Raw genomic sequence first — 127465 nt, 5'->3', positions numbered from 1 at the left:
CCACCACAGCCGTGCGGTCGAGACAGAAGCCCACCAGGGCAGCACAGAAGACCACCACAGCCGTGCGGTCGAGACAGGAGCCCACCAGGGCGGCGCAGAAGACCACCACCTCCGTGCGGTCGAGACAGAAGCCCCCCAGGGCAGCGCAGAAGACCACCACCTCCGTGCGGTCGAGACAGAATCCCACCAGGGCGGCACAGAAGACCACCACAGTGGGATCGATGATACATGAGAGCAAGTCTGGATAGGCAAGTCTGAAACAGAGAACATGAACAAGTTAAGGGTGGCGTCCGTGGCCACGACAGGATCAGTCGAGCGCTCAGAGAGTTTGGCTGAGACGTGGAGAGGCTCTGGTAGTTCAGCAGAGACGTGGAGAGGCTTTGGTAGTTCAGCAGAGACGTGGAGAAGCTCTGGTAGTTCCGCAGAGTTTAGACTGGATTCAGGAAGATCAATGGTGACTTGACTCTGCTCATAAAGATCATTGGTGACTTGACTCTGCTCATGAGGATCATTGGTGACTTGACTCTGGTCATGAAGATAATTGGTGACCTGACTCTGCTCATGAAGATCAATGGTAACTTGCATTTGCTCATGAAGATCAATGGTGACTTGCCTTTTCCCATGAAGATCAATGGTGACCTGCCTTTGCCCATGAAGATAGTCGGTGACTTGACCTTGCCCATGAAGATAGTCGGTGACTTGACCTTGCCCATGAAGATAGTCGGTGACTTGACCTTGCCCATGAAGATAGTTGGTGACTTGACCTTGCCCATGAAGATAGTCGGTGACTTGACCTTGCCCATGAAGATCATTGGTGACTTGACTCTGTCCTTGAAGATCACCAGCGACTTGACTTGACTCCTGTGGTCTAACTGCGGTAGTGCTTAACTCATGAGTGTCAAGGGTGACTTGACCTGACTCTGGAGTGTCCACAGTGACTTGACCTGACTCTGGAGTGTCCACGGTGACTTGAACTGACTCTGGAGTGTCCACGGTGACTTGACCTGACTCTGGAGTGTCCACGGTGACTTAACCTGACTCTGTAGTGTCCACGGTGACTTGACCTGACTCTGGAGTGTCCACGGTGACTTGAACTGACTCTGGGGTGTCCACGGTGACTTGACCTAACTCTGGGGTGTCCACGGTGACTTGACCTGACTCTGGGGTGTCCACGGTGACTTGACCTGACTGTGGGGTGTCCACGGTGACTTGACCTGACTCTGGGGGGGTCAACGTGACTTGACCTGTCTCTGGGGGGTCAACGGTGACTTGACCTGACTCTGGGGGGTCAACGGTGACTTGACTTGACTCTGGGGGGTCAACGGTGACTTGACCTGACTCTGGGGGGTCAACGGTGACTTGACCTGACTCCTGAGGTCTAACTGTGGTAGTGCTTAACTCATGAGTGTCAACGGTGACTTGACCTGACTCTGGAGTGTCCACGGTGACTTGACCTGACTCTGGAGTGTCCACGGTGACTTGACTTGACTCTGGAGTGTCCACGGTGACTTGACCTGACTCTGGGGGTTCCACGGTCAAAGTCAAAGTCACCTTTATTTATATAGCGCTTTAAACAAAATACATTGCGTCAAAGGAACTGAACAACATTCATTAGGAAAACAGTGTGTCAATAATGCAAAATGATAGTTAAATGCATTTCATCGTTGAATTCAGTTATGTCATCTCTGTTCAGTTAAATAGTGTCTGTGCATTTATTTGCAATCAAGTCAACGATATCACTGTAGATGAAGTGACCCCAACTAAGCAAGCCAGAGGCGACAGCGGCAAGGAACAGAAACTCCATCGGTGACAGAATGGAGAAAAAAACCTTGGGAGAAACCAGGCTCAGTTGGGGGGCCAGTTCTCCTCTGACCAGACGAAACCAGTAGTTCAATTCCAGGCTGCAGCAAAGCCAGATTGTGCAGAAGAATCATCGGTTTCCTGTGGTCTTGTCCTGGTGCTCCTCTGAGACAAGGTCTTTACAGGGGATCTGTATCTGGGCCTCTAGTTGTTCTGGTCTCCGCTGTCTTTCAGGGCAGTAGAGGTCCTTTCTAGGTGCTGATCCACCATCTGGTCTGGATACGTACTGGATCCGGGTGACTACAGTGACCCTCTGATCTGGATACAGACTGGATCTGGTGGCTACGGTGACCTCAGAATAAAAGAGAAACAGACAAATATTAGCGTAGATGCCATTCTTCTAATGATGTAGCAAGTACATAAGGTGTTATGGGAAGTGTTCCCGGTTCCGGTTTACCTAATTAATGCAGCCTAAAAATCCTTTAACGGATTTGGATATTAAAAGCATATTAGTGTGTTATGTGTAAACCAGGTTAAAGAGATGGGTCTTTAATCTAGATTTAAACTGCAAGAGTGTGTCTGCCTCCCGAACAATGTTAGGTAGGTTATTCCATTTATAAGTATATTTATAAGTAATAAGCAATATTTTAAAATCTATACGATGTTTGATAGGGAGCCAATGCAGCGTTGACAGAATCGGGCTAATATGGTCATACTTCCTGGTTCTAGTAAGAACTCTTGCTGCTGCATTTTGGAATAGCTGTAGTTTGTTTACTAAGCGTGCAGAACATCCACCCAATAAAGCATTACAATAATCTAACCTTGAGGTCATAAATGCATGGATTAACATTTCTGCATTTGACATTGAAAGCATAGGCCGTAATTTAGATATATTTTTGAGATGGAAAAATGCAGTTTTACAAATGCTAGAAACGTGGCTTTCTAAGGAAAGATTGCGATCAAATAGCACACCTAGGTTCCTAACTGATGACGAAGAATTAAGAAGAGCAACCATCAAGTCTTAGACAGTGTTCTAGGTTATTACAAGCGGAGTTTTTAGGTCCTATAATTAACACCTCTGTTTTTTCAGAATTTAGCAGTAAGAAATTACTCGTCATCCAGTTTTTTATATCGACTATGCATTCCATTAGTTTTTCAAATTGGTGTGTTTCACCAGGCCGCGAAGAAATATAGAGCTGAGTATCATCAGCATAACAGTGAAAGCTAACACCATGTTTCCTGATGATATCTCCCAAGGGTAACATAAAAAGCGTGAAGAGTAGTGGCCCTAGTACTGAGCCTTGAGGTACTCCATACTGCACTTGTGATCGATATGATACATCTTCATTCACTGCTACGAACTGATGGCGGTCATATAAGTACGATTTAAACCATGCTAATGCACTTCCACTGATGCCAACAAAGTGTTCAAGTCTATGCAAAAGAATGTTGTGGTCAATTGTGTCAAACGCAGCACTAAGATCCAATAAAACTAATAGAGAGATACACCCACGATTAGTGATCGACCGATTTATCTGTTTACCGATATTTTCCCCGATATTTAAGCATTTTTCCATAATCGGGTATCGGGTTTTTAATATCGGATTCGCCGATTTACGGCGCCATCTTGTGGCCGTTTTGAGATTTCCGCCATTGCAGCCTGGGCGTCTGAGGAGATCAGTCAACAACAACTCAGTGCACAGGTAAAGTAAATGTTCTACTTGGTTTGCTTTAATCAACTTTATTTAACATAACAGACATGCACATATGAGGTCTGAGACATAAATTCCTGATTTAGTTAATTTATGCAGCTTGTTTCTAAACAATTGAGACGAAGTCATTGAGTCACGTAGTGTAATTCGTCATGTCCTGCCCCAATAAAGACGTAACTTTACATGAATTAAATAAAACAGACATGAATGAGTGCATGTTGAAAATAAATGCGCTGAATTTAATTCTCTATCTGTTGTATTTGCTCATCATTAGTCTAGAAGAAAAAGTTCGTTCATATTGCTTAGCAAAAGACGGATGATCAGGAGGCTTAAGCACAGCCACTGAATTAAACTTTTGACAAGATTATCTTGTTTAAACACCCTAGATTATATTATCATTTACTACATAACAATCATTTCGCTAATACACATATAGCCTAAATATAGCCTACCGCTTTGTGGAAATTAATTATTTATTATCTCCATGCGCGATCGCGGTTGATTAAGTTATAGTCAAACAGCACTTTGTCAGTTGGCATTTCATGATCTAACATTAGATTGAATCTAGATCATAAAATGCCAACTGACAAGTGCTGTTTAACTTATATAGTCTCGGAAAAAAAAGTTCGTTCATCCCAGCAAACATGCCCGCGCGGGCCCACTGCGGGTTTTCTGTGGGACAGTGGGCTTGCCCACACAAAACCCGCTTGGGGCCCCCTGTGGGTTAGCCCATGCGGGGCCACAGCGGGTTTGCCCTTTTGGGCCCCCATGATGGTTTTCTGTGGGCAAGCCCACAGTGGGCTTGCCCACACGAAACCCGCTTGGGGCCCCTTGTGGGTTAGCCCATGCGGGGCCCATAGCAGTTTGGTCATTTGGGGCCCTATGGGGATTTTCTGTGGGCACCCTGGTTTTTTTTTTTTTTTTTTTAAATATATGTGTGTGTTATTATGCATATATAAATATACACACATGCATGTATTTAAGAAAAAATGTAATGTTTTTATATGAAATATATTTATTTATAAATAAATGTTTGTATTTATATACATAATAAATGTAAACAAAAACATTTAGTTTGGATGCAATTAATAGCGATTAATTGTTTTACAGCACTAATAGCCATTAATTGTATATATATTTTTAATTTTATAAATTTTTGTTTACATAATATATGTATGTGTAGTGTGTATTTTAAATATGTATATATAAATGCACACACATACAGTATATATTTATATATTTTTTACTGTAGGCTTATATATTTTTATGTGTATATACGTTTTTATATTTACATTCTTATATTTTATATATAAATATATTTAGTATATAAACATAACACATTTTTTCTTAAATATATACATGCAGGTGTTTGTATTTATATCCATTTACATTTAGTTGTTTAGCAGACGCTTTTATCCAAAGCGACTCACAAATGAGGACAATGGAAGCAATCAAAAACAACAAAAAAGCAATGATACATAAGTGCTATAACAAGTCTCAGTTAGCTTAAACACAGTACATGTAGCAAGTTTAAAAATACATATCACATACTGTGAGGACTGCTGGGGCCCTAGGTCTACATTTTCAGCTGGGACGCTACTTTGGATGAATAGAGGGCACACTTTTGGCCCACAGTATTCCCACACTCTCCCCACTGTGCCCACACCCAGCCCACACTGTCCCCACACTCTCCCCACTGTGCCCACACCCAGCCCACACTGTCCCCGTGCTCTCCCCACTGTGCCCACACTGTGCCCACACTCTCCCCACTGTGCCCACACCCAGCCCACACTGTCCCCGCGCTCTCCCCACTATGCCCACAGCCAGCCCACACTGTACCCACACTCTCCCCACTGTGCCCTCACCCAGCCCTCACTGTCCCCGCGCTCTCCCCACTATGCCCACAGCCAGCCCACACTGTGCCCACACTCTCCCCACTGTGCCCACACCCAGCCCACACTGTCCCCACACTCTCCCCACTGTGCCCACACTGTCACCGCGCTCTCCCCACTGTGCCCACACCCAGCCCACACTGTCCCCGCACTCTCCCCACTGTGCCCACAGCCAGCCCACACTGTATCCACACTCTCCCCGCTGGCCCACACGTGCCCCGCATTTCACGCCTGTATTGGGGCCCACAGTGGGCTGCCCACACGGGCAGATTTTTGCCCGCAGTGGGCCCACGCGGGCCCCAAAGGGGCATGTTTGCTGGGATATTGCTCAGCACCTGAATGGGTTGATGATCAGGAAGGAAGCCTCAAGCACGGCCACTGCATAAAATTTTTGACAAGATTATCTCGTTTAAACCCCCTAAATTATAAAATCATTTGATTTACTACATAACCATTATTTAGTTAATACAAATCTAAATAAATGCATCTCTGTGGAAATTATTTATCTCCACACGCGATCGCGGTTGAGCAGCCCAATTTATAGTTTTGTGTAAATGCATAGATAAGTTACAGCGTTCTGTCAGAAAGCATTTCATGATCTAGACCGACAAAACCTAATAATTAATAACACTAGTTGGAAAATGCAATGATGTATGCTGTTTTGTTTGTTACTTTCCTGACAATGTTATATATTCCAGCTAATATTATTCAGTGAATTAAATTAAAATTACCCAGTGAATTTACTCCTCACTCTTAAACCTATTAAATGGCACATAAACCTTCTAAAACTGTTTAAAATAAATTACATTTCTGCAAAGGTGATAGAACTCCCCTGTCATTTATTTTCTCCATTTTAAAACATTAGACTTTTAACATTTATTTTGCCTATTGTTAACATTGTTGCTGATAATGCTTATAAATCATATGTATAATTTAGATATAAATTATATAATGTAATATATGTTTTTATTGTAATTTGAAAATTTAAATTTAACATGAAAAACTGCTAACTTTCAGCACTTTTTTTTAAGATGTCTGTCAAGAAAGTTCCTTTGCCCCCCACCCTCTTCGGTGCCCAGTGAACGAGTCTTCAGTGAAGTGGGAGCCATTTATGAAAACAAACGAAGCAGGCTTACAGGGCAGAATGCTGAAAGACTCTGTTTTCTACACTACAACCTAGTTCTGCTTAACTGGGAGTATTAAGTTACACTACTAAATAGCTATGCACTTCTAAATAGCCCCCCCCCGCCCTCACCAATATGTTATAATAATTTTTGTGCTTCATTTTTTTACCTGTTTTTTTTTTTTTTTTTTACCTCATCAAAGCTTTTATTTTAAAACCAAGACACTTAGTAACAGTGCACTTTAATTTTTTGAACTCAGACCCCTCTATTTATTTGTGTATAAATATAAAGGTTTTTTTTGTATGTAAGGAGGGAGTGATTGTTATAAATAAAATGGTTTGTTCAGCTTATTTGTGTTGTAATAATTGTCAAAAACAGAAGTATAACAGTAAATAAATATCGGTTCTGCATATCGGTTATCGGGTACATAAACATGCAAATAATCGGTATCGGTTTTTAAAAAAATCAATATCGGTCGATCACTACCCACGATCAGATGATAAGAGCAGATCATTTGTAACTCTAAGGAGAGCAGTATGATACGGTCTAAATCCTGACTGGAAATCCTCACATATACCATTTTTCTCTAAGAAGGAATATAATTGTGAGGATACCACCTTTTCTAGTATCTTGGACAGAAAAGGGAGATTCGAGATTGGTCTATAATTAACTAGTTCTTTGGGGTCAAGTTGTGGTCTTTTGATGAGAGGCTTAATAACAGCCAGTTTGAAGGTTTTGGGGACATATCCTAATGACAATGAGGAATTAATAATAGTCAGAAGAGGATCTATGACTTCTGGAAGCACCTCTTTTAGGAGCTTAGATGGTATAGGGTCTAACATACCTGTTGTTGGTTTAGATGATTTAACAAGTTTATACAATTCTTCCTCTCCTATAGTAGAGAATGAGTTGTACTGTTCCTCAGGGGGTCTATAGTGCACTGTCTGATGTGATACTGTAGCTGACGGCTGAATGGTTGCAATTTTATCTCTAATAGTATCGATTTTAGAAGTAAAGTAGTTCATAAAGTCATTACTGCTGTGGTGTTGGGAAATGTCAACACTTGTTGAGGCTTTATTTTTCGTTAATTTAGCCACTGTATTGAATAAATACCTGGGGTTATGTTTGTTTTCTTCTAAAAGAAAAGAAAAGTAATCGGATCTAGCAGTTTTTAATGCTTTTCTGTAGGATATGTAACCTTCCAAGCAATACGAAATACCTCTAGTTTTATTTTCCTCCAGCTGTGCTCCATTTTTCGGGCTGCTCTCTTTAGGGTGCGAGTATGCTCATTATACCATGGTGTCAAGCTGTTTTCCTTAACTTTCCTTAAGCGTAAAGGAGCAACTGTATTTCAAGTGCTAAAAGAGAGAGAGTCCATAGTTTCTGTTACATCATCAAGTTGTTCTGAGGTTTTGGATATGCTAAGGAATTTGGATACATCAGGAAGATAACTTAAAAAGCAGTCTTTTGTGGTAGAAGTGATGGTTCTTCCATACTTGTAACAAGAAGTAGAATTTACAGTTTTGGCTATATGAAGTTTGCACAGAACTAAATAATGATCTGAGATATCATCACTTGGCTGAATAATTTCAACACTATCAACATCAATTCCATGTGACAGTATTAAATCTAGAGTATGATTTCGACAATGAGTAGGTCCTGATCCGTATTGTCTAACACCAATAGAGTTCAGAATGTCTATAAATGCTGATCCCAATGCATCTTTTTCATTATCAACATGGATATTAAAATCACCAACTATTAAAACTTTATCTGCAGCCAGAACTAACTCGGATGTAAAATCACCAAACTCTTTAATAAAGTCTGTATGGTGGCCTGTATACAGTAGCCAGTACAAACATAACGGGATTTATCATTAACAATTGTTTCTCTGGATAATGTTAAATGAAGCACCATTACTTCAAACGAGTTGTACTTGAAGCCTGCCCTCTGAGAAATCCTGAAAACGTTGTTATAAATTGAAGCAACACCTCCACCTTTGCCTTTTTGACGCGGCATGTTTATAACAGTGATCTTGGGGGGTGGACTCATTTAAAATAATGTAATCATCAGGTTTTAGCCAGGTTTCTGTCAAACAGAGTACATCTATATTATGATCAGTGATCATATTATTTTCAAAAAGTCTTTTCGTAGAAAGGGATCTGATATTCAATAAGCCAAGCTTTATCATTTGTTTATCCATATTGCTTCTGTTTTTTTATTTGTTGAACCTCAATTAAATTGTTAATCGTAACTTGGTTTGGACGTATTTTGTATTTTCTAGTTCGGGGAACAGACACAGTCTCTATAGTGTGATATCTAGGTGAAAAAGTCTCTATGTGCTGAGAATTAACTGACCTTTGTGACGGGAAGCGGCTAGCAGATGGTCGGTTTAGCCAGTCTGTCTGCTTCCTGACCTGGGCCCCAGTTATTCAAGTATAAACACTAAGACTATTTGCCATATTTATAGAGAGAAGAGTGGCGCCACCCCAGGAGGGATGAAGACAATCTCTTTTAAACAGGTCAGGTCTGCCCCAAAAGCTCGTCCAATTGTCTATGAAACCTATGTTATTCTGAGGGCACCACTTAGACATTCAGCCATTGAGTGATGACAATCTGCTATGCATCTCATCACCACGGTAAGCAGGGAGGGGACCAGAGCATATTACAGTGTCTGACATTGTGCTTGCAAGTTCACACACCTCTTTAATGTTATTTTTAGTGATCTCCGACTGGCGAAGTCGAACATCATTAGCGCCAGCATGAATAACAATCTTACTGTATTTACGTTTAGCATTAGCCAGCACTTTTAAATTTGCCAAGATGTCAGGCGCTCTGGCTCCCGGTAAACATTTGACTATGGTGGCTGGTGTCTCTATATTCACGTTCCGTACAATAGAATCACCAATAACTAGAGCACTTTCATCAGGTTTCTCAGTGGGTGCATCACTGAGTGGGGAGAACCTGTTTAATGTTTTGATCGGAACAGAAGAGCGGTGTTTTGACTACGCTGCCTCACCGTCACCCAGTTGCCCTGCTGCAGGGGCTCTGTTTCCGGAACCAAACAATGTACAGGATCCCTGAGCTAGACGCATCCAAAGCTGTATCTAGAGCCCTAACATTCTTACTGTCCTCAATTAAAGTTTGTATGCGTGTCTCTAATTCTGAAATCTTCTCTGTCAGCCTAACTATTTCCCTGCATTTATCACATGTGAATCCCTCATCAGCGACAGAGATAGATAAACTGTACATGTGGCAAGAGGTGCAAATAACAATAGCAGGAGAAGCCATTACTCACCGTGCTTGATGAAATATTCTTACTGCGGTTGTTTGATGAACTTGTGAAAAACACTTTAAAAAACAGAGAGTGATAGTAAGATAAAGATTCTAGAGAAAAAATAAAATAAAAACAGCTACACAGAGCTACGATTTGCTACAGAAGGCCAACAGGAAGTAGAGAAAACACTGTCCAACAGCGACACACGCAGGCAGGGAGACTTGACCTGATGGTGACTTGACCTGACTCTGGGGGGTCAACGATGACTTGACCCGACTCTGGGGGGTCAACGGTGACCTGACCCGACTCTGGGGGGTCAACGGGAACCTAACTAGAGCTTAGATTCTCTGCCCGAGCCCGAGCTCGAGCTCGACCCGACCCGACCCACGTGCCGGGCCGGGCCGATATTTCCCGCCACCGTCCTCGGGCCGGGTCGGGTCGGGTCGGGCCCTTGATAAAGCACGTCACGTGTCATGCGCAGTGTCTCGTCCACTCGCAGTCTCGCATGCCTGACTCATCACACCTGCTGTGCGTGCTGTACTATTCAGTAGAATAAGTGCAACATGGAGCTTGAAGAAGCAAAGAAAAAAATTTAAACAGGAGAATTAACTTTGAGCAAGTTTGGAGGAAAATCAGAGGTATGGAAACATTTTAAACTAGTCGTGGGGAGTGACAACATATGTGTTGGCTTTGTCTCGTGCATTAAATGTGGCACGCATATATATATATCAACGGGAACCTGACCCGACTCTGGGGGGTCAACGGGAACCTGACCCGACTCTTGGGGGTCAACGGGAACCTGACACGACTCTTGGGGATCAACGGGAACCTGACCAGACTCTTGGGGGTCAACGGGAACCTGACCCGACTCTTGGGGGTCACCGGGAACCTGACCTGACTCTGGAGGGTCAACGGGAACCTGACTCGACTCTGGAGGGTCAACAGGAACCTGACTCGACTCTGGAGGGTCAACGGGAACCTGACTGGACTCTGGAGGGTCAACTGTGGCTGTCATCCCGTGTATAGGCGCTGGACAAGCGGCCATCTTGTGCCATGACTCCGAACCGGCGGCCATCTTGGGCAGTGTTGCTGGGCCGGCGGCCATCTTGGGCAGTAGCGCTGTTCTGGCGGCCACCTTGTGCTGTGGCGCTGGGCCGGCGGCCACCTTGGGCAGTGGCACTGGTCTGGCGGCCATCTGGCGCCGTGGCGCTGGGCTGGCGACCACAATGTGCTGTGGCGCTGGGCTGGCGGTCATATTGTGCAATGGTGCGGTGCTGGCGGTCCTACTGTCTGTAGACCCCGGTCTAGAGCTGGCCATCCCACCAAGAGGGACAGGTGTGGCTAAGTCATCCCACCGAGATCGATGTTGTAGGTAACTGGTGAACCCCCAAAAGTCCAGTATCTCTAGCCCCTTCATCTCCCACCCAGGTAAAGGGTCATCCAGGCAGTCGTTGAAAAGCTCAAAATAATTATGAGTTTTTTTATTATCTATATGTAATTAGAATATAAATTAATAAGCGTTTATTGATAAGAGCTATTTCATGTCTTTTCATCTACAGTAGCATGAACAACGAGTAGTCGAGTAACTTGAGTATTTTTTAAAATAAGAAATCGACTAGCAGAAATCAGTAGTCGTGCAACCCCTAATATATATATATATATTATTTCAAAGGACATTTCAACCATCTCTGATTTTTCTTATATCGTGTTATATTATTATTGGACAAAATGCAGGTGATCCCGAAAAAAAAATTGTGTTCTTTAGCCCCTGTAATGAATATGCGGAAGTGACCGCATATTGGATAGACAGTATTCTAATGTTCCAGGTCATCTCGGTTATGTATGTAGCCACGGTTCCTTGAATAGGGAACAAGATGCTGCGGTGACATCACCGTATGGGAACACCCCTCGGTGTGACGAATGTCTGAAGCCCTATACCATCCCGCCAATCCTATTGGCCAAATAGCGCTTGGCACGGCCCTACGCATGCGTACGCATCGTATACCTGAGATATTTCGCTCAGATTTCATGAACTGAAGAAATGCTATCAAGGTACGGAACGGCCGGGACAGCAGCATCTCGTTCCCTATTCAGGGAACCGTGGTTACATACGTAACCGAGATGTTCCCTTTCATAGGTCACTTCGATGCTGCAGTGACGTCACCGTATGGGAACCCTATACCATAACGCCTGACGTACCTGATGGAATCCAAAGAAAGCATCTGCTCAAGCGGAAGAACCCGGGAGCCAGGAGCCATCCTCACATCCAGACTGTAAAACTTGACAAAAGTGCTCGGTGAGGAACATCCTGCCGCAGCACAGACATCATATAGAAGAACCACTGAGAAAGCTTGTGATGAAGCCACTGCTCTCGTGGAATAAGCTCTAACTCCTAAGGGCGAAGCGAGTCCGCGCGCCTCATAGGCTAAAGATATAGTCTCCACCAGCCAATGGGACATGCGCTGCTTTGTGACAGCACGGCCTCTATTTTGTGTCCTAACAGACAAAGCTGGTCGGACTCACGCCATGGAGCTGTTCGATCAACATAAGTCTTCAGCGCTCTGACAGGGCAAAGACTCAGATCTCCTGACCTCAGCCGTCGCGCACCTTGTATAAACGAGAGACCAGCGGATGACGGCCCACTGAAGCACCATCTATATATACACGTGGTTAGCTGAAATGGCTGTCACGTAAACTTTCAGAGTGGCTGGCATTACTCCATCAGAGAAGCGGTCTTGAATGAACTCCAGTACTGAAGCCACTGGGCAGTAAACCGGATCCAATTACGAATTCCACACCAGGTCGTAAACAGTTTCCATTTGAAAGCATATAAGCGTCTCGTAGAAGCTGCCCTAGAATTCATTATAGTCTCGGTGGTTTCAACAGAAAGACCGGGACATATTAACTCACTCCGCTCAGAGGCCACGCCCACAGCTTCCATAGATCTGGCCTTGGTGCCAAATCATTCCCTGTGCTCGCGATAGTAAGTCTTGTCTGAGGGGAATCTCCATGGACAGCCCGCTAACAGACTGACCAGGCCCGCAAACCACGGCTGTGTGGGCCACCACGGAGCTACGAGCAGCAACTGCTGCACTCTGTCCAACCGTATCCTGGATAACACCGCTGGAATTAGACGAATCGGGGGAAAAGCATACAAGCTGGTTCTGGGCCAATTGTGAGCTAACACATCCGAGCCCAGGGGCGATGGAGGGCATAAGTAGAACCACAGCGGGCAATGCATAGACATGCTCGACGCGAATAAGTCCACTCTTGCTTCTCCAAATATTTGCCATAAAAGGCTCACCATTTGGGGGTGCAACCTCCATTCCCCCTGCTCCAGAGTCTGTCTGGATAGCAAATCCATTCCAAAGTTCAAACGTTCGGGGACATGAACCGCTCGGATCGACAGAAATCTGTTCTGAGACCAAAGAAGAATATTTCTCGCCAGCCTGCACAAGGGGCAAGAGCGTAATCCTCCTTGATGATACAGATACGACACAACCGCTATGCTGTCTGACCTGAGTAGTACATGACGGCCGATCAGCAGATTCGAGAAATACTGGAGAGCTAGAAAAACCGCCAGTAATTCCAACCTGTTTATATGCCAACTGCGTTGTGTCGCTGTCCATACTCAGTGAGCTGAGCGCCCTTGACAAACAGCTCCCCAACCGGTCAAAGACGCGTCCGTCGTGACAGTCTCTCGGGAAGCACAAATCCCCAGCCAAACTCCAGCTAGAAGGAATTCGGTTGACATCCATTGTCTTATTGACATAACACACCTCCATGTCACCGAAATCGTCTGAAGCGAAAGACAACGGGGTGAAATGTTCTGGCTTGTCGTCCACCACTGAAAAGGGTGCATATGAAGTAAGCCCAGACAGATTACAGGGGAAGCCGCTGCCATTAGACCTAAAAGTCTGAGGCACAAACTCACCGTCACTGTGCGACCCAGTTTGAAGTGACGTACGCATGACGCGAGAGACTGAGCACGTGGTTATCCACTGAGAGGGAATTAAAACACTCTTCTAGAAATTCGTGCATAAGCTCAGGCTGTTTAGATGATTCAGCACAAGATACCGATGGGAGTGTGCTTGAGTCTGCAATTGTGCTTAACACCAGCCAATCGTCCAGGCAATTCAATACACGAACGCCCTGGAGCCGCAACAGGGCCAGAACTGCGTCCATGCGTTTCGAAAATATTCGATGAGCCAAGGCTAAGCCGAAAGAAGAACACAGTATTGATACGCTTTGCCCTCTAAAGCAAATCTGAGAGGGGTCTACTTTTATAGCCCGCAGAGATGCTCCTGCCACAGCACCACGATTGGTTAACAACCATGGGAAATTTCCACGGCAAAAAGGCGGGCTATAAAAGTATCCGTGACAAATTGTGCGTAACACCCATAGTGAAAATGCCAGGCAAGCGGTACCTTGCCGCCCATAAAACGTAGTGGTTTCCAAGCCTCCGCCTGCAGCGTTCCCACATTCATTAACGTTGGAGCACGGAAAGCTCACAGCGTCCGTAAGCAAGGAAAGCGCATGTGTAAAAAGTCACTATGTTTCGTTGTGTCTAATCCTGAAGCGTACCCGCGGCAGAATTAAATCCAACAAAATGAACATAGGGCCACGCCGCTAGCGTGATTACAGCAGCTGTGTGAGCCGTCATAAACAGGCTGTCTTAGTCAGCCTCTTGTGGCGTGCCTCAACTCTGAAGGCTGGATTGTGCAGAGTGTTTGAGGGGGCGCTCAAGTGATAGCTCGATCCAATGATGCTCGAGGTGCCTTTGCTGCGAGACAGTCAATGTTAGAGCATGGAGACTGCAGTGAGAGGGTTGGATGTGCATTAGCAGTCATTAGGAATGAAATCTGAGCGAAATAGCGCGCGGCACTCAGGTATACGATGCCTATGCATGCGCAGGGCGGTGCCAAGCGCTATTTGGCCAATAGGATTGGCGGGATGGTATAGGGCTTCAGACATTCGTAACCCGAGGGGTGTTCCCATACGGTGACGTCACCGCAGCATCGAAGTGACCTATGAAAGGGAAATATGTTTGCGCTCTGCTTAAACACTGGGTTTTTTTACAGGCCTAAACCATAAATATTTGACTGAAAGTCTATTAATATCTGTTTGCATGAACCTTAACTTTGAATTATTCCAAAGAAATGGAAAAATGAAAGTTTGAAGCCAATTTTTCATTTTGTTAATTTTGATAGTGCAAATTGAACAAAGCACTGCAAAGCATTTTGATAGTGCAAATTGAACAAAGCACTGCAAAGCGTTACGGACCGAAGTCCCCAATACTGCTGTCATTACCATATTACCAAACGTTTTTCATTTTAGAGATTTGAAAAAGATGAATAAATTGAACGAATGAACCCAGACAGCAAAATGAATTTGGGCCAGATTTGGGCCAGGTCTTCATTAACATTTGGCCCAGATCCGCTAAACGGACCTGGAACGGGCTCATCCTTTCCAACGGCCCAATGCCGGAACAGGTTGGATTTACGGATCAGAAACAGATCTGGGCCAGAACTGGACCAGAACAGTTGTTAATGCCATGACGTGTGGTGCAGATCTGGGCCAGATCTGCGAATCATATTTTACATCTGGGGCTCATCTGGCCCTGGTCCGTTATTCACATGCTTTTTTGTGTGACCCAAACACCACAATTTGTAATTTTCAAAATAGTTTATTTTAAAAAGGCAAAAGAAACTAACATTTGGTCATATAAAATTTTGTATATACACACTCACGTCTCAATGTCATTGTTATTAATGATATAAGAGTCCAAATCATATCTAAAGACTTAAAGCTCTTTTCACATGGACCTCTAAAACAACTGAAATGCTGTCCTACGCTCTAAATCGAACAACCATCTGTAAAAATCCAGATGCACAAAAAAAACAATAATCAGTCATTTATTACATTTTGTACGTATATATATATATATATACATATCATATATATCTATATCATATCTAGAGATTTGAAGCTCTTTTCACATGGACCTGTAAGAAATTAATTTGGAAAAACTCAAACAACCATCCAGTAAACATCCAGATGCACAAAAAAACAAAACAATAATCAGTAATTTATTACATTTTGTATATATAATATATATATATACACAAAATGTAATAAATGAATGATTGTTTTTTTGTATGTATATATATATATATATATATATCATATCTATATATAGATATATATATATCTATATCATATCTATATATATATCATATATATCTATATCATATCTAGATATATATATATATATATATATCATATCTATATCTTATCTAGAGATTTGAAGCTCTTTTCACATGGACCTGTAAGAAACTCATTTGGAAAAACTCAAATGCTGCCCTGCGCTCTCATGAACAACCATCCAGTAAACATCCAGATGCACAAAAAAACAAAACAATAATCAGTCATTTATTACATTTTGTCATATATATCTATATCATATCTAGATATATATATCTATATCATATCTAGATATGTATATCTATATCATATCTAGATATGTATATCATATATATCTATATCATATCTAGATATGTATATCATATATATCTATATCATACCTAGATATATATTATATATATCTATATCATATCTAGAGACTTGAAGCTCTTTTCACATGGACCTGTAAGAAACTCATTTGGAAAAACTCAAATGCTGCCCTGCGCTCTCATGAACAACCATCCAGTAAACATCCAGATGCACAAAAAAACAAAACAATAATCAGTCATTTATTACATTTTGTCATATATATCTATATCATATCTAGATATATATATCTATATCATATCTAGATATGTATATCATATATATCTATATCATATCTAGATATGTATATCATATATATCTATATCATACCTAGATATATATTATATATATCTATATCATATCTAGAGACTTGAAGCTCTTTTCACATGGACCTGTAAGAAACTCATTTGGAAAAACTCAAACGCTGCCCTGCGCTCTACAGTAAACATCCAGGTGCACAAAAAAATCAAGTAAAACCTAGTGAACTCTGCGTTCTTATCCAATTTACTGGTCATTAGGTGGATGTGACCGGGCACGGCGGCCACCCCCACGGTCGCATGCAAGATTAAACCACCTGATGGCGTAATGGTTTATTTCAGTGTCTGTAGCTTTGTCGGACAAACGATTTTTCCTCACTGCTCCTGTAAAACGTACAAAAAGCAAAGAAAAATATTAATTATTAGAATCAATATTAAAAAATTATTTATTACATGACATTATAGTAAAATGCTTGTACAAATAAATAATAAATGTGACTAAAGTGTGGAGTGAGTAAACAGGTAAACAGTAGCAAAACTCAAGAGCACACAGATGTGAATTTGAGAACTAGTACAATACATATTCGTACTTGTATGTGAACATTAACACTCACAGCTCCAATGTGAAAACCTGTAAAGTAAAAATCTTAGGTTGAATATTGAAATTTGCACTCGCAGACAATAGACAGAATACAGGTTTGTGACTATTGTATGAAAGTGCAAATTTTAATATTCAACTTCTATTTGACAAGTTTTTTACATTTCAGCTCTGTGAGTGTAAATGTTCACGTACAATGTTCATTGTACAAGTGAGTGAATGGATGAGAGAAGGGGATTGAGTAAAGACTGAGTGAAAGGAATATATATATAATACTTACGAGTCATAATGGCCTTGGTTGCCATCTCACTGAATTTTCTTTTGTTGTTCATCCCTTTCCAATTGATTGATTTGGCTACACTGTCGGCAAAAATGTGTGCCAAAATGTTAAATATTATGTTTTTTGTGTCTCTTCCCCCAATGGAGGCCAGCATCCCCACCTGTGGAAACAAGAGACTAAATTAGTGAGAAGTAAGAGATTGATAAATGATAGAGAGGTATGGGCAACATAGCAATGGGTGCTTAGATGTTATACAAGCATAAATACCAAGTGCTGTTTTTTGGTTGTGTTTCTAAAAGTTGAACATTCAAATTCTAATCCAGTACATGTCTAACATTACATTTCTATGTACATGACAAATAAAATCTATGTATTATATCCATTTAAACCTGACAAATATCATAAACATGATTCTCTCTTACAAAGGTTTAGGTGTTCTTTTGCCTCGACCAACTTCCTCATTTTCATCATCGGTGTCTAGCTCCGATGTGTCACATGTCAGTGACTGTTTCATTCCTTGCCAGGCTGACTGGAAGTCACCTAAAAGCACATTTGCATAGGTAAATCATCGGGAAAGACACAGTACAAGGTAATAATAACAACTAGGCGATTAAAAAAAATCTATACCATATGTCTTCAATAGTCTGACAGGATGCTTCGACCATTTGTGGCCTGGAACTTCAGCGAACTTCACAGCTTTGTTAATCCTCTCATCGCTTGTGTAATTTGGCCAAAAAGTAAAACCGTCACTGTACCATGATTGAGGCACCACAGACACAGACTTCTTGGCATCAAAATATTGCACAACACAGAACATTCTTTTGAGAGAGAGAGAGAGAGAGAGAGAGAGAGAGAGAGAGAGAGAGAGAGAGAGAGAGAGAGAGAGAGAGAGAGAGAGAGAGAGAGAGAGAGAAATGAAAATAGCATTAGCCATTTATGGTGCCTGGATGGTGAATACTTTTCATAAACACTGTATATTGCTGGTGTGTCTGTTGTGTATGCATGTTTATTAACAAAATACATTTTACTGGTGTCATGAAAGTGTACTTACTTACATGTGCATAAAAGAATTGATGTAATGTAGATGAAGAAGCTTAAAACTCAAATCTAACAATTACTAAGATCAGACTATCAGCTGTAGTATCATCCAACCCAAAAATTAAAAACAAGAATTGATCAAACAACTGATCCTACTTCCAAATAAATAAATAAATAAATAATTCAAGCCAACTACTTTATCGTTTCACAGAATGTAGAATTGGTATGGATACAAAACCTCTTCGATGGGGGAGTAATACACATTTATATGCAACTGCACAAATGTTGGCATACATGTATTGTTCTGATAATTGAGAGACACTGTAGATATTCAGAAAGTCTGAACTGAATGGATAGGTAAAAAAGATGGACTTATCAGAAAACCTTCTATAAACCAAGTAGATCCCATCATGACACTCAACAATATTGTCAATCTGACAAATATCACCAGCAATGGCAAATATATTGTTTCCTGTTGAGACTTTGATAGTCCACTTGTTAGAAACCATTTGGCTGTACTGCCCTTTAACCTTTCTAGAGGCAAGCTCATTTGGAACCGGTCCAACAAAATGTGACTTTTTCAAAGAGACCGGTGTTCTATCAATGATTTGATTCTGTTGATTTTGCTCAGACAATCGACGTAGCATTTGGGCAAGGGGGCGTTGGGGTTTTCTGACAAGTTTTTTGAGTTTCTGCAAGTGGTTCTCATACGGAAAAGCTGAAATATTGTCGAGACAAACATGCTTTCTCACATCTTGGGCTAAGTGTACTAGTGAATGCACATTGTACACAATTGCCTCCTTGCCATATATTTCGCCAAAATGTGTCACAAACATATGGAGCAATCTTTCAGCATACTGCCAGTGAATCAAGGACAAGGTTGGGCTGACTAAAATTGCAATGCTGGAAAACAGCAGCATAAAATTTTTGTAAATATTTGTGTCCAAGTATGAAGGCAGAATGACAGGTCCGATGTACAACAAAAACATCCTTAATTCTGTTGCCTTCCACCTGTCAATGTCCCTCAATGTTCTGGGTTTTCTTGCAAATTCCAAAGGAATGTAGTTGCGTAAGCCTGTTAAACTGTCAGACATCCGGTCAACAATCGAAGCAGGTAAACGGAATCTGAGAGCTCCTCTAAGCCAAATGTTCAGAAGCTTCCTAACGACACCTAAACAAACAGAATGCATATAATCACCTGGAAACTGAGATACCATCCCTACATTCAACCCCTGGAAAGGGTTAGGGCCCTGGTGATGTTCTTCATTATGTTTTTGGGCAAAGGACTCATCTGTCCTGAGTGGGAAAGAGACTAAGGGAAAGGTCATTCTGCCAGACAGATACTCTCCTTTCTGGCCACATTTATCACATCCAAAATATCCATTGTGACTCTTAATGTTTTTTATAAAAGCTCGGGCAGGCGTATCACATATGACAGAATCTAACTTAACAAAAATCTTTTTGCCCTTGAAGTCAATACCGGTCTCCAACTCTTTCAACTCAGAAACAAAATCTTCCAAAAAGACCTCAGCTGGCTTTGGTTTATGTGGTCCACAGAACAATGCAATCACAACAGGTTCTTTAATTGGAAAACTAAGTAAACATCCTAAAATTGGCCACACCTGAATCCCACTACTCTTGAATAAGGGCAATCCGTCTATATTGATTTGGAGTTTTAGTGTGCAGCCATCTGCAAATGACTCAAATGCCTGTTGTAGCTTCTGCTTAAAGGAGGACAGGATGCCAATATAATAATACAGCCCTTCACATTTTCTTTCTATGCTATATGTGGTTGTGGTCTTAAGGAGGGTTCTGGCATCCTTTGGCAGGTCAGGGTGATAGAGTCTCAGCAGGCTAAGAAGAGCTGTAAGAGCCACCAGGGAAACTCCAAAAGTTAATGCCCAGTTGCGTAGACTATCACCAAAGTTACAGGTCTGCTCTGATTCATCAGAATCTTGGTCTGAGTAAGACTCCTCCTCAGATCCAGGCTGATCCATCCTAAAGGACTGCTCATTTGAGGTTTCCTCCTCTCCAATCTCCTCCTCTATCATCTGTTCATTTCCAATTTCCTCTCTCTCTTCCATGTCACCCTGCATATTCTCAAAGACTGTCTCTGCTAGTCTTTCCCTACATCCAGAATGTCCTTCCACTACATTTTCCCCACTACAACATTGGGAAGCAAAACTTTCACTGTGCATATCCCTAATATGTTGAAGCCGCTTCTGAACATCTCTACGCGCTCTCCATCTCATGGCGGCCCCAGAGAGGAGTGTTTCTCTTGAATCCATCCATCACGAGCTGTAGAAATTTGCAGAAAAAAAATGGGGGAGGGCAAAATTTTGCAATTATGCAAAATTCACTTTTGTATGATGTTTGGACATAAATGTGTGTTGGCAGTGTGTGTACGCAACCACCCTACAGTGATAAAAATCCACTCACTTCCCATAAATCATAAGCAGTCTCACAGACACAGATATTTTTATAGCCGGAGTTTTTCCCTGCTTCGTTTAAAAAAAAAAAAAAAAAAACAGTGAGTTTGTGCAACTTACTGTGATGCGTCAGCGGGTAACGTTATATGCGGGGGGGGGGGGGGGGGAACCGTTAATGGCGGCGGTGTGTCCGATATACACAGCTCTTCTATCTGTTAACACACAATGGAAATTATATTCAGCCATTTTGGTGAAAAATATGCGAAATTGTACTTGTATAATGCACTTACCAATTCCTAAGCAAAGATGGTGTAACCTGCAGTCTCTGATGAGTCAGCGGGTAACGTTATATGCGGAGGAAACCGTTACTGGCGGCGGTGTGTCCGATATACACAGCTCTTCTATCTGTTAACACACAATGGACATGATATTCAGCCATTTTGGTGAAAAATATGCGAAATTGTACTTGTAAAATGCACTTACCAATTCCTAAGCAAAGACGATGTAACCTGCGATCTTCCACTCTGATGCGTCAGCGTGTAACTTAACGTTATATGCGGGGGAAAAAAATTAATGGCGGCGGTGTGTCCGATACTCTCAAGTTAGCACAGGATATTCAGCCATTTTGGTAAAAAATATGCAAAGATCACCGATTCAGCATTAAAGCCTATGTTCACATTAGTTGTGGATGTTTTAAAAGACCTATAACGTTGGCTAACTAAGTTAGCCCCTACTAGCTTGTCTGACACATCTCAGAAAGTCAGCGTTTGTAAACTTATTTTTTAATATAATAATTTAACAGACTAAACATGACATCAACACCAGTTTACTTTTATAATGCAGGAACTAAATCGTACTCGTATGAACTTACCAATTCCTTAGCAAAGTACGGTGTAACTGCAGTCTTCCACTCTCTGATGCGTCCGCGGGTATATGCGGGGGGAAAAAACGTTAGGCATCGCCTGCGCGTCCGATATGCGCAGCTGGCACGGATCTCGCACACATCCGCCGTGAGGATTCAATGCAGTTGTGGCGCGTCTGGTCGGCGCAGCTGCCCCGGATCGGCCCCGCACCCGCAGGACGGACTGTCACAGCGTTCGCAACAGACAAGTCTGGCGCAGAGTTGGTGCAGATCTGTATAGTGAGTGCGACTGCTGCGCGAATCTGCTGATTCGAAAACGGATCTGGCACAAATGTAAATGCTGTCTGGGAAGGTACATAAGCTCGCTTTTCTTCCAGGACAGAGACAAGTTGAAATGTATATATTATTTTTTCCCCGATCGGATACAGTATCTTTATTGTTTACATAATTTCTAATTCATTTATGTTTAGAACTTCGGTTAAGTTAATTGACTGCTCCAATTTTATCCAAAAAGGAAAAATGTCACTCCATCACTCAGAATATATCCATATCATTATTACACATTATACCAAAATCGAATTGAAGGCTGATCAATGCCATCATGCTCTTTATTCAGGAGGCACTAAAAAGTTACATGCATGTGATTTCCAAATTCACCACCAGAGGACAACATCAAACAACATATTTCTATTCTGCTATGCTTTAGTACGACACATTTTTTAAGTTTTTACATTTAAAGTTAATTCTTGGTTATCATATGACCTGGCTTTCATTGCTGTTAAAGAATTGATTATGTATTCGCACCAAAAGTGTGATGCGGCGGAGTTCCTTTCGGTCTCCGGCGATGATGCTTCGGGGCTTTAACGCATAGCGGCATCCCGAGCAGAGCGATGCGCGTGCGCACAAGCGCGCGCAGAGGACGGAAAACAGCTGTACCGGAGGCCACAACACGACTGGCGCTTGGGGCTCCTGACTTGGTCTGCATCCGCAATGGCTGCTCAAAGTGATCCACAGAGCTCGTACTATGCGCTCCTCTAGACCCACACACAGAAGAGCACAAGCGGAGCCGACTCAAAATGAGCACCGGATTCAGCTCGAGCTCGTGCCGCTTCGCGGATTATTTCGTGACCTGCGGTCTGGACACCGAGAGCGGCTTAGAACCAGACGAGCTGTCCGGTAAGACCCGAGCAAGATTGAGGCTGGTTAGGACTCAGATTTCGACAGATTTATGTGGTTTTATTGTATTTATGCTTATACTTTTTTTTTAGTTCTGTGATTTATCAATCATTGTGCTAAAATAGTGAGTACTGTGATGATAACACCAACAAAACAAGCTGTAAATACGCGAAAATATATTTAGCATGGTGGACGTGCGTAATATTCAACACACGAGTGCTGAAATTTATGCTATTATATTCTATTCACAGACACTGGACGTGTAAAAAAATAGATAACGTTAGTTACAAGACCCTTTGATTTGTCTTAAAGGAAATCTGTAAACATTCTACTGACGTTAATTGGGAAAAAGCTTACTCAAATGAAGTAAACCCAGCAGAAGAAAAGCATCTGTCATTTAATAAAAGCTCCTTCATTTATATCCTCTATAAAAGCCATAAAACATACAGTAACTCAAAGCATTATTACTGACATTATTTACTTATGTAAGGCAAAAGACTGAGGACCAGTAGCAGTGAAAGTCATATAATGAATCTACAGTATATTCTGTAATATTCTTCATATAATCAAGTGGTTTAATATATACTTGTGTTGACTTCATAAACTGTTCATCTTCAGCATTCACCAAAACAAGATTTTATTGTTATATAATCTGTTCAGACTATTCCGACCTAACATCTTATTGATCTACCCCTTCATCTCCAGCATTCACTCACTGTAATTGGACATAACATAATCCGGCTGTAGCATGTTTTAGTGTTTACTGTGGATCGTTTGCTCTGTCGTCTCATGTAAAAGGCTCTTTGAACCAGCACATGAAGAGTTGTTGGGCAAGAGTGCAGATTTCCTGTGGTTTCAGGCTTCCTCAAGTTTGCATTTTCACTTTTGGTGCATTTCCACTGCTGTAATCAGAGCCTCCGTTTCCTCTCAAATGTTTATGGATTTTTCACAAGGATTCTGTTGCATCTGAGTCAGTTGTGCTGCTCTGTGAACTGCACCCGTGGTGTTTTAAATCGTATGTAAAAGGTGAAACATTGTGAATCAGCCCCTGCATTTTGTTTGTTGAATTTAAACTCCAGGAAATTCTGTTTATGGATGCAGAGCACAACAAGGGAAGTTTATGTTGGTCAGGATTATTATTAACTGCTAAATTAGCAGTTAATAATAACATATAATAATTACAGTTTTGGCGCATAATTTGTGACATTTAATTCAGTATTCACAATGTTTAGTGCATAACAGGAATCCATTTTGAATTTTGCAATGCCTAAAACACCAAGACGAATTGCACACTTGGCAGTTAAGCTCTCTCTGACTTGTATGGTCACCATGTGCAAGATAACAAGTAAGTCAATGCTCTCACACTGGCCTCAGGCCATTGAATCATCCTCCTTACTCTTGTGTATTTTGTTAGCGAGTATGATTATTTGTGTTGTGCGACTTTGAGTTCTGGAGTAGCTTGCAATCACTAATGTCTGTTGAGAATACGTTGTGTGTAATATATATTGATGAGCAATAAATGATACATTTAGAGATGGCTGTAGTAAAACTGACCCTGTAGTGAAAGTGACCAGGACGTGCCCCCTTGGGAAGAGCCCGATCATTGGAGCGTGTTCCACACGTACCCTAAAGACAAAGAGAGGTCAATGAGATTCTCTGCGGAGAACAAAAAGCCGTCAATTCCTAATGCAGCATCCAGTCACGTTGTAGCAAGATTTTAGTGACTCGATACAATTTTATTTATTAATTTTTTAAAGGAGATGTAGAATTTCAAAGATTTCCTTGTTTTAAAATGTCATTTAAAATGTTTTAACGTGTCATGTTTTAAGCACGTGATTGGGTGACATTCTTTGAGGCTGTGTTGGCCTAGTTTAGCTGGGGAATGAAAGTGCTAACATGTTGTTTTTAGAGGAAACGAGTCAGTCAGGTTTTTTCTTTGTCATGCATTTGCAATGTTATGATCTTTTTAATGAATTCTGATCATTTTGTTCAGTTTGCCGTTTTAATTTTTTGGTTGAAACCTTTAACAAAAAAGAGACTATAGGAGAACCATGTTGCAATGATGCTATCAAATGGTAATAAAATTAGACTTTTGACTTTTTTTTGCAACACAAATATAATAAATATATTAATGGCTATAAGAATTAAATGGAAAAACATATTTTATTATGTTGCTTATTTACAAATAAAAGTTACACTTTATAGTAATTATTTAAAGAAGATAGATAGATGGATAGATAGATACACACACACACAATAACGTAAATTTTTAATCGATATAATATACAATATAATATGATATAATATGATATATACACACACACACACACACACACACACACACACACACACACACACACACACACACACACACACACACCCATATATATATATAGGTGACCATTGACTTTCATTGTATGGACCAACAAAAAACAAAACAGAGCCATTTCTTAAAATATCTTCTTTTATGTTGCACTGATGAAAGAAATTAACACAGTTTTAGAAGGACATGAGGGCAAGTAAATTATGACAGAATGAAATGTTTTTAGGTGAACTACCTGTTTAATGCACTGTATTGTTGAATTTTTATTTTAGCCATAGAACAGAGTTTTATTGAATGAATTTTGATATAGACACTTTAGAAAAGTTCTTAAGCATAGCCATGTGAGCGTCCCATGATGCTTTCCGATACGCTCTTCTTCCCATTGGCGATGTTAGCATATCTCTTGGTAAAGAGAGAGAAAATAAGAGCCATTGTCATTCCTTGCATTTCGCTGTTGGGTCAGACAGTTATGCTTGATTTAGCAGTAATGAAAAACATCCATTAGACCATTAAAAGTGGGTCACAATTGCACTCGAGCATGTTTAAGAAAGAGCACGTCAGTTTTCCAGTGATAGCCTGATATGTTGCCCTCCTTAATTTTAAGGTTAAATGAGGACAAAACGGAATAAATATTTGTCCCAGGTGGGGAAAAAACCTTACTTATACTGTATATGTATCTTTAACTAGTTATCGTATGACCAACCAGATGCCTAAGTATATAAAATTTGCTTCATTTTGAGCGAACATCACTGAAAGTAATGACAACTTTACAGTTTAGTAAGTGAGTCAGATAATTAATTCAATAAAGGATTTGTAAGACTAATTTAAGACTTATTGAAACTGATAATTTGTGAGGTAATGAGTCATTTGACGAAGAAACTGGCTTATAATATGTATGTAATATGAGTTATATGTTTGTGAATCACTAGTAATACTTTTTTGTGCACCCTGAAGACAACTTAATAGAAATTTTATTGTATAAAATATTTCTTAATAGAAATATTTTTTGTGGCACAATTTTTCTCTCATCATGTTCAATTCTCACAGCAAGCTCACAGATCGGTTAAATTATTTATCCTTGCATTGTACTTGAGATTCGGAAAAGCAGTGGAGGAAACACTGAACTGTATTTATTTGGATACAAATGTGTAAAATAACTGTTAATTTCATATAATTTTTCTACTGGGACTGTTTTAAAGGACACTGATCCTGTCCTGAAAGAAGTGCTTTCTAGGGCCTTAAGAAACTCTTGATTTTCTGTTCCTCCCGCTTCCTGTACCTCTAGCATGTTACCATGGATGGATTATTTAAACATCGACATTGCTAACATACTGGTTTTTCTTAGTTTGTTCCCTTATTCACTTATACAATTTAGCATTCTTTTTAAAAAGAAAGCAAGTAGAGAACTAATGTACTTTAAGATAGCACTTAAGTATATTCGTTTAATGTTTTCGGTAAACTTAATTGCAATTAAAAGAAAATGTATTACAGTTTACATTTATATTAAATGCAATTAGTTGAACTTAAAGAGTGCTTTTTTTACTCACTTGAAGGGAAAATGCACCAAAAATAAAAGTTCTGTCATCATTTACTCAAATCTTCTTACATGTTAAACAGATAGAAATTTAGACTGTTTTGGAACAACTTGAGACTGAGTAAATGATGACAGAAATGTCCTTTTTTTAAAGAACTGTTAATTGTTGACTACAAGTGCACATTCAATACAGTTAAGTGCTTTTCTTTTTTCACGTGGGTTTGTGGGCCAGTTTTTTGGAACTGAAACTTTAAATGATTCTGGTTAAATGAGGTTCACTTGTGGTTCCTCCTTCCCTTGGAACTCCCAGAGTTACTCAGCAGTAAACGCTGGTGTTTTTCTTTGTGGCCTAACCGATAGTTAACAAAAGAAGAAAACACGTTTGCTGAATCAACCATACAGCTTGCTTCTAGTTGTTGGGTTTTTATTATGACTCTTGTTTCACTGTATTCCTAGCAAGTTTACTACTACATTAAAAGAGCCATACATATAGAGCTGGTTATGTGATGCAAATGTGAAAATGTATTAGTTTACAAACGCACAATGGTAAAAGTGATTCGAGGTAATCAAAATGTGCATAAATAAGGGTTTTTAATAATCTATAGTCTGCCCCTGGTTTTTTGTGTAAAAGTTGAATAAAAGTTGTTGTTTTACAGTAACTATATTGTTCATTTCAGCTGGAAATTCATTGTATTTTTTTTCTCCCAATCAGCATATGTTGGTTTAATTCATAGTATTGCTATTTGTAATAAAAACGGCATCTTGTATATAGATGTCAAGCCACCACAAAAACAAAGTTTCTTATAGACACTTTCAGCACTTTGAAATGTCAAAGAAATCCCTTTAGCAACTACTCAAACAAGTAAGTTATTAAAAACTTGCTTTAATTTTAACCAACAGGAAACCAAGGGGGCAAACAAACTCATAACACATTCTTAGAGTGCAAAAACTGTATGTGTGAAGAAGGCATTTAATGTTTACACATTCTCAGAGTCGGGCTGTGCATAAACCTTGAAAAAAAAAACCTTTTGTAATGTCACTGATCAAATTAATGCTGTTAATGGGGCTGCAGCAGACTAACTAACTTTTGACTTATCTTCCCCACATAACCTTAAATTACCTTTGAAACTCATTATTATTTTTTAATTAGGCTTCTCATCCTCTGTCCTGTTGTTTTTGCATAAATCAGCAGTAGTTCCAGAATGCTGCAAAGTTGGTGACAAAACCCTCTTTTATCCCCAATGACAGGGCACAGGGTGAGGGCTTCATTAGCATATGCATGAGAGGCCCTGCTAGCAGAGCGTTTTGATTGGCTGGCTCAGAGCCTGGGTGCACAGTCAGGTCCTCGGTACACTGAGGACAGGCAGCTGGGCTGGACACACACTCGCACACACACCGAGTTAAACACTGTCCCCCAGGGGTTCCCATGCACCCCGTCTCTTGAGCGCTTTCTTAATGACATCACTATGAAAGAGTTCTCCTTTGAGCTCCTTGGACTCTGATTAGTCATTAATCTACCATGCATGATAAAGACGTTTTTAAGACTGGCATTATTGGATATTTTTAAGCTTTCTGCTGCGTTGAGAACACAATAACAAAACATGCATGTAAAGTCAACTTCCTGATTGAAGATAATTTTTTTCTGATTTAAAATAAAAGTAAAGTCTTACAGTTTTGAAACAATGTAAGGGTCAGTAAATGATGACACAATTTACATATTTGGGAGAACTATACCTTTAAACAGTTGTGAATCCCATAAACCAAAGTTGCCTGAAAAGAAAAACAATGATAGCAAGCTGTTCGATTTAATCTGGTCCAAATGGTACATTTGAGGTTGAGTGTCTTGGCCAAAATGTTTTATCATGATATGACTTTTTTTTAATTGAATTTCACAATATACATAAAATATGTTGACCCTGGAGCACAAAACCACTCTTAAGGGTAAATTTTTGCGAAATTGAAAAGCTGAAAAGCTCGGACAATATTTGGCAGTGATACAACTATTTGAAAATCTGGAATCCGAGGGTGCAAAATAAATAATAATTATTGAGAAAATCGCCTATAAAGTGGTCCAAATTAAGTTCTTAGCAATTTATTCCTAATCACAAATTAAGTTTTGATATATTTACTGTAGGAAATTTACAAAATATCTTCATGGAGCATGATCTTTACTTAATATCCTACTGATTTTTGGCATAAAAGAAAATTCTATAATTTTGCCACATACAGTGTATTTTTGGCTATTGCTACAACTATAGCAACACCTGAAAAAACATCGAAAAAACGCAATTTGGCAAGTTTTAATTAGCACTTCTGCTGTTTCACAGACCTGGCAACTCTGTTTTTTGGTCAGTATGTCTAACTTGGATTGTTTTACCAAGTGTATTGTGTAAATGCAGATATCAGATATGGATCACTTTTAACAGAAGATGTAAGCTGATCGTAAAAAGAATTGGGTATTGTCAACAAATCAGAATTGGACATCAAGACCTGCAGTGTAAATGCAACCAAAGTGACACTGTAATTGTTCTATATTTTCTAATATAAGATGATTCAACATTAAGTAATTGAGTGTTTCCATTTGTTGAAATAAAAAATAAGCCAATATTTCAGTGAAGTTAATGAGTAAAATAGGAGAATAGTTAAAGAAAAACATATGCAAGAAATTGCATATTACCCTGAACTTACATAATGGTAACAAATGAGTAAATTTGGAGCACAGAGAGCAGAAAGCAATGAAACATCAAGGGAAATGGACAAGTGGCCGCTTGGGTTTGGATATGCGGGGGATAATTTTCACAGGAAAACGTCATCTGCCATCTGTTACTCCTCTGAAATTAATTTGCTCTCTTTGTGCCCTTTTCTTTGCTCACACATAGATGTAGGCTACCCACGATCTCTCTGTGTCTGGGCTTCACATTCATCTGACAGCATCACGCTGCAAGGATCAACATTGTGTCATCACATCAATTAGCAGTTACTCATTAGCAAAGCCCCACTTCACAAAATATCAAATGCATAATCAATCTGTCATTTCTCATTCTTTAATTCCCAGGTTTTGGGGATTCTTTTCAGTATTTTCCTGCAGCTGCGTGAATTAGTAGTCAAAGCTGTATACCTTTGAAATCATGCTATCAGGAACTGCTGGAACTTCAGGGGCCTGTCACTGCAAATTTAGAAGAATTAACTCTCAAAAGCCTGACATATGAAATATGTACTTTTTCTGGGAACAGTTTATTGATCCTTTACACAAAACTTTAAAGTTTGCATATTTGATATCAGGTTTTTATGGCTCGTGTAGTATTATATGAGAACATGGAGCTCATATTTTTTTTTTTTTGAATTTGGTGCAGTTGCTGATATTATTATGGCCAAAAACTCAAACAGAGATCGAAAGCTTAGTCAAGATGGCCTCTAAATCAATTGCGGATGGTTTCATCATCTCAGAAAAGAAAGTATAGGAGGATAATAATAAAGAAAACGCAAAACTGTGTTACCAGATATACTCGGGTGACCAGGTAAAGTCTTTCAGTAGGCAGCACTGGTAAATCGTTGTGATCTTTATAACATTATAACAGACTACTTACGTTAAATGCATATAAATATGAGTTTTTACCTTAAATATGCCAATAATATGTCTTTGGAAGATTATGTTTTAATGCTTAGTTTTATGATCAAAGCTCTTTTTATTTTTTTTTTCTTATAATGCAATACAATACAATGATAATTGTGAGATGAACAAATAATCATTTCTCAAAAGCCTGAAGATACTCATATTTTAACATGATTTTCTCAAAATTATGTGTGGATAATCAAGTAAATTTAGCTTATGTTACTTCAGTCCAGTAAGTATTTATCTTGAAATATTACTAACAAAATAAACTTATTTTATAAAACTCATTAGAGATTTCACATCAAGAAGACATCTTCCAAAGTTTTACTAAAAGGCTTTTTATTTGCTAAAAAAAGGATGAACTATCAATCAGATGACAAAATCAACAGGTTTTTCATGAACGTGTTTTTTTCTTTCTGGTAATTTAGATGACTTAGAAATGTTCCTGCAAATGTGATACAGAAGACTTTATAGGGTTAATTTTGTTCTTTCCTGTCTAAAGTGGGCATTACTAACGAGCTCTCCTCCTCCGCAGAGCTCATGCATTCCCATCAGGCCCGTGGCCTCTGGCTGTTCTCTGGTCAACAGACGCAAAGCTTTCAGCCACCATACAGAAGTACTTTAGAAGATAAGGTTTATCTCTTGCTCTTAGCCTAGAAGCATGGAAACAGTTTGGATACTAAAAGGAATCCTTTTTACACTCCAGCCTTTTCCTACATTTATATAAAATTGAGGCCTTTTCTTTTGTTAAAAGAAACCAATAGTTAAAGCCTCCATGAATATCACCATATTCATAAATATAGACAGTCACCATGCATTGCAGAAAATGGCAGCAGTCAGTAAATGCATCTATCCAATGATCAAGTCCCACCCTACATTTAATTTCATTCAAGAAACATTTTTACTTTGATATATGTCACAATGAAAGAAGACTTCCATTTAATGCAGACTTTAACATTAAACATTGATAGGCTTAGTATAATTACTGTGTGACTGACAGAAAAATGGAAACAAAAATAGCTTATAATAGCCAAAACATGCATTTGTTCAGTTCAGTTCAGTTCGAGTTTATTTATCCCTTAGGAAATTGGTTTTGCACTGGTGCTGCACATCACAAAAAACACTCACATAGCAAACACTCACATAATAAACACTCATGATTACAGATTATTTAACATTAGAATAGCAGTTGGTATGAATGAGTTCTTAAACCTCCTTGTTCTCCCTCCCATTACTCTATATCTACGTCCTGATGGAAGAATAACAAACTCTTTGTGTAATGGGTGTGTTGGGCAATTGATTATCGCAAAGGCTTTTTTGACAACACGTCCTTTAAAAATTTCCTGGGGCAGTATCTGCTGAACTCCAATCACTTTCGAAGCAGTCTTTATCAGTTTGATTATTCTGTTTCTGTTGGACGGGCTGATACAATCAAACCATACAATGTCACAATAAGAAATTACGGATTCAATAAAGCTCCGATAAAACAGTGTCATTAACACTGAGCATACTTTAAAAGAGTTCATTTTTCTTAAGAAAAACATACGCTGCTGAACCTTTTTACAAATGGCATCTGTGTTAGCATTAAAATTTAATTTATTATCAATAACTGTCACTTGTGGGTCATTTGTGCATTGTGGGTGTTTCCAGTGTAAAGGACTTTATGGTTTGTTGAACCACTTATTTTAATGTGGTTGATTTGGCATATTGCTGCTCTTCCCCAAATGCAGTCAGAAATAAGGTTTATTTGTGTTTTCTAAAGCACTGACCTTTCTGAAAATCACATCTCATGGTGTGTTTTCCCCCTTGGCATTATTTCATGGTTTCTTATGGCTCTGATGCTCTCTTTAAAAGTACCAAAGTGGTTTTCAGGGGTCTTTTCATGAGGAATCAACAAAAAAAATTCCAAAGAGAATGATATCTCACCTTTTTTTTTTTTTTTGTAAATACAATTTTACAGCTGTTTTACAATAAATTAAATCATGGTGCATGGGCTCTAAAAACATAGAAATAAACATATAGAAAGGTAGAACCACTAAGAAATATATTTTAGGCCCTGCTGTTTGTTGTGGTTTGAATCTGGCCCCTTCGCCATTGGTTGAGTACGTTTTGGTTGGTTTGTTTACAGCAGCGGGGCTTGTCACCTTGGCCTTATTGATCTGTTTGCAGTTCATACTATCTAATGCTTGTTTGCTGTTGACAAAATGATGAGTGTTTAGTTCCTCATTGGCTTCATTGCTGCTAGCTCATTCTCACTTGAACTCAGGCCTTTTGTGCTGACAGTCCCATGATCGAAACAAATCATATGTGAGGGGCTGGCAGAGAAATAACAAGGCAGATGAACCATGATGAAGTCTTTTCATTCATCAGAGCTGATTGCTTTCGAATCGAATTACATTTGTGATTGTAACTAATTGCACCACAAGTAGGAGTGAAAACCTACTGAATTTCTTAATGGCTGCATAACCACTTCAAATATGCATTCAATTTTGAATAATTTAGTGGTCTGTCATCATTTATTCTTGCATACATGTCACAATGCATGAGATATTAGTCTTAGGATATTATATTAATGGATATTATATTATTATAAATTAATTTAATTAGCCCAGATTAAAAAAAAGGATAGTTTTACTAAATATAGAAAAAAGCCAATCAAAAAACATTTTCAAAACACAAATATCGAGGAAGGAATTTTATTTTACTTTTATTTTACTATTTACACGGTATCCGCTGGGTTTTTTAATATCATTTTAAGGCTTTTTATTACCCTTTTTAAGGCCTGCACAAATAAAATTAACACTGAGCAGGGTATAGCACAATGGTGACCTATTAAACCATAAAGTGATAAACATTTCATGATCTCATTTCAGCCTTTAAACCATTTTTAAGAAAAGGGATGAGTCAAACATATAAATTATTAGGTTAATTTAAAACAAATAAATATATATCTTATCTTTATTCACTTGCTTGTTTGCTGCCTAAAAACTGGTCGATTTTCACATTGGTCTGAACTAAAGCAGCAGACGGGATGATTGAAAATGCACATTCATTCTCTACCAAGCAGGTGGGGCTTTTGAAACGGCAGAAATTAGGTTTCCCTGATAACGGCTGAATACTGTACAAACCAGCCACTGCTTTATCAGGTATTGTAGGTAAAATGAAATGAAAATGGCATCGAAACTTTTTTTAAGGCAGTCGGTACCCTTCAGAGACACATTCAAATAAAAACACCCCTGCCGTGTTTTGACTTGGAGACGTTAAATTTGATACAACTAAACTGAAGACTTTTTAAGGACAAGTGTAAGCGGCAGGGTAGTGATATATTTTGGTAGCCCGACTGGAAGACACAAAAGCCCCAGGATGTTGGGCTAGCGATTTTGCGAGCCCTGAATATTATATTACACTACATATCTCAACTAATGCCAGTATTTTGTCTTAAAGGTCATGATGAATAAAAAGTGTAAGAATCTATTATTATATAAATATTTTTTCCTTTAGATATCTATTGTAGTGAGAGTTAAAAGATGAATAATATTTTAATAATAGAATCATTTGGCTCTCCACATTTAAAGATTTTAGCATCCACCTTGGTGTTTGCTTCCGGGCGTTATGTAACATTCCCCTAAGAGTTTCTAGTGTTTACACAATATCTTTTACTAGTTTTATTTCAATTCTCAACTGAATCTCATATTTTAGTATTTTACACATTATTATAAAGAAGTTGAGAAGAAAGAGGACAATAACCTGTATGGGAACAAGATTTTCATGGAAAATGGCAGAACTTAATCCATAATTTAGCAACATACTAAATATTGTAGCATGTTGTCATGTAATGATTGTGCTGGTGTCTCTTGTTGGTTCTTGTAGCTTGACACCGGCCCAGGAGGCCCTAGTGTTTGTGTTGGTTAATTCCACACATTCCTGGCCAGAACGCACCCTGTCTCTGAAGATTGGTGACAAATAAACACGTTCTTACCCTCCACTTAAACCTGAACATATTCCTCAGGGACATATCCCTCAGAGACTAGTCTGTTCCTGTTGCATCAAGGCTTTATTGTTCATTGTCTATGGCAGATTAGTTGAATATCTTAAACTGTCTCTGATATGGAAGCAGAAGAGCTTTACATTAGCCAGTTTTTAATGTGTGGGCAGCAGAGGAGATGAAAACACCTGTGACATTAATGCGTGCTCACACTGCCTTCAGTCTCTGTTGTTTTAACATGCCGTGTGTCTAATGTGTGTGTGACGGTGAGCAGAACTTCTCAAAAACAAAATTACACACACTGAATCTGTAGAATCTGTGACCAGAAGGAGTCCAAAACAATGGACAGAATGCAATGGAATGGAACAGATTGGTTTCAAGACATTTTTAAATCAATAGTTCACCCAAAATGAATGTTTACTCCCCCTCAGGCCATCCAAGATGTAGATGAGTTTGTTTCTTCATCAGAACTTCAGCAGAAATTTAGCGTTACATCACTTGTTCACTAATGGATCCTCTGCAGTGAATGGGTGCCGTCAGAATGAGAGTCCGAACAGCTGATAAAAACATAAGAATAATCCGCACAAGTCCAGTCCATCAATTAACTGCTTCCAGCTAACGTACGAGTCCTCTATCTATTATATTGCATTCTCCAGTGATAAAGTTGATTAATCTGAAATATGCGTAGATCAAGTACCGTTTCTAAGCAAAAATTAATAGAAAATATGTCGGTGGATTTTAATGTGCAAGGACAACAGGGGATTGACTTTTTCACTTGAGGAAGCTGTATTATGGATTATGTTTGTATTATGGACTCATATTTTGTCCTAGATGCAACAGTTTTGAGTTAAAACATCAATGATGGATTGTTTGGACTCTCATTCTGATGGCACCCATTCACTGCAGAGGACCCATTGGTGAGCAAGTGATGAAATGCCAAATTTCGCCAAATCTGTTCATATAAAGAAACAAACTGATCTGCATCTTGTATAGCCTGCGGGTGGATACATTTGAATTTTTGAGTGAACTATTGTATAAGTTGACATGGTGCTGGAAAACATTTAAAAAGCAACTTGCAAATGCCTAAAAAAATAAATGACAAATGCATTTGTTATTTGTTTATTTAAAATTTATTGATGTATTGTTTTAATTGTGCATTTTAACAATATTTTAAACATGAAATCAAATACTTCTATAATATGTATATGTATTATTTTAAAAGTGATTGATTTATTATTGTTTGCTTGTCCTCCTTAATGGACTTCCAGAAGTGCACTAATGGTGTTGTCTATATTAAGTAATAAGTGAAGATTACACACCCTCCTCATGTCAGTGATTAACTGTTTTATCTGTTGTGTAGCTCTTTGCCAGTATATACAGGCTACTAAATTCAGAGATGTTGCCGGACAGTTGGCGGGTGCAAAAGAAGGTAACCCCCCTCCCCGTCCCCCACTATGCTCTTCACTCCTGCAGTCAGTGCTCCTGTTTGTATCACAATCAACCACAGCTCGGCCTGTGCCCGCTAACCTTTAACCTTTCCACACACTTCTTTCATAGCACCGCTGTTTGCTCATGTGTGAGACGGCTGCGTGGTCGGGTAGCGTGGGATCACCTGTCTTCCTGTCCTTTATCCCTTCAACTCCATTTCCTCTTCCTCTCTCAGCAGCAGCAAGTTATTAGCACTCCAAACTGTTTGTCAGTCACTGCTTGGTGAAATTTTGCCAAGGTTCGCTTGGTGGGCTGTAACTCTTTCACTTGGAATGATTTTCGAGGCATGTCTTTTTCCACGGGTTGCAACACTTCTCTGCTTCATCTGTTCTAGCACTTTTGGCTTTGACTGGGTTTGATTTCTGTTTTCTCATGTTTTTCGCAAATTTCTAAACAAATGTCTTGTAGAAGATTGTTGTATATATTTAATGTTAAAATATACAACACTGTATCACATTTGTGATGTGGTTTGCTTGAATTGCCATGAAGGTTTGAGGATAATTGCTGGAAAGTTTATCTTTTTCTTTTCTTTTTCTCTTTCTGTTTGCATCTCAGGTGAGAATTTTGAGCAGAGTCCACTGCGGAGAACTTTTAAATCTAAAGTTTTAGCGCACTATCCCGACAATGTGGAGTGGAACCCTTTTGACCAGGATGCTGTGGGCATGGTGAGTGACACACATAGACGTCTACCAATATGGGCTTTTCAAAAACTAATTCTAGTTTCTAGAAAGCAAGGTGGCCACCAGCAAATGCAATGAAAATTTGTGATAGTTCTACAACATAACAGCTTTGATGCAAAACACTTTTTCTGTCAGGCACTATATTTTTAATGAAAATATGGCTCAGTGCATTTTCTGAGGGAAGCTGAACAACTGCCAGCCAATCTTTTGATTGAATGATTTAAAGACTCACTCATAATATTCAAAAAGACACTCACTGGTTGCCACATACTACAAAAATAAAGTAACCTGGAGAAAGAGTCATCAAATTAATCAGTGAATGAACAAGTTGTCGATTCCACACCAACCTTTAAAGTGATAGTTCACCCAAAAAATAAAATTACCATCCTTGGTGTATATGACTTTCTTATCCAAGATGAATACAGTCTGAGTTATATTACAAAACTTCCTGGCTTTTCTAAGCTTTATAATGGCAATGAATGGGTGTTGAGATTTTGAAGGCCAATAAAGTGCATCAATCCATTATAAAAAGCACTCCACACAGCACTGGGGAGTTAATAAAGGCCTTCTGAAGCGAACTGTTGTGTTTGTGTAAGAAAAATATACATATTTTAAACGTTATAACTGTAATCTTTAGCTTCTATTAACTTCCTTACATGTGTATATGAGTTAGTGGCGTTCCAGTGGATGATGTAGGACGTAGGCGTAGCATAAGCTCCGGTGAGAAGTAATGAAAGCAAAAGCGCAGAGGAGAGAGAAAAGCAAAACACCGGTCACAAATTAAAAGTACAAAATGAGGATTTGAAAAGAAAAATGAAGTAGGATTTTGATATAAGCCAAGTGTATACTGGTTTTCCTTTGCTGTAAACAAAACTTGCTTCTCACAAGACTAGCATATTCTCACCAGAGCTTTTATTCATCTGAAATAAGAAAGTCATATACACCTAGGATGGCTTGAAGTTGAGTAAATCATGGAGTACTTTTCATTTTTGGTTGAACAATCCCTTTAAGGCCCAGGTTACTTCATATTTTGTGTTCCGTTTCGTCTCATGCACAGTTAAGTATTTTTTTTGTGCATGGACAACAGCGGACTGTGCTGATGAAAACAATTATGTCACACAGACAGCAACGAACAAGTATATTTTCAGCTTTAGAGTCGACTAACAATTCCTGATTCCTCAGAATTGCAAAAATGTGATTCTTTTTGGGATACACACCAACCCATCCTGTATCTTTACCCTGTCATAAAGCAGGAAGGCACTTGAGGTGGTGCTGCTGGTCATGCCTAACAACGCCCTTTTGCCCAGTCTGTATTTAGAATATAGCACAGCTTACTGCAACAAAAATAGAACATATGCACTCTCTAGCCATCTGTTAATTGTCCAAACATGCATGCTTCTCGACAGTCTTGAAATGGCCATATCATAAACTTAATATGCATGGGTGCTATATAGAAGTGTTTCCCAACCAGGTCCCTAAAGGCATGTCTTGCAAAATTTTTGCACACACATTACAAGGCTTGGAGTCTCTACTAAATGTGCAGTGTTGGGGGGCTTCAATGGAACGTGGTTGGAACCACTTGCTCAAATTAATTGAACTTGTTGAAGTTCAAAAAGAGTATTTTTTATATTTGTACATCCTTAGACCTTTTTATTGTTCCCCCACAGCTCTGTATGCCAAAGGGCTTGTCCTTCCGCACCCAGACAGACATCCGTGGGCCCCAGTTCCACTCTTTCATTATCACGAGAGAGGATGGCTCCCGAACCTACGGCTTTGCCCTCACCTTCTTCGAGGAGGTGACCAGCAAGCAGATCTGCAGTGCCATGCAGACACTCTACCACATGCACAATGCAGAACAATATGACATATTGCACACACCACCCACACCTCGCAGTCCAGAAGACACCCGTCCCACCCCTCAACAACTGCTCGCTGCTCCCTCCTTGTCTCGGCTGCAGCGTTTCAACTCGTACGACATCAGTCGAGACACACTGTATGTGTCCAAATGCATCTGCCTGATCACACCCATGGCCTTCGCCCACGCCTGCAGAAGTGTTCTGGAACAGCTGCACCAGGCTGTCACCTCGCCTCAGCCCCCGCCTCTGCTGCTGGAGAGCTACGTCTACAACGTCCTCTACGAGGTCCCGCTACCACCGGCCGGGCGTTCCTTGAAGTTCTTGGGTGTATACGGGCCAGTGGTGTGTCAGAGACCCAGCACGTCTGAGCTGCCCCTCTTTGACTTCCCCCTGCAGGAGGTTTTTGAGCTGCTAGGCGTGGAGAACGTGCTACAGCTCTTCACCTGTGCACTACTGGAGATCCAGATCCTTCTGTACTCACAACGTGAGTAACTATCACTCATACTTCTGTAGACCTAGTGCCTGCGTATGATTTATCTCAGCTTCAGAGAAATTCCACACAAAAACAGCAAGGGGTTTCTCAAAACGGCAAGCTCTAATCTGATTGTCTGTTTTTACGCAGTTTCTAGGAGGGAAAGTGTCTGTAGGAAATCTGTGTTGCCAGACTGTTCCTATGAGTTCTTGTAAGGAGAAATTGGATTTGACAAAGTTACCAAGATTTGTGGTGCCTTTTAAAGATGCCCAGCAGTGTTTCGGGTTTAGACACTTAGTAGCTCACATGTAAACGCCAGTTATCAAATGTTAGGGGCCTTTCATGTCAGTCAGATGGCCCCTTCCTATTTAAACAAGTCATTCTTGGGTGGAAGTGTGAAGTGTACCAGACTTTTGATGAAACTCAAAAGTCTGGCTACATGAGATTAGTTTATTAATAGAAACTTCATTAAAGATGCAGTTGTGGTTATTTGTTTACAAAACCTAGTAAGCTGCCTACATAGACTGCATTTTAAGGCATGCTGATGGGAAATCCATATTAAATTGAAGATTTAAGGTTACATTTACATGACAATGATTTAGTCAAAAACACAAAATTTTTCCCATGCATTTTTAAAAAGTTTCACGTATACACGACAACATTTTCAATTTGCGTTTACACATATCCGTGAAAATGGCCAAAAACGCTGTGTTACATATGCCATGTTGTTAGTTGTAAGTAAATCCACACTTTGCTGAACAAGCATTAGCAAACTCTTAAACGGCAACAACAGTACCATGCACTCCACCATTGTTGTGTTTGTTTGTTCGTGCTTGCCTTTAAAATCGTCACATGCTGCGCATGTCTACATACCTAAAACGTACTATGCATGCGCATGATGTCCACATTTTCAAAGATTCCCGTTTTGGGTGTTTACAAGGAAACGTCAACAGTGACGTTTTCAAAAACCCGTTTTCAAAAAATATGCGCTTTCAGTCACCAAAATGGCGTTGTCATCTAAACTAACAGACAAAATGCATAAAACGTTTCCCGTTTTTGGCTGAAAACTTTAAATTTTAGAAACTTTCTAGGATTTTTCGGAAAGTTTCAGAAAAATTGGAAAGTTTCAGGAAATTTACCATCTCTTTGCAACCTTACATATAACACCTGACTACTTTAAACATAAATCTATTTGTAATGGTTTAGTTATGGCATCTACTAGCATTAGCTGACAGGTAATGCTAACTAAGCAAACCTCGACCCCCTGCATTCTACCAGCTAACAAGAACAACAAATTATGGTCCATGGCTGTAATGTAAGCTAAAGGCCATTGGCTGTTTTATTAAAAAAGATGATTCCTTCCATATGTCCCATACTAGCTTGCTGGTTAAATGGGACATTTGATAGGGATGAAAATCTCATCAAGATTCTGGGCTGTAATTTGCTCAAAGTCATAAATCAATGTTCTTAATAGTCCAAATTGAGTAAATGCAGAGACTTTTTTATTAGTGAATGCTTTCTTTTATTTTTTACATTAATTAGTAGGCTTATTGCTTTTTTGCTGCCGACTACAACTTAGCTTTTCAAATGAAAGCCAATTTAAATCTGACGGCCTTAATCTGACAGATACGTGAATAAATAAATGCCATGCAAACATTGATTTTAGCTCATTTTCTGGATTTTTGGCTTGTTCTGTTTAGTATAGGCTGGTTTGAGACAAGAGAATAAACAGGCGGTTATATTGCAGTGGACTGCGACATGCTCTTTCTCTCTTTTCACACTCCCTCTCCATCTCAGTGTCCGTGTGAGCTCATCTCAGTGCTTTGTTCTCTCTAATTCTTGTCAAACTCAGAGCCCACCCTTTTCTCAGAATCACCTGGTAGTTTGCAAATTAAACACAAAGCTTTCTGTGGAGTATTGCGGTGAATGCATTTAGAAGTTAATTGAAATTTAATAAATTGCTTAGTCTTTTGTGTTTATCATTGCATATGTTATATGTTTGAAGGTTTCATAAGATCTCGCAATATGTCTCGCAATATGTCAAATTATCGTCATTATATTTATGAAAATGTCACTTAAATGTACTTTGTTTGATTCACATGTTAAAAGCAAAATAATTGGCAGTTTCCTGCTGGAAATTCTCGGCAGGCCATTTTAGATTGAATTTAAAGCAGCATGGGAAGATTGTTTTGCGATTCAGTGGCAGATGTGCTGATTGGATCAATTACTCTTAACAAGGAAGAGTGAATTACGGGAGGTAACTACAAAACCACCGGGGGCTGGGAGGATGCATTGCTGTGGTGTTGCTTAGCAACCGTACTCCGGATAAGGAGGATAGTGGTGATGCAGCATAAATATGATTGGCTAGAAATTACATCATCCTTTTCTGTATCCAGAAGGCTCATGCTTATGGTGTAATATCTATGGACAGAGAGAGTCCAGAAAGAAAAGGACTTGATGTCATTAGATAGAGCTACACACACACACAGCAGGATGTGAGCTCTAAAACTCAAGATGGCCTACGTTGCTCTATAAATAACAGGCACATTTATAGCATATATGAATACCCTGGCCCTTTTAGACAGGCATCTGCTGCTAGATCAATAGATGTTTGGCAGTTACTGCTCATTTTCCTATATAAAATATATCTTTCCTATTATATAGACTATATCTATACCTTAGTCAATTAGATTGTGTAATCTGATCTGATGTAAAGATTCTTATTTGAATTTATATATTATTATATCTTAATGAAACGTTGTTAATTCCTATTAAATAATAATTAATTGTTTAAATTATTGATATTTATGAAAACACATTTTCTTTAGGCAAAATGAAGTAAACTTAAAATTAAATTAAATCATGTTATTAATGTAGAAATGAAGAATGCAGGTTTGTTAGTGTACCTCTGAATCTTGCTGATTTTTTATCATTAAAAGCATTGAAACTGAAATTGCTTGTAAGTGTCACAGATAATTACAAAGAAATGGTAGCACGTTGAATTAAGCATGCAATTTTGAAAGACTGAAATAATATATTTTTTGTAAAATGTACTGTTTTTGTTTACAAATTTGACAAATTATTGAATCATTTGACGAATTACTTTCTGCTTAAAATTTTCAGATGTAATTCTGAATGGTTCTTTCCATTTCTGTGAAATTATGTGTGACATTTGTGAAATTAAAATTGTTTACTTAAAGCTTTTTCCAAGTAAATTCTACATCAGTTTTTGTCAGAATGTGAGGACTCTGTGTGTGTGTGTGTGTGTGTGTGTGTGTGTGTGTGTGTGTGTGTGTTTGTGAATAGGCCTGTTGTTGTTACTCAGGGTGCTTAGAGACTGGTATAGTATTCCTGTCTCTCTGACAGTCGTGACTACAGGGTGGAAATCCTAACAAAAAATCCCATTTTGTTTTGGTTTTGTCTGTATGAGAATAATACAGAATAATTATCCTCTATATTGTGGTTTTTATAGTTTTAAATGCCCACTTGAGAATGCATTGTGTGCTTAAGAAGCACTTAATTTAAGAATTTCTACAAAAACCGAATAAGAATCTCTATCACACACACACACGCAAATTACAGTACAAAAAAATCAAATACTGGAATAAAAACCGTTGATCCTCATACATTTTTACAAAAACATACAAATTCTGTCATTGTTTACTCACTCTCACTTTGTTCCAAACTTGCATGACTTTTCTTTCTTCTGTGGAACTGTGGAAGATAAGTTGGTAACCAAACAATTTCGGTTCTCTTTAACTTGTATTGTATGGATAAACAATGCAATGGAAGTTAATGGGAATCTGAACCGTTTTGTCACCAACATTCTTCAAAGATATTTTTTTATGTTCCAAAAAAAGAAATTGAAACCATATGAGAGTGTGAAAATGATGACATATGTGATGATGAAGATAGATGGTGATTTCAAACAGCTCTTGCCATTTTTGTGAGTAATATACAGCATTTGGTGAATGAGCAGACTGTGGACAGTCCATCAGCGTGTCGTCTGATGCTCTGTGTAGAGTAACCCTGCTTTGAGGATAACGTGTCTGAATGTGTCTCTGTCCAGATTACCAGCGGCTGATGACGGTAGCGGAGAGCATCACAGCTTTAATGTTCCCCTTCCAATGGCAGCATGTGTACGTGCCCATCCTGCCCGCTTCACTGCTTCACTTCCTGGACGCTCCTGTGCCCTACCTCATGGGTCTGCACTCCAACGGCCAGGATGACCGCACCAAGCTGGAGCTTCCCCAAGAGGTGCATGACACACACTCGCTTTCCAAGCGAACCGACTCATCCTGCAGTTTAGTACAGGATGATGAATTCATGTTCACAATGTCATGTGGTTTTACTGAGGAATTAGTGCTGCAGCCTTATAGGTGGTGATCATAATGGTCTGTTTGGCCTCACATGAATCTCAGTTAAAGAAAAGACTAATGCTTACATCTCTTTTGCTCATGCGTCAACCTTTTCCTGCTTGTCAGCTACACTGGATTTTTTCCTTTTTTTAGTGCTTAAGAAAGAAATCTATGGAATGATATTGCGGACTTTATTCAAAAGGCATTGCAAATTGTATTTGCAATTGCGTTTTCAATTTGTGGATGCATAAAATGTGACATAATCCAAACGCAAATGCAAATCGCGCATTGCCGTTTTCATTTTCGATTAAGTGAACGCACAGTGTCTGCCAAATTTAAAATGGAAATGCAAAGTCCGTTTGCAATTGTGTTTCCCATATCTTACGAGCTATCAGCCTGTCATATTTAAATAGCAATATTAATTACCACATTTGCCTTTTCACTCTCTCTGCACTGTGCATGTAAACTGCCAAAACTCAAATGGAATCGCAATACCTTTTGCATTTGAATTTCCAACGTCTACACGGAAACCTGTCAATCAAGTGACAGGGGTGGGGCCATTTTATTGGGCGTGTTTGCATTGGGAAGTGACGATCGTACTAAAATGTACCATGTTTTTACTAGGGTAAATATGAGTTAACAATAGTGTTTATAATTAAGCCACAGTAGCCACAAATGTACAGTTGTCTGAGACGTTATGAAATGTTCTTTAACATCATGAACCATAAAATGTAGTCAGTGTTCTGCAATTGTTTATTTTCATAATAGGTAAACACAGGCCACAAGTTAACACGGTCACATTTCCTTGATTCAGCAGCTGCATGATGTACAGCCGAGAGTCCTGTCTTGAATCTAGAGATCTGATACTGATTCAGTGAAGCTTGGTAGCTCAGTGGTTAGTGACAGTCATCTCTCATGGCATACCGTCTTTTAGCGCGTGTTCGAAACCCGGGCCAACACAGACGTTCTTTATTTTTTTGTTTATCCTACTAACTTCAGCCGCTGGTTTCGGACTTGCATCCTCAGTAGTTCAGACTTTGTGCATTCGACTCGGGAGTGTGATGTCTGCGAGGACGCAGGTCCAGTAATTCTGCAAACAGCAGCGTACTTGATAACATGTCAGCTCGCCTTGACTACTGCAATTTTCCTCACTGTATGATCGCCCGTTTGGCGGCTGAAGTTAGTAGGATAAACAAAAAAATAAAGAACGTCTGTGTTGGCCCGGGTTTCGAACACGCGCTAAAAGACGGTATGCCGTGAGAGATGACAGTCACTAACCACTGAACTACCAAGCTACACTGAATCAGCACCAGATCTCTAGATTCAAGACAGGACTCTCGGCTGTACATCGTGCAGCTGCTGAATCAAGGAAATGTGATCTTGTTAACTTGTGGCCTGTGTTTACCTATTATGAAAATAAACAATAGCAGAACACTGACTACATTTTATGGTTCATGATGTTAAAGAACATTTCATAACGTCTCAGACACCTGTACATTTGTGGCTACTGTGGATTAATTATAAACACTATCGTTAACTCATATTTACCCTAGTAAAAACATGGTACATTTTAGTACGATCGTCACTTCCCAATGCAAACACGCCCAATAAAATGGCCCCACCCCTGTCACTTGATTGACAGGTTTCCGTGTAGACGTTGGAAATTCAAATGCAAAAGGTATTGCGATTCCATTTGAGTTTTGGCAGTTTACATGCACAGTGCAGAGAGAGTGAAAAGGCAAATGTGGTAATTAATATTGCTATTTAAATATGACAGGCTCATAGCTCGTAAGATATGGGAAACACAATTTCAAACAGACTTTGCATTTCCATTTTAAATTTGGCAGACACTGTGCGTTCACTTAATCGAAAATGAAAACGGTAATGCGCAATTTGCATTTGCGTTTGGATTATGTCACATTTTATGCGTCCACAAATTGAAAACGCAATTGCAAATACAATTTGCAATTCCTTTTGAATAAAGTCCGCAATATCATTCCATAGAAATCACCAACATGCAGGAAAAGCAATCTCTGATGGATCACCTCAATGTGTGCTTTTAAAAAACTTACTTTGTCTTTGGTTTGTTAGTTTGTCTTGTAAATTCGTAATCTCTTTCAGAAATTACTCCTTTGCATAATTTCATAGATCAGTGTTTGTAATGAAATAACTCTTGTACTCCTCAGGCCAACCTTTGTTTTGTCGATATTGACAACCACTTTATCGAGCTTCCTGAGGACCTGCCTCAGTTCCCCAACAAGCTGGAGTTCATCCAGGAGATCTCGGAGGTTCTGTTGGCATTCGGCGTATCTTCAGAGGCAAACCCACAGTGCAGCGAGGGCCAGGGCAAGCTCAGGGGCTTCCGCTCGGGTGACATGGCCTCTGACAAGCGCAACGGCAACCTGGCTGGCTCACCGCTCAACTCATACTTGCTGAGAGAAAACCAAACCATAGCTCGTCTGCAAGCGCTGGTCAAGAGGACTGGAGTCAGTCTGGAGAAGGTGAGCATGGCAATGAGGACACAATGTATACTTAACACACACATAATTGACTCAGACAATGTTCATGAAAAGTTTGGTATGGTTCTTTAAAGCAATGTTCTGTAATATATACACATATTTTATGGAGTAATCGACAACAAGGCACAGGTGCCAATTCCGACTTGTCCCTTTGTTATCACAAATTTATCAAAAACATGTTTTTAGCTAGCAGGCAAGTAAATAACATTTACAGTGTTTGATTATCACACTGATAGGTATCCACATGAGGATAACATAACAAGGACTTGGAAAAGACGTAAAATAAAAATGTGTAAAGCACTATTTATAGCACTGTTTCTTGTGCAAATTGCAATATTAATACATAAACAGAAGTTTATCCTCCTCAAAAAAAAAAAACATTCTCAAATATTATAATTTAAACTACTTCAGACCTCAAGCACTAAGTGCTTTAATAAAAAGCTCTCCAAGAATAAAAAACTTATAAATCCACCAAATTCCGGATGCATCCCAATTCACATATTAAATGCATGTAATTTGCATGCAAAGGAAAGTATGTAATAATGCACCAAAAAATTATGGTACCACCATGGTACCACCAAAAAATTATGGATTACACTTTATTTTAAGGTGTCCTTGTTACCGTGTAATTTTACATTTAAGTACTGAGTAATATTAATAAACTAAATGTACTTACTTTATGATCAGGATTAGGGTTTGGTTTAGGGTTACTTGCATGGAATTACACATAATTAATTGTTATTATAATACTAAGTACATGTAACTTGTAACAAGGACACCTTAAAATAAGTTGCTACAAAATTATATATTATTAATTTATGACAATAATGCATTCATGTTAGTAATGTTTAACATCAATGTATTAATGTAAGTTATGCCAATAACAACCCCCCCCCACACACACACACTGGTGGTGTCTGCATCTGAATTTATTAATTCATTTTACTATTTTAATATGATTTGGGACACATTAATCTTTACCTTGAATACTATTTATGCAAAAATTATTATTATTTTTTTTTTTTAAGTGAGTAACAAGCTATTATTTATTTATTTATGAATATAACAAAATCTATGAAAATATTTATATATGTCAATATAATAGAAAAAATTATAGAAATTGTATTTTATGTTATTAGATTTAATAAACATGGTAAATTGTGATACAAATTGTATTTCCTCCAGAATATTTCACATTTGTTCCACAGTTGATTTCCTGATGTTGTCAATTCTCTCAGACAAAGACCTTTTCTCACTCACTCAGACATATTTAAGTCCATCTGGTTTCTCTGGGGGTTTGCTGTGATTTCAGTCTTTTCTTTTTTTAACTGAACAGTGACTTGAGCAGTGATGACAGCTGCTTTATGGAAAACAGATCTTTTCAGTGTCTGCAGTAATTATAATGATTGTGTGGGCAATGAAAAGATGAACAAATGGCTGTTAAGACTGAGCACGCTCTGTTCTGAGTCTTTCTCAGTGACATAAGCAGCTTAAGAACACACTCTGTCTAAAGACCAGGGATTGACCCTTTACTCTTAATATAGCTCCTAGAGAGAGTTTGCCACAGCCTTTAAGCTGTACTAGTCAAATTCCATCATATTCAGTGATTCCCATGTTTAGAATGAGCTGTCAGGCACTTGTTTGATTTTCTTGCTCTCTGTGTACTGCCGCTTGCTCTGTATGATTATATTCTCTTGGGAACGAGCCTCACTTGCTTAATAAATCAAGGCAGATTTGTAGACTTCCGTTCCCAGCACTCCCTGCTCTCCATGCAGGGTGTTACCATGGAGAATAGATAACTCAGATCAGCTCTGAAAGTTGTGCGCTGATATTTGCTGCCAAATTTTCCCACTCTTTTTCCTCCTCTCTTTTAGCTCATTCCTTCACTATTAGAGTTGACATGAAATGGAAAAGCACCCTATTTTCTAAATGCCTGTTATTGATCTAATTCTGAACAGTTTGTTTCATTCTAAAAAAAATAATAATAATTTAGCTTATACCTTTTAATAAAATGAGATAACTCTTGAAACGTCAGCATCCTCTCTGGTGATGTATGCTGGGCTTATCCAATCATTCAGCCTGCTTAAACCCCGCCCCTTTTTCATCTGCCTCCATCTAATCAACAATTGATCGTCAGAACCAAGTTTGGCCTTACATTTATTTATTTATTTATTATATTTTTTTTATTTTGCAAGAAAAAAATCAGTTGCTTTTTCGTTGTGAGTTCAAAAGAAAATTCTGCAGTGTAATTTAGTATTAGGAACATAAAATCCTTATATAGGAACAGAAAATCCTTATATAATACTAGGATGACATTGTGTCCAAACCAAAGTTTCAAGGATGAAGTAGATCTGCCAGCAATGAAATCTAAGGAGTGAAATAACAGTTTTGGCAAATATGAAATGTGATTTGACAGAAACTGAGTTATTATCATTAACCCTCTGAGGCCTAAGGGCATTTTTGGGGCCTGGAGAAGTTTTGTCATGCACTGACATTTGTGCTTTTTCAGTTTCTTATACACATCTAAATGGCTAAAGTCTGATATCACTGTTATCAGCACAAACTGGGCTATAATAATGTGTGAGCAGCATGTATGTACATGATTGTGTTTTTGAGAAAACAATGTTTATGTGTGGTTAGTGAAAAACTAAAAATGTTAAATCAATTGAATAAAGCCATAAAACACATACAGAACATTGGTTCCCGGGACTTTTGAGAACTGGAGCTTAGAATTTTTCTTTATAAATTATGTGAAAAATCATCTTGTTTACTCACTCAAAGAAAACAATATATTGATTTAAATTTTCTAAGACACTTTTTGTGTAGAAAGGGTCTATCGTGCACTATGTTGTGATTTACACCTGAGAAGACAGGCCCGCATAATGAGCTGCATAATGAGCCGTTCAGTCAGCTAGCTGTGTGTCACTGAGAGGGGGGAGTTACATGAAAGAATGTGAGGACAAAATAAATGTATATAATTTTATGTTTGTCGTTTATTTAGAATATATTTAATTATCCCACAAAAATAATTTAATATTCACTTGCGAGTGCAGTTAAACAGTTTATTAGGAACAATCAAAGCTGTCTTTCAAAGCTAAATTTTTAGCATAATTGCTCCAGCATTGATTTTATACCAAAAAAAAAAATTATTGTTATTATTATTATTATTAAGGTGGAAAAGAGCTGAGAATATTTTTTTTCTTTTTTTGATAAATTAAAAGAACACCATTTTTTGTTACATTTGTTACAGTTACATTTATTCGTTACATTTATATTATTTACATCAAGCTTTTGAATGGTATAGTATTGTATATTTTTATTGAAACTTCATGATGTTTCACTTGATTATACATTTAGTCAAGAATTATAGTTAGGAAAAAGTCTTAACTAGTAAAATGTTTACACGTTATGTGAAACCTAATATTTGTTTTCGGTAGCAAAAGTAGACATGTCAAGCTTTCTATAGATATCTCTCTCATGTCTCTTCGTTGAGTATTCACGGAGTTACAGTTCATTTTAATGACGTGTTTGTAAATGAAGATCAGCGCAGACAAAGGCTGCAGACAGCACACCTTGTTTGTTATCTTTATTTTATAAGTGCACAAAGTTTTGTTGTTATTTCTGTATTAAGAAAGTAGACCCTTTACAGATTCATTGATGTATTGCTCTTATCTGTATGATCAAAACTGAAAGTGTAATTTAAGTTCAGGATAAAATGACTCATGATGCGTATACGCGTTAATCAGCTCCAGAGGGTTAACTAAAACTAAAACCATGAAAAAAAAATGTTAAATGTTAACTGAAACCAAACAAAATGCCAAGCATTTCTCATTTTGTTAAGTCATTATGTGCTAAAATAACTCAAACTAATAAATATTATAGACATAAACTAATAAAAATGACAAAAAACACTACAAAATTACTAAAACATTTACTAAAATGAAAGAGAATGACTTCTGGACAGAAACACAAAACTTGCTGAAATTGTTAGAGAAAAAAAATGTTTGCTGCTTTTTTGTATTGTGTTTTGCGTTAACAGAATTATAGAGAAGTATCATTTATGGTGGGGACATAGTCACACTTATTATTTAGTAGTTTTAATCATAATAAGTTTGTTACATTTCAGTTCTGATTAATATTCATGATGAGCTACATCTTTGCCTTGTCATGTCATTTCAACCAGCAGTCCCTCTAATTCTTATGCCAGTAATAGTTTTTAATAAAAAAAAAGGAACATATGACACCTTTTTTGTCCTTCATCTCTGTGCAGCTTATAAGTGTGTGCTTCTTTTGGTGTGTTTGACAGCTGGATGTGAAGGAGGATACAATCACTGATAAGGATTCAAAAGTGCAGTGTGATGAAGAAGAGTTGAAAAAGCATCAGTTGAACATTCATGTGCGAGAGGTCTTCGCCAACCGCTTCACGCAGATGTTCTCTGACTATGAGGTGTTTGTCATTCAGTCCAGCCAAGACAAAGACTCCTGGTTCAGCAACCGAGACCAGATGCAGAACTTCGACAAGGTGATGCTTCACTATCCATTTATGAACTTGCCTGCTAGAAAAACTTATTAGGTTAGTATATTTCCAGTGCAAGGTGGTCAACCAGTTCTGACCAGTTTGATGACCTCCTATGTTACAACCAACAGATAGATTACTAAAGTTTTTATTTTTGATTATTAAAATGTACCTAAAAGAACTAATACAGAAAAACTACTTTTATAGCGTCGCAAGTTTAGAGTAACTAAGAAGTTTTGGGATTCTGAAACTGCTTCATGTGTGTTTGCCATTTCTGAATTCTGCCCTCTGCAGGCCTCTTTCCTGTCGGATCAGCCCGAACCTTACCTGCCATTCCTCTCTCGCTTCCTGGAGACGCAGATGTTTGCCTCTTTCATCGACAGTAAGATCCTGTGCCACGATGATGAGGACAAAGAGCACACGCTGAGAGTGTTTGATTCCCGTGTTGACAAGATCCGCATGTTAAATGTCAGGACACCCACCCTGCGGACCTCCATGTACCAGAAATGCACCAACATTGATGAAGCAGGTGAGACGGTTTAAAACTAGTGACTAATCTATTTTAGTAATGAAACCATTTGGGATACGTGTATGCATGCAACTGAAATGTAACAAATTTAACATATTTTACTGGTTTACTGGAACTATTTTGCATTAATGCATAAAGATTTTTATGGCCATAGTGGTTTTCTCACCCTCGAATCGTTCGAATGTGTTTTTTCTTCTGTTCAACAGAAAAGAAGGTATTTAAAAAAAAATGTGGGTAATCAAATGTGAAGGAAAAAATACTATTGGTTACCAAAATTCTTCAAAATATTTTCTTATATCTGGAGCTTTAAATTAAATAAAAGGTTGTCTTTGATTTTAAAATTACCTATATTGAGAAAATATACTACATAAAATGTTGTTATTATTATAAAAATTGTGTTGTCCTTCCAAATTAATAGTCAAGCTTTTTACCATTGCATATTTATAGCAACTGAGATCTCAACTTAGTTTACTCGTCAAAGCCAGTTGGTTGCATTTTGCACTTGGCCACTGATAAATATGGACCCAGACACCTTGCTTTTAAAATGTTACCGGGAAGTTTATCTGTGTTCCTCATGGCGCCTCATTAATAAGAAAATCTATATGTTTCAGACGACTCACTCCATGCAACGGTCATGCTGAATTCCTCTTCCTGCAATGCATTATGGATAGGATTCTTGAATCACATGCATTACATTCAAATGTTTTCCATTAGCTCAACTGATGAAATGAGACAGTTCAAGCATAGAGAGCCGAATGGAAATGTTATTTATTATCAACATGAATAAAGATTGATTAAAAGATGTCCATTTTAAACTCATTAGAAAGTTAGTTTATTGCATCTCATTTATTTTGAAGAATCGTTTTTTATAGGTGGTGTTTCCTAACATGTAAACCCCTGAATCGAAGTATGATACTCTGCATTACTTGCTGAAATATTTCTAGCCATATCAAGCTGTATTTTGCATTAGTATCTGAAAATGAATTTAATTTAATATTTCATTTTAGATTTTTAAATAAATATTGTTAAATGTTGAATAATTCCAGCAGATTATTCCAGACATTGTTCACAGCTCTCGCGGTAGGATCTCTAATGGCTGAAAGATTTTTTGTTGCGTAGGAGATATTTTGAGTGTGGCATGTGGGTTCACAGCAGTCTTTCATTCTACCACATCACTAACTCACACTCCTCCCACCATGTGGGTTTTGTGTCTCTGTGACAGGTTCATAATTTTTTTGATGACACCATACAGGGTTTTTGTGATTCATCAATAATATGTGTGTGATGTGTTCATCTCTTGCCACTTTAGAAAAGGCCATTGAGCTGAGGCTGTGTAAGATCGACCACACGGCTCTGCATCCCCACCTGCTGGACATGAAGATTGGTCAGGGACGCTATGAGCCGGGCTTTTTCCCCCGCTTACAGTCCGATGTTCTCTCTACTGGACCCACCAGCAACAAGTGAGAATAAATCGCTTGGCTCTTCCTAGATGTATTGAGACACCAATTAATTAAGTAACTAGTGCACAAAGGCTCTCAGTTACTGTGATACTGGCACGACGGGATTAAATTGTGCTTCTGAACTTCCCATTTCGGTGAACTGATCCAAACTATCAACAATTAGTTTGGCACTAAAATTTTGGCCTGTGTGGCATTTTATATGCTTTAAAATATTTTATTAAAAATATATGTAGGAAAGTAATTATATTTATGGCTGTTTATTGGTATATAGAATATGGAAGCCAGTTTCCGCCAGTAAATAAAAAATAAAACAAGGTAATTGCATCTTTTTATCTCACAATTAACAATAACAAGAGTTATAAACTCGCAATTGTGAGTTATAAACTCGCAATTGTGAGTTATAAAGTCAAAATTGTGAGTTATAAAGTCAGAATTGCCAGATGTAAACTGCGCAAAAATTGCGAAAAAAAAAAAAATCTTTATATCTCGTAAATCCGACTTTAAAACTCACAATTTTGACTCGCAATTTTGACTTTATAACTCGCAATTGCATGTGTTGTAATTCTGAGAAAAAATTGCGAGTTTATATGTCGTAGAGCTGCACGATTAATCATATGCGATTATCATGCACATCTTGTCAGTAAAGCCAGTTCTGTGATTAGTAGTAAATCTCCATCACCTGCTTTCAGGTAGAGCAGCATTTACTACACAGAGCCCTAGTTCACTGACAAGCTATGCAAAAAAAATATTTCATGATAATAATAGCTGTTTGCGTAGCTTCACGGTAAACTATGGCTATTTGTAGTAAATGCTGCTCCATCTGAAAGCACGTGAAAGTACCACATTTAATAACATGTTTTTACTCCAAACTCACTTCATAACGTCAGTCGAGTGTTTAAAATAAATCCTTCTGTGAGATGTTGTGGCTTCTTACACAGAATAAGACACACAACATATTTCATAGTATTTCAAGTGGCGATAAAGGCTATGTCGATTAGCATTGTATTATAGGCATACTTTATTATAATGAAAATTATAAACATAAGAACTCCGATAAAGCATATATTGTCATAGTCGCGTGTTAATAATTCACGTTGAATCAATAAAAGCATTTAAACCTTCTGTTTATTCAGCAACCACTATAGGGATTTCCTGGGATTCTTCTGAAAGACGTATTAGGAGTTTCAGTGCAAGAGCGCCCTCTGGCCTTTGGATGGAGGTTTACTTCTGATCACAGAACCGTGCTTCACTGAAAGATATGCATGACAATCGCAGCTTCTGTCTAATCATGATTTCGATTTCATTTCGATTTATCGTGCAGCCCTAATATCTAAAAATTATGAGAAAAAGTCACAATTAACTTAATTTTTTTATTCAATGGCGGAAACAGGCTTCCATAGTAGAGAGACTCTTACTAACTGCTTTAAATATTTTGAATCTGCCACAATGACTCATTTATTTAAATGATGGTATCAACTCAAAATGATTCACCAAGAGCTAATTCAGAGGAAAAAATACTGAGATATATATCAAATATCTTTAGAAGGATTAAAAATATTTGATCATATTATATCTTATTAAGGTTTTTTGGAGACCAGCAAGGATGCTGATCCAAGAAGTTGCCTTGCTTGGGTAAATCGAGCATTGAGACCGGTTCTCGTCATCCAAATGCAAACTTTGGTGACCAGTTTGTGATTTTAGTTTCAGTCTAATGTTACTGTTGTGGTGTGTTAGATGGGCAAAGCGCAGCGCACCGGCACAATGGCGGAGGAAGGACAGACAGAAACAACACTCTGAACATCTCTATCTGGACAATGACCAGAGAGAGGTATGGACAGAATGCAGAATGAAATATAAGTTGTGGCTATATATGAATTTAATTTTTATTTATAGAATTTATTTATTGATTATATTTATATGTATATTTACCATTTTTGAAAGATGTCTTTTATGCTCACCAAGCCTAGAACAATACACTAAAAATACTAACATTACATAATATTATTACAATTTAAAATAATGTTCTATTTGAATTTTCAGCAGCCATTATTCCAGGCTTTAGCGTCAAAAATCGTGTTCTTGATGCTCAGGAAACTTTTCTGCTTATTAGCAATGTTGAAAACAGATTTTGCTCCTTAATATTTTCATGAAAACTGTAATAAACTACCATTCAAATGTTTGGGGTAACTATGATTAAAACATATATATATATATATATATATATATAAATACTTTATTTTCAGCAAGGATACATTAAGTTTATCAAAAGTGGCAAAAAAGACATTTATATAACAAAAAATCTCAATCAAATTTTTCTATTAATCAAAGAATCCTGAAAAACAAAATGTTTTCAACAATATTAAGCAGCAAAAAACTGTTTTTAACATTGATAATAATAAGAGCCATTATTAACATTTGAGTACCAAATCAGTATTTATTAGCATGATTTCTGAAGATTCATGTGACAGTGAAGACTTGAAAAATGATGCTGAAAATTCAGCTTTGTCATCACAGGAATAAATCACATTTTAATATATATTTAAATAGAGAACCATTTTTCTGTCATTGAAATAATATTTCATAAAATGCAGCCTTGGTGAACATAAGACACTTCTTTCAAAACATTAAATCTGAATAGTTCCAAACTTTTGGCTGATAGTAAATAATACATATGTGTTATGTATATGTAAGCAGCAAAGTGATCACCATACATATACATTCCTTTAGCACTATATTTTTGGTGTACAATATTATATACAGTACAATATTTTGTTCACAAAATAATCAATTTGCGTTATTTCACAATTTAATATTATTACTATTACCATTTATTATTACAACCTGTTTTCAAATTTTTGACTGGTAGTGTACATGTTTGTTAGTTTTGTACGTTTTTCTAGTTAGTTTCTGAATGTTTTCTCCTATCCTTTATTTTTATTTATACACTCTGTTACTTTATTGTCCATTGTCATTATTTCCTTTCATAGCGTGATTTATGTGTTTCTTTTGTTTTTGTTCTTTAACTTTCTCTTCTTGGATCTCTTTTCTTCACCCCTCTTTTTTCACACTTGTCTGTCTCTCTTGTCTTCCTCTGGCACACACACCCACACACATACACACACACACACACACACACTCTCAGCATGTGGAGTGTCTGTTTTCTGAGCTTCAGCTTCTGCTGGCTCTGGACTACTACTGGTTCTCGCAGTCCTTCAGGCCCTGTCTAAAGTCTGTCAAGGTGGATGTGGTATGTGCTAGATGAGAGATCAGGCCACGCTCAATCTACCCACAATTCCCCACTGTTTTTTTCCCATCTTGAAAGCTTGAGCCCTCATCCCCATCAGTGTCTGTAGCTTCCTGTTTTTGACACGTTTGTCAAATTCAAAATTAAATCTCTCCCCTTATTTGTTTTATTTGGCCAGTGAATACAGCCAAGATGTGAATGTCATTTATATTTACTGCAGAAAGAAACTAGGTCTGGGTCTTATGTTGCCCCAAAATAAAAACAAAAATGAATAAATAAAGTAATAAATAAAGACTTTTATTAATGTCATTAAGATTTTTTTTTGGATTGCCATATCATTTTTATTACAATTAGGCTAATTTAAACCCCTCTCCTTCATTTTTCAGTTTGCTTTTATCTTAAACGTATCATAAATGTCTACTTGAGATGTAGCGCGTGAGTCTCATTTACCACTTTTATATTATTTTAGGATCCTTTTATTTTGCTTATGTGTGATTTTAGACAGTGCCAGTCCTCATTTATTGTAATTTTATGGAAAAACACCAGAACAGACTTTACAATGTGTATTTTTGTGCCCCATGAAAGAAAAGTCACATGGGTTTGGAAAAAGTATTCCCTTTTCATATATATATATATATATATATATATATATGTATGTATACAATGCATTTCATAAAATCTTAATGGTCCCAAAAATCGGTTTCATATTTTATTTATTTTAAACACATATATCATTATTTTTTATTAATTTTTTTATTTTTAACGAATTTCTTCATGAGTTAAGTTATAATTTTGTAGTAAATTAAATTTAACAAAATACCAAGATTTAATTGTTTAGAAGTGTAGGTATTGTAGGTGTTCTGTATATGTTGTAATCCACCTGTGCTTACTGTGGACTTGGGGTTATTAAGGCCACCAGAACTCTAAATATATATTGTCAATGCAGAAGTACATCCAGGAGGCCAGGAACCTGGGCACCACTCTCCGCCAGCCCAAACTCTCCAACCTGTCACCTTCAGTCATTGCACAGACCAACTGGAAGTTTGTAGAGGGACTGTTAAAAGAGTGCAGAAATAAGGTGTGTGTTTTGATCCTCCTCTATATTTGAATTCATAAAACTGGTATTGATCCATCTGGGTGATCTGGGTAGATCAGGATATCAGCTGTAATAACAACCCCATTTGATCTGGCTTAGACCAAACGCATGCTGGTGGAGAAGATGGGACGGGAAGCAGTGGAGCTTGGCCACGGGGAGGTCAGCATCACTGGTGTAGAGGAGAACACACTCATCGCCAGCTTGTGTGATCTACTGGAAAGAATCTGGAGCCACGGTCTGCAGGTCAAGCAGGTACAAACATAGACTGGGCTTACAATGGGCATCTCTTATGAGTGTGGTAATGTGTAACATGGTCAAGCTTGTTTGACCTGGTCCTGCTCTGTGTGTTTGCCAGGGAAAATCTGCCTTGTGGTCGCACCTCTTACATTATCAGGAGAGTAAAGAGAAGGGAGACGCTACTCCAGCAGGCCTCGGCCCTCCTGGTAAAATACTAAGATGATACAACATTTGCACATTGTAATTCCATTCTATGTAATATCTACATAGAATTCTTCTTCTGAGGCAGGATTCTAGTCAAAACAGAACAGTGACTGATTTGAAAATCTCTACATAGGCAGCAACTCAACTTTGACTGCTAAAAACATTATAAAATGAAAACTATTCAATAAAAGTAAATACTATAATAGTATATAAATGATACTCATTCTATAAAGCACAATGAACACACGTGTACATCTTACATTAACATACATGTACATTTTAAATATTGACTACAATATAAATATGTTTTTTATTTTGTTGCAGTGCAGTCTGAGATATATGTATTGCCTTAGAATTTTGCAAAAATGTGTAAAAAAGGATGATGCCAAAAATGCTTTCTAGGTAGGCAGCTCTCTAGGGTTTTGATCAGAGCCTGTACAGTGCTTGGATAGCTGGCTTTCATTGAAAACATGCTGAATAGGTTTGGTTTTTTTGCATATTTTCCCTGTTTTGCGTCTCAGGTTTCATTCATAACACGGAAAGACGGAAGTCAGATGCTGGCTGTGCGATGCCTTCTCTCAAGGTGTCCTTAATACAGGACATGAGGTGAGAATTAAACCATTATAGTTTAGAGAAAACAATCACACTACACAGAGAAGTGCGGATGCCTTCCCTTGTAATCTGGCAGTATGTTATGAGTGGGCCTTACATATTATGTTTGATTATCATATTTCCACCAAAATGGTGCTGGTACTTGCCTTATATTTTGCTAAGTTAATGATGCTAGGCCAAAAAAAAAAAAAACAGTTGTATGGACATCCATTATTGACACCAAAGTATCATGGGCACATTACTTTCACACAAGAAAGTAAAAAATTGTGGCTGCAACCGTTACTGCAACGATGCAAAAAACATAGAAACAGGATGTCTGTCAAGTTAACTCAGTACATTAAATCACCACATTAGTCATTTAAAGTGTTCACTATTAATGTCAAAATAAACTTGTTTTGTGTTTTTTCAAAAAAAAAAAAAAACTCGTAGAAAACTATTTTAAAAGTCTAAAACAAACAGGAATCTTCCTGTGAAAATATACCCTGAAATCTAAGGCCAAATATGAGATCACATTTGTTTGTGATAAAAGTGAGTGTATGGAAAGGGGGTCGACTCCTCAGATTGCACGAAGAAAGCACAGAGACGTTTCATGTCGCCACATTATTTCCAGCCTAATTAGCACCAGACCCCTGCAGAGCTGTGCCGTGACATAGCAGTGCGGGAAAGCCTTAGCATGACATCCCTCGCTTCCTACTGAAGATACTAACTGATAAACATACTATTTCAGTAATATCATTTGTGAAAGAAGCTTGTTTTCTGATGTCAGCATAATATAGCAAGACAATGGCATGGTTTAGTACATTAAGGTTATGGCTGTAGGTCTGCACATTCAAGTCTGAGGTTTGTAGAATCTGGAGGGCAGCATTAAATGCTATAATGCATTTATGTAATGGAATATCAGACAGCATTGATTACCAGAGGTGGAGTGGAAGAGAATGCGTCTGGACGTGGCATGCATGATAGCGGCTGCGAGCGATAGATAATAGCAGGCTGGCTGATGCTCCAGGGAGTCTGTGAACCATTTCTCTTGCCCCCATTCTCTCTTCTGAAATGGCTCCTGAGAACGCTGGCAATTTTCCAATGCATACAACCAGACATGATGCGCTTAGATTCCAGTGTCAGGCAATATCTGTCCACACTAGACATGACACAAACATAAATCACAATTAAATCAATCACAATTCAATTAGCCGATCAGAAGAGTATTTGGACAGGCTTTCTTTGCAAGTGCAATTCTGTATTGAAATTCAGATTCAAATTAAACCATATTAACATTGTTTGAATTACAAACCCAGTGACTGACACAGTGTTTGCCATTAAAACACAGTTGCTTGTTCACAGTTTGAACTTTCTTATTTATTTTATTTTCTGAGGTTAATTATTCAGCCGTCACTTTGACAATGAATATTACAGTCAAGCAAAAATGATGTTTGAACTCCATATCATATTTTGGGACCCTGCTATTTCTTGGGGGGTTCCTCAGGGATCAATCCTTGGTCCGACTCTGTTCTCTCTGTATATGTTACCCCTGGGGTCTATTTTTAAGCAGCATAATATTAACTATCACTTGTATGCTGATGATTTACAATTGTACCTTCCTTTGGTGTGTGATGGTTGTGCATCTTTTTCAAGTCCCATTTTGTGACTGTAATTCACTGTCTGTCGTTCTTCAGGCACATCCAGAACATCAGTGAGATCAAGACAGACGTTGGGAAGGCCAGGGCATGGGTGCGTCTCTCCATGGAGAAGAAACTGTTGTCCAGACACCTGAAGCAACTTCTGTCTGACCATGAGCTCACCAAGTAAGACCTAGTGTCTAGTTCTTTAGAGACATAAAAGGCGGTGTTATGAATCAAATGTACTGTTTGATATCAGACAGTTAAAATGCAGGAGATGTAGCACAGCAAAGAACAAGGCACCATAAAAATAGATATATTAAAGTGGCTCATCCTCATTAAAGAATTCTTTGTTGTGTCCTCTTCTGAACTGAAATGCATTTGAACTCATTTTTCCTCATGCACCTATCTTTGTTAGCTGTTTTCCTTTTAAAGCTTTTGTGTTCAGATTTGTACTGTATGGTTTCATGTGTTTGGTTGTATTTGTTTGAAGGAAACTCTATAAGCGCTACGCTTTCCTGCGCTGTGATGATGAGAAGGAGCAGTTCCTCTACCATCTCCTCTCTTTCAACGCTGTGGACTACTTCTGCTTTACCAACGTCTTCACCACGATTAGTAAGAGTCACCAAACTCTCACTACAAACACAATGTACCATTAAAGGGATAGTCCACCTAAAAATGAAATTACGTTATGTTGGTAACCAAACAGATTTGTTCCCATTGTATTCCATTATATGTTTTGACCATACAGTGGAAGTCAATGGGAACTTGAACCATTGGTTACTAACAAAATATAATCTTTTGCATTTCGCAGAAGAATGATTTTCCAAAAACCAAACCTCTGTCATCATCTACTCACCCCTTTTTTCTATGGAACAGAGATTTTAAGAAAAACCATCCATCTCTGTGAGTCCATGTAATGGATGGGTCCCTCAAAGCTGATACTTTAAAAACCACACTAAACCAACGTGACTGTAACCAACTGGAGTCATATGGCTTAATGTCGTGTTCGTTATGTATGGTTTTGACTGACCCATCCACTTGTATTATATAGACTCACATAGATTAATTATTTTTCAAAAAATCTGTTTGTGTTCATCTGAAGAAGGAAAGCCGTATATATCTGGGACAGCATAGGGGAGAGTAATGATTTGAGAATTATAATTTTTGGGTAGAGTATACATTTAACTCTGGTATTAAAAAACTCTGCACTCTCCTTTTCTTCTCTTGACCTTGTCCTTGTTGTTGTTGTTGTTGTTGTTGTTGTTCGCAGTGATACAATACCATGTGGTCATCATTCCCAGCAAGAAACTAGGTGGCTCCATGTTTACGGCCAACCCCTGGGTGTGTGTGTCAGGGGAGCTAGCTGAGACTGGGGTCCTGCAGGTCCCCAAAAACACTCTGGAGATTACATTTGAGGTGAACCAATATTTCAACACACCTACATGTTTTTACCTATTACACTGGATTCACTACAGTATATGTTAAAACTGGGTGGAAAAAATTCTTGATTTTATTAGATTCTGATTTTGATTAACAGACAATTATTCTTTAATCCAAAGAATCTGTGCTGACTTCAGTTGTTGCATGAACAAAACTTACTAAAAACATTTTTAGTGTGCCTCCCATCCAATAGATCACAATGAGCATTGTGCTTTATTTCTTTTGCTACGAAACAAAGCCTCAGCTTTCAAATTCTGTCGATTCTTTTACAAAATTCAAATAAAACATTTAGGCCATTCAGTAACCCTAAACTCAATAGTTAGCTAGAAAAATAAACTCTAGAAAGGAGTGTTTTGCTAAATATATATGTACTATATTACATAGTATTAATTATATTTTTAATTAACCTGTTTTTCAGTTTGATTAAATCAGTCATCAAACATTCACTGTTTAAATGTTTAAATTTCAACAAGATTCAAGATTTTTATTTGTCACATACAGTCATATAGAGAATTCATAGCCAGCAGTGACATGTAAATTATATATATTTTTGTATTATAATAGATATTATAATAATTTTGTATTATATAATACACTTTTTTATTATAAAAATAACTCCTATGTGCAATTTAAAAGTTTGATTAAAAATGACTTTAATATAGTACCGGTAATTTACTAAATGGCATGGTTTATTCATTGTATAGTTTACAGCATTAGCTGAGAGAGATTGCTGATTGCTTACATATCCAAATGAATCAAAATTGAATTGAATGAGATTGAAATCATCTCAATACTCAGCCCTACTTTTATATATAGTAGTCAACATTTGAAGTAGATCAAAACCTTTCATCAAAGTTGTCCTAAGGTTTGTTAATGAGGTTTGTTGAATAATTCTGTCTGTACTTTGCACAGTGCCAGAACCTGGGGAAGCTGACCACAGTACAGATGGGCCATGATAACTCAGGACTGTATGCTAAGTGGCTAGTGGAGTGTGTAATGGTCCGCAACGGGATCACAGGTCACACTTACAAGTGAGTACTAAGATTTTAGGAGCACCATAATCACATTATTAATTAACTGACTGCCGGACTGTTGTTGCGTAGGTTTCCATGCGGCCGTTGGCTCGGGAAGGGAGTAGATGATGGCAGCTTGGAAAGGATACTGGTGGGCGAATTGGTGACTAACACGACGGAGACTGAGGACAGAATGTGCCGGACTCCTCCAATGCAGCAATCCCCCGGGATGATGCGAAGATTTGTCACCATTTCGCCAAACAGCAAACCAAGTATGTACTTGGAAATCTCATAAAAGTCAAAAGTCATATCTCATAGATTTTCTAACTGCACATAATGCTGTAGTCTCAAGCACATTTCCCATTGTGTGCCCACTAGAGTTAAACACGGGCCAGATCCAGGAAGGAGTGGGAGAGGCCATCAACGGTATCGTCAAACACTTCCATAAGCCAGAAAAAGAGGTAAAGTATTTTTTCTCTGTGAAAACTTTGCAGCGGAAAGGACAAATGTGAATGAAAACGGTACATATGGATGATCTTTTGTTGTTCTTCTGTTGTAGAGAGGAAGCCTCACATTGCTTTTGTGTGGAGAGTATGGTTTAGTATGGGCTCTAGAGCAGGTGTTCCAGCATGGCTTCAAGTCACCGCGCCTTTTCAAGAACGTCTTCATTTGGGACTTTCTAGGTAAGGAAGAGCAGCTTGACTGTCATGTATTATAATGATTTCTGTAGGATCATGTGACTGCTAAACATTCAGCTATGCCATCTCAAGAATAAATTACATTTTATCATAAATTAAAATATAAAACATTTATTTCAAATTGTAATGATATTTCACAATATTACAGTTTTTTTATGGAAGCGTTTCCACCATGAAAAAAAAAATTCTTACAATTCTGCCATTTTTCCTAACAGCACTGACTTTGCTATATGACTTGCATTTCTAAGAAAAACATCATATAGCAAGATATAAGCTTGCAGTTCTGAGAAGAACAGTCCAAATTGTGACATAAACTTGCAATCACATGAAAAAAAAAATCTTAATTGTGAAATAAAAGTCACAATTAGTGCTTTTATTTTTTATTTCATGGTGGGGGAACAAAAAACAACACCTGTGAGATATAAACTTAGAATCTTGAGAAAAAAGTCAGAATTGTGAGATAAAAAGTCACATTCATTTATGCATTTAGGCATTTATGAACGGGCTTCCATAGTTTTTACTTTATTTTTGAATTTCAAATAAATCCAGCCTTGGTGAGCATAAAACACTGGAAAGCATGAATTATTCCTAACTTTATATAGCACACTAGTGGGGAAAACAGCTCATTTTATTAAAAGATTACAAAGATTTGTATATTTCGCAGGTGTATTTTCAAAAGGGCTGACTGAAAAATAGCGTGTTTCCAGACTGATTAGAAACACCTGTGTGCCCTTACTAAAACAGCCAATCAGATTTAATCTTAGTACACTGAGAAAGTCCATCAGACAGTTCGTAGTTTGAAGTGGAAACTAGGAGTTTGTTCAAACCTAAATCTTTACAGGAACATGCATGATACCTGTAAATCCTCTCATATCTATTCCACAGAAAAAGCGCAGGTGTACTTTGAGAGTACAGAACAGAGTCAGATGACCCGGGATGAGAACTGGAAGATGAGGGTGCGTCATTTCTGTAATTTCATGCGTGCCATCAACAACACACCCAGAAACATTGGCAAAGACGGGAAGTTTCAGATGCTTGTGTGTCTCGGAGCCAGGTTGGTCATTATTTACATTAACCTGTTAGCTGTTTGAACTGAGTTTTGAGAACCAACATGCATAGGAATCTTTCCGACTCTAGAATTCACAATCCGATTCTAAAATTTTCCTCGATCTACATTTTTCTTATTAATTAAGGAGTTTACTGACTTGAAGTATTACATTTTTTGTCTGCATTTTTTATTAAATTACTTATTTAAGCACTTTTGGGAATAACTACAAATTAAAAATAAATCAAAACAATTACATGTTTAGATTTATTAACTAACTAAATATAGCTTCAAAACATACAAGTAAATCTAAAGTAATAAAGGTGATTAAAAGACACATTACAAGCAATAATGTAATGTTACATGACAACATTTTCAGCTAAAAACTGGACAACTTTTTATGTGTTTTGCCTGTTCGTTTACACGACAACAGCATTTTTGGGACTGAAAATGCATATTTTTGAAAACAGTTTTCAAAGTGCAAGTTTTTGAAACTGCCACTGTTGATGTTTCAGTGTAAACACCCGAAACGTGAATCTTTGAAAACAGTGACGTCATGCACGTGTGTAGGCCGTGTTAGGTTTTTTTTTTTCGTTTTTGACTACATTGTTGTCGTGTAAATGTAACGTGAGAATGAATAAGTGAATTTGAAAGTTTTCTAAGGAAAGGCAGTGAGGCATTTTTTTTACATTATTATAAGTTATAAATGATGAAATCATAGACATCAGCAGGTCTAATAATCTGCATTCACAATAGTGCACAAATCACAGATCTTAAGACAACTGACTGTGTTTACATGGATTTTGCATCATTAAAGCATTTGTTGATTCAAGTGCATTTTACATGGAGTCGCACATAGCACAGTGCTGCACGCGCCCTTCAGAACAAGCACACACAAAGCAAACTTGAGCATTTGATATAAATTTGGCATGAAGGATGTGTTGGTAGAGCATTTGGAAGGTAAAACACGGAAATGCCAGTGGGTGAATTCGCAATTGTCAAGCAAATCAGATTACTCACAGCATATATCCTGTGCAGTGGAGACCACAATTGCCCTTGTATTTCACTTCAAACATGAATCCTTACGCAATTTTATATCCTTGTTTTGATTGTTTTGTGTGTGTTTTTGTGTGTAAATGTCAGTAAGCAGAATATGGTTTTCTCTAGTGCACAATTCCATCACACATATATGGAAAAAACTAACCGTAGAACTGATTCAGATCTTTTCGTATTTATTGTAAAGATAATCACAATGCATTGGAGAATCTTTTTTTTTTTATACTCATTTTTCATATTGATCGGTCACATATGTTGACACCCATCTTGTCTTGCAGAGATCACCTGCTGCACCACTGGATTGCACTTCTTGCCGAGTGTCCAATCACAGCACAGATGTACGAGGACATGGCACTCTTAAAGGACCATTCTCTGGTGAACTCTCTGATTCGAGTGCTACAGACTCTGCAGGAATTCAACATCACTCTGGAGGCCTCTCTCGTCAAAGGGATCGGGATATAAAGCCTGAATATAGAACTAACACGGATCAGTGGGACCATGGACTAACTTTTTTATATGGAGAGACTTGAACAAATGACTAAATGTGCTTACGTTAAAGCTACTGTCATGTTTGCCATATATCAAGTGCAATCAGCCTTTTCAGACATTTCATAATTTTCATCAACAACGTTACTGACATTCAAATACGTCTTTTATTTTCATCTATACTTTTCACGAAAGGTGAAACCCCCCACCTGGGCTATACCATTTTATTAAAAGCTCAATATTTTTCGTTGTTGTTGGGGACTGATGACAATGGCTATATTTAAAAGGAAAACATGTAAGAAAAGCTGTTATTATATTTTCAAAGAAGAGCGGTGTTATTTTGATATGTGTCAGGTTGCTTGCTCTGTGCTCTAATCTAATCCATACTGTCACAATGCAGAGTTCGAAGCAAATGATTTAGAAGTATGCTTTATAAGTACGACTTGTGGGGAAATCATATTTTTACTTAAAATAAGAAAGGAAAGATGAGAACAAGGCTCTTTTTTTGTAACAATGCCAGGGACTTGTGTCATTTTCCTCTAAATGCAAATCAGATTAAAGGCACAGTTCACCCAAAAATTACACTACCGGTCAAAATTTTAAATTAAGAAAAAAAAGTTTAAATTAATTAAGAAAAAAAAAAGATGTCTTATGCTTATCAAGGCTAATTGAATATATTAAAAAAGTAATTTATTTCTGTTAAAAGCTGAATTTTCAGCAATCATTACTTCAGTTTTCGGTCAGTGTCACATGATTCTTCAGAAATTCTAATAATTTTATATTATAAAATTATTATAATATTTTGCTCATTTATCAATTATTGATATATATACACTGTAATAAATACTGTATATATATATATATGTGTGTGTGTGTGTGTGTAGTTTTATTCAGCACATATGCATTAAATTGATTGTAAATGACTGTAAAGGTTTTTATGATACAGAAAAATCTATTTCAAATAAATGCTGTTCTTTTGAAATTTCTGTTTCCACAAAAATATTAAGTAGCAAAAATGTTTCCAAAATAGATAATAATAAGAACCATTTTATAGAATTGAGAATTAATAATAACTGAAAACTAAATCAGCATGTTAGAAAGATTTCTGAAGGATCATATTCAAATGACACTGAAGACTGAAGTAATGACTGCTGAAAATTCAGCTCTGGCGTGACAAGAATAAATTACTTTTAAAAAAAAGAGAGAGTGAGAGAGAGAACTTTTTATATTGTAATATTTTACAATATTACTGTTTTCACTGTATTTTTGATCAAATAAAAGTGGCCTTAGTGAGCGTAAGACACTTAAAATTGTACATTTATGAAACTTATGAATGGTAGTATATAAGTTGGTCATCATTTACTCCTCATGTTATTCCCTGCTCACAGTTTTTTCTCTTTGTTTTTCTTCCCCAATTAAAGTGAATGTCTCTTGTCCTGTCCACTTTCAATAAATGGGAAAAGAGCAGCTTGGACCTTTGTCTAAGTATCTCTTTTTGCTTTCCACACAGAAAATGGGTGAACTGTCTTCTTGAGCCTATTGTGATCCCCTAAAATCAAATGAAAGTGATGCTCAAGCATATTTTATGAGATGAACTGTAAAAACTAAAAACAATCAATGCAGAAAAGATAACATTAACGTTTCACTAAATCCTTTCAAATTACCGTCACATTCCCCGTCTCTTCAGCCCTCAGGTCTCGACTGTGGCCAACTACAATTGCTATCTGAAGTAGAATTCAATTGCAGCACAGTTGCTGTGTTTGTGTCCCTCTCTTTAGTTAAACCCCAACATCCCCTCTGTTTCTGCTATGCAATATTTAAAGCTCCAAAATTTTGTTTTTGAATATTGGCGAAATATCATTCACCTGTTTTAGAGTTTAGCATAATTTGTAGGGCATAACTGGGAGAAGCACATTAAAGGCTGATATTCATGTGCCAATTTCATCATGACTGTTCTGGTACCTGTCCAAACACAGCTGGAGGAGCATTCTGGGAGTTATTTTATTCTTGTGTTTTATCTCTTGATACATTTATAGACCAAGCAGTGTAATGTAGTGTTAAATATTGAACAACTGTGTACAGTGTATAAAATGTATTAAAGGGGGAAATTAAATATGCTTATGAAGTCTTGACTTTCAAGAGCAAAATCTGTTTGCAAATTGATTCATTTTTCTTTTTCTTTTGCATTAGCCTACAATCAGTTACATTTTTTTTTTGTTTTTAATAGTTTAAACAGCATTTTACTAACTCATGTGTCGAGACTTATTGTTAAATAGCCATATTAAGAAATTATATTTATATTATAAAAATTAGTAATAAGTGTTAGCTCAATTTGTAGAGCATTGCGTTATCAAGCGCAAGTTTGGGGGTTCAATTCCCCGGGAACACGTGATAGGTAAAAATTGATAGCCTGTAAGTCGCTAAATGCATACATTTATTTATTTTATTTAAAAATTAATGTAATAACACCATTTTTAAAGGAACAAGTGGAAGCAAAAAGGTGGTTAAAAATAATGAAACATTGTGTGCAGACTAATTAGACTTAAATATTAATATGCATTTCAGATCTCTTATTGCTGGACCTTAAACGTATTGCTTTCTTTTTTAACCAACTTGAACTCTAGTAATGTGTGTGTATATATATATATATATATATATATATATATATATATATATATATATATATATATATATATTGAAAATATGAATGAAGTTCGTGGACAATTTATGTGTTAAGTATCCATTTTAAGACTAATATCGCATATAAAAAGTGTATTATTTAACTAAATACAGTATGTGTTAATACCGATTACACGATTACATATTAAGCGACTGCGATTCAATCACAATATAAGAACATTATCAGAAACATCACATCTCGGCGTGTTCGATGATTAAATATCATGCAATATAGGCTAATATAAAAGATGCAGTAACGTTAGCGTATTCCAAGCATTCGAGCGACAATATTGTTGGAAAGTGAGTCCTTTCACTCACATTCAAACCGGAACAAGGAGAAGAATACGTGCAGGACGGGACGAGATGCTCCTCACTGCAGAACACAAGATCCACGGGGCCGTCTCCACCCCTGATCCCCGAGACCCACCCATCTCCACCCCTAGATGTTGATCCGACTACGCCCCCTGGATCTTGTGTTGTTTTGCCGTGAGGGTCTACTGGACGGGACGCTTCTGTACTTCCCCGGATGCAAGATTCAAGAGCGGAGTGCAGTGATTGGCTGAAATAATGTTTAAACTGGCGTCTACACTCCTCATATGGTCTTCCTCTGACATACCCCTTCACTCAATGTTTGTACGCAGGCCCCGCCCCCACCATTCATCTGTGTCTGTGTGTGGCCGTAGTAAGGCATGCGCAGTGCAGACGACGAGTAAAACGGACGGAATTCAAAGTTTCTGACGGTAAGTCCTTTGTTATTGTTACGAAGTAGGAGTACGAATGTAGGACTTCGTTTAAATTCTACGTACTGTCAGTGTCGGAGCGAGTAATGTGTTGAATGTGTGGTGTTAGTGGTTTTACAGCTCGGTTATTTACATCAACAATAGGGTTTGCGCGCGTGGATGTGGAGCGTGGCATGGTCGCGTGCTAACGGGCTAGCTGTTATTGTTACCGGGACGCGCGTTTTGGCGCTCTCGCGCTGTGTGGAAGTTTAGACGGACGCGACGGTAGCGTTCAACCCGTGTTTTAACGGAAATATCATTCATGTGTGGTTTAGAAGCAACTTCGCAAACATTTGATTTGAAGAACGCACGCAAATGTTAATTTACAACAGACCGTCGCGTAACGTTACCCTTTCTATTTCGGTTTCCATAGATACAAACGTGCTGCAAATGAACTAACGTTAAGTTAATAATAAAAAAGGAGAACAAATCGTGTGTCGAATAAGACTGAATGATTATTTAGTAATGTCTGGGGTCTTCGTGAATGAGTCATTTGATGTGGTTTTAGACGTTCACGCGTTTGCATTGATGCATCAAGCGCGCAGCGTGCGTTATGTTGTGCGTTTAAGAGGCGTTTTTAAAAGTATTATTACCGTAATATTTGTATTCCAAATATGCGTTTGGGCTTTTCCGTGTTTTAAACTCTGAGAAGAGGCGCCCATTTAATTGCACTTTCGATTTTATAACCGCTTCTGCTGTGACAGCATCGCCTCTGGTCAAAGTCGATTTCTGATCATAATTCGAAACCAATGCAACCGATTGTAAATAATAAAAAAAAATCTTTAAAAAAAAAATATATAGATAGATAGATAGATAGATCGATTATCAACTAGGACAGATGAACTTCCTTTTCCTAATTATTGTAAAAATTCCATTATTATAATTCTTAGGATTTTCCAAATAAACAATTTCAGTAACACGCTGCTCTTTATTTTTCCATTACAAGACTAAGGTCATGTGTTGAAGGTGGCTGCAGCGAAGGGCTTTTGTCAAACATCAGAAGTAGGTCATTGTAGCAGACGCGACAGACTCGCTTGTGATTCTGCGTTTTTGCGTAACTTCTACAACATTAATGAATGAACAGTGTGAAAGAGTGCAGGAGATGCGTTCCTGTGACCGCCCCCTTCGATCCCGCGCGCGAAACGTGCAGGAGATCTTTGTCTTAATGACGCTCTCCATTCATGTCTAGAGCCCGACAAGATGTTCGGATTCCACAAGTCCAAGATTTACCGCAGCAACGACGGCTGTTGTATTTGCAAAACCAAGTCGTCCAGTTCTCGGTTCACGGACAGCGGCAGATATGAGGAGAACTTCAGACTCTGCTTCGGGTGAGTGTTCTGTTTTCCTCTGATACCGCTAGAATTCCAAATATTCCATCAGGAAAGCTATTGGAATTTATTTTAAAATTTGGAGCCAGTCCTAATGAGATCAACTGAGAATCCTCTTAGAATCATGTACCGAATAATCCCACTGAGATTGGTTAAAAAAATATATTATGATGGGTTGAAAGATATTTGTTTACACATTTTATTCCTTAATCTTGAGTAATCGTTTATGTCCTGGCTATAAATCATTTTCTGTTTAACATATTGTGATGTAATTGACAGTCTGTTAGAGGATCGGGTTGGAGACATCTGCAATGCTTGTGTGCTGCTGGTAAAACGCTGGAAGAAATTACCACATGGATCAAAGAAGAACTGGAACCATGTAAGAGACCGTTCGTTGTTTTTTTTTTTTTTTAATGGAATCAGCCGTTTGCTTACAGCCATTGTGAGAAGAATATATTTTATTTATTGTTTCCCCCCAAGGTGGTGGATGCAAGGGCAGGACCTGGCTTCAAGCTGACCAAACCCAAGAAAGTCAAAAATGGTGATGGAAAGAAGAAAAGTAAACTCTGAAAAAGCTTCATAAATTTAAAAGACAAAGTGAGTTGCACTTTTGTTAAACATTATGTATATTATTTATTTATTTTAACACTGCATGTGCACTTTAATTTTGGGTGTTTTTCTTTTTTTTTTCATTCGTTTTCTATAAAAGTTTTTATTATTTTTGTACTTTTGATTAAACCAAACGGAAATGAGATGTAACTGAAATACATAAAAAAAATATGTATACACATGCATATGTTTTACTTTTTACATATATATATATATATATATATATATATATATATATATATATATATTTTTTATAGGTTTATTATATTTTATATTTGAGTTGCAGCTCATTTTTGTTATGAAGTGCTAAGGTAATAGTATAAAAAACTTTATAGACGTAACAGTGCTATGTTTAAAAAACTATTCATCAGTTAAGGGAAAGTTCCATAATACTGAAATGAGACATTTCATGTAATTAAATAATGTTAAATTTACAGTTTTTGAAAGTGGAAAACAAATACATTTGACCTCTTTTGCAGATAGCATGTTAATGTTTGCTGTCATGTCTTTACAGATTCAGATGCCCACAGCACCACATCCAGTATGTCTCCCTCTCAGTCTCCCAGCCACAGTAATCAGTCTGACGACGGGTCAGACATCGAGACCAAGCAGAGGCGTCCAAACCCAGCGGGATTCTCCTTTCTCGACCTGTCCTACTGGAAGAGGTATTCCTTTCCGTTCTACTAATGCTTAATTAAGAGTTCCCTGTTAGTTGTTGAGCTGATAAATGAATAACACTGCACTTAATATGCCTCAGGCAAAAGGTGTGCTGTGGGATCGTCTACAAAGGGCGTTTCGGTGAGGTGATCATCGATCCTCGTCTCTTCAAGCCCTGCTGTAACAAGAAGCGTCCAGCTCTGGCATCCTCCTCGGACTCTCAGATCTCACAAACACATCCTTCTCCTCTTCCAGAGGACCTGAAGGAGGCATGGTGATCCAACTAAAACACCCTCCAGTCTGTCTCGTTGAGGCCCTCATAGCTTTGTCTCCAGTGGTAGACTATGATATCTTCCCTTTGTTAGATTACTGCGTATGAGTTGAGTTTTCCCTTGCTTTTGTATTTTTATTTTTTATGACTCTTTTGTAAAATGTAAGTTTTGTACCTTTTTTATATATATAACAGAAAAGGAGAAAATGTGGGCATTAGGACATATTTATAGGTCTGAGTTAGGAAATTAAATGTAATCCATGTTTTATTACTGTAATTTTTTTTTTTTTTGGAGTTACCAGTGTTTTGTAAATATAATCTTATTTTCCATACCAGTGCACCAAAAGACTTCTATTTGGCATTTAGTTTGACGGGTTACAGATGAATAATGTAAAATGCTGTATCTAACATTACGGCTGAGGCATTAATGAGATGGGTGTACTTTTAAGCAAATATAATATTTTACTCAGCCTTGCAGTCTTCTGCTCTGATTCAAGTTATATCACACACATGCATTTTCTGTCTAGGATTCTTGGGCACAATATTCACAATGTGAATTCACCTCAGCTGTGGTCTATGATATGGACATGTGCTTGTAAAATCTCTTTCATTCTGGTTTGGCATAAAGATGTTGCTCAATATTTAAAAACGGTTACGGGTTTGTAAATCTTTTTTAAAAACAAGATGCAAAAATACATTATCTCAGAGTATTTAAACTGTTATCATTTACACAATGGCATATGAGAGCATGCATATTGTATTTGTAGGCATGATCAGTTTTATGGCTGTTGGTGATTGTTTGTATTTTATTTGATTGTTGTTGTATGAAAGTGTTATAATACAGAGAGTAAGAGATTTCGGACTAGGCTTTACACTGTTTTTTTTTTTTCACATATTTCCATGTTTCAATATTGTACACTAAAGGTAATCAAAGATGAAATTGTATATAGTCTTTCACTCTTGATGTATTGACCGCAGCCTTTTGTAAGTTTTTTTTTTTTGCAGTTTGGATTAATTGAAATGTGACAGAATTTTCTTTTTCTTTTTTTTGAGAAAAAAAATGGTTTAGGATCTGAATTTTAGCAATATTATGGAGTTTGGAATTGGATTTAGATTTCAGTTGTATTTCTGTGTCTTATTTGAATGAATGTTTGTTTTTATTCACCAGCAATATTTTGCGTCAGCATTACTGTTGACTTCAAGCTCTTCTTAAAATGCATGAGAGCAAATACAAGATGTTGATAAATTTCAGGGAAAAATGTTTTTTAAACTATTAATGTGGCACATTCTCAGTCAATGTGCCTTACCGGGCCTTAGCGGATCATTTCATTAAGTTAATTTGTCATTTTAACTTATGCTATTTATTCAAAGCTGTCTGTACAATTAATGCTGTAAAGAAGTTTTTGTGCACTTTCTTTTTTTTTATCTACTTTTTATAATATTACCATTGATAAGATTTTGTATCTCAATTTTCACATTGGTATTTTCATAAATTTTTTAAAGTAAATATGTCTTGTTTGTCATTGCTTTTAGTACAAGGTTACATTTTTATTTATTAATTTATTTGTTTTTTAATTGGGGGTAAAATAATGGAAAAATAGATTCCATTCTTATAAGGACATAACCTATAATGAATTGTTTTTTTCTGAACCCTAGGTGGTGCCAAGATTGCATCCCTGAATGCACATAGACTCATAGAGAGCCCTCTCATGAAAGTTAATACTTTATCAGGACAGAGACTTTCATTTAACAGTAAAGAATCCTAAATTTAACGAAACCCTTAAAAAAATAAAGCAATATTTTTTGATTGCATAAAGACCCATTTACTCGATATGTTTGAAGAAAAAAGCACAAAATAAATGTTTCTTAAATTTATTTACTTTTTTCATTGCACTAAATATGATTCCGTTTAGATTGCATTGTGGTCCCCGGGGTTCTGCAGACACCAAATGACTAAATTATTAATAAAAAGAAGTTATGATGTAGAATGGAGGGTCCACCTTCGAAGTCCACTGCGTGATGTGACCGAACAGCTGTTGATTATCTTGTAGTCACATATTCATTACTGTTGAAGCTGACCTGAATGGTGCCTTTTGATGAGCTGTGTTCCTCTTTCCGTGCTTGACATGTGAGAGTCAAAAACCACGCGAAAACAAAGACACCTACAGGATGAAATGGACAGGAATGTCAGATGAGCCATTTTCATCAGGAGCTTCTGCTTCGGCCAAAAAACACAAATCCCATAAATAAACTACTGGCACTTCATGCAAAAGGATTAAAATATGCATTGAAGTTAATAATAATAATAATAAATGATGTCAACATTTTTTTTTTTTTTTTACAAATGGTTATTTAAAAGACATGCTTTATTATCAGAAAAGGTTGTTTGTCCATCTCAAAAGATCAAACTTATAATATATGAACAGTTTTATTTTAACTTATGGTCCATGTGAAGAATAATGATATCTACATGATTATAACTTTCTAGCAATAAAATAAAATAACAATAATAAATGTAAAAAGATATAAAAAAAATAATCCCATAAATTGAAGAAAAATATTTGATAACATCTAAGAAATGACCACTTTTACAGATGGCTGTAAAGAAACATCATGTAGTAATAGGTCTGGATCTAAGCTGTCAATATTTGTCTGGTTAGCATAGACAAGTTAGCCCTAATAATGATTTAAACATGTTTTACATACAAAAAAAAAATATTTTGTGAAGTCATCTGAATGTCGCACACTGACATGACAGGAATACTGTACTCATAATTTTCTATACAGTATTAGGCATAGACATTTTATTTTAGAGAATTTCTCAGAGACCCCACATGCCACAGTTTTAAGTTTTGATGTCCTGTACAGAGCACATAGAGATGAATGTGATGGGTGCAATTTGACTTTTTGTTACACAGCAGGGCATCATTTTCATACATGTCTTCTGTAGAGTACACCAGGACAAACACCATGTTAATCAGGCAGAAATTATAGATCAATATTCCTATTAAATATGAGATTCTGTAAAAGGTGTCATTATGACTATTTGGTCTGAGTTCTGGTTGCACTTACACCATTTTGACCAGCAGGTGCCGCCAGCGTGTCGTGTTTTGAGCAGTAATATTTTAAAAAATGTAATTACATTTTTGTTGTTAGATTCAGCAACTTCCCCCAAAAAAGCACATAGGAACAAATTTAGATATTTGTAAAATATGTGACTCATATAAAAAAAAAAAAGAAAAGAAAAAGCCATTAAAAAAAAGCACAAATTTTCCCTCTAAATTACACAAAAAAAGAGGAAACCACTGAACAGGAATCCGGCCTGGTTAGGGGTGTGTACTGCTAGAAATCCTCTATTTACATGTGAATTAGGCTGCTAGTTGCAATTTATCAATAGTAACTATTCATTTTAGGCCTACACCTTGTTATTAGATTGAACCTATAATTGTTGATCAGTTAGGATACACTCTCTTCATATCTCTTAAACACAACAAAATGCAATGCATTATTAAAAATACAGGTAAAACACATGTGAAAGATTAATACAGAAAACAGCACATTGTGTCCTGTTGTTATAGACTTTTACAGTGTAGCATACGTATCAGTACATGCTTAGAACTCTAATGGTTTAGAATAATGAGAAAACACATGAAATGTAATTGTTTAAAAACGTGTAACTTGAATTAATTCACTATTGTATAAAAAAATCTGATCATAGAAATATTGTTTATATTACTTTTACAAATAAATTATAATTCAATACTTTTATGTACAAATCTAAATGAACATTTCAAATTGTTTTTTTTTTTCTGAGATGGACAGTCAGTTCACGTAATCATCATTGTTTTGTTTTTTAAGTCACGTTATAAACTAGAGAGGTTACAAATTCATTTAAAAATATTAAAGTGTTTACAAGCTTTCACCATTTTAATTGCATTTAATTTCAGAGAAAATCGCATTGCGTCGAGTAATCTGCATTGTGTATTCTGTTTTGTTTTGTTAAATAATGAAATGTTGGCGCAATGACATCACATTTAACAACAAATCAACCTGCATTTAGCAACTTCCAACTTGTTTTGGACATTTGAGGGCATGCTAAAGCTCATGAAAGTCATTCATAATTAGGGGTTGTCACATCAATACTCAGCTTACTTATTTGGGTTTTTGCACTACTTTCAAATGTTTTAAGTACTTTTTATTGGGAGTAGAGTAGATACTAGAGTTTTCAAGTCAACACAGTCGGTTATATGTTAAATAATTGTAAAACAGTTGAGTGAAAACCGGATGTGTTTCAGTATATTGGATCTGTGCAGTCAGTCTTAAAGGGACAGCAGCCTTATTTACTTGCTGCTGTCCGTAATTAATGTTAATCTTGTTTTAATTTTTAAAAACAAAAATTAAAAATAGCTATATTGAGGTACATATCGTTATCGTAAAATACAATTTCTCACACCATGAAATTAGATTTTGGTCATATCGCCCACCCCTACTTTTTATGTGCATTTTGTAAAAGGCATATTACTTTTTATCACTTACTTAGAAGCACCACTAAATTATCATGAAATTCACAGAAATTTTGAAGTTTATTTTAAAGTGTGAAATATACACACGTACAAAATGTGTAAATAAAGCTCTGTAAAACCTTATTTACATTTTTAAAACATTATGTTGTAATGCTATACTATTCATGATGCTATACTAAGTTTTGTCTCACATATCTAACATATTTCACTCCAACATTTTTTTTTAAGTCATGGGACAGCAGTATGTACCCTGTTAATGAAAGTGACAGTTATGCATGATTGTACCTCATTAACAAATGCTTTACCTTATTAACAAATTCTTACCCTGAAAACTGTTGAGAATGATGAAAACATAGAGCGAAAGGAGACTCATGGGGCCATGGGAGGAGAAAGCCAGTACCCAGGGCACTCCCAGAACACAGCTGAGCCCGAGAATAGACACCCATTCTTTCCATGCCCTCCTCTGATGGTCTTTAATCTGAAGAGTTTGTGATCTCAATTTGTGCATCTTAATCAGCACCACCCCCAGCATAACCATGTTAAAGAGCAACACCAGCCCGAGGTAACCATTCACAGTAATGTAGCTCCCTATCTGTGTGCTTATCCAGCATCTAAACGAGAAGAAGTCAATGAAAACACTCCTGTTACAGGCCTGAGAGATGATGAAGTCAAAGTGCAGTGCAATTTTTGAATAGGTTGAACTTACAGAGGTGTAACAGTTGAGCCTTCTTTATCCTTGTAAAGGTAATATTTGCCATACACTTTAGTCACACCGCATATCATCACTGTAATGGTGGGTACACCTAAAGGAAAAGATTACTACAATAAAACAAGCGTATATATGTTTAACTTAAATGTAATTAAATTTAAAGTTCAGTTCACCCCAGAACTGTCATCATTTAATTGCGTTTATTTTTTATGTTTAGGGATAGAATAAATAAAATAAATAAATAAACAGCTTGAATATACAATCTCTGCATGTGGGCATGAATTAAACGCCCCTTCCAGCTGATTGGTCAACCAAACATTAAACCGTGCAGTCATCAGTTGATTCCTAGTTCTGCACAACAGAATAATAGTCCTTCATTGCTACACTTGTACGGATTTTTAGTGCATTTACTTAAACTATATTTCATGTCTTTATTTTCAAACAACCAGGCTACCAAAAGGATTGACACAAACCAGACTGGGGCAAAGCCTTTACATTAAGCAACCTACCTAAAAATTATTTGTTTATCTCATAAATATTAAATTACTAAGCATTTGCACGTGCTTAGCTGCGTGACTCACTGGACAGCAAAGAGTGATTGCATATTGCACTGTAGTGGAGCGCAGACCAGTATCGATTTAGGTGTAAATGCATAACTTTTGTTTCAGACAATTCTCTGTGTCTTGGACAAGAGATGAAGTTGAAATGATATGGATATGTAAAGATATGAGATTATTTCATATCAATGTCATTTACAGTAAAATCTATTAATATTTTTTAATTGTCAAATTTTAGGGTTAAAGGGATAGTTCACTTTCAAATAAAATTTTGGTATGTTTTAGCTTACCTCAAGGACATCCAAGATGTAGGTTTCTTTGTTTCCGCAGTATTTCCCATTTTGATATTTTTAGGTCAAACCATTCTTGTCTGTGACTCATATAATGGAGGTCTATGGTCACCACCTCAAAGAGCATGCACAGAGGAGTCCAAATTAAAACAATTCCCCATCATAAGTACACATTGATGACCTAATACACGAAACGAGCGGTTTGTGTAAGAAAACGATCTTATATCGTTTATATCGTTTTTTATCGTATATCAGACAAGAACGGTTTGACCTAAAAATATCAAAATGGGAAATACTGTGGAAACAAAGAAACCTACATCTTGGATGCCCTTGAGGTAAGCTAAAACTTATCAAAATTTAATTTCAAAGTGTACCATCCCTTTAATGTTAAATAGCCTTTAAAATGATATCACTACTCTCAGTTATAAAAATATATGAAAACCCTAAAATAACTATGCACCCTTGATGCACACTGTTTAAAGACTGATAAAGTATTCATTGATTCGGGAACAAAACACCACTATGCACGCTATGATGAGAGTTAGTTGCACAGCAGTTCCCTTTCTAAAGCTTCAGTCGATGCTGCGCTGCTCAGCGCATATTCGTGACCAGCTGTGAATAATGTGTGTAACACGTCGATAGAATTGACCCGGTGGTGATATAGCCTCGGTTGATGACGTCATCGGCGCGCGCGCCCACAATATGGGGCTGTAACTAGATACGCCACAGGTGCATCAACAGGTCTTTTGTCTTCAGATCATTCTTTGCATGTGTGCGTCAAGAAGATTCTTCTCGTCGGCGACAGATCTTCGTAGGATGAGTCAACGAAATGGTATGTGTTGTGTTCCTCCATGCTCTCGTCCTATGTATGAGCTGGATACACATGTTTAGTGTTTTGTTTGTTTGGGGGAAGAGCACGCGATTCTGGCTTTAGAGACGGGCGAGTGCGAGCATTGTGAACTGCTCTCAGTGAAGATGCTTTGTGCTCGTCTGAACTATTTTCAGACTGCACCCACCTTTTCATCGGAGGGCTCTCGTGCTGATTTGCCTGACGCACGAGCGACGGGCTCGTCCCTTTCGCTTGCGGTATCACCAGATCCGCACATACTCTCTCGTGATCTCGAAGCGCACTCTGGTGCTTCTTTGGTTCATGAGGAGGATAATAAGGTGGACAGGTTGCAGCTTATGTACCCCAAATGTAGTAAACTAGAGGATAGGTTTCTGTCGGGTGGTAGGAGAGAGAGACCACAACATCAGTCTCTCCCCTTTTTTGAAGACCTCCATGATGAGCTATCGAAGTAATGGAGCAAACCGTATACTTCCCACATCTTTGTGCCATCGGCTTTAACTTTTTCAACTATCGTGGATGCGAAGTCGCGGGGGTATTCGGAGATGCCGCGGGTTGAAGAGACGCTTGCGAGCTATCTCTCGCCCGAGTCTGCATCCTCGGTCACGAAACCTACTCTCCCCAGGCCAGACATCAGGACTCACAAAACTCCTCCATCCCCGCCACTTTGTGTGATTCGGGGGGAGGTGGTTTCCAGCGAGTAATTAGATGTTCCAGTGTTTCCTGCCATCATTCAGGACACAGAACATCTAACATCCCCTCAAAAGGAAGTATTAAAATTGGTACAACTCTCAGAGAATCTGGCAGCGTGGAAACTTCTGCAGGGCATTTCTGCATGGGTGCTGAGCACAGTACGGATAGGATACAGGATCCATTTTATTCGTCATCCTCCACGTTTCAATGCCGTGGTCTCCACTTCTGTGAAACCCGAGCTGATGCAGGTACTGTCTCAGGAGCTACAAACTTCTGGGTAAAGAGGCCATAGAATATGTTCCTCTTCCAAGGAGAGAGTCGGGCTATTACAGCAGATACTTCCTGGTTCCCAAAAAGGGTGGGGGACTGCGTCCAATCTTGGATGTTCCAGGCTTGAACCGTACAGTGAAAGCGCTCAAGTTCAAAATGTTAACCGTCAAGATGGATCGTGTCGCAAATTCGGCATCGCGATTGGTTCACCACGATCGATCTGAAGGACCCATATTTTCATATAGAAATTTTGCCACAACACAGGAAATTCCTGAGGTTCGCTTTCGAGGGCGAAGCGTACCAATTTCAGGTTCTACCATTTGGCCTAGCCTTATCACCCCGCACGTACACAAAATCCATGGATAGCAATAACTTCTTTGAAGAGAATTGGGGATATGCAGGCTCTGTCTGTCTCACCATCATACTTAGACTTTGCCCCAGGTAGGGTAAAATTGATTTTGCATCCTCATTCTGAATACCTGCCTAAGGTTCCGTTTTCGGCTGTACATCCGGTCATTCTAGAGGCCTTCTGCCCTCCGCCGTTCACTGCGCCGGAGCAGGAGAAATCTTATAGAATGTGTCCAGTCCGTGCTCTTCAGGCTTACGTCCACTGCACTAGCCAGTGGCATTAGTCAGAGCAGCTGTTCGTCAGTTATGGTGGTGGTAACAGTGGAGCAGCTGCCACCAGGCAGACCATGTCTCATTGAGTCAGGGATGCTATTGCTTTGGCTTATGAGGTGCGCGGTCAAGCTTCGCCTATAGGTCTTAGAGCTCACTTCACAAGGAGGGTCGCTTCCTCTAGTGCTTTAGCAAGGGGTGCCCTCTTACAACAGGTTTGTGATGCGGCAGGTTGGTCCTCTCCGCACACGTTCATAAGATTTTATAGTTTGGATGTCCATGCTACTCTGGGCTCTCATGTCCTTGAGTCAACATCACAAGTTAATGTCTAAGGCCTTTTTTTTGTGGTTTGATAGCACACCTGCACAACCTTAGGGGTCCAGACATTTTTCAAGTACGGCAGCATGGATATTCTCGTTCCCAATGCGCTGAGCAGCGCAGCAACGACTGAAGCTTTCGAAAAGGAATGTTCTTGGTTACTTAACTGTAACCTTGTTCTCTGAGAAAGCGGAACGAGATGCTGCGCTGCATTGCCATACTGAATATGTCCCAGGACTGCTCTTCAGACAAAATATCCTGTTGATGCACCTGTGGCGTATCTATTTATAGCCACGCGTTGTGGGCGCGCGCCCCGATGACGCCATCAACCGAGGCTATATCACCACCAGGTCAATTCTATCGACGTGTTACACACATTATTCACAGCTGGTCACGAATAAGACATTTCCCAATGCGCTGAGCAACGCAGCATCTCATTCCGCTTTCTCAGGGAACAAGGTTACAGTTAAGTAACCGGGAACGTTCTGTGACTTTGCTTTGGAAGTTTAGCTGGCAAAGAAAATAAAACACCATTTTGTGTGATATTAGTTAATATTCAATAATAAACACAGAGAATTGTCTATAACAAAAGTTATGATTGCTGCGTATTTACACTTAAAGCAATACACTTAAAATAATACACTTCACTACAGTGCAAAATGCATTCACTCTGCACTGTCTAAGAAGTTGTGCAGCTTTGCCACACTGAATTTTGATAACTGGTCAGCAAAATAAAACAGTAGATGTGCCAATGATATAGGTGAGGGGGTAGTTGGTGCAGATTATTATTTATGACATAATATATTCTTGCATAGGTTGCTGAATTTATGCCTACACAGAAGCCTTGTAAGGCTCTGCCCAGGTACGGTTTGTTTTAAGCCATTCGTTAGCATGGTTATTTGAAGAGAAAGAGATTAAATAGAGTTGAAATAAACATGTTAAGAAAAAGTACAAATGTAGCAGTGGAGGACTATTATTCTATTGTACAGAACTGGAGAGCAACTGATGATGGCAAGGTCATGGCATGTTTGGTTGACCAATCAGCGGGAAGGTGGCGTTTTAATTCCCGCCCACATGCAGAGATCCAATATTCAATTAAAAAGTATTAATAATGTTTTCTTTTTTTCTGTTTTCAATGTAAAAAAAATGATTGGATTAATATTCATATTAATTTAAGCAAATTATACAGATTTTGGCATGTGCAAAAGCATAAGCATGACATGAGGGTTAATGAATGTCTTGAGTTAATAAACCCTACAAAATTTAGCCAAGGTTTGTCTTTTTTGGAACGAGAGTCCAGGATGAAATCTGTTTTATCTGTTTTCTTATTCCATTTTAAGACATGGTTTACTGTCTAATATACTGAACTCAATCTTTAAATAGTCCTTCTGAGGTTTAATATTCACATCACATCGTTTTGATTTATTCATCCAAATTTTGCCAAATTTCGAGACATTCCGTGTTACACAGTAAATTACATTTTTAAAACTGGATTTCTCAATTTCATCCGCATTTACCACAATCATTGGGCCCTAGCTGAGTACTGTTGAAATAGTGACAGTTGACACAAAAATTTTATTTTGAACTCACCCCATCCCACAAGACTTAATTTAAGCAAGTATCTCTTGATGTAGATGTTGAAGACCCGCACCAGCAGCAGGTACAGGTGGAAGCCCTCAATGGCTGTCCAAGTGAAGGTGGCTAAAAGGCACCAGTGTAGAAGAAGTCCTAGAGCTTGACACATTGAATCAATGTCTCTCTGGCCTGAAAACCACACACTGCACAAGAACGAGGTGTGCAACAAGAAAAGGGATCCTGAGAGCTGCACATGAATGATGGCTGAATGGTCACATTGCTTTTTTCTGTGGGGAAGATGGTGAGAGATATTACAGGGTATCTGTTTATATCTGTACCACAGACCTTATTCTGAAATGGTAAACAGTGCATCAAATTTGATTTAAAAAATGAACCTACCTCATGCAAAGAAACATAACAATCATTAGGGCTGTAAATACTATTGAAAGGACAGAGCCGATGTATGAGATGTAGTTGAGAGGGACAATATGGGACTCTTCAGGAATTTCAGGATTCTTTCAGAAACACCAAGGACAAAAGAGGACATTCAAATAAACAGCCAAGTTAGATGTTAAATGAACATTTTAAAACAATTAAAGTTGACTGAAGAGAATCACATGACAAATATGCTTACAATGAGCACTGCAAAAAAGCTCAGATGATTACAACTGCACACAAAGTCTCCTCTGTCGATGGTAGTATTACAGCCATCAGTACTCCAGTTACCTGACAAACAGACAAACATACATTCACTAATGCAACAAGTCAATGCAAAAAAATATAAAAATAACAGTTCAAATGAAAACTGTAATATATGACATCAGTTCTCACACTCATGACAGTTACAAAATATATGAGTTGTTCCCATGGTCATTCGTTCTCACTGACATCAACAACACAACACTTACAACTTTCATTCCATGAATAACCAGACTTGGGTAACCTCATTGCTCAAAAAAAAAAAAAAAAAAAAAAAAAAAAAAAATCTATTAACCATTAAGTGGTTGAAAATAAGCCTGTTCTTCCGTTCCTATCAAAACCCCTATGGTCAGGCTGTGGACATGCACTTGCACTCTTAGACTTGCACTCTCAGTCACCTTTGCTTCTGCAAATGACTTTACTTGCAATCTTTTTTTTTTATTATTATTTTTTTTTCTTCTGAAAATCATAAACACTTAAAATGGCTTACAGTGTATTAACTAAGTATACATTAAGCCATATTGAGTGTTTGTTGTTTTTAAGGAAGGAAAACACTTAATGAGAGACTCTGCACGTTGTGTTCATTTTCTGCTGTTCTGTGGCCATAGATTTGCTGTCTTTTGGTCCTATAGGTGACTTGCAGGACCCTGTACGTTATGGTACTAAATTAGTTTTTATTAACCAATACAGCGTCTCGTCTCCATTGGAAGCATGCACGATCCTTGATCGTGCAGTGATGTCACAGGTAGCAGAGAGTGAATGTGGCGTAGTGACACTGTCATTTTTTTCTTGTCTTCACCACCTGGCTACTTTTGTAAAATGATCAGAGATTCAGTAAAAATAAATAATTAAATAATGCAAGTGACGTCACTTTTCGGAAGCACAGGTGTCTTAGAGTGCAAGCCTCAGAGTGCAAGAGCATGTCTGCAGACAGACCCTTACCTCAAAACCCCTAAAAGTTGTTTTTAAGCAAATGGTCCCTGACAAAAGAACTTGTTGATCAACCTTATTAACATTTAACCTGAACAGAATTAAAATAATGGAGCAGTTGGGTCTAGGCTTAAAGACCTAAACCAATATTAAAGCATAATATTTTAAAGGGGTCATGACATGGAAAATCTAAATGTATGATTCTAAGACAGTGCTTGCCATCAAAACACACAACATGAGGTAAAGAAGGGCATGGATACTGTGCGATTAAGTTAGCCAATTACAGCAGTAGACGTTAACTTCAGTTTCTGAAAGAAGTAACTGAGAATATCTGAGAACGAACTCCATTCTAGAGGACGGTACATTTGTTTATATATAGGTTTATTTTTGATGGTGTGAAAACCATACTGACCTCTGCCATTTTTATCAAGATGCCAGTAGACACAGACTCCGTTTGCACTCTGTAATAATAAAAGCACACTTTTACAGAAGTGAAAATAGGCAAGACGTCAGCACAAGTCCACAAGAGCCACAAAGTGTTTATAATTACAATTATAGTGTGATGAGAAAGCATTTTACCTGATTATTTGTTATGTTTATGAATCTGAGTTGAACGGGTTGAGAAAGGTTGCGAATTTCTTTCACACCAAGCCAAACTCCTAACACACTTTGCCCATGCAATATTGAGCTTGACTCATGTGAGTCATTTCCCTTCTGTGTCAACGCCACAATAGCAAATAGACCGAAGAAGAAACCACAGAGTTATGAAATGCATATGTTGCCCAAAGAAGGCTTTGAGGGACAGAGATATATTAATTTGATGTACTTTGGTGTCTGAACTGCTGCTGACCTTGAAGAGAGTCTCGTTGAGAATAGACACAATCAAATTCACTTCCTTATAAGTTTTCTCCCGTCTACTGCTGCTCCTCTCTAATGCTTCTTCAGAGACATAGATTTTATATCCTCTTTTTGTATCAAACATTTCCTGTTAAAAAGGTGAAGACACACAATCCAGCGTGTGACCTTATGATCTTCCTGTAGTGCTATGTTGCTGACACTTGAACTTTACTTCTTGCTTCATGGGTTTTTATTTAATTTTTTAGTCTTAAAGTTAGTCAATCAGACAGTAACCACTGTCTTGAACCTTACCTCTGAGGAAACTGGTCTAGAGAAAAAATTTGGAATTGGAGTCCTAGGGGTTTTAGATACGCAAGTTCTCATTCCATCTTCAATACACCTGTTCGAAAATATTATAAAACATTATAAAATATTACATGACAGTAAAACAACCTGTCCATTTCATACATTTATGACTTCCAAAAAAAAGTTAAAAATTTCTTTCTTTTCACTTCAAACGGAACGTTCTCAGATCTTTGTCTAACATTCTAAAAAGATTCTTTCAAAGTTATGCACAAGTCTTTTCTAGTAACATTAATAGAACTTTGACTTCAAAATTATCTGGTCTTTTATAATATTCTCAAAACATTATATACATTACTAACACTTATTAGTTTCAGATGGTTCAGGTAACATTTAAAAGTAACTTTCCTGTAATGTTTACAAAATGGTAAAATGGAACGTTCCCTAAGTGTTTTAGTCAAGCCAGTTAGCAAAATCTTCTTAGAAAATATTTTGTTAGCTGGGTTGTTACAAGATTAACAGGATAACAAAACTCACGATGGGACGTTAGCTTGCTCCATACAGGTTTCTGGAACCTTATAACAAGGCACAGCTGCAAACACATCAATATCATGGGAGGTAAATATTGTAATTAATTATTCAATCAGAATCTTTATCACAACACTTATTCACAGATTTATAAAAACATTCATTTCAATATAACTGTCACAACAGAGTAAATGTGATTATAATCAACAGTCACTCTTTTCAAATTAAAATTATATGATTATACTCATATCTCTGAGCTGAAATGTAAAAATGTAGAGCATATTCATACTCACGCATAACATTCTGTATTGTGGAGGGGAAAATTGGAAATATCCAAAGAATAAAATAGTACAAGCCTCTCATTTCTCTCTGAATGCTCTATTCGTGAAGTGCGTGTAGACACCGTCAGCCACTCAAGCTCGTCTCATGTGATGGCTGTGGCTTCCTGTCTAACAGTTTTTAACATCACATCATAAAGAACCACGGCACATTTAACTGGACGCTTTCTGCTTACCAACACCAAACATGTAAGTGTATCACGGTGAAAAGAAACCAGGCATATCTACATTAATAACTAATTACACACACACACACACACACACACACAAACACAATAAAACGTTTAAATGCACGTATATAAAATGGCATTATTGTAATGTGTTTCCAATAGGCTCAAACATATCTGACTCACAAATATATTATTAAATTTTTATTAAATTCAAAAACACTTTTAATAGCATTTACCATTTTTATTTACAAATCACAAATAAAATAGTTTTTAATATATGATTATTAATTAATACAAAAATAGGTTTCAGATTAGATATGTTAGATCATAGATTAAGGTTTTATCATGTGTACAGCCACAAAGAGGAAACCTTTTTTTTTTCATGTACTGTTATTAGATGTAAAGGAAGTTCTCTGGCAAAAACAATGTAATAACATTTTAACCAAACAGCCCATGATGACATGAATTCTTGAATGTTTTTTTTTTTTTGGTTGCATGTTGTGGTTGGTGTTGTTTTTAAAAGTTTTAGTAAGAAAACTGCACGAGAGGAGCTTATTTGGAAGTGTCTCCTGAGTGGATTTAGACTTGGAATTAGGTGCTTGTGCTCTGTTTTTCCTCGCTGAAGCACACATCCACACAAAGATGTAAAACCCTGTAAACAGACAAACATGAGGTTTCAGTCTATCAGTTTTTAGTTTTCAAAAAGTTTCCATTCCCCTTTTCTTTAGTCTTTACGTCACTGTGTTCTTCTACTTGTGGTTTAACAGAGAAACAAAGAACCCATCCTGTTGTTTTTCACATCCTAGAATAGAGTTGTGGCCTCATAATCAGACTTGTGTTGACTTCGGTAGCAGTAAAATATGATAGAGTTTCGCATAATGACGTATCTTTGTGATGTGACTAATATTTCTGCATCATTTTTTTGCTTGGTCTTGTTCATCTGACCAGAACAAACCAAGGAAGATCACATCACGCTATCTTCCATGACGTTCATGACTTGAACACACCTCTTTTATGACGAATATTAAAATTAAATTGTCTTATGTCAACAGGGTGATACAATAATAATAACGAAAAAAGCCTATATATATATATATATATATATATATATATATATATATATATATATATATATATATATATTTATTTATAAAATGAAACTCTTGAAAAGAAAATATTAAGTAGTTTGGTGTAATATTTTAGCGAAACTTCTTGTTAATATTTGCAAAGTCAAATCCAAGTCATGTGGTTTGACAAACAAGATCATGTGGTAGAACCAACATGCAGGAAAAATAAAAATACATCTGGAATCTATATCATAGAGGACTCTCCGTAGACTTATCATTGAACATGAATTTATAATTAATGAAATCTCTACAAATGCATTTTACTTTGAAAAATTGTTGTTGTTGTCAACCTGTACATTCACATCTATTTAAGATGTGAGGCTAATAGTTTATACATTGTACCCAAAGTCAAATTTAAATTTCAACTTTTGGAAACCAACATAAACATTAGGAGTACTGTACATTTCTGAGATATTGTCATGGATTTTATCATAAACTCAACCCACCCAGTCACCAACCCACATATTCTCTCTCGTGCCGAGTAAACCTACCTTGCATTGAGTTTAAGATGCAGAATAGGTAGAGTATTGGGTAGTTGATATATCCAGAGCTGAAGAAGATCAAACCCCATGTTGTACCCTGCAGACACATGAGGCCCAGCACTGTGCCAGCATCCTTCCAAATTGGCATCTTGTTATGCCGTCTGCCCACACGTCGTAGCTTAAAGATCTGTCTGGACACCGTGACAAGGATTCCTAAGTTGAACATGAATATGATGGAGAAGTAGGAAATATTCACGCCATACAGGACGGAACGTTCTTTGATCCAGCAACTGTATTGGACGAAAGGTTTTACAATGTGAGCAGCCTGCAACTTATCTATATTTGACTGCGATTAAAAGAGTGCTACATTATTGAACACTATTTGTCTGTATCTAATGCAAAGTTACAGTGTGAATACTTACAATTGATTTGTTGTACTCGTATCAGATAATGCCGTCTCCTGGATCCCATAAATGTTACTAGCTGACAGCAAGCCTCCAGCAATAACAGCAGGGACTCCTGTCAAGAGCACAAGATCACAGGGTTTTTTTGTTGTTGTTGTTGTTGTTCCAAACCTGTATGACATGCAAATGTATTTTGAAGAATGCCTCAACTGTTTTTGTCCTTTTAATGAGCAACACTGGACCCTTATTGATCATCATTGTAAAAAAGCATGTACATATGATACATACTTCGAAACATTGTGAACTGAGCGGTTTACAGAATGAATGAATGTATGACTTTCATTATATGGACTTAAAAGTGAGACATTTTTCAAAATATCTTCTTTTGTGCTCTGCAAAGTAAAGAAAGGTTTGGAACAACATGAATGTGAATAAATCATGACAAAATGTTTATTTTTGAGTAGAAATACATTTCAGGAATCACAACAAAAAGTTAGCTGAACACAAGTAATCAACACAGATCCAGCCCGTCAGTAAACGTCTTGTGCAAAAAGCTGCTCATTTTAAGTCTCTCTATCCATAACCTTTCTTTCTCCAGAAAAAAATGTGTTCTCATATGAATCAGGAGAGAAATGTGCACAGATCAAGCACCATTAGACAAAACAGTTCTAAACAAATGTTTTTGTTTGATTTTGATGGGAGACGACAACAGGGGATAGATTGTTTCACAGAAGAAGCATTATTATGGTTTATAGACCATAATTATTATTATTATTTTGGATCGAAACTATGCATTAAACACCTTAATAATGGAATTTGTTTATAGAAACGCGCAGCTTTTTGTTTCACACTGTGTTAGTTAATGGACTGGAGTGGTGTGGATTACTTGTGTATTATTGAGATGTTTTATCAGCTGTTTGGACTCTCATTCTGACGGTACCCATTCACTGCAGAGCATCAAGTGATGTCATTCTAAATTCCTCCAAACCTGTTTGGAGAACAAAACTCATCTACATCTTGGATGGCCTGAGGATTAATACATTTTCAGCACCTTTTTACTGTAGGGTGATCTATTCCTTAAAAAAAATTTTCTGCTATGGTTTTTTATGTTGTTATGCATTTAGTCTTGATGCTCACCCCATCCGATCAGGGACAACTTGACCATGTAGTGTCTGATGTGAATGTTGAACACTCTGATGAGAAGAAGGTAGAGGTGCAAGGCTTCAATAGCCATCCAGGTGAAAGAACACAGCAGGCTGTAGTGTATCATCACAGCAATAAACACACACACTTCATTCACTGTCACTGTGGCGGCCCACTCGCTGAACATGAAGCTCAGGTTGAGGAGAAACAGAGCAGCGCTCAGAGACACGTGGATGCTGTTGGACACTTCTGCCCTCGCGTTACTGGGAAAACACACATAATCTTTACTGAAAACTCTGGGCATAAATGGATGCAAAAAAAGCATCTTTGGCTTTGATGACTCACATTTCACAATTTTTATATCAGCAATATTGCGAATCAAAGCACAGAGTATAGACTGGTTTATATGAAAACAGAAGGAACAGCACCTGCTGAAAATGAATGACAAGACAGTACAGGCAGAAAAGAACGCAGACAGACCGCAGCCTACATAGCTGATGTACGACAAGATTTCCCAATGATGTGCATCAATGTTTTTCACATAAGCCTAGAGTTTGGGAGAGATAAAGGAAATGTGGTAGTGTAAAGTAAAACAGAAACCCGTTTAGTAATGGCCTGAATGAATGGCTCAGTACTCACTAGAAGCACAGCAAAAGGAGTCATATGGTCACAGGAGCACTCCACAACATCAACTCTGGTTTTGTTGGTGGAACAGCCAGCTGTGCTCCATAATCCGTCTGTAACAGAACCCTTTTCAATGTAGAACTGACAGGACACATTGTAGTCCTTTAGATATGAATACAAAACAGAAATAAAGAATTAGCAGGACGCTTTTAGGCAATTTGCAGATATTTAAAGTTGTATTCCAAGTTACACTTACAGGTGTGTTATTAAATTTGAATCTCATTTTAAGTGGATTGTTCAAATTTTTAATGTCACGTCCAGGGACTTCAATCCGTATGACTTTGGAGATAAATGTTTTACTTCTCACTTTAAGCTGTAAAAAAGATCATAGGCCTTTTTGTTTACTGTAAACATAAGAAACTGTGTGACAATAATCAAAATTTTCGCTATGACACTATGACACAGGATAATAGAAACATTACAAGTGGGTGTGATTCGAACCTTAAGATGCTGATCAGAATCGTAGGTGACTACGCCAATTGTGGTCTGGTTCTCATTTTTGAAAGGCTCAGCCGGGATCTGTATATCAGCTACTTGATACAAATTTAATACCTTGAAAGCAAAATAAATAAATACAATTAAAAGTTAAAAAATTAATAAAGAGTCACCATCATTTACATGCTTATATATGAAACATTGTTCAAATAGACAGGCAAACTGTAAAGAGACCAGCAATTTACGAGAGCTGCCAGTATGCAAGAATACTTCCAAAGACTTATGTAGCAAGACAGTGTAATTGTATTACTATAGGGCTTTTCACACCACAGGTGACTATTGTTCTAAGCCTGCTTTTATCCCCTGGTAAGGGAATGTTTCACACTTGTAATTTAGAAATGGGGTTAGCAACGTATTTTACCTGGGTTATGAGGTGGTAACCCTGCTTTGTGGTGTCAGACTTGAACAGTGTAATATCAGGCAATGTTCAAATGTTCATAACCAATTGCACAACATGGCAAGTCTTGGAAAGGAAGTCATGGCTTCAACTCCAAAGCTGTCACATGTTCCCTGTGATTTCTCTGAACTTGTATATTGAAGTGTTTCTTGTGCTCTCTTTGTTGTCAGTTTCCCTTGATTAGTCTCCCTCAAGTGTGTTTTGTTATCTTATAACCGTGTCAGTAGTGTGTATAACCTCTGTGATTCAGTTGTTCTTAAATGAGTGTAGACGGCGCCTGTGATCCTGCCTAGTTTGTCTCCTGGTATTTGCTTGATTTGTTTAATAAATCATCCTGCAACTAGATGCGCATTTCCTTCTCTTGTCACTTCTGCTTCCCAGCATTACAGCAACTATATTGGCAAAGTACAAATGTATTTTTGTGAGGTTTTAAAATGTTTTTTTTTCTTCTTTTTTTTCTTTATTTAAAACCAGATTTTGTAATGATATGATTAACTTCAAAGCTGATTAGTTTGCTTAATGCTTGAAAGTCTCTATGGACAAAAATGAAAAGGAAGAATTTTCCAAGGGCACTACTAGTGTTGCAGAAATCACTTACAGCAGTTTAGTAGCTTACAGAATTATGTCAGCTTGGACTTTTGGCATGTATAATATGGGGCAAGAGTCTTACACTTGGAGCGGCGATTGATAAAAAATCATCTGTCTTGCTTAGATTCATCTTAACCACAGTGATGGAAAGATCCTCCTGATAGTAGCTCTTGGATTGCTCCAGAATACTCATATTTATAATGTTTTGGATGGCTTTCTTTTCCACTCTTCACAAAGGGGAGATAAACAAACATAAAAAAGGTGACACGCTGCTTTTGGAGACACATTCCCTAAGCAAAGACACCTGATGTATTGTTAGTGCTAACAGTTTGGAGTTTGGAACCACTGAATGTCCACTAAAAGACTTGTACATTTTAAGATCTATATTTACCCAATGTAGGTATTCACAACAGGGTCACTGAAGACCACATCGTTGCACATTCTTTTAATATTGAGAATGTTTCTCATGTCTTGTGGCATTTTCATTGTTGTCGCTTTCATATCCAGGAGATTTTTTATGTCATCAGGCAAGCAATCTACCAGAATACAGCTGCTTGATGTGTCATCTACAGTAAGAGATGAAAGGAAGAGTTAATGTTCTGAGAACCACCAAGTTATCATACTCAATGCACATTTCTTATAAAGCTGTTGTGTAACTGGTTACATTTAATGGACGAAAATAAGCCTTACTTACTTATACTGAAGTCAACTCTCGTGTTGTTCTGATAATTTATTGTCAGGTTCATTGTGAATTGTTCTGTTTGTGTGAAGTTTTTGTTTTCCAATAATTCATTATAGGAGCACTCAATATAACACCAATTGTTTGTTGAATTACAAAGTAACTGTCCCGCTTTGTCCCAAACTGTAACGTTGTATCTTCTTTCAAATGAGATTCTCATCTCAATTGTGCCATTTTTCCATGTTAGATGTGCTTGACATGACAAAAGGAAAATACACAATTACACAGTGAAATGTAAGTGTTTAATAGAGCTTTAAGTTCTGTTATTTAGTTAAAAGAGATTTATGTTCTGTTGTAGGGGAGACTGGGGCTCGGTGTCACATGGGGAATTTCTCATTAGATTTATATTTCTGTAAAGGGGGGTTGTGTATGTATTTCACAACACCTCAGCATGTGATTTTCTATGAAGTGGTGGGTCATGTTTCAGTTTCAGTCTCTGACAATCTTACATTTTGTACTTCTATAGACTCCAGGAAGTTTGCGGTTAAGGAAATAGTGGCTCTTGACACTGAAGGGTTCCTGATGGTTTAATTGTTGGTTTTAACAATTAATTCTTCACATAAATTCTTAAAAGTATTTTTGCAGTTAATTTCCTTTCCTCTCATTCTGGTCCAGGTTTTTTTTTTTTTTTTGTCCCAATGAGCATCTTTTATCCAATGACCAGACTTAAATTTTGCAATGTCTATAGTATTGCATCCTTCTCATGGGCATTTAATAATTTTGGACTTTTCAGTGTGTAAACGCTCTTTTTATTATTATTATTTTTTTTATCTATTTAAATATAATAAAAATATAAAACGTCTAAATATAAGATGTTTTTAACTTTCGACCTTTGTTAAAAATTATATCTCTTCCAAATGACTGTTTAATGTGATTCGTAATTGGATATAAATGGAAATGGATCAAAAAATATATAAGCAAAATATCGACTTGCCTAATTATGCATTCACTGAATATAACCCTGATAAGGACAAGAGTATCCCTCATAAATGTCAGGATGGGAATGGGTCACAGGTTGTAACAGAATGTAATTTTATAAAACATATATATATATATATTCCCCCTTTCTTAATTTTGATGACAATTCTATAATAGACTGTTAAATGGCAGGCTCTATTTAAAAAAAAAAATAGTTTAAAAATTAAAGCTACCTAAAAGAACTATTCAGTGAAGTCAGAAGCCAGATGACCAGCGTCGGTCTCCCCAGTATTTCTTAAAAAAATATATATAAACCTATTTACTTTATGAGAATGTTCATGGAAATTGTATGCAAATATTGTCCTTATCAGAAAAAAAACAAACAAAAAAAACAACAACAAAAAAAACATTCCAAAGTGCATATTTATACATGAAATTTAGATTTCTTAAAGCATTTCTTATTTCAGGAAGAGGGATTTAAAACCTTTATTACCTCTTTGATATTTAGTAATTAATTGTAGATAAACTAGCAATGGGAATCAATTTCATATACATTTTATTTTTACAAGAAGAAAAGTGGTTTTAATAGTTACCCCTGTTAAATTCTTCAGCATTCATGCCATAAATCATGATCAGAAGTAGAAGTAGTATAATATCTCCAGCTTTCTGGGACATCTTAGGATTTATGGAGGTAAGAATAAATTTTTTAAGAATAATATTTTGTTCATTTAGAAACATATACAAAAATTAATAATTTTTAACTATTTTAATACAATACAATATATTAACTTTAAATAATTAAATTAGAAGAACACTCCAAAATGATCCTAAAAGAACGTACTTACCTTTCTGTTTTTCCTAGCAGGTTGAAGTGGTGACAGCTCTGTACAGAGGGTTCAGAACTCAAACTGACAGTTGATCATCAGTCATACTCAAATTTTATGGCTTTGGATATATCCAGTGAGCTCCAATGACAGCAGAGCACAATGACAAGCCTTCTCAACGCTTTGTATATGACTATCGTGACCATATTATGATGTTTGGGTCTTTTACTGACCAGTCCTTCAATCAACATCTTATGATGTTCAAAAGGTATGGAAATAAATCAAACATTAAGGCATTTTATATTAAGCCATTGCAACAATACCAGTCCTAATCCATAAAAACACTTCCTGCAGTGAAACTGTACCGCCTGCAGTTACTTGCAAACTGCTGGTTGTTCTGGTTAACAAACAACCACTTAGACAGGACTTTTAAGTACTTCCAGTTTTGTATGCAAAATTAGACATTTAGTACACAGACTGTGGGCAGCTGGAGGATGTATAAAAGAATGCTGTTCTAAAGTCAGTATAATTATTGTAATGGGAGGTGATCTTTCTGGCATCCCATCTTGATGGTCAAAATAAATCATTTGAATTTTTTTCCTTCCAGGAAAAAATATGTTGGTAATCATTGATTAGAATGCATCAAATGCAAAATGTTAACGTCAACATTTGAATAAATTTGCCTATGGCCTTTTGGTTTCACAATATATAATTCTGTCATGCACATTGTCATTGTAATTACCCTTGTATCATTCCAAATATGGCTTTCTTTTCTGTAGATACTTGATATGCAATAGGGCTGTCACAATATTATATTTCAGGGTTATTGTAACCATAAGAATTCACAATATTTATATATCTTTATATCTATAGAAACCTTGGAGGAAAAAAAGATATCAGTCAAATTATTTTTTACTTTGTTTATTGAGTTTTTCTTTTTTACCCAACGAACATAAGGATACTGATAAACGAAGGGCACAAGACTCTGGCTTTCTCCTTCTTCTTTAAAGCTCCTATGAAATAACAAGAGAGAAAATACTTTCAAGTTCAACAGTATGATGGATAAATATTAATGGTAACACTTTACAATAAGATGTCATTTGTTAACATTAATGTATTAACTAACATGAATGAACAATACATAACACAATGTATTAATCTCTGTTAATGTTAATAAAAACATGAGTCATTCATTGTCCATGTTAGTTCACAGTGTATTAATGTTTACATACACAAATTGTGATTTTAATAATGCATAAGTAAATGCTGAAATTAACATGATCTAAAATGAATAAATGCTATGGAAATATTGTTAATTATTAATTGTTATTATATATGTTAACTAATGTAATTAACTAATGTTCACTAATTAACCTTATTGAAGTATGACCGCAGATGAGGCAGTTCCTTCCGCACCACACTCAAAAGGGAGGGGCCTTCAGCCACCCAGCCTCGCCCCGGTCCTTCAAAATCCAGGGAGGTTAAGAAGCAGAGCGTGGTGAACCGTGCTCCCCCTCGTATGGATTGGGGACAGGTTCGCCATGCTCAGCAACCTCCCAGGCCAGACATCAGGACTGTCCTTGTTAAGAAGAAGAAGTCCTGACACTCTGACGGCCTTGCTGGTGGGGGTAATCCCTCACGGGATGGTGCGCGCTCGAGAGCTTTTTGCCCCGCCCCGTTACTCTCACAAAACTCCTCCATCCCCGCCCCTTTGTGTGATTCGGGGAGAGGTGGTTTCCAGTGAGGTATTAGATAAAAACATGAGATCATTCTGCCAACCCTGTCGGTGTTTCAGGGCGCAGCGATCTCCGGCTAGCAATTCCCTCAGTTACCACCTGGAAACTAGCGGTGCTAAGAGGCTTGCTACCTCTACGGAGGTCTGTAGAGCAGCTAGTACAGTCGTCACCTGCTGATCCGCCGCTTCAGGGCACTGAGCTAGTGGCTCTGGGCACACGAGGAAGCGGTCGCTGAGCTTCGTCGAGACATGGATTTGTCTCAAGGGGAGGTGCCATTGACACCATATTACGCAGTGCCCGTCTCTCCTCTGTGCCCTCAGGAGACCGTTCTGCCAACCCTGCCGGTGTTTCAGGGCGCAACGATCTCCAGCGAGCGCTTCTCTCAGTTACGGCCTGGAAACTAGCGGTGCTAAGAGGCTAACTACCTCTACGTGGGTCTCTAGAGCAGCTAGTATGGTCTTCCTCTCCCGGTCCGCCGATTCAGGGCACCGAGCTAGTGGCTCTAGGCACACAAGGGAGCGTTCGCCCCTTCCCATTACCCTCACAAAACCCCTCCATCCCGCCACCTCTTGTGCTTCGGGGGGCGGTGGTTTTCCAGCAAGATGTTAGATGTTCATGTGTTTCCTGCCGTTGTTCAGGACACGGAACATCTAACATCCCCTTAAAAGGAAGTGTTAAAATTAGTACCACTCTCAGAGAGTCTGGCAGCGTGGAACTTCTGGCGAGCATTTCTGCGGGGGTATTGAGCACAGTACGGATAGGATACAGGATGCAATTTATTCGTCAGCCTCCACGTTTCAACGGCGTGGTCTCCACTTCCGTGAAACCGGAGCTGATGCTGGTACTATCTCGAGAGCTACAGACTCTTCTGGGCACAGAGGCCATAGAACATGTTCCTCGTCCAAGGAGAGAGTCGAGCTATTACAGCAGATACTTCCTGGTTCCCAAAAAGGGTGGGTCTTCGAGCAGATGCCTCCCTGATGGGCTGGGGAGCAGTCTTGGATGGCCACCCAGCACAAGGAGAAGGTAGTGAAACAGATATAGAAATTTTTTTTACGAAGCAGAGGTGGACCTCTTCACATCCCATCAGACAGAGCAATGTCCCCTCTACTTCTCTTTGAGTCACCCAACCTCCCCCAACCCCCCCCCCCCCCTCCTGGATGCGATGGCGCACACATGGCCCAAAATGCGCCTGTATGCGTTTCCTCCATGGAAATCTTCATGTTTGGCCCCTGAAGGGTACCAACTGAGGAACACAGGGCTTTCGCTGGATGTTATTAATACCATTATTAGTGCTAGGGCTTCCTCCACCAGACAGAGGGTCTAGTTGAAACCCCCTTTGAAACGTTAGAATCAGCGTCTGATCAGACTTCTGACTCTAAAATGTTTTTTCTCATGGCAATAAGGGGCGCCCCCTTACAACAGGTTTGTGATGCGGCAGGTTGGTCCTCTCCGCACACATTCATAAGATTTTATAGTTTGGATGTCCATGCTACTCCGGGCTCTCATGTCCTTGAGTCAACATCACAAGCTAATGTCTGAGGCCTTCTTGTGGTTTGATAGCACACTTGCACAACCTTAGGGGTCCAGACATTTTTCAAGCACAGCGGCGTGGGTATTCTCGTTCCCAATGCGCTGAGCAGTGCAGCATCGACTGAAGCTTTCAAAAGGGAGCGTTCCCGGTTACTTAACTGTAACCTTGTTCCCTGAGAAAGCAGAAGGAGATGCTACACTGCATTGCCGTACTGAATATGTCCCAGGACTGCTCTTCAGACAAAAAATCCTGTTGAGGCACCTGTGGCGTATCTATTAAATATATGAGATTTTACATATTTATATCAACATAACATAACATTTCCCTTTCTATGACTAGTAAAATAACGGCAAGCCATGTTCTTCTTGTGTGACAGGTCAGGTGTCAGCGTTAAAGTGCAATACTGCCACCTGGGAGCTCAACCAGGTACTGACGATGGAGTGTTTACATGTGCTGTTATCATAAGAGAACTGTTCATTTTAATACTGGTATATCACCACACACTAAATTAACATGATATAGATAATTGTTGTTTTGAATATCACGGTTATCGTCATACCGGTATATCCAACGGTATATCGCAACACCCCTAATATGCAAATACTCCTAATGCCATCCTAGATGTGTATGACTTCCTTATTCAAATAAACTGAAAATAATAAATTTCTGTTCGTCTAATATACAGTATTGTAAGTGATTATAGGTCTCGAAATGATGATGCTCCAAAAAACACACACATGCCAATCGTGATGTAATAAAAGAGCCCAGTTATGAGAGATCAAAGTCTTGTAAAACAAAAAGGTAGGTCTGAAAAATATGCACATTTTCAACCTATTAACTATCAGCCATGGCTTTTTCTTTTCTTTTCTTTTCTTTTCTTTTCTTTTCTTTTCTTTTCTTTTCTTTTCTTTTCTTTTCTTCTCTTTGTGAACTGTTCCTTTAAGGAAAAGTTTTGTTTATGTGAACATATTCACTGTTTTGTTGTGTATTTATGGCTTGATGTTATCTTTATTCTATAATATTCTTGCTGCTGGTAAGGTGACACTTTCTATTTGCAGAGCCAAGAGGTAATCCTGAAATCTCGACATCATCTAAAGAGATCTGTTTAAAGGGGTCATATGATGCTGCTAAAAAGAACATTATTTTGTGTATTTGGTGTAATGAAATGTGTTTATGCCATTTGTGTTATGCGGGTGGAGATGGATGAACCCAAAAGCAGACAGAATGCTCTCACAAGGATTTATTGGAGACAAAAACAGAAAACAAAACCCACGAGGGGGCAAAACAAGGGCTAGACAGACGAAGGATGACTAAACTAGACAAACACTGCACAAACTAGACTATGACTAAAACAGGATCAAACAACTACTTAGACAAGACTTGACAATATTAAACAACAGGTAGCAACAGTTGACAATTTTAAACAACGTTTGACAATATTAAACAATGAACCGACAAAGGGACAGAGAAACACACAAGGTTATAAAGGGAGGCTACTAATGAACACAACAGGTGGAACAGGTAAATCAATGAAGACAAAACTAGGGTAACAAGGGGGGCGGGGCAAGGGAACGAGACAACACGAGCACATGGCCCAAAGACAAGGCCATGTGCTTGTACACAAAACATGGGCCTGTCATGATCCTGCCACAAGACTAGAGAAAAAACCAGGACATGAAGGCAGAACCATGACAATTTGAGTTGGCGGTGGCGGCAACAACAATACTACAAGGAGAATAAAAGGTACGCCTTCTTTCTTTGCGTAAACATCTGGGCGGCGTTATGCAAATCTTCCCACATACTGACGTAGATATGTGGGGGCGTTAGAACAAGCCATTTTTTGGGGGCGTGGACGAGTCCACTTATTTATAAGCTCCACTTATTAATTTTTTTTTGCATTAGTTGGGATATATAACAAAATGTGTCACAAAATTTAAGTTCAAACATAGTACAGTTTGATGAAGAAACTGAATAACATCATCTCTGTTTGCATGTTAGTGTTTTGACATTTAAATATCTCTCGTTTTCCTTATATGCAAATATTCTGAACTAAAAGTTGTACATTTGCATACTAACATATCTGTCGAATGCAGTGTCACACGCAGCAGACATGTCCAACAGTTTGAGGACGGATGATCTCGAGGTTCTCACCAGTTGTAGTGTTACCAAAACCTGCTTAAATGTGGTAGACATGTTTCTTGTGTACCTACAGTTATAAAATAATGTAATTAAATTAAAAATTTACCACAGAACACTGTGTTGTGCCACAGCTTGTGCCAAGAATGCAATCGGACCCCTTGATTTTTTTCCCCCTTTGCAGATTCATTCTAAAATTCTTTATTTTCCTCACCAATCAACATAATTCTACACTCCTTTCCCTATAATGAGGTATGGAGTATAGACAGAAACAAACAAACAAAATGTGTTGTGGTGTTGAAGTGGTCTGAATATTTTATGAATGCATTTTACATTCTAGTTATATTGTAAAAAGCAACTTAAATTGCATTAATGGTATACATTGGATCAGTTTACACATTCGCTGCAATCAAACCCATGTTGATGCCATTGCAAGTGTCATTGCAAGTGCCATGTTGTACTGTTTGAGCTACAGGAACACTAGTTAAATGTGGAATGGCAATATTTTTGTGTTGCTACTGGATTCAACAGACCCACACATCAACTCAGCTTTTTAAACTAGGCTTTATTGCTAAATTTAAATAAAAACGAATAATTTTAAATTAAACACTCAACGAAACATGCAATTTAAATAAATGTACAGTATAGAAAATAGGTAGGTTACACATTACCTGTCTTCTTATTTACTATAAATAGCATGAAGAAAATACTTAGCATTGCACATAAATGTAGTGAAAGTCTCTAAAGTTCAAGACTGAAATGTTATTTTTGAACTCCACTCATTTTTATATTGTATAGACAAAACAGTTGTCTGATAATTGTTCCAAAAATATTATCATTTGAGTTCTGCAGAAGAAAGTCAGTCACACAGATTTGGAACAAAAGGAAATAATGGCAAAGTATCCAAAATCTCCCCATACCCTAATTCCAACATTAGTCCGATGAGTAAATAAAAATGAGTAGTGAATTCAGACAGTGACGTTTTATTCAAATATGTAGTATGTACTATATAATATGCAAAATATTTGGATGTTTTATTTTGCTTGAAATATTTTGGGGCTTTCCCAGTGCATTACAGGTATTCTCTAGCCATTGAGTGTATATCAGTGGTACACTTGTTATTGTGGTGCGTTTTGGGATTGAATGAGCACTCTAGTTTCAGAAACCAATACAAATGGCTTTCCCCTTGAAATGGAACACCTGATACACCCTCTTTTTATCATAAGAGCACACTGTAAAAAATAACTGTGAATTTAACGGTAAAAGACTGTAAAAATGCTACAGTAAAAATCTGTTAAATGTTTTACGGTAAATTCCCCTACTATATACGGTGAAAAAATGTATTGGAAATTACATTGTAATTATAAGGAAGAATACCATTTTTGTAAGTGGAAAAAGACTGCGTAATTTACAGTGAATAACCGTAAACTGACATTCCCAGAATTCCCTGTGTTGCATTTCAATTTGATGATTTTTGGTTGGAATAACCATGTTTCTTCTTAGTTTTTTAAGTTTTGTATATTAAGATTCTTTCTTTGCATACTCCTCTAAATGACATGAGTCATAATAGAATGACAGGGTATAATGGGAACAAATATAACTTACACAGGCAATACAAAGTATGTAAAAAATATAGAAAATACAGTAAAGTAAACATATAAATAATAGCTTAGAAAGTGATGAAAGAGAAAGAAAAGGAAAGAGAACTGTATGCTAATTAAAAAAAACTGTCAACAAAAAATTATTCACAGAATAAATGTGCAGTGCAAGTAGCAATAAAGTGACAAATTGTAAATTGTCAATTGGTGATAAAGTGTCGCAGAACCTGATTTTACCAAGTGAGACATGTTCCTGGGACAACATCTTTGTTGACCCTGGAACAACATTGTGGTTAACCAATCAGATTTGAAGAACAAGTTTATAGATTTTGTGAAGTTTACGCTTACAATCACTGTTTGGTGCTTGTACATCAGTGTCATTCATCTATCATTTCCTCTGATTTTAAAGATCACTTGGTTAAGGTTAGGTTTAGGTGTAGGGATATGGTCAAGACTACATTTTTTGAGTAAAATGTTGTTCCAGGGTCAACAAAATATGTTGACCTAGGAAAACTTCCAACTCAGCAATATCAGGACGTGCATAAAGTGTCAGTGTAAAGGGTGTATGCGTTATGAGTGTATGAAGGTCCAGCAGGTAAAGTGCAGAGTGCCATTAAACAGGCTGAGTTTATCCTAATGATACAGGTGGAAGTGGCAGTGGGTTTTGACTATTTATCAGTCTAATGACCTGGGGGTATAAACTGGAGTCTGGATGTTCTGGCCACAGTGCTCTGGTACCGCTTGCCAGACTTCATGTGTGTCCTTGATGATGTTGCAAGCCTATTTGCAGATCCCTTTTTTGTGTATGTCCTGTAGTGAGGGGAGATGAGTTCCTGTGATTCTCTAGGCCAGATTTATCACACTCTGTAAAGCCTTTCTATCCTGTGTTGTGCTTTTGCCAAACCACACAGCAATGCAGCAAGTTAACACTCTCTCCACAGTGCTTCTGTAGAAGTTATGGAGAATCTGTGATGACATGCCATATTTTCTTAGCCTCCTTAGGAAGTACATTCTTTGATTGGCCTTACTTACTAGTTTCTTTGTATTTACTGTCCATTTACTGTCTGTCATGAGGAGTATAGTAAGTTGACTGTAGGATGCTTTGGCAGATTTAATGCTTTTGCCAACATCATATCTTGATTTTTTGCAGGCTTCAGAGTCCCCAGATTTAAAAGCCATAGAGCGAGCATGTAGACTGGAGCGTACTTGTGCAGTATTAGGGTTCTGTGTTACATCTGATGTTGTTTAATGAATGATTATTGATTTAATTTTAGTTTCATGTTTGTTACCATGATGGTGTTTAGTGTTTGTGTGAATGACACTGTGCACCTTCTATAAATATTATTATTTATAAGCTGCTTGTGATGGGCTTCGGTTCATCATGTGATTTTCTCTTCATGGTTATCAGTGTATATATATATATATATATATATATTAATCTGTAGCCAAAAACAGTTTAAACTCATGTCATTAATGAGCTTTGGTCATTTTGGTTGATAAAATGTTATGCCTAGGTTATTCCTATTGTAAGGTATCCACAGTGGATAAAGACTTGGAATGAGCTTCTTTCTGGCCTTGCTGTCTGACACATCCGCAGAAAGATAGAAAACCCTTCAACAATAAAGTTAATCGGCAAAGTAACTGTATTATCATATTATAAAACAGTATGTATTCAGACATACTTTCTTCCTATGATTCTGTGTCCAAGAATAAACTTACCTTGAATTGTATTTGAAATGCAGAATATGTAGAGTATTGGGTAGCTGGCATATCCATAGCCAAGAAAAACCAAACCCCATGATGTACCCAGCAATCACATGAGGCCAAGAACTGTGCTGGTATCCTTCACTGGTATTTTCTTATTCTTGTTGTCCAATTTCTTTAGCTTAAAGATCTGCCTGGACACTGTGATTAGAACGACTGTGTTGAACACAAACATGATGGTGAAGTAGGAAAGGTTCACGCCATACAGGATGAGAGGCTCTGTGATCCAGCAACTGTAGAACATATAATAAAAAATGCTAAAAGGTAAAGTAGAGCTAAAAGCAAGGTAACAATGAAAAGGTATTGTTATAATATGAGGACTCACACTGGATTTGTTGCTTTCAGCAGGGACTCCTGTTAAGAGGAAGAGACTGCAGTATGAGCAGATCTGTCATTGTTAAACCTTTTTTTTTTCATGAGATTCAAAAGACATGATATAGGAAGTATGTATCAAGAGTCATAAAGCAAGTTTGGACCTTTATTATGAAATAGAGATATACATGTAAAAAAAAAAGTTAGTTTGCATGCCAAGAGTTTAAAGATGATTTTCAATCTAGTTTTGTGTCTAAAAAGTGTAAAAAATAAATAAATAAATAAATAAATAAATATCGGCAGCATATTCATTTATGACGGATCATATCTTTAACACAAACTAAGGAATGTCCGTTTGCTTTCATGTTCTTTAGGTTTGTGTGTTTGTTTCTTTTCTTTTTGGTAACACATAAAAAAACTGAAATAAAAATAAAATACTGCAATACTGGCCATACTATTACTGAATTCAGTTTCATAAATACTGTGAATAGTATGGAAATACATGGTTCTCATCGATTTAATACGCATTGGTGTCCTTATGGATCACTATTGGAGTTTGGACTTTGTAGACGTCATCAAGTGGAAAACTTTGATACTACGCCCAAACAAAATCTTACTGAAAGTTAATTATCTGTGATATCAACCTCAAATTTGGATCACCAGTTTAGATTGTGTTTGATTTTATAGCAGTTTTCTTTGAAAGATTATTTTTTGCCATTGAACAAAACTATACAAAATTTAATTTACAAAAAAATATATATATATATATTTTCTCAAGATAATGACTTTATATTTCATAGTTGCAAGTTATAAACTTGTAATTGTGATTTTACAATTTTCAATTCTGACTTTTTACATCTTGTAATTCAGTTTTTTTTTCTGTTAACGAAACTGTCACAGTATGCATAACAGAAATACAAAATGATTAAAAGCACACTGTAAACAAAACTGCGAGTTTATATGTCACAATTCTGACTTTTCTTAGAATTTTGATGAATTAAAATTTTGATGTTTTTTTTCTCAGAAATTGCAAGTTCATATTTTGCGGCTCGGGGTTCATGATGGAAGTGAAATAGGCCTCAAACAGATTCTTGATCCAAGGATCCCCCCCCCCCCCTTCCAGTTTTATGGTGGAATAAAAATAATACACATCCTTGCAATAACAATAGGGTTTGCACTTTGCACTTGAACATCTAAATATTTTACAAACACTGACTCCATTGAATTACTGTACAAGTTGTTCAGTAATTCAGTATCAAGGGAAGTCGTGGCCTAATGGTTAGAGAGTCAGACTCATAACCAAAAGGTTGCAGGTTTGAGTCTCTTACCAGCAGCCACATATCACCTTCACTTTTTGTAATGTTACTGTAAATTTGATGCTCACCCCATCCGATCAGGGACAACTTGACCATGTAGTGTCTGATGTGAATGTTGAACACTCTGATGAGAAGAAGGTAGAGGTGCAAGGCTTCAATAGCCATCCAGGTGAAAGAACACAGCAGGCTGTAGTGTATCATCACAGCAATAAACACACACACTTCATTCACTGTCACTGTGGCGGCCCACTCGCTGAACATGAAGCTCAGGTTGAGGAGAAACAGAGCAGCGCTCAGAGACACGTGGATGCTGTTGGACACTTCTGCCCTCGCGTTACTGGGAAAACACACCAACTGTATATCAGTTTTAATGTACAGGGGCGGCTGTACTGCGTTTGAGCTCCGTCACTATATTCTTTTCATTGACTATTTTTAACTCAAAAATCAATTGTATACATCATCGTTTCCGTTTATATAACGTGTGAATATATCCTCTATTGTATTCTACAACAAAAACAATCAGAGCGCCTCGCTATCACTAGTTTTATTTTGATCTCCCGGGTCCGCTATTAGCTTTTAGCCCGTTAGCATCAGCGGCGTGGTTGCAGCTAACTGCGCTAACATTGCTAATACTCTATTCACACACATTACCACTGCTGTACTCACTGTTACTTGCTTTAATGGCGGATGAATGTCTCCACTCTGTGCAGCTCGAGCTCGAGGCCGTGGGAAAGCAGATTCGCGACCTGGAGGTGAGGCAGGCCCAGCTGAGAGAGCGGAGAACCGCGCTGGAATCATCCCGGGCTGACGCTCACAAGTCCGGGGTAAGTATACAGCGATCTGTTAACAGTCCCACCACGTCTACTCCGTGTGTTTCTCTGCACAGGCCCGGTGCACCCAGGACGCGATCTTCCCAGATGTCCTTCACTGCGACGCCGGGTAACCACGGACCCTGGGTGCATCCACAGCGGAGGACGCGAGCCGGGTCCCGGGCGACGACTTCTCCCCCTCCTGCCTTCGACATCTCCATCCGGAACCGCTTCGCTCCCCTCCGCGAGACAGGACGCGACGCTGTGATCATCGGAGACTCCACCGTCCGACACGTAAGTGCTACGTAAGCCGAAGGTAAAGTGCACACTCATTGTTTGCCTGGTGCTCGTGTTCTCGATGTTTCTGCAGATACCCGCGATCCTGAAGGTCGACGAGAGCCCCAGAGCGGTCGTGCTTCACGCCGGGGTTAACGACACCACGCTGCGGCAGACGGAGACGTTGAAGAGGGACTTCAGCAGCCTGATCGAGACGGTTCGCAGCACGACGCCCGCGGCGACGATCGTCGTGTCAGGACCACTGCCCACGTATCGACGAGGACACGAAAGGTTCAGTAGACTTGTTGCTTTAAATGAATGGTTGTTGTCATGGTGTAAAGAACAGAAACTGCTATTTGTTAATAACTGGAATCTTTTCTGGGAGCGTCCTAGGCTGTTTCGCGCTGATGGCTTGCACCCCAGCAGAGTCGGAGCGGAGCTGCTCTCTGACAACATCTCCAGGACACTTCGCTCCATGTGACTAGTAAGACAATTCTCTAATAACTATTATGATGAGTTTTGTTCCACCCGCTTAAATGATAAAAGTACTTGTGCTGTAAAAACTATTAAGACTGTGTCTGTTCCCCGAATAGTGAGGTCAAAATATAATGTAGGATCTAGAAAAAATCTTATCGTAATTAAACCAGAAAAATGTAAAGTAAATGAACAAAAACAATTTTTAAAGTTTGGGCTAATAAATATTAGATCACTCACACCCAAAGCAGTTATTGTAAATGAAATGATCACAGAAAATAGTTTTGATGTACTCTGCTTGACTGAAACCTGGCTAAAACCAAATGATTATTTTGGTCTAAATGAGTCTACTCCACCAAACTACTGTTATAAGCATGAGCCCCGTCAGACTGGTCGTGGAGGAGGTGTTGCAACAATATATAGTGATATTCTCAATGTTACCCAGAAAACAGGATACAGGTTTAACTCTTTTGAAATACTTCTGCTAAATGTTACACTGTCAGACATGCAAAAGAAATCTAATGTATCTCTTGCTCTGGCTACTGTGTATAGACCACCAGGGCCGTATACAGAATTCCTAAAAGAATTTGCAGATTTCCTCTCAGACCTTCTAGTTACAGTTGATAAGGCGCTAATCATGGGAGATTTTAATATTCACGTTGATAATGCAAATGATACATTAGGACTTGCGTTTACTGACCTAATAAACTCCTTTGGAGTCAAGCAAAATGTCACCGGGCCCACTCATCATTTTAATCATACACTAGATCTAATTATATCGCATGCAATCGATCTTACTGCTATAGATATTGTACCCCAATGTGATGATATTACAGACCATTTCCTTGTATCGTGCATGCTGCGTATAACTGATATTAACTATATGTCTCAGCGTTACCGTCTGGGCAGAACTATTGTTCCAGCCACCAAAGACAGATTCGCAAATAACCTGCCTGATCTATCTCAACTGCTATTTGTACCCAAAAATACACATGAATTAGACGAAATTACTGACAACATGGGCACTATTTTCTCTAATACATTAGAAGCTGTTGCCCCCATCAAATTGAAAAAGGTTAGAGAAAAACGTACTGTGCCATGGTATAACAGTAATACTCACTCTCTCAAGAAAGTAACTCGTAGTCTTGAACGCAAATGGAGAAAAACTAACTTGGAAGTTTTTAAAATTGCATGGAAAAACAGTATGTCCAGCTATAGACAGGCTCTAAAAACTGCTAGGGCAGAGCATATCCACAAACTCATTGAAAATAACCAAAACAATCCAAGGTTTTTATTTAGCACAGTGGCTAAATTAACAAATTACCAGACGCCACCTGATTCAAATATTCCACCAACGTTAAATAGTAATGACTTTATGAATTTCTTCACTGATAAAATAGATAACATTAGAAATACAATAGCGAATGTAGATTCTACAGCTTCTAACATTTCAGTTTCATCCATCGCACCCAAAAATAAACTGCAGTGCTTTACAAATATAGGACAGGAAGAGCTAAATAAACTTATCACTGTATCTAAACCAACAACATGTTTATTAGATCCTGTACCCACTAAATTACTAAAAGAGCTGTTACCTGTAGCCGAAGAACCGCTTCTCAATATCATTAACTCGTCGTTATCTTTAGGTCACGTCCCAAAACCATTCAAGCTGGCGGTTATCAAGCCTCTTATTAAGAAACCAAAACTAGATCCTAGTGTACTGGCAAATTATAGGCCTATTTCAAATCTTCCATTTATGTCTAAAATTTTAGAAAAAGTTGTGTCTGCTCAATTGAGCACCTTCCTGCATAAAAATGATCTGTATGAAGAATTTCAGTCAGGTTTTAGGCCCCACCATAGCACAGAAACTGCACTTGTTAAAATTACAAATGACCTGCTTCTTGCGTCAGATCAAGGCTGCATCTCATTTCTAGTCTTACTTGATCTTAGTGCTGCGTTCGACACCATAGATCATGACATACTCATAGATCGATTACAAAACTATACAGGTATTCAAGGGCAGGCTCTAAGATGGTTTAGATCCTACCTGTCCGATCGCTACCATTTTGTTTACTTAAATGGGGTGTCATCTCATTTATCATCAGTAAAATATGGAGTGCCACAAGGATCCGTCCTAGGTCCCCTTCTATTTTCAATATACATGTTGCCCCTTGGTAATATTATTAGAAAATACGGAATTAGCTTCCACTGTTATGCTGATGATACTCAGCTATATATTTCAACGAGACCAGATGAAACTTCCCAATTATCTAAGCTAACAGAGTGTGTTAAAAATGTAAAAGATTGGATGACAAATAATTTTCTCCAATTAAATTCGGATAAGACAGAGATATTAATTATTGGACCAAAAAACACCACACAGAATCTTGTAGATTACAATCTGCAACTAGACGGATGTACTGTTACTTCCTCTACAGTCAGAAGTCTGGGTGTTATATTAGACAGCAATTTGTCTTTTGAAAATCATATTTCCAATGTTACAAAAACCGCATTCTTCCATCTTAGAAACATTGCCAAGCTACGAAACATGTTATCTGTTTCTGATGCAGAAAAGCTAGTTCATGCTTTCATGACCTCTAGACTGGACTATTGTAATGGACTTCTAGGTGGTTGTCCTGCTTCGTCAATAAACAAGCTACAGGTAGTCCAAAATGCAGCAGCTAGAGTCCTTACCAGGTCAAGAAAATATGATCATATTACCCCAATTTTACAGTCTCTGCACTGGCTACCTATTAAGTTCCGTATCTGTTACAAATTATCATTACTTACCTATAAGGCCCTAAATGGTTTAGCTCCTGCGTACCTAACTAGCCTTCTACCACGCTACAACCCATCACGCACCCTAAGGTCACAAAACGCTGGACTTTTGGTAGTTCCTAGGATAGCAAAGTCCACTAAAGGAGGTAGAGCTTTTTCACATTTGGCTCCCAAACTCTGGAATAGCCTTCCTGATAATGTTCGGGGTTCAGACACACTCTCTCTGTTTAAATCTAGATTAAAAACGCATCTCTTTCGCCAAGCATTCGAATAATGTATCTCTTAAATTGTGAGTGTAGTTGCATCTGCATTTTTATTCTTTAGCTTGGGTTAAACTAATTTTACTTTGTTGGATCAGCAGCTATGCTAATGATGTCTCTATTTTGTTTCTATGTTTTGCCACGGGATTTACATCCCGTGGTAACTAGGATTTACACAAGCTCCAGTCTGGATCCAGAACACCTGAGAAGAGATGATGCTGACCCTCAGAGGACCCCAGATGATGCTAACCTTGAATCAACAAACAGAACTAACAATTATTGCTACATGTGTGACTGCATCCTATAATTACTATTAATTAATAATATTGATAGTTCATCATCTAGCTGACTACGTCTTGTATTATTATTATTATTTTTATTTTTTCTAAAATCCTGTCAAACGTGCACAAACTAATAGCTACTACTAAATATTGTAGAAAGATAATTTTCTGTAAAGTTGCTTTGTAATGATTTGTATTGTAAAAAGCGCTATACAAATAAACTTGAATTGAATTGAATTGAATTGAATGTTTTTTTTTATGTCATCCATTGTGACTGCCTTAAATTTAAACATGCAATTTTTGGATAAGTGTAAAGATTAATCTGAATCAAAGTGCAGATTATATAACCATTTATATGAAAACAGAAGTAACAGCACCAGCTGAAAATAAACAACAAGACAGTACAGGCAGAAAAGACCGCAGATAGACTGCAGACTATGTAGATAGCTGATATACGACAAGATTTCCCAATGATGTGCATCAATGTTGTTCACCTCAACCTATTCAGAGTGTAGGAGTGTTACAGAAAATGTTGTAGTGAAGGAGGGAATTATATTAAAACAATATCGGCACAGAACGGTTTTTGCTACCTAGTAATGGCCTGAATGAATGGCTCAGTACTCACTAGAAGCACAGCAAAAGCGGTCATATGGTCACAGGAGCACTCCACAACATCAACACTGATCTGAGTGGTGTTACAGCCATCCCTCTTCCAGGTGTTACTTCCTTCATATTCCATATTATTAATACATTTTAGTACAAAAAAAATAAATAAAAATGAATACAAATAAAATAAAGAGTACAGGTGCATCTCAATAAATTAGAATGTTGTGGAAAAGTTCATTTATTTCAGTAATTCACCTCAAATTGTGAAACTTGTGTAACAATTCACAAAATTCATTTTTTGGTCTTATGAAGTATTCTAAATTGTTGAGATAGTGAATTGGTGGGTTTTTGTTAAATGTGAACCAAAATCATCACAAATAAAATAACTATATACTTAAACTACTTCAGTCTGTGTGCAATGAATTTATTTAATACACGAGTTTCACAATTTGAGTTGAAATTATGAGTTTTCATTTTTGACTGAAATACTGAATTCCTTTAGTTCCCACCCACCGTGTTCATCATAGTATTGACAGGAATATTTGTAGCTTTTCTAAGAATATCAACACAAAAGCAGAATTAACAAATGATTACAATTATTTGAATATTTTAAGAACATCTGAAAAGGCAAGCTTACAGTTGAGTGGTTTGTGTAGTTATTGACTGGAAAATGTATTATAAGTGGATTGGTCAAATTCACAATGTCACGTCCAATAACTTCAACCCGTATGACTTTGGACATGATAGAATAATTTTTTGTCTTTAAATCCACAACCAGACAACAGGCAGTTTATATAATAAACTGAGTGAAGGGGTTAAGTTAACAGTTTCAATAGTTTTATAAAACAGTCAGAACAAGAAATGAAAAACTTTACATTAAACTGCTGAATGGAATGGTAAATAACTATTCCAACTTTCTGCACGGCCTCAGAGACATTTTGGAAAGCCTCCACTGGGATCAATGTTTGTACTGATTGAGATTGATTAGACACCTTAAAATGAAAATTTATTAATTAAACATTTGCTGTATTAATTCATATGAATTTGTACATAATACAAGCATTCTCAGCTGTAAATACACAACCACAGACAACAGGCAGTTTATATAATATAGAGTGAAGGGGTTAAGGTAACAGTTTCAATAATTTTATAAAACAGTCAGAACAAATGAAATACTTTACGTGAAACTGCAGCTTGAAATAATAAAAACGGTAAGCCTCCACTGGGTTTAATATCTGTTTTGTTGGAGCTGTATTAGACACCTTAAAATGAAAAGAAATTACGTAATTTAGACAACACTATTAATTCTAATATATATATTATGACCTTTTTAAGCAGTGTAAAAAATTTAAACTGAAAGGTGTTTCATAGTGCCATCTTAAAAGAAATCGATGTAATATTTTGGATATTTGGAAGAAGAGACTTACTTTTGGAGCGGTGACTGGAACAAGAATATCTGTTAAGTTCATCACAACCACAGTCAAATTTAGACCCCTAAAATTGTAGTCAGTGGAATAATTTGTCTTTTCCATAATGCTGTATATGGCTTCTTTCTCCAATCTGCACAATAATGCCATTGACATGGATACAACCAAATCCACAAAGATTCATACAGTTTGTTTAGATCTTAAACACAAGATGAGTACCTGTTGATGATATTCAGAGCAGTTTCATTTTTTTTTCAGGGAAATCATTGGTAATACTTGGAAAGTTTGGTTGTAATGAATCTTTCTGATTCTCTGAGGGGCAAATAACTCTGACATTATCCGTTTCTTTGCAGCAAAAGTTTTTAGTAAACTGACATGCTGGATTTTGTACTAAAATAAATAAGGAAAAAAAAACTGTAAGTCGTCAGACACTTGTCTCTTTAATTAACAAATTATTAGACCATAAAATTTTTACAAGGAAAAATGAAAACTGATTAGCTTGAAACTAACAAAATTTATTTTTTTGTAATAAACAAAAACATTTTAACAGTTTATAGTTTTGGAATAATTAAGATTTTAATGTTTTTGTGCTCACAAGGGCTGCAATTATTTAATCAAAACTACAGTAATTGTTATGGAGCCAACAGAACAGAAAACGTGCGGATCCAAATGCAACACTTTATTAGACCACATGGAAAGACAGGCTAAGATCAGACACCGGCAAACAGGAACAGAGGATAGAAGACGAAGAGTAATGCATAGGCAGGTGTGGATCTGGGAACAATATCCAATATTCGGCCTTCTGTCACAATCAGGAAACTTTCACCGTGTCTAGAACTGGCGCGAGCTGCCAGGCCCGTTTCTACGAGCTGTGTGTTAACAAAAGCAGTGCTGTCTACATTGGATGCGGCGGTGGGCACGCTACACAACAAATTACCGACAACTGATCGTGCGCGCGCTCTGTTTCTGACACACTTCAAGCACTCGATGGGCGGGGGAAGATTGAAGAGCCGGACTTTTTTTTTTTTTTTTTTTTTTGCTTTATTTGGTAGTATTTCGAATTAATGGTTTTTAAATAGTAGCCTATTATAAAAAAAAATATGTAACAAAAAAAAAAAAATTCACTCGTTCACTCATTCTGGCGCCCCTATGGATGAGTGGCGCCCTTAGCATTTGCCTATACCGCCTATGCCGCGGGCCGGCCCTGATACAGGCGATGAACAATCAAGGGGCAGATGATCTCCAACAAGGGCAAGACTAGAGAGAAGGTTGAGGCACGGGATGAAACTAGAATGATTAAACTAAAGCTTAGACAAAAGATAACTAGGTTAGTAGAACTAAGACTAAGAACTAAGGCAGGAACTAGAAGGATAGAACTAAAGCTAAGAAACATGAAACTCAGAAAAGTAAATGGCTCTGCAAAGTAGCAACACTCTCAAGCACTAAACGCTAACAACACTCGGCCCAGATGAGCAAGAGAGCGAGCCTTTTGTAGAGCATGTGAATTGGCCTCAGATGTGCATGTAATCAGTGTGAGGCATTGTGGGAACTGTAGTCCAGGGTGATCTGTGACAGTCTGTGTGGTGCAAGAGTCAATGTAAAACACAGGCAAATTCTGGTGGTGATCGAACAGAAGACTACAAACCAGATTTGTTACAGTAAAATTGTGAAATAGTTTTCTACTTTTACATATTTTAAAATTCAATTTATATCTCTGCAAAGCTGAATTTTCAGTCTTGCAGTCTTCAGTGTCACATATTCCTTCAGAAATCATTCTAATATGCTGACTTACTGCTTATTAATGATTAATTATTAATTAATATTGGTGCTCAACAAACAAAAATAATTTAAAATAGAAATCTTTTGTAACATTATAAATATCTTTATCTTTACTGTCACTTTTGATCAATTTAACGTGTCCTTGCTAAGTTAAAGCATTCATTATTATTATTAATATTATTATTATTTTATTCTTACTATCTAACTTTTGAATGGTAGTGTATCATGGTTGTCAAACATATTAAGCTTAAAAAAACATTGCCAAAACTAAAAATAATAATAATAATAATAATAAATGTTTCTTGAGCAACAAATCCGCAAATTAGAATCATTTCTGAAGTATCATGTGACACTGAAGACTGCACAATGATGCTGAAGATTCAGCCCTGTCATCACAGAAATAAATGACATGTTAAAATATATTCCAACAGAAAACAGTTATTTTAAATTGTAAAATGGTTTAATTTTAATCAAATAAATTCAGTCTTGGTGAGCATAAGAGGCTTTTTTCAAATACATTTAAATACATAAATAAAATAAATACATTTTCTCTTGGTGATGGGCAAAAAACAGTATCTCACTACTGTCTCTAATAATAAGATCTAAAGTACAAGTCTAACAATATTAAAATAGTCTGATTTGAGGAGGGTTTCAGCAATTTACAAGGTAGCAGGGTGCTGGTCTCTAATCTTGTGTGATTATTTTCTGTGTCAACTTTGATATCCACTCCATGGATCATGATCAGAAGCAGCAGGATTGTCATATCTGTCACAGCTCTGTGGAAATAAATAGAAAATACCGACATTAATTTAATGAAATACAAAAAGACGAATCAATTCCAACATATTGAATACACAATAAAGAATGCATATAATACAAAAGGTTTCATCTTCTCATTGTTAAAATAGTTTATAAAAACACTTAATAATATAAACAGTACTACTAAAATAAAACATACTGTATGTAGACTCTATATATATAATATATGTATAATAAAAACGTAAAAAACTACAATCAAATAACCTAGATTTGTTCTTTCTTCTCTTACCTTAATGTTTAACTAGTCATCAAGGATGAAGTTGTGACAGCTCTGTGGAAAGTTTGCAGTTCACACACCAAGAAATGAATAGCCAAAATCAAATTCTGTGGCTTCAGTCACACTATCTGAACTCTACTGTTGACACACTACTTGGAAAATACTGTTGACAGAGCACAATAACAAGCCTTGTCATTACATTTACAAGTGCATCTCAAAAAATTTGAATATCATGGAAAAAGTTGCCATGGAAAAGTTTTTTATTTTTTGTAACTTAATTAAAAACAGCAAACTTCCTTGTATTCTAAATGCATCGCACACAAATTGAAATATTTCAAGAGTTTTTTTATTTTAATTCTGATGGTTATTTCTTGCAGCTTAGGAAAAAAAAAAAATCAGTATCTCAAAAAATGTGAATATTTTCTCAAAGATCAATCAAAAAAAGATTTACAAAGCAGAAATGTTCAAGATCTTCAAAGCAGGTGTTGCCATACTTGTTTGGAGCTCCTTTAGCACGAATTACTGCTTCAATGCGGCATGGCATGGAGGCGATCAGCCTGTGGCACTGCTGAGGCGTTACTGAAGCCCAGGTTGCTTTGACACCAGCCTTCAGCTCCTCTGTATTGTTTGTCAGATGTTACTTATCTTTCTCTTTACAATACCCCATAGATTCTCTGTGAGGTTCAATTAAGCACAGTAATATCATGGTCCACAAGCCACATGGAAGTGGTTTTGGCACTGTGGCCAGGTGCTGAAGTCCTACTGCAAAAAGAAAATCAGCATCTCCATAAAGCTTGTCAACAGATGGAAGCATAAAGTGCTCCAAAATCTTCTGGTAGAAGGCTGCATTGACTTTGGACTTGGTAAAACACAATGGACCAACACCAGCAGATGTCACTGCACCCCTAATCATCACCGACCTCAGAAACGTCACACTGGACTTTGGATTCTGTGCTTCTCCAGTCTTCCTCCAGACTCTAGACCTTGATTTCCAAATGAAATGCTAAATTTATTTTCATCTGAAAAGAAAACTTTGGACCACTGAGCAACAGTCCAGTTCTTTTTCTCTTAACCCCAGGTGAAATGCTTCAGACTTTTTTTCTGGTTCAGGAGTGGCTTGGTTCTATGAATGTGAAAGTTTTAGCCCTTTTCCTGAAGACGTTTGAGTGTGGTGACTCTTGATGCGCTGACTCCAGCTTCAGTCCACTCCTTGTGAAGCTCTCCCAAGTTCTTGAATCGGCTTTCCTGACAATCTTCTGGCCTCACTAGCACCTCTTCCAGCAGCAACCTAGTTTTTCCAGGAGGTCTCCCATCCAGGTACTGACCAGGCTCAGCCCTGCTTAGCTTCAGTGGGCAACCGGTCTTGGGCTGCAGGGTGATATGGCTACCAGTGCCGGAGATGTGCTAATAAGTTACGTGGAAACACTGCTTCACCATTTGGATACGCTGGGACTGCGTGTGAATATGCAGAAGAGCATTTTTTTACCAAATCGGACTATAACATATCTGAGAGTTTGTTTGGACTTGATGGCAATGCGAGCCAATTTCTCTCAAGAGTGCATAGAGGCAATTTCATTGACTCTGCGCCATTTCAGACCGGGGAGGTTGGTTTCACTGAGGGAATTTCAGAGGCTTCTGGGACTGATGGCGGCGGTTTCTTCAGTGTGCCATCTGGGTCTGCTGCATATGCGGCCGCTACAGTTTTGGCTGAAAACTCGAGTTCCGCGGAGGGTATGGTTTTCAGGCTACAAGTGCATTACGGTCACTCACAGTTGCGTCAGCACTCTGAGACCATGGAACAGCACGGATATGTTCAGCACAGAAATTCCTTTGTATATAGTGACGCAGGGCACCGTGGTCTCGATGGACACGTCAACTTCAGGCTGGGGAGCAGTGTGCCTGGGTGTACCCGCCTCAGGCCTGTGGGCGGAGTCACAGAGAAGGCGGCACATAAACCATTTGTAATTGGAAGCGGTGTCCTTAGCCCAACAAGCCTTTTGGTCAAAATTGGAGTGGCAACATGTACTGATTCGAACCGACAACATGTCTGTGGTCTCGTACATAAATCGCCAGGGTGGCGTGCATTCCAGAACTCTATTCAAACAGGCAGTGATTCTACTGTTGTGGGCGGTCCGACACTTTCTATCCATAAGAGCAGCGCACATCCCCGGTATCCTGAACTGTGGAGCGGACATGCTTTCGAGGAATGGGATTCCTCAAAGAAAAGTGGAGGCTTCACCCAGGATCAGTTTAAATGATTTGGGATCGATTCGGGAGGGTGGAGGTGGATTTGTTTGCCACAAGCAAGAACACGCACTGCCAGATGATCTTCTCGCTATCTCACTCCCCGCTGCCGGGCTATGCTCTGACATCACGTTGGCCGGAAGCCAGGCTTTACGCGTTCCCTCCGGTGAAGATTCTGCCTATAGTGTTGTGCAAAGTCAGGGAAGAGAGAGCATCAGTTATACCCATGGCCCCGAACTGGCCGAATCAGCCCTGGGATTCTGAGAGAGTTAGTGGTGGCTCCCCTATGGCATATCCCCCTCCGGACGGACCTGCTGTCTCAGGTGATTGGCACAATATGGCACCCCAGTCCCAAGCTGTGGAACCTTCATGTATGGCCGCTGTGGGGACCCTAAATAAGTGGGGTGCGCTGCACTCATGAATGCTGAGCACACTTACGGAGGTGCGCGCACCTTCTACTAGGCACCTCTATGCTCTGAAGTGGGGAGTTTTCACGAAATGGTGTCAGGACATTGGTATTTACCCAGGGACCTGTTCCGTGTCAGATGTTTTGGGCTTTCTACAGCACAGATTGGATTGTGGGAGTTTGCCATCCAAGCTGAAGGTGTATGTGCCCGCTATTGCTGCTTTTTATTCCCCAGATGATGGGCAATCGATCGATAAAGACGCTCTGGTAATCAGTTTTCTCAGGGGAGCGAGGAGATAGTATCTCTAGTTTTGAGGGCTCCAGCTCTACCACCGTTCGAACTCTTAGCTTCGATTGCAGTTAAGGAGCTTTCCCTGAAGATGGCCTTGCTTATTGCTCTCGCCTCGGCAAAGTGCATTGGAGACTTACACTCATTTTCGGTGAACAATGATTGCATCTGTTTCGGACCTGGCGACTGTAATGTCACTCTCCGGCCGAGACCAGGTTACGTGGCGAAGTGACTCAATACACCATTTAGATCACAGGTTGTTTCCCTGCCTGCCTTTTCTGCTGAGCTGTCAGCCTTGCGTGACACTGATGCTCAGAGGGCTGTTTGCCCTGTTAGGGCTTTGCGGATGAATGTGGATCGCTTGGTCGTCTTTCGTCAGTCGGATCAGCTGTTCTTGTGCTTTGATGGATGTAATGAGGGATATGCTGTTTCAAAACAGAGACTTTCTCAATGGATTATGGACGCTATTGCCTTGGCTTACGAATGCCGGGGAAAGATTGTCCCCTCAACATCAGAGCTCATTCTGCAAGGGCAATTTCTTCATCATGGGCTTGGTCTAGAGATATGTCTATCCAGGATTTATGTCTTGCTGCTGGTTGGTCTTCCCAGAACACATTCGTCAGGTTTTACAAGCTGGATGTACCCTCTGTAGTGTCACATGTACTTTCGGTGAGTTAAGTTTCATTCATGTGTTGTACTGTTATAACCAGCTATACAGTAGTTACCATGGCTGCTAACTCTGTGTTATGGTTTAAAAGGTTTATGCAGTTGTCATCGCAAACACTGTCGACTCTGTGTTTAACTCTCGTGCTTGAGTGCTCATCTGGAACATTTATCCATTATTTGCTGCCCATTCTATCTGCCACGGGAGTTTTCATCGATCATCATAACTGCTGTTTACATCCCACCACAAGCAGACACCGGTTTGGCTTTGTCTGAGCTTCACGTTGCGCTCAGCGGCAACATCCACAAACATCCTGACGCTGCTATTATCATCGCTGGGGACTTTAATAAGGCCAAACTCAGACAAGTTATGCTTAATTTCTATCAACATATATCCTGTCCAACCAGAGGACCGAATACACTGGATCATTGCTACACTCAGTTTAAAAATGCCTACAAAGCTCGTTCACTACCGGCTTTCGGCAAATTGGACCATGCTGCCATTTTCCTCACACCGGAATATAAACAAAGGCTCGTTCAAGATCCCCCGGTGCAGAGGGTGGTGACGCGATGGTCCGACCAATCAGAAGCCATGCTGCAGGCTGCTATTGATCACGTAGACTGGGACATGTTTCGCGCAAGTTCATCTGATGTCAGCGAGTTCACAGATGTAGCATTAAGCTTTGTAAACATGCTAGCCAAACAAGCTACGGATACAATAACTATAAGGACATTCTCAAATCAGAAACTGTGGGTAGACAGATCAATCCGTGCAGCATACAAATGCACTGCTGCTTACAATGCCGGTTTTCTGTCAGGAAACATGAGCGAGTACAAAGCATCGTGCTATGCGCTCCGACACGCAGTAAGAGCCGCCAAACACAGATACAGGGAACGCATAGAGTCACATTTCCAGATAAATGACTCCCGACGCATGTGGCAAAGACTAAGGACCATCTGTGCCTTTGGAAACAAATCCTCTGCAGAGGTGAGAGCAGATCCGTCGCTGGCTGACGAGCTAAACACTTTCTATGGCTGCTTTGAAAACAATCTAAGCAACGCGTGTCTGCCGATCAGCGCGCCAGGAAGCAGCAGTCAGAGCAGCGATCATCATGTGATTACCGTGTCGGAGGACGAGGTTCAGAGGGCACTAAAGTGATTGAATGTAAGGAAAGCAGCTGGACCTGATGGGATTTCTGGCCTTGTTCTGTGGTCCTGGGCTGATAAAGCTCGCTGGTTTGTTTACATCCATTTTTAATGAGTCTCTTGCTACATCGGTGGTTCCCACCTCATTCAAAAATTCTGTCATCATCCCTGTGCCTAAGAACAATAAACCCTCTTGTCTGAATGACTATCGTCCAGTTGCCCTCACATCAATAGTCATGAAGGTCTTTGAGGGACTGGTTAAAAACGTAATCTGCTCCTCCATTCCGGATACTTTGGACCCCCTCAGTTTGTCTTAAGAGATCCCAAACAGATCCACCGATGATGCCATCCCTCACATCCTGCACTCTTCTCTCACACACATTGACAGCAATAACAGGAACTATGTAAGGCTGCTATTTATTGACTATAGCTCAGCTTTTAATACTATAGTACCCTTAAAGCTAGCTTCTAAACTCATAGACCTCGGCCTGAATTCTTCACTCTGCAACTGGATTCTTGATTTCCTCACCGGCAGACCTCAAGTGGTGAAACTAGGCCAGTACACCTCTAATTCCATCACCCTGAACGTGGGAGCCCCACAGGGCTGTGTCCTGAGTCCCCTGCTCTACTCTCTCTACACACATGGCTGCGTGTCTTCGCACAGCTCCACATCTATAATCAAATTTGCTGATGATACTGTGGTTCTGGGCCTCATTCACAACAATAATGAGACCGCATACTTGGATGAGGTAGAGAAATTAACATCATGGTGCCAGGACAACTGTATCTTTCTGAATGTGAGCAAAACTAAAGAGCTGATTGTGGACTTCAGGAAGAGACAGCAGCCGCCCTATACTCCTCTTATGATCAGCGGGACCCCTGTGGAGAGGGTGAGCAGCTTCAAGTACCTTGGTGTAAGCATCTCCGAGGACCTGACTTGGACTACTCACATTCAAACACAGGTTAATAAAGCCAGGCAAAGACTTAACCATCTGCGACAGCTGAGGAAATTCAGGGTCTCACCAGCAATCGTGAAAACTTTCTATTCAGGGGCTATAGAAAGTGTACTGACTCAGTGTATCTCAGTGTGGTATGGGAACAGCTCCAGTCAAGACTGCAAAGCCCTGCAAAGAGTTTTGCGCTTAGCTGAGCACATCTCCGGGTCTGCTTTCCCCTCTCTGCAGGACATCTACCTCAAACGCTGCAGAAGCAGAGCTGCTAAAATCATCAAAGACTCCACCCACCCCAATAACCATCTTTTCATTTTGCTGCCATCTGGTAAGCGCTTCCGTAGCCTGATGGCAAAAACCGAGAGACTCAGGAGGAGTTTCTTCTCCCAGGCCATCAGGCTCCTAAACTCAAAACCAGCCTCTTAACATCTTCATGTCTCAACTTACTGTTCACTTTATCAGTAAGATATTCATCATTCACTACCTCACACTGACACACTTACAGTGTCAACCTGTTTGCCCATTTGCCTCTTGTACATCCCTGTGTATCTTAATATTTAAGACTACAGTTTACTTTCATGCACATTATTTTGTGTTCTATATTTAATTCTACAATATACATCTTTTTTATATTTTATTATTTTTATTGTTTACTTTCATTTCATTCTTACATAGATATATTCATGTATATTTTCATCTGTGTTGTTTTTCTTTAATAATTGCACTGTCCATGGAGCGGACCTGACTCACATTTCACTGCTGGTTATATATGCCATATATAATTTTGTATGTGACGAATAAAAACCTTGAATCTTCAATCTTGAGAGAGAGAGAGAGAGAGAGAGATGCACTTCCTTTTTCACTGTCATAAATACATATTCATAAGAAGCCTCTTCTATAACAAATTCACCAAGAACTTTACAGCCATTAGCGAAACAGATCAAATAAAGATAATACTAGGAGAGGGACAGACAGCAGGACTTGCTGCGAGATACGTGTGGATGTGCCACTGCCTGAGAGACAGCAGGTAAATGTGTGTCAGACCTCAGTGTTACCCTACTGTCCACCAGACTGATCCTTGTTATTTGTGTTTTAATGTAAGTTAAAGAGTGTGGTATCAAATGTGCACACATTATAATTTGTTACAATTTAATACTTTTAAGATTTTATAATATTCCGTTCTATTACTGTGATGTTCATTTAATTATTATTATTGCTATATATATATATACATAATATTTTCTAATATTAAGCTTTGGCAATATTTTATAATTTACAGTCATGCCAATAAAGCAACTTTGAATTGAATTGAATTGAACTGATAGAGAGAGAGAGAGAGAGAGAGAGAGAGAGAGTGACAATAAAAGCAATAGTTATAAGGAGAACACCAGATTTCCTTCAAAAACAGTACACCATGATCCTTGAGTGCACCAAATAATTTCAAAAGTTGACAGATCTTCAAAATTTTTATAAAACCTGAAATCAATCAACACTCTTGATTTTAAAACAGTCAACAACGCTTTGACAGGACTTTTTCTCAATTCTGTTTGTCCTACCGATATAAATTGCAAATTTAGCTTCACCTAAAATTAAATTCAATAATTGAGAAGTGATCCTCATGTTATGGTTTAGGTACAGATCTCCTCATCTGTACCTAAAACCCAAAATAAATGTCTCTGCTGAAGATAACTCATCAAAACAATTAAAAAGCCCATATAAAATCACAAATAAAGGTTTGAGTAATACCATGCAGTACTCGCCACTGTATGTCCCCTATCCTTTTAGATAAAGACAGCTTATACAAGGATCTACACTCAGGTTTTACAGTATCGTCTAAATCAAAAAGAGATTGCCATGGTGGGTCAAATTTGTTTTCAAGACTTTTCTTGTTAAAAGCAATAACACAAGCACTACACAAAGTATACCTTAAGCTGACCGTAAATCAAACCATAAAGATTTCCAAAGTAAAAAAAAATAAAATACATAAAATATACCCCCCTCTAAAATTGGTAGTGGCTTTAACAGATGAAATTAATCCTGCACATTGTGGTTACTTTCCCCAGAATAATATTCCTTCAACATCCGTTGCTCTTCAGCTGTAAGTGCTGCTTTTAATTTACACGAAAAATGGAAACAATATGAACAGATCTGATGCCCATGTGCTTGGATGTTGTCTCAGCATCCTCTAAAATTGTGCCAAATAAAGTTAACATCTGTCCCAAAGTTGTAATTCCAGATTTTTGAAGTGCAGAACTACGTCCATGTAAATTGCAACTGTCAGATACATTCAGATGGGCTCCAAGTATCAAAGGCTCCTCCAGAAGCCAATAGATAGAACATGAGCTTTCAACCCTTTGAATATGAAACAAACTCCACAATTTAAAAAGATTCCTGTAGAATAATTTCATCTTAGATGGGTCCAATTTCAAAGGGTCCAGCAGAAAAAGATGTTTATCCAACTCAAGGCCCCCATAGTTTTGCAGGCAACAGCTCTCCAATTAAAATCCGATGCATCTTTAAAAAAATCTTGTAAAAACTGTAGCCGAAAGGAAGCAATTCTACTTTGTAAGGGTTTTAGTCCTTGTCCTCCTTGATCCTTAGGAAGGTATAAAATGCTCTGTTGCACCCAGTGCAAATTGTCCCAGAAGAAATCAATCAGAATAGCTTCAATTTGAGCTAACAGAAGAACTGGAGGGTGCACACAGTGCCCTATAGGACATGTTTGGAATCAACCATCTATATTTTTCAAAGCGGCCCTTTATTTTTTTCAAGAACCCCTTCCCAGTTTTCCTACTGGGTCAGACCATCACCTAAAAACTTTCCTAAATATTTAATACCTCCTTTTCCCCAAAACAACCCATCAGGAAGGTTCGCTTTACCACCGGCCCACTGACCAACTAATGTTACACATTTTGTCCATTTAATTCTGGCAGAAGACACAAACATACATTTTTCAGTGAATTTAAGCAAAACTTGTATATAATTTTCCCCACTGATAACAACCATGACATCATCAGCATAAGCTGACATATTAATATTATTTTTACAATTGGGTAAATATAATCCATAAACATTTAATCTTAATTGATGCAACAAAGGTTCAACGGCCAAAGAGTATACAGTAACATTCCGGACCAGGAAAACCCCTGTCTTATGCCCCTATGAACCTGAAAAAGAGCACAACTTCCATTTATCTTTAGTACACTATCAGCTTCACTATAAAGCATTTTGATCATATCCTTACATTTTTGGCAAAAAACAAAAGCTGACAGAGTTCTCCACAAATAGGTGTGTTCAACTTGATCAAAAGCCTATTCCTGGTCAAGTGAGATCAGACCAAAATCCAAATTACACAAATTTGACACATCTAAAATATCCTGAATTAAAGAGATGCTAAAGAAATATGGATCTTCTCGGAACACAGTAGGTCTGGTCAAGTAAGTGATTATTGCTCTTCGACAACTCAGCCGGAGCGTGCCCTTCGACAAACTGCCATCAGATAAGTTTGGCTTATGAACGCTGTAGGGGCTAGGTGCCAGTTATTTATGTTTTTCTCCTGAGTGAGATGTTTCCTAGAAGGCATATGAGGTTCAATATGATTTCTGTCCAGAGCCTGTACAGTACAATTAAAATCCCAGCTAAAAAAAAAACTCTTCAGAAGAAACATTCTGCAAAAAAAAAACAGCCTCTCGACTGTAGATGTTGGAGCATAAACTCATATAAAAACATAAGAATAATTCTAAAACACAGCTCTCACTTTTAAGAGCCTGCCTTTAATAATTTGACTGAAACTTCTCGTGTACAAAATGGCAACCACTGCACTTGTTGAAGTATTATGACTCAATACAGAGATGCCTTCAAACTCCCTTTCCCATTCACTGGCATTTTGTCCATCACTGTGTGTTTTTTGCAAAAAACATTACATCTATGTTTTTCTCCTCTAACAATGCTATTTTTCTGATGTCCCTTGCACCATTCACATTTAAGGTAGCCAGGCATAATTCACTCATAAGAAAAAACAACAAAAATAAATACTGACCTTGAAAAACCATAACCATATATAGTCATAAAAATTTTTAACGTCATCATTTAAAACTTTGCCTAAGTTCCTTACAATTTTCTCAGCCCGGCTCTCACCTAACAGCCTTAAGGCCAGCAGCTCAGGTTCAAGTGCGCGGGATGCAATATTGCTATCACTTTTCCTAGTACCTTTTGCTTCTTTCAATTTATCGGAACAATTTTTAATTAGTTGTCCCACTTTACCGCACCCGAAACACTTTGTTCTTGCAGTTGTGACAAAGATAACATACTCAAAGTCATCAATACAAAACTTAAGTGACAGGTCTAACTCGGCGTCTTCTTGAACTACCATATATGCAAAATGACAATATGTTTAAAAAGCAGGGATTCCATACTTTCAGTGATTGAGTGATCTGGATTTTTTTAATTGGCGACACCATTTTTCTGTAACGGGACAGGGCCTGAGTAAAAATATCATCACTCATGAACAGGGGAACATTCAATAAAGTAACCTTCTTGGATGGTAATGAGAGGGGAAGGACAGGAATAAACTCTCGGCCAACAGTAAATCTGTGCTCAACAACAACATTTGCTTTATCAATACTGTCGATAAAAACTACAGCTGCATTATTCACTCTCAAGGCTGATCAAATAGACTCAAGCCCCACAACCTCTTCAATAGCCAAGCAATTTTGTTCAACACTGACCATGGACTCCACTTTAAAAACCTGACGCTGCGTAAGCGAGCTAACCAGGAGTACATGGCACAGTCCAAGGGTGAGGAGGATTCAGTCTCCTCGCGCTCTTCAGAAATTTAACGACCAAGTCGTTTCTGCCTATTGAATGGCCAGCCTCGAGAGAATGATTCACCATGAAGGCTGTCACATATACTTCGAATGTGGATGGGGTGTGCCCCTTATCCAGCAGCTCTTGTAGAAAAGTCAGCATGCAGGATACGTCTCATAAGAACAGTCCACTTGCCATGCAGAGCACAGATTGAGGAATACTGACCATTTTTGTAGGCATCGCTGCATGGTGCACCCTGACCTTAAATCTCCTCAACCTCCAAGAGTGGGGCGGAAGTTTGGAGGGGCCGCATGTGGAGCAGGCCCAGTGGAGTTACAAAGGTGGCAGCGGCCATAATTGCATTGCAGTTTCAGCCCAGACTCCGTCTCCTGCTGAGGCTGAGGCTGATGCTGCGCTGGCTTTGCAGGCTGAGCAGCAGGGCTTTTCTGGTGGCCCGCAGCCACGATGCCAGGGCATTTAGGGAGGAAGTGACGCAGCGCCTGTGATGCCTCCAAAAACCATTTAGTGAACCCATGAACAGCATCCCGAAAAGCTTTCAGGAGACTGGCAAGTCGAGGAAGGCCATTTTCTCAGCATCCCTGATCTCTGTCAGCATTAGTCAGAGGTAGCACTCCAGCACCACCAGGCTGGCCATGGTCTTGCCGATCGCTTGTGCTGTGGCCTTTGTAGTGCGCAGAGCGAGATCTGCTGCTGTGTGCAGCTCCTTAAAGGCCTCCTGGTGCTCTTGGCCAGACTCGTCCATATTACGGAGAAGTTTGGCTTGAAACACTTGAAGGATCGCCATTGTGTGCAACGCTGAGCCAGCCTGTCCAGCTGGTGCGTTAGCCCTGTTGGCCATGGCCGAGGTGGTCCTGCAGTGCTTTGATGGATGCGCTGCATGGCTCTTTAAGCCAAGGGGAGTTAGTGGGCACAGATGTGTGCCGATCGCTTCCTCTAGGAAGGGAAGTTTGGTGTATCCCCTTTCCTCAGCACCGTCAACGGTGGTGAGAGCTGCTGCAGTAGTGGGGTTCTCGTCATGGACAGCAGGCAAGAACAGGGCTGGGCGCTGGCTGGAGGATTGCTGGTGGGTCTCTGGCAGGAACCATTCGTCCAGTAAGCCTTTGGTGGTCTTCATCCAGAGCTGACTACTCAAGGCCCAGAGTAGGCCTTTGCGAGGACTCGGATTAGCTGGGCGCCTGGCTTTGGCCTCTGCAACTGTGGGGGAGGGGCTGCTTAGGGCTCCTCACCAGAATCAACCCATTTCTGAAGATGCCAAGGACACAGACCCGTTGACGGTGATGCTCTAGGAAATTCGCCTTTTTTGCTCCGGATGCCGGATGCCTGCAGCAATGCTTGCGTCACTGCTTTCAGCTGCTTCCATTGTGGTGAGCAGAGCTGGAGCTTCTTCACTGCTTCTTGCTTGCAGAAGAGTCAGCAAAGAGATTATCCTCATCGCAAATAGGAGGATAGAAGGAGAATAATCTGACGAATGGCATTACGGACCGACTTTTATAGTGGTCGGCCCCGCCCCTTTTGGCGGGCTGAATCGCTATTGATTTCTGCAGCTTCACAAACGTGAACAAATCAGGCTTCAGCATAAAGGAAAAAAAATAGTTTTTCCTATACATAAGGAGAGTAAACGTTTGAAAGGGAACAACGTGATATCCTGTCTTTCACATCTCCCTTCATTATATATAATGTGACCACACTCACGCGCTGAATGCGCTATAGATATTATAATGTTGCACATGAAGCTTGCAGCGTGTAAATGCCCACACAGCAAACAAAGCAGTGAGACTGTTCTTCAAAAAAAAAATTTCATTTTACTGTTCGCTTTGCGCTGAGAGGAATAATACATAATTCACCCCAAGAAGATGAGTTTTGGATTTCCTGAAGCGCTTGATCCAGCAGAGATCATAAATATGAGTATTATTTCTTAATTAATCTACTTGTATTAGTTTTCACAAAACATGTTCACATTTTATTAGTTAGACTTTTTCCAAACTATAAACTAAATGTAAATGTATAATCAAGTGAAACATTTTGAAGTTTCATTCACATCATCTAAATGTTCTACTCTACTACTAGTATCAGTGACCATCACAATAATGTTAATAATGTAGTTCAGTTTCAGTATCATTTAATTTATTTGAGATCACATAAACAATATACACTTTGGAAATGCTAGTTATGTGATGTTCATTTATATATTTCAACATTACATAATACCAGTCAATACCAGCTTGCTAAAGTAGTAATATTTTTCAGTATTTTTACTATTTAAAATAACTGTGTAATAATAAAACCTTCATATACATCCAGAAAAAGGAGGCGGGAACCGGCGGACAATCAAAATGAAACTTTAATTACAAAATAAACACAAAACAGTGCATCAGCCCCTCACGGACGACTGATGCGCACCAAATAAAACCAAAACATAAAATAAAGCCCAGGCCTGCTCCTCTCTCGTCCTTCACTGTCGTCGCTCCAGTTTTATATCCTTCCATCTCCTCTGTGGGACTCGAGACCGGTGGTGGGTCGCAGGTGTCGCGGATTTCCCAATCACTCCACCGGCCTTGCTCGTGTTCCCACATCCCTCGGCCCCGCCCCACTCGTCACAAACTGCTTTCTATTTGAATATATTTTAAAATGTAATTTATTCCTGTGATCAAATCTAAATTCTCAGCATCATTACTCCAGTCTTACTCCAAGTGTAACAATATACACTATAAAATTCAAAAGGTTGGAGTCAGTATATATAGAAATTAAAACTTTAGCTCACAAGTGATGATAAATGCAATAATCATGTTACAAAAGATGCTGTTCTTTCAATTCATCATCAAAAAAAAAAAAAAAAAAAATCAGCTCTTTTCAAAATTAATAATAATAATAATGTCCCTAATAATAATAATGTTTTTCTGTGTAGCAAATCAGAATATCAGAATTATTTCTGAAGGATTGCGTGACTGGAGTAATGATGCTAAACATTTAGCTTTGAAAGAAAGCTTTGATTGTTCCTAATAAACTGTTTAACTGCACTCACAAGTGAATCTCAAGTTATTTTGTGGGATAATTAAATAAATTCTAAATAAACTACAAACATAAAAATATATACATTTATTTTGTCCTCACATTCTTTCTTGTAACTCTTCCCTCTCAGTCACACACCTGACTGAAAGGCTTATTATGCAGCTCAATATGCTGGCCTTTGTTTTCTCAGGTGTAAATCACACTAATATTCAAGTCAATCACATCTACTCGCATATGCCCTTTCAAAGAAAAAGTGTCTTAGAAAAATTAAATCAATCTATTGTTTTTTGTGAGTGAGTAAACAAAATGAATTTCACATAATTTTGAAGCAAAAATGATAGGCTACAAGATCCAGGTTTGACAGTCTTGTTAACAAATGTTATGTATGTGTTTTATGACCTTA

General features: G+C 38.0%; 3 protein-coding genes, 3 long non-coding RNA genes and 1 pseudogene across 8 annotated transcripts; 2 read left to right on the top strand and 5 right to left on the bottom strand.

Moving 5' to 3' along the window:
• Window positions 1-22710: 22710 nt before the first annotated feature.
• Window positions 22711-65330, top strand: LOC132110354 (DENN domain-containing protein 5A-like). 3 transcript variants are annotated; one of them, XM_059516909.1, is made up of 24 exons: window positions 22711-22994; window positions 35810-35878; window positions 36493-36602; window positions 38285-38957; window positions 43015-43202; window positions 45490-45804; window positions 50129-50344; window positions 50633-50867; window positions 52177-52327; window positions 54062-54155; window positions 55470-55574; window positions 56518-56649; window positions 56767-56919; window positions 57023-57110; window positions 57630-57714; window positions 59394-59522; window positions 59830-59951; window positions 60610-60755; window positions 61692-61810; window positions 61883-62064; window positions 62171-62253; window positions 62352-62475; window positions 63376-63544; window positions 64870-65330. In XM_059516909.1, exons 1-24 carry the CDS (start codon window positions 22895-22897, stop codon window positions 65051-65053), a joined length of 3972 nt encoding a protein of 1323 aa, XP_059372892.1. In that variant the 5' UTR covers window positions 22711-22894; the 3' UTR covers window positions 65054-65330. The 3 variants fall into 3 exon arrangements, with proteins under 3 accessions (XP_059372892.1, XP_059372873.1, XP_059372882.1); XM_059516890.1 differs by lacking the exon at window positions 55470-55574 and having other exon boundaries at window positions 22714-22994; XM_059516899.1 differs by lacking the exons at window positions 35810-35878; window positions 55470-55574 and having other exon boundaries at window positions 22715-22994.
• A 3014-nt stretch (window positions 65331-68344) lies between these two features.
• On the top strand, window positions 68345-71869 carry LOC132110346 (SIN3-HDAC complex-associated factor-like; annotated as a pseudogene).
• Window positions 71870-73307: 1438 nt separating this feature from the next.
• Window positions 73308-85632, bottom strand: LOC132099078 (adhesion G protein-coupled receptor G3-like). The gene is made up of 12 exons (XM_059505517.1): window positions 85391-85632; window positions 85107-85161; window positions 84579-84666; window positions 84280-84414; window positions 84009-84143; window positions 83842-83929; window positions 82435-82526; window positions 82200-82315; window positions 81816-82087; window positions 76630-76726; window positions 76248-76534; window positions 73308-73562 (listed from the first exon to the last, which is right to left on the bottom strand). The coding sequence occupies exons 1-12, from the start codon at window positions 85458-85460 to the stop codon at window positions 73441-73443; spliced, it is 1557 nt and encodes a 518-aa protein (XP_059361500.1). The 5' UTR covers window positions 85461-85632; the 3' UTR covers window positions 73308-73440.
• Window positions 85633-85878: 246 nt separating this feature from the next.
• Window positions 85879-110843, bottom strand: LOC132110320 (adhesion G-protein coupled receptor G2-like). The gene is made up of 11 exons (XM_059516876.1): window positions 110714-110843; window positions 110468-110548; window positions 110162-110278; window positions 109924-110046; window positions 109800-109839; window positions 109306-109406; window positions 89190-89308; window positions 88756-89024; window positions 87637-87733; window positions 87224-87504; window positions 85879-86257 (listed from the first exon to the last, which is right to left on the bottom strand). Exons 1-11 carry the CDS (start codon window positions 110816-110818, stop codon window positions 85986-85988), a joined length of 1605 nt encoding a protein of 534 aa, XP_059372859.1. The 5' UTR covers window positions 110819-110843; the 3' UTR covers window positions 85879-85985.
• LOC132110331 (uncharacterized) lies at window positions 90049-91856 on the bottom strand. The gene is made up of 3 exons (XR_009424637.1): window positions 91620-91856; window positions 91317-91491; window positions 90049-91152 (listed from the first exon to the last, which is right to left on the bottom strand). It is a non-coding gene; the product is annotated as an uncharacterized LOC132110331 (long non-coding RNA).
• On the bottom strand, window positions 101977-102511 carry LOC132098231 (uncharacterized). The gene is made up of 3 exons (XR_009422850.1): window positions 102500-102511; window positions 102130-102407; window positions 101977-102021 (listed from the first exon to the last, which is right to left on the bottom strand). It is a non-coding gene; the product is annotated as an uncharacterized LOC132098231 (long non-coding RNA).
• A 2-nt stretch (window positions 110844-110845) lies between the features above and the next one.
• On the bottom strand, window positions 110846-113684 carry LOC132110339 (uncharacterized). Its single transcript, XR_009424638.1, has 3 exons — window positions 113541-113684; window positions 113156-113268; window positions 110846-111103 (listed from the first exon to the last, which is right to left on the bottom strand). It is a non-coding gene; the product is annotated as an uncharacterized LOC132110339 (long non-coding RNA).
• Window positions 113685-127465: the final 13781 nt, after the last annotated feature.

This window comes from Carassius carassius, chromosome 2 (assembly GCF_963082965.1).
Source record: "Carassius carassius chromosome 2, fCarCar2.1, whole genome shotgun sequence".
In the NCBI taxonomy this organism is placed as follows: domain Eukaryota; kingdom Metazoa; phylum Chordata; class Actinopteri; order Cypriniformes; family Cyprinidae; genus Carassius; species Carassius carassius.
Note: the sequence above shows the minus strand (reverse complement) of the source record. Positions and strands in the feature narration are given on the sequence as shown.

What these genes read in the sequence shown, in the direction of transcription:
- LOC132110354 (XM_059516909.1), top strand. Translation starts at nt 22,895, where the DNA reads ATGAGCACCGGATTCAGCTCGAGCTCGTGCCGCTTCGCGGATTATTTC. An exon ending in GATCCTTCTGTACTCACAAC is followed by an intron (nt 38,958 to 43,014) that starts GTGAGTAACTAT and finishes GTCTCTGTCCAG; the next exon opens with ATTACCAGCGGCTGATGACG. An exon ending in TTCGCCAAACAGCAAACCAA is followed by an intron (nt 62,065 to 62,170) that starts GTATGTACTTGG and finishes TGTGCCCACTAG; the next exon opens with AGTTAAACACGGGCCAGATC.
- LOC132099078 (XM_059505517.1), bottom strand. Translation starts at nt 85,460, where the DNA reads ATGAGAGGCTTGTACTATTTTATTCTTTGGATATTTCCAATTTTCCCC. An exon ending in GAGCAAGCTAACGTCCCATC is followed by an intron (nt 84,667 to 85,106) that starts GTGAGTTTTGTT and finishes ATTTTCGAACAG; the next exon opens with GTGTATTGAAGATGGAATGA. An exon ending in TCAACGAGACTCTCTTCAAG is followed by an intron (nt 84,144 to 84,279) that starts GTCAGCAGCAGT and finishes GCGTTGACACAG; the next exon opens with AAGGGAAATGACTCACATGA.
- LOC132110320 (XM_059516876.1), bottom strand. Translation starts at nt 110,818, where the DNA reads ATGGAAAAGACAAATTATTCCACTGACTACAATTTTAGGGGTCTAAAT. An exon ending in TTGTCATTCATTTTCAGCAG is followed by an intron (nt 89,025 to 89,189) that starts GTGCTGTTCCTT and finishes GTGTTTTCCCAG; the next exon opens with TAACGCGAGGGCAGAAGTGT. An exon ending in ACGAGTACAACAAATCAATT is followed by an intron (nt 87,505 to 87,636) that starts GTAAGTATTCAC and finishes CGTCCAATACAG; the next exon opens with TTGCTGGATCAAAGAACGTT.